Source organism: Mytilus trossulus, chromosome 4 (assembly GCF_036588685.1).
Source record: "Mytilus trossulus isolate FHL-02 chromosome 4, PNRI_Mtr1.1.1.hap1, whole genome shotgun sequence".
Classification (NCBI taxonomy): domain Eukaryota; kingdom Metazoa; phylum Mollusca; class Bivalvia; order Mytilida; family Mytilidae; genus Mytilus; species Mytilus trossulus.
This window is the reverse complement of record NC_086376.1, coordinates 89,935,396-90,079,574: the sequence shown is the minus strand read 5'-3', so window position 1 is coordinate 90,079,574 and position 144,179 is coordinate 89,935,396. Positions and strand designations below refer to the sequence as shown.

Here is a 144,179-nt window from a genome sequence, read left to right as displayed (position 1 = left end):
CGGTTTGAAAAAGGAACATCATAATATTTTAGCAAACTTTGTGACGTCATCGGCTCGGAACGGTTTTCCTTTATACAAATGCGTATAAAATCAAAATTCTTTAGTTTTGTTCTTTTCTACTACATATACTAGTGCGGTTCAATCAAATGATGAATTATTCTGTATAATTACATATAAAGAAAACAGTAATGAACCGCTGTTCAGTAGTCAAAAATCAATAAAGCGAATCCAAATCAGGGTTACAAACTAAAACCGAGGGAGCCACATCAGCTATAAGAGGAAAATAACCACAAAAAAACACCCAACAACACTGAACTGCAACAAAAACAAACGACAGAATACTTAGAAACAGACTATTTCATTTTTTTAATATAAATGAGGCCGTTAGTTTTCTCGTTTGAATTGTTTTACATTGTCATATCGGGGCCTTTCATAGCTTTCTATGCGGTATGGGCTTTGTTCATTGTTGAAGGCCGTACGGTGACCTATAGTTGTAAATGTCTGTGTCATTTTGGTCTCTTGTGGACAGTTGTCTCATTGGCAATCAAACCACATCTTCATTTTTATATATCATTTCTAGACTAGTTGCGATATGATGTTGTATCTTATGAGTAAAACATATCCGATATTATTGGTGAAACGGTTATTCCATAACGGTCAACCAGCTCGTGATGGCGTCCGTAAAATTTACGAAGCGATGGTTTCAACTTCACCATTTGGAACTCTTGGTTTAAAAGCTTCCTTGTCAGCAGCAACCCTCTATCAAGAAAATTATGATAGCAAATGCAAGCACGGGATTATCGTATAAATTGGGAGATATATACCCCATATGCAGGTGCTGCTGTAATGTTGCTACTTAGAAATGGAAAGTTCACAATTGGAAAGCTGAAATTATCTCTTTTGTCGTAAAGTTTTGTTTTCAACCGACACTCATTGTCAATTTCTAGATGTAAGTCAAAATTTGAGGCCGACTTAACGGTATCTGTAGTATCCTTTATCTCTAGTTCGATGAAATAGATGCCTTCAACAAAGTCACCTAATTTTGAATTATTTAGTGTAAGAACACCATCTTTATAGCGGAGAGAAGAGTTAACTGATTTTGCTTCTTATCTTTCTTGCATTTTAGTGGATATTTGCATTTTAGTGGATTTTTCCTGCATTCAAGTGGATTTTTTCTCACGCAAAGGTGAATGTATTTGAGCATTTTTATTAAAACCACGTCATTTTCCATTACAAAAAAATACACTAGGAAAAAAATAAAAAATACGGAACTATGCATCATATATTTGTTTTTTCTTACATTTTCATAGCGTATCACATACCAATTATAAAAATCAGATAAAAGATTTAAAGACCTCACACATTAAAATTTCTGTACTGAGAATATTGATGTTTTATAAGAGATGCTTTTATTTAAGCGTCAATTTTCATCATCATTTTCTAAGTGCTGTATTTCTTTTAGACTTTTAAGTAATATGTTGTATCCTTTCTACATTCAAATTGACGAGATATGTCCGTAAAAGCTGTTTTCAATTACAGAAGGAAATATTAACTAATCAAAATTTAATACTTCAAGACAAATAGCTTTGACTGCCTCATGGCAATATATTGTCAAAACACAAATAAACTGGTTAAAACCTTTCCCATTAGTTTACACATTTTTTTTATAATGGATTGGGAAACAGGTTATTACAACTTATATAAAAATCCCTTCCAACTTTTCAGGTGCGAGTGTTGTCTTGTAGTGCATAAGCGTGCTTCTTTTCGAAATCTACAAGGGTGTCTTTTCCGCGCAAGAGATATTGCTCTCTCTCTAAACACGGGTAAGCCATTTATTGTCTCCATTTGATGGAGTGTAATCATTTCTCCAGATCATACTCGCAAATGGTGTCAATTATCTTTTGTATCAATTCATTGTATCTGAATCACGTGTATTTCTTTGTTCTATTTAAAAAAAAACATTTGATGATTTCGTTTAGGATTGAGTCACAACATTTTTTATCAACATTTTATAAACTAGAGCTTGTACTATTGTAAATAGTTGTTTTATGTTGAAGACGGAATGCTTATCTTCAAATCTCCTTTGCCATTTTTGTCATTTCTCTGCAGTCGTATTGACACATGCCACGTCTGATATTCGCTTTGACCGATAACCATTGTATAGAAATAAACTCATCATAGATACATTTGAGATACCTGGACTAAATTTAGTATATACGCCAGACGCGCGGTTCGTCTACAAAAGACTCATCAGTGACGTTCGAATCCAAAAAGGTTAAAAAGGCCAGATAAAGTACGAAGTTGAAGAGCATTGAGGACAACAATTCATAAAAGTTTTGCCAAAAACAGCTATGGTAATCTATGCCTGAGGTAGAAATGCCTTAGTTTTTCAAAGAATTCAAAAATTTGTAAACAGTAGATTTATAAATATAACCATATCAATGACAATTCATGTCAGCACAAAAAGTGATACCCTCGAAAAGATAGTGAATTAACACTAAACATTACTGCTAAGGAGTCATTCGTTGGCTTCATTTTAAACAAAACACTTTAAGTCTCTCTTGTTTATTTGAGAATTACATGGTCTCTATGATCCTAAGAACGATGACATTAAAATAGTTTTCAGTAAATATTGTGTTTATCGCAAGATAAAAGTTTAGCACGTCATCTTTCTTGATAACGATTTGTCATTTACCTTTTTCCGATTTTCTGTTTAATATAAAGTTAAAAGTAAAACAACTTTATATCGAACGCCGAGAAACAGTCTGAATACGATTTTTTTGTAGTGCATAATGAAGGCAGAGAGAAAAATGAGGAATACATACAAAGTATAACAAACTTTACAAGAGTACTTATTAATTTTTCATAATGACCGCTAAGTATGTAGAAAAAATAAATTTGAATACCGATTCTAGCAATCCTTACGACTCTATCATACAACATTGACCGTAAATGAATTTGTCTGTTTATTTATATCCTAGTGTTTCAACGTATTTATACATTCATGGCTTCCTATATTTGTGTTTTAACGTTCCTGGTAAAGGTAAATACAGGCAAGCCCTTCAGACGCACGTCGTTTGTTTTAAAGTGCTATTTTCGATAACATGGTATACATCATCAACATTTTAAAACGATTATTAAGTTGTAGATACAGTTACATAACCACAACACAACTCCATAACAGAAGAAGCATAGAACTAAAAAAGATAAACACACCGTTTTGGACCCTTCTAAATAAACATCGTACAAAACAATTGGATAACAAATTTAAAAGATGAAAATATAACTTCGATTAACATGAGACATCACGATTAATGAACACGATTATGACGCAGACGTAAGTGTTGGCAATGTGATGTTTACAAAGTGATTGCATAGTTTTTATGTACGAATGTGACGTCATTCTCCAGAAGTGAATATTTCCAAAAATCACACAATAGTGAACCTTATAAAATTGCAAAAACAAAATTGTTTATTAACAACGCGTAATATATAAAAAAAAATCTTGAAAAATAATTTGTTTACACTAACATGGCACTGAAACATTTTCTTGTTTATTTGATAAAAAAAAGTTTGGTTTCATAAATAAATGAGATATCAGCATTATCAGATCAAATCAATTTATTAATTACACATATGTGTAAGAGAATCTGCTTAAATATTGATAGAAGAATATATATGGTTACAATTGAAGTCATCAAAGTGAAATATATTTATCATTTATAACTAACAGAGGCGGATAACTTTTTTTCTCGTACCCCCCCCCCCCCCCCCCCTGTATGAGAATAAAATTTGGTTGCTTATAATGCTTGGAATAACTGAAGCGTGACGAAATCGGGCCCCTCTTAGGCAGCCAGTAAGCCCCCACTTATGAATATTTCTCGATCCGCCACTGACTTAAACTAACAATTAACATTATAAAAATGATAACATAAAGTACAATACTTTGCATACACATCGCAGTATTAAAAGATTATTTCCATGCAATCTTTGCAATATGCTTTTCGCCTGTTGTTGTATGTCATATTTGATTTTCGTTATTTGTTTTGTACATAAATCAGGCTGTTAGTTTTCTCCATTAAATTTTTGTTTTACATTTTTCAAAACGAGACCTTTTATAGTTGACTATGTTGTATGAGTTGTGCTCATTTTTGAAGACCATACATGACCTATAGTAAAAAAACTGTAGAAAATGCCCATCACTGTAAAACATTTTGCCCTATTTTACCTCAGATAAACTATTAGATTAGGAAGAACTACTGAACATTTTCATTTACTGTTCCAATATTTAATAAAATTATGGTTTGTCATTGAGTACATGCGGGTTGCAATATAACGGACTACTAATTTAATGTATTTATCTATTAGAAGAAGAATACAAATGGTGTGATCAAATAACCTTTACACCTTCACCATACCCAAGAAACTGTAGTTATTAGCATCTAACCTTTATCATACAATGTAATATAAGTATCATTACTCTTTCAATGACAGCTAACTGTACAAACTATACAAGCTGGAATCTCATGTGGTGTCAAGCACAGACTTGTTTGATTGGCACATTATTGACCAACACAATATTCGTTTTACTGTTCCTTTATTATTATTGAAAGACAATATATGGCATCCATTAAAGTGTAGATGATTCCTAGAAATGTATTTGTAATACAACAGAAGATGTATTTCGTTCTTTGGATTTAAGTTGGCAAATCATGTTTATTCCCAATGATTCAACAGACGCTTAACAAAAGTTATTACAAAAATCATCTATTAATATTAATCCTTAAATGCTGCGTTTTCTATCATAGATGAGTTATCTTAAATAAAACAATGCATACATTTCCCCAGATAATTAAACTGTACAGCACAAAAAAAAAAAAAAGGTCAAACTCGAAAGATATTCTATATATTCTTTCTAATTTCATAATGAACCAACAAAATCTGACACAACTTCCAGTCATCATACGGGTAACTGTCAAATATTATTACATGTTTCAACGTGGTTGGCTCAGGAAAGTTATTTCTATTTTTTCCCGAAACTTAATATTCAACTTTGAAAGCTAAGTCTATACTAATGGAAACTGAAAAGGATGCACAGCATACACACTTTTACATTATCATATAATCTCGTCTCTGTGCCAAGTCATGATTTTTTTAACAAGTCATAATGTTTATTCTGCTTTATGGTGTTGACGATAGAATTTTGGTAATATATGCTAAATTGTTTCACATGAGCTTTTCTAGACTTTATAGTTTGACAAATTGTAAAGACAACTCAGTTATGAATTGTGAACTAGATTTAGGTGTGATGGTTGTGGTCTTGTGTTGTTGTCTCATCGAAATACATGTATATCGAAAGTAATATTTAAGCCCAGTAAATGTAAGAACATGAAATCACAGTTCGTTATTATACCAGCTTAATAACTCACAGCACAAGTATAATTAAAACAACAATCAAAAAGTTCTAAATAAATATGTTTCATTTTAACTAATACCGTATTTATTATTTTGCTCGCAATCATTGAAAGCAAGCCCAACGTATGCATTCTTAAAATAATTAAAACATGATGCCCGACACTAACCTTTTCAATTTATTCTGTTATTTTAAACGAAAAGAAACGCTTTTAACACAGGTACAACATATGTTTTTAAGATATTCTCTGAGGTCATAGGTTCGAAGTTTGATCTAAAAATCTATGTCATTTCAATAGATTTAGAAAAAAGAAGCGCGAAACCATGCAACCATAGAGAGGAAAAGACGTTGCACATGACAGTTCCTGTATTTATGAGAATAAAGTTATAATTGAGATATGCTAATTATTAAAGCGTCGATTTGTTATATCATATCGATTTATATTTTAAGTGCTGCATTTCTTTCAGACTTTAATGTGATGCATTTTGTATCCTTTTCACGTTACAACTGATGAGAGTGTCTGTATAGACAGTTTTCAATTACGAAATGAAATACTTCTTTGTCAATATCATAATAGGGAAAATAAGAAATTATGGTGCTGCAGACCTCAAGCTTCGAGATTAATCGTTCAAAATAAACTACATATAAAATCCTTAGGCGGTATAGTCAATAATAATTTTCCAGTCGTAAACTTAGTCAAGCCTTAGGTTGCTAGAGGTTAAGTACAGAGCTTATTTGTATTAACTTCTTCAGTCTTGTTATAGTTAGTTCGTTTCTGTGTGTATTACCTTTTAGTTGTGTCGTTTGTTTTCTCTTATGTTTGAGGGTAAATTCACATTACGATAAGACGTGTCACGGTACTTGTCTATTCCAAAGTCATGTATTTCGTTTTGATGTTATATTTGTTATTCTCGTGGGATTATGTCTGATGCTCGGTCCGTTTCTGTGTGTTACATTTTAATGTTATGTCGTTGTTCTCTTCTTATATTTAATGCGTTTCCCTTGGTTTTAGTTTGTTACCCCGATTTTGTTTTTTGTCCATGGATTTATGAGCATGGGACAGCGGTATTCTACTGTTGCCTTTAATTATGGCATGGATATAATTACTAACAAAATACTGAAAATGAGATATATTATATCCTATTCTGAAAATGGATACATTATAACAGTCGAACATTGATATTCAACATATAAATAATGAGTTAAACCAAATATCTCTTTATGAACCATTTAGAAAAGACTTAATTAAGCCGTTAAGAAAGCTGTTTTGAATAGAATTTTAATGAATTACCACTTTATTAATCTCATGAAAGTATTCTGTAAAACATGAATGATGTTCCGGTATGTTTTTGATTTACATAGATAGAAAAGTTAAATACTTGAAGAATATCAGATATAGGTTCAATAGTGATTAACAAAGCATGCATACATATTATTAATTTATATACAAAGATTTTTTTAGATTTTTTTTATCTTGATCCATGGATTTACATTAGGTACGTTAAGGAACATACCTTACACATCGGTTAAAAAAAACACTCAACTCTAAACAAATAAAAAAAACCAGGACACATGGACAGGGTTGAATCAGTATCGGTCTGACTTGTCGATACAGAGCACAATGTTTAAGGTTCAAATACATCAAGCGAATGGAAAACAACTTTCATATTGTTGACTTTGTACATAAAGACAAAGCACATAAGCCTTAATAAAAGACAAGGAAAACCTGAGCACAATTACATAATGTCGTGATTAATAAATTCAGAACCACACAAAAAGGATATAACTATCAACATTTAAGTTTAATCAAGATTGTTTGAAAGATTACCACACTTAAAAGACCGTTTGAACGTAGAGCTAGACTCGTCTTCAAATAAATAAAAGTAAATAACATAGCAGATTTCTTTATATCTGAAGCTTAACAAGGGAACAGGGTTTTCATCTACATGTACCTGTACACATATTTCTATTGTGAACTTTTTTTTTTTTTTTAATTAAAACAAAGTTTTTTAACATATTTACATTTGTTAATATATACATCAAATACCGGTACCTTATCCCGGCCTCGTTAACATTAGTATAAAACATCTAAAATTATGGTTAATTATTTAGTACACAAATTTTCTTAAATCCGGATATAATTCATGTCTTTGCCTGAATGATTTTCTATACTAGTATCTTTGTTTACAAAGAAGGTAGCTAACACGTGCAGTGCATATATGGAATATAAACTAATTAGTGCTTTTTATTCAAGGAAATGTTTCCAAAATATTTGTTTTGAAAGGATTATTGATATGCCGTTATCTTTTTCTGTTGTGAATATGTGATTGATATGCAAATGCATTTTACCAAATATGACTACAGTAAAATCGGATGCTATTTTATCAATTGAAGGTAATTGTCATTTATGTCAGATTATAGATTGTAACGTTATGTCTTGGATAACGATAAACTAGTGGGGGGAAAATATGAGTGGACAACAACAAAAAGAGACGAATAATATATAGTACAAGTAATAACCATAAAAACATAACAAATACATATAAAAACAACTGTTGACTGTTGTATGAAAATACAGTCAAATCTAATATCGCAGATCAAATTTATTCGTTCATTGTGTAATCATACATTTTTTGATTGAGTTAAGTCAATTGATATCTTATCGTATGTTTTTCTATGTTGTGATGTTATGCTATCGTTTCAGAAAAAGGGAGAAGGTTTGGATCCATTAAAACGTTTAATCCCGCTGCAAATGTTTGCACCTGTCCTAAGTCAGGAATCTGATGTACAGTAGTTGTCGTTTGTTTATGTAATATATACGTGTTTCTCGTTTCTCGTTTTGTTTATATAGATTAGACCGTTGATTTTCCCGTTTGAATGGTTTTACACTAGTAATTTTGGGGCCCTTTATAGCTTGTTGTTCGGTGTGAGCCAAGGCTCCATGTTGAAGGCCGTACTTTAACCTATAATGGTTTACTTTTTAAATTGTTATTTGGATTGAGAGTTGTCTCATTGGCACTCACACCACATCTTGCTATATCTATTCACAATTGATAAACACTATAATTTGCATGCACATACATAAACAGGTAGTTATACATGTGCAGTGTTTGAAGAAAAATTACAGTATAATCCCAATATTTCAAATCAAATATTTACATGTATATACATAAACATAAACAGGTAATTATACCTGTGCCATGTTTAAAGAAAATTAAAGTATAATCTCTGTATTTGGGTGAATGAGTTAGACATTCAGTTCATTAAATTGCTTTAATAGTCTGTCAATTTTATATCCTAAAAAGTTTCTTATTTCAATAAAAGTTCTGATCTCTTGTCTTAATATTTTGAGTGGTTGTATAACTTTTATTGTTTTGTCAGACATATAGTATACTTTATATATTGTGTACCTGATAATAGTTAAAAGTAAATTCAGTTCATAGTACTCTTTATCATGTATTTTATATTCAAAAGCTATGCTTTTTAGATTGATAACATGTCTTCCAATATTTAATTTCTTCAGAATTTGTTGTACTTTTTCCAAGAATAATTCAAAATATGAACATTTGAGGAAGAAGTATTCATAATTCTCTATTTGTTTACAGTGTAAGCAGGTATCTGTTTCTACTATATGCCATTGTTTTAATAGTTGATTACAGGGAAGTATATGATGAAGTAGTTTCCATCTAAATAATTTATATCTATTATCATCTAAAAATGTAAAGATAAATTTTAATGTTTCATATGCTAGATTAGTATTTTCTAGTGTAAAGTATGATTTCCATTTTAAAAAGCCAATAGGTGTTTGCATTTCCTTTGTTTCAAGTAAGAAGTTATAAATATCATGGTTATTTAAGGTTTGAATAGGCTTTTTGTTTATGATGTTCAGATTTTCTTTTATATTTATATTGACTTGTGTATGTTTAGAAGGTGAATTTTTGATGATATTGGTCCACTATTTTGGAATAGCTTACTTCAGTTTTGTGAGCTCAGCTATCCAGTTTTCCTTATTTTTTAGTTTACTTAGTATGATATATGAGGATATATTTCCATCTTTATCTAATAAGTCATTTATAACCAGAATGTTGCTTTGTATCCAGTTTGTAAACAGTAAACATTTATTGTTGATGCTAATATATTTATTGCCCCATATTATTTGTTTCCTTATTTCCAAAAACAATGTAGGATTTTGTATAGTTTTTTCTTTTACTTTTATCCAGGTCTTTATTAACTGCATATAAAACTCTGGGATTTGTTTTATAATATTTTTTTCTATAATATTTATATTGGCTATATTAATCTTGAATATTAAAAAAATATCTCCTAACTTATTCAAAAAATATTTTGGAATTATCTTCCAATGTTGCTCATCATTTTCTTCAAACAATAATTGTTTTATCCATTTTAGTTGAATTGTTGAAATAAAGGTATCTATACAAAACATTTTTAATCCTCCTTCCGTATAATTTTGCGACAAATTATCTCTTTTAATCATATCTCTTTTCCCATTCCATATATAGTTATATATCATAGTTTTGATGTTTTGTATAAAATCTTTTGGTTATATCATATTGCTTGCTATATATGTTATATTTGGCAGTATTAGAGACTTGACTACAGTTATTCTTCCTATTATACTTAGCTTTCTTTTTGACCACATGTTTATAATTTTTTCAGCTTGTTTTTGACAATTAAGTTTTTTACAGTTTTCTTTATTATAGCCAAAATAAATACCAAAACTTTTTATAGGTTCTTTCGTCCAATTAATTCTTTCGAATTTATCCTTAGTATGTTTAAGTCTGCCTAGCCAAATTCCTTCTGTTTTAGTTCTATTTAATTTTAATCCTGAGAATGAGCCAAATGTTTCTATTAAGTTCATGACTAAAGATATTTCCTTTTTGGATTTTAAAAATAAGGTTGTGTCGTCAGCCAATTGACATATTTTTATACTTCAGTCTTTTCCATTTAATCTAATTTGGAATCCTTTGATATTTTTCTCAGATCTAATTCTGCATGCTAATACCTCCAACGCTAGTACAAAACGCATAGCGGACAACGTACATCCTTGTCGAATTCCGCGACAGATATGAAAGAGGTTTGATATCCACCCATTATTTACAATGCACCCTGATATACCATTGTATATAGTCTCAACCCAGTGAATAAAATCTTTTTTAAATCCAATTTTTTTTAATATTTGAATCATAAAAAACTGTTTAATTGAATCAAAAGCTTTTGAAAAATCTAGAAATAAAATTGCTCCTTCAACATGAAGTTTTCAGCAAATTCAATAACATCTTGTATTTGTCTTATATTAAAATTAATGTATCTATTGTTTACATAGCCTTTCTGGTCTGCATGAATAATATTGGGTAAAACGTTTTTAGTCTTTGTGCAAGTGCATAAGCCAAAATTTTAACATCTACATTTAGTAAAGTTATTGGCCTATAGTTATCCAGAGATTTCGGATCATTCTTTTTAAAGATCAATGAAATTGCCCCCTTTTTTTGCGAATTTGTCAAACTTTTCTTTTTATATGACTCATTATATACTTTGGTTAGTATCTTTTGAATTTGGGGCCAAAATTTTCTATAGAATTCTACATTAAGTCCATCTAAACCTGGTGCTTTATTAAGTTTCATTTTAGACACTGCTTCTGTAATTTCTTCTGATGTCACAAGCCCTTCTAAGCTATTACTATCTTTATCTGAGAGTTTTTTTTCTATTTTAGTATTTTGAATATACTCTTTACATGTTCTTTAGTATATAATTTATCTGGATTTGATGATTTATATAGTTTTTCATAATATTTTACTTCCTCTTTTAAAATTTCTGTTTGGTCTGTTATAGTATTGCCTTTATCGTCATATAATTCTATTATAGTTTTATTTATTTGTCTTGATTTTTCTAAATTCAAGAAAAAAGCAGTATTTTTTTCACCTTTTTTCTATTGTGAACTTTAATACATTAGACACAATAAGTAAAAGTTAATGATATAGAACACAAAGCATCCTCATCAATTCTATATAATTGTGTGATAATACAACATCCATTTTATTTTCCCGAGAATTTAAAATGATTGAACTTTAACAAAGACCTAATTCGTTAATTCACCCTATGAACATCATAGGGAAAGAATATAACGATGATACCATATACGGTCAAAGAGTATTACAGGATTGTTACACGTCTAAATGGACGTAGCACAAACGTTCCAGGTAATCACTACCAGACTAGATGCGACATAATGTTGTATCTTATGAGTAAAACTGGTTTAAAAGTAAAATAACAAAAATCCCACCAAGGAAAATTGAAAACGGAACGACTCTTAAGAAATGGCAAAATCAAAAGCTCAAACACACCAAACGAATGAAAAACAATTGTCACATTCCTTACTGTGTATAAAATATAACCTCCCTCATTTTTTAATGAATCAAATTTTGCCTTTCGGACAATGTTTTACACAAAATTACTAAACTCCGAGGAAAATTCAATTGGAAAGTACCTAATCACATGGCAAAATCAAACGACAAAACAATCAAACAGATGGACAACAACTGTCATATTCCTGACTTGGTACAGGCATTTTCAAAGGTAGCAAATGGTGTTCAAAAACTATGACATTTGTAGCAAAAATAAATGAACACAAAATAGTAGAAAAGTTTCCAGCGATCCCATATCAAGTTATGGTGATTAGACAGCGGTCAAATGTAAACTGTTAAGTCAGACGCAGCAGTAAGCTCTTGATATATATCCTGTTTTTTCTGCTGGTAATGTGTTGTTCACATATGGGTAGACAGATTTGTAATACTTTGTATGGTAAGTAAACTGTGAGTTCAACTGTTAACGACCTACGTGCGGCAAGTTTACTGTCAAATGTTACTTATTCACATTAGAAAAAAATCTTAATCAGACGTGTCTTCTTAGAAGTTCAATATGATGTCAAGGATCTAATTATAAAAATAATCGAAGCAAAAGGAAAAAAGGAAAATAACAAAAATACCGAGCTCCGGGGAAAATCAAAACGGGAAGGTCGTAATCAAATGGCAAAATCAAAATTTCAAATACATCAAATGAACGGACAATAACTGTCATATTCTTTGTTATGTACAGGAATGTTCTTATGTAATAAATGGTGAATCAAACCTGTTTTATATCTAACTAAATCTCTTATTTGTTTGACACTCAAATAAAATTCCACTGTATGGACAACACTGTAGAAGACTGATCTCTGACCTATAATGGTTTACTTTTACAAATTGTGACTTGGATGGAAGGCTGTCTCATTGTCACCCATACCTCATCTTCTTATATCTTTAATAGGTAAATTTTCCTTTGGAAAGTAGTAATTTTGGCATCATTTTCAACAAAACACATTAATGCTTTCTAGTAATGTTTATTTGAGAATTCTTCAGTAAAAAATCGACATCGCTTTACCTTAAGAAAGATAACATTAAAATTGTTTGTGTTTACAGATTAAAGTATCAATATTGGTATAACAGGTCATCACTTCATAACGATTTGTCATTTACCTTTTTCAGATTTTCTTTTTAATATAAAGTGAAAAATAAAATAATAGAAATATCGAACGCCGAGAAACAGACAGAGTAAGAATCATATTTTATAATATTTTAAAAAAATAAAAAAGACAGTGCATAGTAATTGGACAGAGAAAAATGAGGGATACACAAAATAAAACAAACTTACAATAGTACTATACGATACAGTAATCTATGATGTATTACTGTTCTTCATAATTTTCATTAGGTTGGAACATTTCAACCATAAACTGCAGAGAAAGACAGAAGCGCTCTGTAGTGTTGATAGATAGTTTTTTTTATTATAAATGACCGGTTAAGTATGTAGAGAGAAAAAGTACAAATTTTATCATTCCTTACGACTCTATCAAACACCGTTGACCTTAGATGAATTTGTATATATTTTTATATCCGTATGCTCCTACGTATTCATACATTCATGGCTATAGATGTTTGTGTTTTAACGTTCCTAATGAAGTTAAATACAAGAAAGCCCTTCAGACGCACGTAGTTTGTTTTTAAGTGTTATTTTCGTATACAAGGTATAGATGATCATCATAAAAACGAGTATTTAGTTGTAGATACAGTTATAATACCACGAAAAAACTCCTTAAAAAGTCAAGCCAAAACAGAGAGAAGCATATAACTAAAAAAGATAAACACACCATTGTGTACCTTTTTAAATAACCATCGAACAAAACAATTGGGTAACAAATCTAATATGATGGAAATATAACATGGTTTAACATTAGACATCACGATTAATGATCACGATTATGACGCAGCTTTAGATAAAATTGAGAATGGAAATGAGGAATGTGTCAAAGAGACAACAACCCGACCATAGAAAAAACATCAGCAGAAGGTCACCAACAGATCTTCAATGAGGCGAGAAATTCCCGCACCCGGAGGCTTCCTTCAGCTGGCCCCTAAACAAATATATACTAGTTCAGTGATAATGAGCGCCATACTAATTTCCAAATTGTACACCATGATGTTGACAATGAAATGTTTACAAAGTGATAGCATTGTTATTGTGTACGAATGTGACGTCATTCTTCAGTTTAAATAATTCCAAAAGTCATTCAATTATGAACCTTATGAAATACATACCAAAACAACGAAACAACAGAAAAACTAAAGTGCAACAAAAACAGACGACAATTCAACAAACATAATATCGATAAAACAGCAGTCAAATATTTTCATTACTCATTATTATCATACATAGTTTTCATTTTTCAAATTAATTAATGACAAGCTATTTTAATTTCATTTAACTTTGAAATTAAAAGAAAATTCATGACATACATGTAAAGAGGAGAAAAATGAGCGTTATATATATTGACAACACCTTGTTATAAATGATAAAAAGGCAAGTTATGATCTGATCCGCTCATAATAACAACTATCTAGAAGGTGATAAGGTTAGCATCTAAATGGCAGACTTTCATTAAATAGCAACCACATAACGTAATGTAAGTCACAACACCCCCGCTGAAATCAAGGGTGTATTCTATTGTTATACGTAGTCAATTACGAAAACAAAGTTGTTTATTAACAACGCATAGCAGTACAAACATATATTTTTGAAATATATTTATTTACACCAACTTGGCACCGGAACCCTTGCTCGTTTAGTGAATTAAAGTTATTTTGATCCTTTATCTTTTGAATAAATTAAATATCAGCATTATCAGAACAAATCAATTTATTGTACATATTTGTAAAAGAAAATATTGATAGTAGTAAGGTTACAAATGAAGTCACTGTAATACTTAAATACATAAAGTAAAATATATATAACATTTATGACTAAAAACCTACAATTTCTATTAATATGAGACAGGCATAACCTGTGAATGGAGACGAAGTCTGTATTAATTTTTTTAATTCAAACATGTTAATAAAAGAAACGGAAATACCGTTACGTTCCCGATTTTGGTTCTGTTGTTATGGATTTAGCTGTGACGTTCTTTAATTTATGACGTCATATTCAGTGTAAACAAAGAATTACTTTCATCGGGTAACGTTTTTTGCATATCAAACAATTATTAAAAATGAATTATATTTTACTAGAGTGATAAATATCTATTTTTTTTCAAAGTCTCATGCAAACTAGACAGTGTTCTGCGCAAATGCGGGGAAAACCGGAACAGGAAGTAGATCTGAAAAAAAGTAAACGATTTGAGTTCATTAGTAGAATGGAAAATTTGGGAAATTTTCCCTAAATTTTTGATTTTTTTTTATATTGATTTTCTACCGTAATTGGGGACTTCGTCCCCATATAATAACGATTTCATAACGTACAGTACTTTGCAAGAACATGACAGTGTTATAAGATTATTTCCCTGCAGTCTTTGCATATATATATATGTATATGCTTTTCGCCTGTTACTGTAAATTATATTTGTTTTTATGTTGAGTTTTTTTGTACATAAATCAAGCTAGTTTTCGCGATTGAATTGTTTTACATTTTTCAAAACGAGGCTTTTTATAGCTATGTTGTATGGGTTTTTGCTCATATTTGAAAGCCATACATAGACGATCTATAGAAGAAATCTGTAGAAATGCCTTGCACTGTCAAACATTTTACCCTAGATTTCAGATAAACTATTGAATTAGGAAGAACTACTGAACATTTTCATTCACTGTTCCCATATGAATTGAAGTTATGGTCTGAAATTGAACACATGCGGCTTGCAACATAAAAGACTTTGAATTTAGTTCATTAATCAATTAGCGAAATAATACAAATGGTTCGATTAAGTAACCCTTATTCTTTCACCATACCCAAGATACTGTAGTGTAGTAGCATCTAATCCTTATCATACAAAATGATATTAGTAGCATTACTCTTTCAATGACAGCTTACGGTACAAACTATACAACAGTAATCTCATTTGTCCAGTGCAGACTTGTTTGATTGACACATTATTGGCCAACACAATCTTCGTTTTACTGTTCCTTTATTAATATTGAAAGACAATATATGACATCCATTAAAGAGTAGATGATTCACACAATTGTATTTCTAACACAACGGAAGATGAATTCCATTCATATGTATTCAACCTGGAAACGAATGCATAATTTTCCAATGATTCGACAGACGTTACACGAAAGTTGAAATAAAATCATCCAAATTAGAACAAAACCATCTATCAATATTAACCCTTATATAACTACCAGAGATGATCTTAAATAAAACAATGGATATATTTACTCAAAATCATTACAGGTACAGCACAAACAAGAGTCAAAACGGGTTAAACACAAAAGCAATTTCATATCTCCTTTCTGGTTTCATAATGGACCAGTAAAATCTGACACAATTTCCAGTCATCTTATCGGTAACAGTCAAATATTACTATTTGTACTGCTTATTTCAACGTGGTTTGTTCAGGAATCCAATTTTCAATTTTGTTTTCGAAACTAAATAAAAATTCACCATTAAAACTAGATATTGAAAAATCTAGGTCCACTTTGGGAAATAAAACCGGGAAGGTAACAATAAAAAAAAAAGTGTGACCTTGTCATATGTTCTCATGTTTGCGCCAAATCATGATTTTAACAAATGAATGTTTTTTGCATGTGGTGTTCATGGCAACATTTTGGTGATCTCTGCTAAATTGTTTCCCATGACCTTTTCTAAACTCTTTGCTTGCCACATTGCAAAACAACTTAGAATCTGTATATATAAGTCATAAGCCTTAAATACAGTGGTTGTCGTTTGTTTATATGTTACATATTTGTTGTTGTTCATTTTTTGTATATAAGACCGTTAGTTTTCTCGTTTGAATTTTACATTGCCATTTCAGAACCTTTTATAGCTGACTGTGCCGTATGAGTTTTGCTCATCGTTGAAGGCCGTACGGTGACTACAGTTGTTAATTTCAGTCTCATGTTGGTCTTTTGTGGAAAGTTGTCTCATTGGCAATCATACCACATCATATTTTTAGATGACTACTGTAAATTATCTTCTAGATTCAGCGTTTGATGTTTGTGCTGTTATTTTGTTGTCTTAATGAAGCATGTGCATATTGAAAGTAATACACAATAACATACAGTACATGTTAGTACATCTCTTATACCGGTTTAAACTCACAGCACACAATTTAAATCAAACAAAAATAAATAAATTCTGAATAAAATGTGTCTAACTATTATTAAACCGTATCCATTATATGCTCGCAATTATTGACCAAAATAATGAAATCATGCTGTCAAACACTAATCCGTTAAATTTATTCCGTTATTTTGAACGAATAAAAACGGGTTTAAAACAGGAAGAACATATTATTCTTATAGATTCTATAAAGTCATAGGTTCGGAGTTTGGTCTTAAAACCCATGTCATTTCAATATATTAAGAAAAAGAAGATATGAAACCATGCAACCACAAACGGGAAAAGACGTTGCACATGACAGTTCCTGTGTTTATGAGAATAAAGTGATTATGTAAGATATGCTTATATATTTATTATCCAAATTTCGATTTGTAGTATCATAATTATTTTAAGTGCTGTATTTCTTTCAGACTTTAAGGTGATGCATTTTGTATCCTTTTCACGTTTAAATTGATGAGATTTTCTGTAAATGCAGTTTTCAATTACGAAAAGAAATATTTCTTTGTCAAAATCATAATAGAGAAAATAAGAAATAATGGTACAACATACCCAAAGCTTAGATAGTAATCGCTCAAAAAAATAACACAAGAAACCCTCAGCAGATTGTTCAGCAATGATTTTTCAGTCGTAAACGTTATTCAGAATGAATTTGCTAGAGGTTGTATACAGAACTCTAACATTTACTCCTACAGTCGCGTTACAGGTATGATATTTATATAAGTACACACCAAATACTCAAAACTGTATTTGAGATATTTTTGTCTTAATCTGCAAAAAGATACTTACATAAAGTGAAACATTGATATTCAACTACAAAATAACATTTGTACAAGACATAAAATATCTACTGAAGATCTTACTTAGTTGGAACAGGCACACAAGTTGGTGACCGATAAATCTATTTTCCAGCTCAAATTCTTTATTTCTTAATCAGTGGACTACGTAAAGGAACATGCAATGTAAAATGGTTCAAAAGAAAACACTTTACTCTCAATTATTACAAAAACAATAGTACAAATAAAAATAATCATTAAGAGTTTTAAACTGTATCAAAGTATGCTGGCAGTTAGTAAAAGTTATCTTAAAATATTGTATATACTAGTATGAAGTCAAACTGGTCGTCCAGCACTGGTCTATTACTTATGTTGGGTACTTCATGTATGATTTCATACTGTAACGTCATACAAGTATAGGAATACACGACAGTGTTCAAGCATCAGTATAAACTGCATAGAATTTCAAGGAGGAAAAAAAGATTTGCTTTTAAATTGTGTCCTTCCAGAAAGGGCATAAGCATTCCGCTACATATATTTTAGAATTATAGTAACTGACTGTTTGATTAGTGGATGGACTTGTCTAAATTTTAGATATAGAACATAAATAGCTAAAGTTATACTATGACCTCCTTAAAGTGATGTTGAAAAGTATAATAACTATTATCAAACTCATTGGGAATGCAAAACGGAAAGTTCCTAGATGTATTAGGGTTATGTCAAAGAACGTCCCGTCCTTTTGCTTGTTGATAAATATTTTGTATCAACTTCACAAAAAATACACGATGGTCTTAAAGTATATATTATAGGTACAGACGTTGTTTATCATCATCATAATAACGTGTTAAAGTGTTCTTGTATTTCTCTTTGTAAATGATTACTTTCACTATCCAGTCTGTTTTTTGTAATACTAATTGATGTGGCTCGTTATTTATGCATTCCGTCATTGTGTCGTGGTACTGTGGTTATTTTTTTGTTTTCTTGACTTTCCTTTTTGCTATTTTGCTAATGAGCTTTAACTTGTATTAAGTCTGTGTGTTTCGTTCACACATGTTGTAAATATTACGAAATTTATTAAACCTGAGAGGTTTTGTTATAAAAAAAAATATAATGGTTAAATCCACCATTTTCTACATAAAAAATGTCTGTACCAAGTCAGCAATATGACAGAGACGATAGCAAAATATACACACATAAATCAAGCAGTATCTTCTGAATGCATTTCAAAATCATTTACCATGTACAGAGTCGACAGGTTTTCTTTAAATAAAATTTCAGGTTTATTTACGTATTCTTAATTTGATGAATTTTGACATAAAGCTTTAAATATCAAATTTGTTTTGACCAAATTACTAGCTTTTAAGGATTCAATCAAGAGATTATTTGAAAGATTAACACATACAAAAGAATGTTTAAAATTGGGCTAGATTCATCTTCAAAGTAATAAGGGCAAATTGAATAGATTTTCTTTATCACTGAAGCTTTAACAGTGAACATGGTGTTTATCTACATGTTCATATATTTCTATTGTCAACTTTGATAAATTAGGCACAATTTAAATATTTTACATTACTAACGATTCTCTATCATTATGGTCTTAAGTATACAAAGATAGATATATAATTAAGTATATTTTAATCATATAGTTCACAAAAGATCCTCATCAATGCTATTTATATATATTTGATATTACAACATCTAATGTGTTTCCCCAAGAATTTGAAGTGATCGAACTTTAACCACGACCTATTTAGTTATTTTGCCCTATAAACATGATTAGGAAAGAATAAGACGATGGCACCCTGTAGGTTTTTACACATCTTACTGAAATATTGCGTATTTCTATTTAAAATCTTATAGAACTTTTTAATGTATTAATTAGTGTGTTTAAGTTATATTCTTAGACATTTATATAATTTTAATTCAGTAACTGTATCAGTTTATTTTCACAAACTGATGCACGCTTAAATAGATTGAATGTTGATTGTTGCTATGTTTAGACGTTATATATACATTTGTATATATATCTGTCATAGTGGACAAGATTTTAAAACAATGTTGACTACTGTAACCATAACTCTGTGCGACTGTCATACAAGTGAGAGGTTTAGTTATCTATAAAATAAGCTTTAATCCACCATTTTCGACACAATTAGATGCCTTTACCAAATCAGAAATATGACAGTTCTTTTTCATTCGTTTAATGTATTTGAGCATTTGATTTTGCCATTTGATAAGGGACTTTCCGTTTTAATTTTCCTTAAAGTTTTGTTTTAAACATTTTGTTTTGTAGTTCTTTTTCAGTTGTTCTGTTTTCGTATGTACTAGATCTCATTGACATGTTACTTCTAATACTTACTTACTTAATCCTCTTCGTGCGTACTTTCACATGAGGCCACATACTTCTAATATGGAACTATTTATTTCACTTGAAAAAACATTGTTCTTGTTCTAATTGAGTTCCATTAAATTCATAAATGCCTGCAGTTTATATGTACCTTTTATGTTGTTCAATTGTTAAAAATGAAATATGCTGATGAGTGATTTGGAGAATCACTGTTATAAAAGACAAAGATGAACGTATGCATAAAAGATCACATGTATATGAATAGAAAAAAATATTTGTATACAAAAATAATTTCTAAATAATGATATGAAATAGTTTCTGTTGTTTTGTTGTTTTCTCTTATATTTGATGTGTTTTCCTCAGTTTTTGTTAGTAACCCGGAATTGTTTCTCTCAATTGATATATGACATTTCAACAGCGGTATACTAATGTTGCCTTTTTTTTAATCATATAATAAAAACTGAACAAATTTATGAGTGGAACTTTAAAAATTGTATCAAATTCGTACCTTAGATTGGTTTAGAATTTATTGTCTTTTCTAGGAAAAAATAGGCAAACCACAGTGACTTTTGACCTTAAGGATTCTGGACTTTGTCTATGTGCAAAGTCTGTGTATTTTCGATGTTGTTGCTTGCGAAAGCGCTTATAAAGCTGCGTTAGCTGCAGTCATTTTTGTCACGGTCAAGAGTCATGAAGACGTAATGCTACTCTCCAGATGTCTGATATGTTGTCTTATTGTCGCCAGACACGACTATCGCTATCATTAACCGATAACACTAGAGATAAAGGATAATTCCCTTAAACTAAACTTTATTTGAAAGAAGTAAATTTTACATTATGTTGAACAAAACCATTAATCTTTCTAGTAAAGTTTATTTGAGAATTCTTTGGAAAAACCCAACATCCTTGCTTAACCTTAAGAAAGATAACATTAAAATTATTTTCAATAAATGTTGAGTTTGTGAAATATAAAAGGTCGTCTTTCTTGATAAAGATTTGACATTTTTTTTTCATATTTGTTATTTAGTATAGTCTGAGCAAGAATTGTATTTCTATTAACTTTCAATATACAGGATAATTAAATATTATGGCGATATACCAAGGATCATAAACCAATAAAGTTACAGAATATATTTCATATCGAAATGATTTTATTTTGATGTTCGTAATATTTATATTTTTCAAAAGTTTGAGAAATTCAACCATATATTGTATATATCAGCAAGATCAGGACGCGCCTAGTGTTGGCTGATAGCTTTCTAAATTATTAATGACGGGTTTGTTTGAGAAAAAAGTAAGAAATCATATCACTGGTTTAAACTCCCTCAGACAAAGTAGACATCAGATGAACTTTTCTAATGTTTTAAAATCCTTTTTAATCTTACTATTCTTAATGTTCTATGGGTTAATTCGTGATCCGTGGCTTGCCAATTTTTGTGTTTTCATGTTCCTGATGAATTAACACGAAATAAGTGCGTTGGGCGCATTAAAGTCTTAAAGTGTTTTTTTTTCTTCATTTCCATGGTAAAGATCATTGTAATAGGTTGTCGTAGATACATATACATTACCACGAAAAATCTCCTGTCGACAACAATCAACAACAGCCAGATAGAGGCACATACCTTAAAGTAAACCACGCGGATGTGTACATTACTACATAAGCACAGATCAGAGCCAACTGTGGTAAACAGATGAAATATATACGTAGATTTAAACGAGATAACACTATATGGTCGATACCAAAGCTGGTGGAGATTTATTTCCCCGAGGGTATCACAAGCCCAGTAGTCAGCACTTGTTGTGCTCACATGAATTATCATTGATATAGTTATATTTATAAATTAACTGTTTACAATTGGTTTTTGAAATACTAAGGCATGGATTACCTAAGCTGTATTTGGCAAAACTTTTAGGAATTTTGGTCCTCGATGCTCTTCAACTTCGTACTTTATTTGGCATTTTAAACTTTTTTGGATTCAAACTTCCCTGATGAGTCTTTTGTAGACGAAACGCGCATTTGGCGTATACTCTAGTATACAAAATTTAGTCCTGAGTATATTATGAGTTTATTTAGTAAGTTAATACGACTGTGAGATTTCAGAACAGAATTTGATGCAAAAATACTTTAATTTTCATCAAAAGATTGTTGACTATTACTTCCATGCTGTTGCTATCGATAAATTCATATTGATATCTTCACTTCGTAAATTTTACGGACGGACGACATCACGAGTCAGTTGACCGTTATTGAACATCCGTTTCACAGATGAATTCGGATATGTTCATTATGTCGTAACTACAATCCCGTTCCCTTTTCGTGAACGTGACTGTCGTGATCTATCGAATTGGAGTATATACCGGATTTGTTATAACATTAGCAACACGACGGATGCCAACTGTGAAGCAGGATCTTCTTACCCTTCCGGAGCGCCTGAGATCACCCCAAGTTTTTGGTGTTTTGCGTGTTGCTTAGTCTTTAGTTTTTCTCTGTTGAGTCTTGTGTCTTATTATTTGTCTGTTTGTCTTTTTCTTTGTTAGCCATGGCGTTGTAAGTTGAATTCAGATTTATGAATTTGACTGTCCCTCTAGTATCTTTCTTTCCTCTTTTCTAAATTTGCAGTGAAATGTGCAACTTTCTTGTTAAAGGCCTATTCGAACGTTTTAGATGAAGGATATTAACCGTTGTTTGCTTGTAGTTTTATAAAGTGCGTCTAGGTATTAACGTCATTAACGAATTCATCATACCTTCTTTACATTGGAAATATAAGTACGGCCTTGTGGTAAACATAAACAAATGAATTACATAAAATACCATTCTGTATTATTCATTATTTCAAAAACTATGATATTTGTAGCAAAAATAATTGAACGGATAAATAAGAGAAAAGTTTCCAGCGATCCCATACAAAGAACTAATGATTAGACAGCGGTCAAATGTAAGACTGGTCGGTCAAACGCAGCAGTAAGCTCTTAATATCCTGTTTTTCTGCTGTTAAATGCTATCAATGTGTTGTTCTTATCAAGTCTAAAAGGTTTATAATACTATTTATGACATATAAACTCTTCTTTGTAATGAGAATGACCTATGTCCGGCAAGTTAACTGTCAAATGTTACTTGATCACATTAGACACAAAATCTAAATCAAACGTGTCTTCTTGTGAGTTCAATATGATTTCAAGGCTCTTATTAGGAAAATCACGAAAAAATGGGGGACAAAAATAACAAAACAAAACAAACAAAAAAATTAACGAAAAGTCAGTAAACAAATGACAAAATCAGATTCTCAAACTCATGAAACGAATTGATAACAACTTTTATATTCTGAGTTAGGTACAGGCATTTTCTTACATAGAAAATGGTGGATTAAACCTGGTTTTGTAGCAAGCTAAATCTCTTATAAGGTTGATTTTCGCATAAAATTCCATTACAATGTGAAAAAGACATAATAGTTTAAATGGTTTTACACTAACAATTTAAGGGCCCTTTATATCTTGCTGTTCGGTGCCACTCATACCACATCTTCTTATATATATATAATAGGTAAACATGTCAAAAATAAAGGTACAGTAGTCAACATTGTGTTATAATTACTTGTATATCACTATAAAGATAAAAACAAATATGTCAACATAGAAAAACAAATTGCATGTACAAAGTACTTAAGTAAAAACGGACTACAAAAACTAAACATAAAACAATAACATAAAAAATGACGGAACGCGTCAAATGATTATTTTTACTATTACAAAAATAACCTTCACAGTAAAAGTTGATAGATAAAGAAGTTCTTCAGGCGAGGTTTATCTAAGACGAGCTTTTTTTTTATGTCCAATTGGTTAAATAGATCAAAACGTGTCTATGTATTTATACATCATTGAGTTTTAAATTGTTAGGTTTAGGAAAAAAGGTATTCGATGAAGGCCTAGGTAAAAACATTAAGACGCTTCGAACGCCGAAGTTAACTAAGTTTATTCCCCCTCGACTATGAAAGAGAGACAACTCTGACGGACCTAACATCACCAAAATCTAGCAGTTTTTTTTATAAAACGAGATATGGGTTTGTGTAGGTGAGGCAACAGCAACAAAAACATAATTGTAAGTAAATTTCTCTAATCTCATGGAAACTTGTCCTTTCCGAAACCATTGTATCAAAAAAAATAATCAACATGTGGTTGCCAGTGATCTCAGAAGACCATTGAATTGTTTTAAAGGGTCATGGCCTTTTTAGCTATTTAACGGGATGCATCAAAATATGCTATAACAGGTGTTAATGAAAATGACACCTTCGTGCAATGTGAAAGACACTCAATGGGGATTTTCGGTTAAAAAAAAAAGAAAATGCATGTTTAAAAGCTATAGAGAAACAGATTCTTACATAGTTTCTCATGGATTATCGGAATTATCTGTTCGGGGATGGTAGTCTTTCTGTCGTATTAACTAGCACTGAGGTTATGGCAAGGTGTGGTAGTCCTCGTATTATGAGTATAATCTTGTATTATAATAAATACTGTAGCCAAAAAGGCAGAAAGTGGCGTATTACTCCAATAATCATACATTTTTATATATCTCGTTGCGCTTAGTGAGTTTAACAAGAAGTATTTCAGACATATTTTTCTTCACACTAATGGTATTGATGCTAGATGTTAGCGTTTTTGTTGGCTAAAGCTTTTATACCAGCATGGTTATTTGTTTTTGTCAGAGTTCGTATGAACTGTTTCTGTTATTATATCCAATGCTGAGTGTTTACTTCCTGGTAATTGTGTTACTATGCCATCCCAAAAAAAAAGAAGAATGTGTGTCCATGTCCATGATATGCAAGCTAATTTCAAGAAGGCGGGTTTCAGCATTTTCCAAATAATCCCATTGAATAGAAGGCACGGATTATTTCTTCTAGCTTTTACAAAGTATTGACGCTTTAATAATTTGGTTTTGAAGGCTTTCGCAGAAAAAGGAAACTGCCAATATTTAATTTCGTGTCAAAAAATATTAACGGCATATTATCATGTTGGGTTAAAAGACATTGTTAAGAGAGTAACTAGTTATAAATGAGCTGGGGAATCAATCAGTTAATCAGTCTTAAAATAAAATACAACTCTAAACTAATAAATAAAAATATGTATTCTATATTTCTTAACACCATGAATATTATATCTACCTTTAAAGCCAATTTGACAATGATTTTTCTTTTAATGAAAAATATGTATGCCTCCTTCTCAATTACTTTAACACACCACATTTTGCTTATATACACAAAATGAAGGTAGATGGTTCGCTTTGGAATCAAATCTCTTATGTATTTTAATTTGATAATACTGTTTTGGTTTCAATATACCCTTTTTATGAGTTATGCAGTCCAAAAATAACAATACAATCATTAAAATTGCTAAATAAGCCAAATCGAGATTTTTGTATTTGTGCATGATAAGAAACCTTACAATCTTTGTTGCGAAATACACCCACGAGGCTCAAGTTATTACAAAGAATGTGTGTGTGTCGGGTTCTGAAGCCATCAGTTCGAAGACTTCAAAATGATACTGATGTCTTCTTATCAATTTATACATACTTCATACATTAATCTGATGCAGGCGATAAAGGCACTAGTTCGAGTTGTGGTCGTGTGTTGATTATTCGGACGACCAACTCATACACTCGTTCTAGACACATACTCCAAAAAGGAGCCATGTGTAAATATAATAACATTTGATTGAAGGCAAATAGAATATTTGACACAAACATTTACATATGCAATAAAGATAAACCTCCTCTTAAGTTCCGACAATTGCTTCCCCTGTTGATACCAGTCTCAGTGGTTAAATGTAAATGTGCTTGACTCATATTCCTAATGTTTTCAAAATGTAACACCTGCATTGAAATTAAATGAACGGATAAATCAAAAATTAAACAGTGTAAACCAGTTACCTATTGTTTCAAACGTAACAAACGGGGGTCAAATACATGTACATGCATACATATATACGAGACGAGATCCGATGTTATCACTTATTAGTTATGATGCGTACGTAAATCATATTATCTGGGATTTTTAGTGGTCCTGAAACAGCCTTCTCATTCTAATTGTAAAAGAAAAAGATGCCATAACTCGATACACATTATTGCTTTTAAACTTATATAATGTGTTATTACATTACCCATTACTTCGGATTCGACATTAAGGCAATCACGTTATTTGTACTTTTGGTTTAATGCAGATTTATTTATAAGATCACAGAAAAGCCAAAATTTCAGACTCTGTTAAATTGTATGATTTCAATATTGTTTTATATAGCATGTAATCTTCACTGATAAATCCTCTAATTTCCTCCTTTTTATCCCCAAAGCGTCTTTTATTTCTAGTTATATACTTCTTTGTCTGGAGATACACATCTTAAATTGGAGAAATACATCTCGGATAATGCAACATCGTTATCAAGTTATCCACTTTGTATGGATCCGTGCTACGTGTTTACAAATAGGAAAGAATAGCACATGCGTATGTTTTATGCAAAATGTATAAAATTATTTCTTGTATATTGCAGTTGATGCATTTTTTTTACTGGAGGATAAATGTTGGAAAAATACTGTATTAATGTTTATCATAAGCTCTTGTTAAAATCGCCCTTGGAAAGATTATGTTTTCATCATATGAATATATAGTGTGTATGTACAAAACTTGGGTATCCAGAAATAGGATTTTTTTCACTTTGCAATATTATACATGAAATATTCTATCGTTGTACAAAACTTGAAGCTGCCAACGACTCATAGTGCCATAGTAATAAATATACTGCCATCACTTGTTATCTGTCATCTTTCGTCCGTTAATATTCACCAAAAACATCTAGACACTAGAAAGTAAAACATCCTTCACTTCAACACTAGAAGGTAACTTCCGAACATAAGACACAACACTCCTTCTAAGAGTACATCATTTAAGTTAGTGTTCAATGATTCTTCCAGTAAACTAAAAGTTCTGCCATGGCTTAAAAGTGCACGTGGGCAAAGTGCAAATATGTATTTATAGTATCTTGAAATCGTTATATACTAGTCAACAAAAGAAACATTACAAATTAAAATGTGTCAATAATTCTATGTTTTTCAATTAAAAGTTTCTGTATAAGTTTATATCAATATTCAATGTCAAAAAGTATCTAATTAGTCTTTTTTACTTTTTAAAGTAAAACGAATACGACGAAAATCCTGAATGTTACTTTTCAAAGTAAAACGAATACGACGAAAATCCTGAATGTTACTTTTTAAAGTAAAACGAATACGACGAAAATCCTGAATGTTACTTTTTAAAGTAAAACGAATACGACGAAAATCGTGAATGTTACTTTTTCGTCCGGTAATCAAATTCGCCGTGAATCAATGAAGCATTTAACTTATATGATGTCAATTATTAGGCTACTGCACCAGGTCAACAGTTTCGATATTCGAAAGTTCGATGGTATGGGATGGAATATGTCACAACGGGCGAACACGTGTACAATTGTTAACTTGGACGATTTGAGATAAAGGAATGAAATTCGACAACGCACGCGGTTTAAACAACGTTTTTCAACAGAAGTTAAATATTATCCCAATCCAGCATTATAACTTAAGTTGCATCTACGCGTCGTATGTGTGAAGCTGTGGTCTTTGCGAGAGACGACCATACTCGCTTTTACATTCCGCAATCTGAAATTCCGGATAATGACTTTGATCCGTCCGTATTTGGTCCAGGAACTCTCTGGAACGTTATAGTTTGTTACTTTGTCACGTTTAGCGTTAGAAAATAACTTATTTTATCTTTTTGTAATTCACCGTGTATCATCAGTACAGCGGAAATAGGTACTAAACAAGCGGGCATGATCGATTTTGAACTTACACGGTAACGAAAATCTTTGTTTTGCTTTATCAATATTTAATGTACATTTCTCAACATTTGAAATTCCTGCTCACAAATAATTTGCGCATCGATTTTTCCTATTCGTAAAACAACTTTGATATTCTATTAAGAACAATTAACTTGTTTATGTGCAGATAGTTGTGAATGTCAACACTAACTTTCAGTTTCGATACAGTTGTTTAGACATTTACATGTTTTATCTGAACGAAACCTGATACAGGGCAAAAGTAATAGTTACCAACCAAAAACATACCTGTGGTTACTCATTCCTTGAAATTTTTTGGGTAATAAACGAGTATGAAAATAAAGTGTGTACGGTGTACAACAACTTAGCTATGCACCGTACATAAGGATTTATGTGGTCAGCTAAACACCGGGTAAAATATAGAAAAATAACATATGTATGAAAGATTTCAATGCCAATTATTGAAACAGCTATATTTATTACACACACACAATGGCCTTCTATCAGAAAAAGAGTTGCAATGAGTATAGAATATATCGGATGAGACGAGGGCCAACTCCTTGACAAGTATTTGCACATGTTTTTAGTAATCGTTCTTGTTTAGGGAAAATAATGAGACATACATGTATCTTATCATCAACCTACGACCTAATCATTTCTTAAAACAGCAATTATGTTTAGATTGAAGTACACATTGATATTATGTGAACAAAACAAAAGATTTTCGTTACCGTGTAAGATCAAAATTGATCACGCCCGCTTGGCTAGTACCTATATCCGCTGTACGATGATACACGGTGTAATTGTTTTCTATTAAACGGTTAAATATTAATTAATCTTTTTTGTTTGCAGTGTTGTATCGTTTCTTTTGTTGACTTGTATAGTTCTTAAAATCAGTTAAACATTTACTTACTGCATTTTTTCACACACACAAAACCCAAATACCTCCAGACGAATCTTTGTATACTGGTAAGTTAATGTCATTCAATGGCGATATCTCCCTTATTTTTGTGGTGTTTTTTTCTTGTTGTTGTTTATATGAACATTCTTTTCTTATTAAAATCTATTTATTATCAAAAGGAGGTTGGCATACAACAAATTCATGACTTAAAATTGTTCAGTTAAAAGTAAACAGTTCTTTTTACTTATAAAAACGATCTAAAAGATAGGAACTCCAAATAGTTAAGCAGTATTGACTTGAAAAAAAAGGTTCATTTTCACCTTGCTTTCCCTTGTTCCGCTGCCTTTAATGTCTTCCATGCTAGAAGAATCGTGTTTTCATCTTTTTTTCTCTCTCTCTAATATTGCATTTGAGATATCTTTAACGAATTCTACTTAGTAATTGTCACAGAAATTACAATAATAAGCATTTGGATCTTTAATGAGTGTATGATTATCTTTATAAGATAAATGATTTAAATTAAAGAAAATAAATGATTTCTGTGTAGCAATACATCATCGAATGTGCACTTCGGTACATGTATTTGTAGTGCGCAGTAATTTGATGAATGTACACTTCGGTACATGTATTTGTAGTGCGCAGTAATTTGATGAATCTGATCACGACTATTCCAGTAATACAATAACCGTGTATCAGGTGGTATATTACAAATCTTCTATGGTGGTACTAATTAACTAATAAGTTACAACACATGTAATTAGTTGTATTATGTTACTCATCGGATCTTCATTTGTCAAGACAAAAACGTCCCTGAATTAAACAATGAAAAGTAATACATCTTCATTCCCGTTGTAGTACAATACTAAATGAATTAAAGTGTACTTAGTAACATTTTATTTTTCATTGTAAATAAACAAAACATAATACATTATTCAGGAATGATTAACAACAATGATAATATAATACAATGCGAACAATAGGTAACATTAGCATGTAACTTAAAATAATCTACACTTTCAAAAAAAGTTTGTATAGATAAGTCGATTCTTTTGTTGAAAAGGAAAGTGTTTCCTGACGCAATCACTTGCATGATTTAATATTCATTTAAAAACAAATTTAGCTAATACATAGATAAAATTGATTAAATGTACTTCAATTTAATATATGTATTATTGAACCACTTTCAACCAATTTCCTGACTATTGCAGTATCAGCAAACCAAGAAATATTTTGTTGGTGTGTAATCTATCATACTCTGCTTATAGATCCTCATAGAGCATTGCAAAAATGTCCTTGTAGAGATGCTTTTATCAACACTTCATTTTAAAACAACATTATTAAGACAAAACATTCAGACATAGTTCCTTTTGTTGAATCATTTGAAAAATCTGAGTTTTGATATAAAATTTTCCAATAAGCAGTCAGTTTGAATCAATTAATCAATTTTGTCAAAATAAACCTCACAACATTGTGTATGGTTATGCATTTTTGCTGACAAGTCAATAATTCGAATTCATCTGTATTCATGCCACCTTCAATTTAACCCTTTTTGAGATTATTAACATATTTTAATATATAGCATGAATTTAAACCGACCAAGAAAAGTCTTCATCATAATATTGGACGTGCTTGTCATGGTATTTATATTCATATCTATGTATTTACATGTATATCCTGTCATAAGATCGTCTGCATTGCTGCGGTGTTCATCTCGATGGTTAATAATTCACTCGAAATGCTGATACTTAATAACGAGTATAAGTAATGTTTTGGACCTTTTGTAATTTGAATAACAGTTTTATAAAAATAAGAAGATGCGGTATAAATGCCAATGAGACAAATCTCCACTAGAGACCAAATGAGTATTTTGGTGTGTTCGGTGTAAACCTAGCACTTCATAACAAACTATATAAACAAGCCCGTAATAGACCCAATGCAAATATCTTATTTCAAAATAACAGTGGTTTAAAGCAAACGAAAACGTCTTTTCCTAGCTTTTCGACAAAACTGAAATGACACCCGATGTCGTTAAAGCATTAGTAACAATGAATAACATGAACACACAACTTCCACATAACATATAGTATGTATAGCTTTATAAAAGTGCGACAAAATTAAACGATGGCGGCATTACAAAATGGAAGACAATCATTAAAATTTGAAGGTTTCCCTGTCGATGGTGGCATTACAAAATGGAAGACTATCATTAAAATTTAAAGGTTTTCCTGTCGATGGTGGCATTACAAAATGGAAGACTATCATTAAAATTTGAATGTTTTCCTGTCGATAGTGGCATTACAAAATGGAAGACTATCATTAAAATTTGAAGGTTTCCCTGTCGATGGTGGCATTACAAAATGGAAGACTATCATTAAAATTTAAAGAGGACTCGAACATTCCCATTTGTAAAAATATCAAATGGTGTCGTCTCTAAAAAATGTTTGTGACTTAGTATTAATAACTGCATCAGCTTTGTTTATTGCTGCATTATCAAACATTACATTTTTATTTACTGTGAATAAACTGGTCATTGATACATGTGTTCCAAGATTGAAATATCATTTGCGCCAGACGCGCTTTTCGTCTACAAAAGACTCATCAGTGACGCTCAAATAAAAAAAAGTGATGTATATATTTATACCTATTTCTACCATGATATTTATTAGAAGTAGGAGTGGTATTTTTTTGGGTTTCTTACCGTTTATGATCAATTGTTCTTGTTATTCAAATACCATTATGGCATACAAAAGTGTGTGTCGCGTATTTCCAAAAACGAAATTCAATACATCGTAAGAACAAATTAATCAAAAAAAAAAAGATAAATTCCCGAAAGCCAGTGACAGTCGTTTTGCAAATTATTGATCATTGCGTAATGAAAAGGATGTGATCAGAATATTTTCACTTTCTTACTTTCTTATTTGAAATAATTTATATCAAATTTTCCGTGAAATATTGACAAATGGTTAGATGTTATTGATAGAACTGAGTACAATGGCATGATCTCTTAATTTAATAATCATAATTGTGATAGCACGTTTAGTGCAATTATAAAACTTCGGAGATGGCCATACGTGACTGAAATTAAAATGATAGAAAATAATAGTACATACTTTTAACGAAATAAGATGTTATTGAATAGTTCATACTTAAACGAAATTAGATATTATTAACATAGGGCTGCTGCTGTCAAAAACTAGGTTTTGTTTTAAAGTACAGACGTGTATTTGAATAAGTTCCTTTTCATATTTGAAATATATATTTCATAATATGAATATCGGTTCTGATATTAAGAATGAAAAAAAAACTGTAGATTGCACAAACGGATATAATTAAGAAATAATTCCTTCGTGTCATGCTCTATGCTCATTTTAACATGGGTAGGCATTATATTTGTCGATATTTTACACTGAGCGTTAGCGAGGTGTAAAATGTGGTCAAATATAATGCCTACCCATGTTAAAATGAGCATAGAGCATGACACGAAGGAACTATTTCGATTCAAATAGGACAAATACAGTACTTGTAAAGGTCGAAGCGTACGAAAATACCGTAAAAATGTTTGGCTTTTCCCGTTGCCTCCCCGAGGAGTCTGTGCATTACGTTTCATATTTGATAAGTTTAAAAACTATTGAGCAGGGTAAATATATGTTGTTTTATAAAAATATATGATAAAAGTGTATGCTAGCTGCTTAAATGTATACATTTGTAAGGATAACAATGGAAATAACATTAATATACACAGTAAGTTCGTGCGCATGTGTCAAACATATTTTTTATGCTCATTAGAACACGGTTTTGTTTACAAAGCGTCATAAGGATGTCATATTAAAATTTTAAAGAAAGGAGATATTCTGGTATTTATTTGATGAAAGAAAACATCATATTAAAAATCGTTTCTTGTGTAGAGATACATGTACTACGAATTATCAGTATAAATCCAACGACTTTGATCTGAACCCCTTATATTATTGTTGTTGTTGTTGCATCGCTTTTGCTCCTCCGGTATTTGTCTGACCCAATGTTCCGTTCTATTCCGTGTATTCACTTTCATTTTATTTAATTTGTCTATCAGTCCAGGGGTAATAGGTCTATGGTTAGGTGGATAAACTTTTATACTTTTGTGATATTTTGGAAAGTCCAGTGATGTTAAATTTTCAGCAATATCAATCTTATTGGCTTCACTAAAAGGGATTTCTTCATATTCCTCCTCGTGATTATTTATTTTTGCTGCCGAGCTGTAAATGTCTCTCATTATTTCGGGTAAACTAAATTTATTGCTGTTTGGTCTAGCTGAGCTAGCTGATGTCCGCCTTTCAACAGCGTCAATCGATTTCTTGCTGTTCAACGATGCCGGTCTTCGTTGTTCCACAAATAATGTCTTTTGGCGTTCAAAATTCTTAGGGGTGTTCTTATATTTGACACTAGGCAACCCTGGCTCTGATGGTTTTTCTCCTACAATGAAGGAATTGCTGCGATTGATCGTTGGCTGTCTAGAATATAAATATCCCATCAAATTCCGTCGAGCAACGTCCTTTTTACTTGCCATAAATATTTCATGTCCTCTGTTCGACATTTCGTTACTCGGTATGGAAGACAAATGTTCATCTTGCGGCATCTGGCTCGGACTTTTACCTTGTCTTATGACCGGTAGATGTCGCTTAGCACCATCATACAACCTTTTTTGTACCATATTGTTTCTGACGTTTTCGTCAATTATCTCCCCTCTTAACCTTTTGACATGCCTCTGTTGTCCGTAGTACATCGGTGTCTCTCATTGGTTATTCATTAAACTCTTTTGATCACTAATAAAGTGCCATGGTTTTCTTTGAAATAGTTATTTTTATCAATTCTTTTTGCAGTGATACGAACCAATATTTGTACGAAGTCAACTGCATTTGCAAACGTATTGATGTTACATATTGAAGTGTAATCACTCAAAACGACGATTTAATCTGCCATTACGAATAAATTTCACTATTTCCTTTCACGATATTGTATACAAGTTTTCTATGGAATGCACAAATTAACTAGAGTTGCATTTGCTTTACTGCACAATCTGAAATTCAAAAATAAATATTTTGAAATCATCTCGATTTTACAGTTCACCTATAAAACATCAACAACAAACCAAATGTAAATGTGTAAAGAATCTTACTTATTATAATGACCAGAATTAAACTATTTCGAGGTTTTATGAATATAAGCGTGGACACACATCAATATGGGAAGTTATAGTATTAGAGTTTGGTATTCTATGTTGTTTCTTTATTTTTATAGTTATGGTATATCTAAGTATATTTCACAAAAAAAATAACTTGGATTGTACATTGGTTGTGCCCCGGCACCAGATATTTTTCTGAGCTTTTCTGTCATTCACATATGATTTTATGTTGAACTGTGATCAATGGTGACTGCCATCTTAGATTTTCAGATTAAAAAGCTTAAATCTGATATTGGCTATTAAAGTAAAGTGCAGGGTTTGGCAATTCCATTTGTGGTTACTTTCCATTTTGGCAAGTGCATGTCATGATATATACAACTGCAAAATAACTCTAAAAAGATGAAAGCAACAAGGATTAAGGAAACTGAAAAACATGTTGGTTTACCAAACTGCTTTACGTTTGACTCAACAAGGGTGGATATTTTATTTTGTTTGAACTTCGATATATTTTTTTAGGTTTTTGTTCTGTCTCGACGCGGTCAAACAGTGAGACTTATGTGTGCTGTTTCCAGCAGCGGCGTTAGTGTTGTCAACAGTGGGGATACAACATTTTAATTCTAGTTTCTATGAGTTGTGTATAAGTTTGTGATTATGTCAATTTAAGGGGAACCCCTAGTGTTAAGTACATAATAGTATGCACTGATCTAAAGTAGCTCTTTAAATATGAAAGACACAAGGAATTAGGAAACGGCAAAACATTGAGGTTTCAAAACTGAAATGTTTTGAATCTGACTTAACAAAAATAGACACTTTGGTTTTTTTCTGAATTTTGTATATATTCTATGTTTTTATATCGGCTTGACGAAGTGAACAGAGTGATTATTTGGCCTTCCCCCTTTTATTGGTCTTTTGACTTAACAGCTAAAGAAGAACCACGAATGGTGCATTTCACGTTAAGTCAATAATATATGGTATGCAGTAATATTAGAATCTCATTTCGATGGAGATTATATGGCGCTGAACCCGCATTAGGGTTCATCAATTTTGAAACTTTTGCATATATATATAGATATCAGAAATTGTGGTATGTTTTATAAATTTTATAAAATATTTTATTATTTTAACTTAATAAACAGGTTATATCAGCGATTTTTTTCTCGGAAGCGGAATATTGTAAATATCTTGTTTTTTAAATGATAAAATATTGATAATTAAGAGTTTAACTATATGCCTTAGCTCTGCCCAAAGTCGCAATTAAATTTAACATGAGTAAACAGCATATACAATCTTAATATGACAAATTACTAGTTGTACTGTTTATGACTGACAATATATTATGAAATTCCATTGCAAATACTACCAGTACTCACGTTTATTGACCCAAAGATAATATATTTTCTTAAATACATGTAATGTGTGATTCAAAGATCATATATTTTCAATAAATATATGAACTCTGGGTTTTTACAATACTGAAAAATCAAACTTTAATAAGAGCAATATTTTATCGGCAAATTTGCAGTTATTCTTATACGTATATTTAGAACTCGGAGAAATATTATATAGTTGAAGGATAGTTGCCTTTAGGGTTGTTAATTATTTAAGAAAACTTCTATCTGCTTCATTTACTGATGAATCGAAAGATTACCCTTTTAAATTTTTAAACGGTACAGTATTTTGATAATTGTTCAATATTTGTAACTGGCCTTGTACGAATGAAAGCTTTTCACTGTAACGTATTTAACTATTTCAATGTTTTCAATGCGACCATTTTCAAATACAAATGCATACAATTGAAAAAGATATTAAATAATTTGGTCTTTTAAGTATGTTGAGAAATTGGAATCGACATTGACAACAGATAAGCTCACAATTTAAATCGGGCTAATCAGGACTGAAATTTATTTCTCGATAACATGAAAGATCATGAAATGAGCTTTAATCTGTCAATTTGTCCCATTTTGTCTGTTTATTTACATACACGTTTAATTTATACGAAACAAAATACGAATACGAAAATGGTACTTGTATACTATATAAACAAACATGTTTTCTTCTTTGAAAATACAAATATGTTAAGTTATCAGTGCAAACATTCAAAAAGGTATAATTAAGTTACTAGTAAACAAATTAGAAAAGTTCTGGTAAAAGTCGTATTGAGTGTTTGTTAAATGAACTACTGAAATTATGAATTGACAAACAAACTAAACATATAGTTATGACACGAACTATAATATAAACAATCTTTTTGACAATAGACTCAATAACTAATGATTTGTATATTTGTTATCGCTGGATGTGTACACATTCAATTCATTCAATATTTGAGAAGCGTATTTTGTTTATTCAAGTCCCATCAAATTTTCTATTTTAAACTGGTCTTAAGATTTTAACGAAATATTATATACGTGATGTGTATTTTCCACAAAATATTTATACCGAACTAATATAAATAATATTAGGCATATTTCTATTTAAATGGTGGTATGAATAAAAGAATCTGTCAGGCTTTTTAGCGTATACATGCATATTAATATTCTATGATGTTTTAAATTTCAATGAAATTCAAAGACACTTTTCTTTTCCTCGGTAAAATATGAATAGTGTTGGGTTAAGTATTCAGAGTTAACATCGATTTCATATTCCACTTTTATATTTGAATTATAGTTGCAGATATTTAAACAAGGTGCAAAAAAAACATCCCTTTGGCTAATTTTGTCGTTGAGTTGCTGTCTCATTACATATAACCACTTCTTGTTTATTCACATTTATATACAAAATGTACTTTCCCTTTTCAATCCATGGGCAACATTCTTACACATATAAGAGATAACAATAAATAAAGTTTATCGGTTTTAAAAACTCGTTATTCCTTTTTGAATATATGAAACAAGAGACAAAAAAGGGCGAGGGAATCCCGTGAACTCCGTACAATACAAATAAATATAATAAAATAGCATGTTTATTTTTTCCACATGTTCGAGAAGTAATAAAATCATTATGATCGAAACTGGTGAACCAATAGTAATATTTGCACGTAATATTGAAAACTTAATTGATTTAAATATAAATATCAATAAAATTCTTTTTAAATTTTCTTTATGAGTAGTTGTAATAATGTTTGATAGATCGTTAGTTAAAACACACTGATAAATTCACTTACCTTATACATACATAAAATGTACAACGAACATGTGTAAATCTCAAAGTGTCATGATTTGACAGATACTTATGATCACCTAGCTATTATCATTAAACTGTGCGATTGTTTGTAATTCGGGGATATAATTTTCATTTAAAACAAACTAAAATCCTATTTGAAAACGAGAGAAAACTAAGAGATAAAAGTAAAGGTATTCAACCATGTGTGTCGTGGTGGTTTAAATCAGATCAGTTGTGACACAACGTTCTGTCGGTATCTGTTGAGTATTGTGATCGATATATGAGGCTCTAAAATCTATATAAGTCTTAAAATCACCACATAAACTTAGTAATTCGTTATTGTGTCTCATGTCAAATTGTCTTCAACGTCGTCATTTTATCGTTCTTTATATAATTTGTCATACATTTGGCTTTTGTTAATTTAGATCAGTTTCACATAGCTCTAATAGTTTCTTTAACAACTGACTTATGAATATCCGGGGATTCCCTCTTGTGGTAACATGAGGAAGAATAAGGCCCAATTAGCCGTACCTAGACGATTTGTCTGCACAAAATTTTTATTATCTAGGCTTCCTTTCTAAAAAGAAGATGTGGTATGATTGCCAACGATACAACTCTTTACCAGAGACCAAATGACTCAGAAATGTATAGGCCACCGTTATGTCTTCAATAATGAGCAAAGCCAATATCACATGTCAGTTATAAATGGCCCCGAAAAAACAATTGAAACGAGAAAACTAATATACAAAATCATGAACGAAAAACAAATATGTAACACAGCAACAAATGACAACCGTTTTGTTTTCTGAATTTGTCGTGGTGAAACTAGTTTGTTGTCGCCAAACCCTCTCCTAATCTGGAAAAAATGGTGCATCGGCACAACGCAAAATCAAACTTAATTATACAAAAAAAAACGGAAATACAAATATATGAAACAATTATAAACGATAACCGGCTCTTGACTTGGGACAGTCGCTTACTTCTAGGTTTTTAGGACACCTAATGGTAAACTGAAATGTCGTATTTCTAAACACCCCCGGACACCTAAGGGTAAACTGAAATGTCGTATTTCTAAACACCCCCGGACACCTAATGGTAAACTAAAAGCCTCAGCATTAAACAGTTTTTATTTTCTTTGAGTGTTCACTAAAAGTATCGAAAATTATCTATTGTCTTTTAGATAAAAATTAGGGCTTTATTGTTATGTTTGTCCTTCGATTCAAAATTTTACAGACATTTTGATGTATTTCATACAAATATTTTTCCGATAATCTTTCTTGTTTACCATTAATACCCATTAAATAATACACAGTAGGAATGGTGGGTTTTAACACCTTTCGGAATAAACACATGACATAGTCAAAATCTCTTTGTTCATACTGTGCTATAAACTGGATAAAAGAAAATATGAAAATTACGAACACTACTACATGTTGTTTTTTCATTTTACTTTGTCCAATAAATATTGGCACACCTGCCTTCAACTGAAAAAAAATGTCTCCATGCCATTTGGTCACTTGTGAAGAGTTGTATGGATTGGCAATCATTCCACATCTTCTTTTATATATTATTTATAATATACAACTCGTCTAAACATCAACCCAACAATGTAAGATCTGTAAATTTGCTTTCGCAAATTTTTGGTTCTTCCCTCGCCGGAATTCGAACCCATGCTACTGTGATATCGTGACACCAATCGCCTGCACTGCAGCCGTCCCGCTAGACCACACGACCACCTGGGCTCTCAAATTAAAAGAGCTCTAGGTGGGCATGTGTTACCTTTCCACGTCAGTTTTAATCTAGCGGCGTACTACAGTACATGATATATAAGGCATGAAGATGTTATTGTTACAGATCAGCTAAATTATCTATAGTAAATATATACACAATGAGACAACCCAACGCCAAAAATAAACCAATGGACACCCTGAGTACAGCATACAGTTTTTTAACGCTATACAGCTGTCTACACAATTTGTCGTATACTTCATACTTCATATTTCTATTAAACAATATTTTATTAAAATAAAATTGAACAGAATTAAATCAACATCCGACCACTGTAAGGAGGAAGCTTGTAGTTAAATGAAATAAATGTAAAAGTCAATAAATCTGTTTAGTCCGAAACTTTTTAAAATATTGCATTGATAAGTGTTACACGGACTCTGTTTCTATATAAAGACGTATATTCAAAATTATTGTAAACACAAAACTAAAACTATGAGCAGTGAAACAGCAAACCTACGACACAGAAAACCCACAAATTAATTTTACTGCCAACAACTAAATACAACTGTGTATACCTTTGCTAAAATCTAAATCGTCACGAGTATATATATATATATGTTGTGTACAAGTTGCGATTTTGTACAGGTAATAAAATGTACAAAAATATTGTACATGTTATAACTTGTATAATGCAAAAATAAAAGTTATAACACGTACAAAAGTACCTCATACATGTTATAATCTGTACAAAATATTGCTTAAAAATGGGTTTAACTTGTACAAAATTTAACATGAATCTTAATGATGTAAAATATACATTTAAGTTCACCAATGCATAAAGAACTAGGCCAGAACGTGGGTTTTTCTGTAAGGGACAATGATCACAAAGTTTTAGAAATGTATGCTTCATGATTTATGTTGGCAAAATGTGTTTTCATGTAATTGTATGTTTCATGCAGTCCATCATGGCTTTAATAAGTGTGAAACTATTCAATAAAAGTTTGCATTTCCTTAATGACAATAACATTCGATACTAGTGACTAAATTCATGCCTAATAATTTAAGAACGATGCCTTATAATTTTGGGTAATACTTCTCCCTCTCGTTTTATAGCATGCAAAGACTAACACAATGCCTTATATCCTACTCTGTAAAAGAGAGCTGAAATAGTTTTCATTGGATCATGTTTCATTATGGACCATGCTTCATTATCAATATCTTTGGATCTACCTGATTTCACTCCCGGTTTTTAGTGGAGTTCGTGTTGTTTCCTAATTATTATTGATAACTGTTGATGTAAATGTCCTTTGGTTTTGTGAGTCTTTGTTTACTCCTTAGTTTTGATTTGTCTTCAACATTTTTGGCCTTCAGCCAAATGTAAATTTGTAACTTTAATTTTGTTTTATAACCTATAAGATCATTGCATGAGGCGAATGTCATTTTGATGTTTGAAATATATATCCTCTACTTTGAAAGCATATATTTGTGGCCTTTGCATGTTGTCTGCTCCATGGGCGGGTTGTTGTCTTTTAGACACATACCCCCTTTTTGATTTCCAATTTTATTTGTAGACACATCTATCCTGTCTATCTTTTTATGTCTTTTAGGGGCAATCCCCAGTATAATCTCACGCGAATATCTAAGACATACTCTACAACTGCTGAAATTGCAATAGCTAGACAAGCTTTAAATATTATATTAAACCAATTTAATAATAAATTTTAAGTAAATAAAATAATTGTTCTTATAGTAAAATCATAATTATGTTATTATATTTGTCGTACGTGTTTGGGTTAATAAGTTACCCATTTCACTGTGCATGTCATGTTGTGTTTCTGGGGCAACTTTCATTGGGCAATTTCTAGAACTAAGTTTGGAAAGTCAAACATTAAAAGCATCAACATTGAAAATGTCATAAAGTTTTTCAATATGAAACTAGAATTAAATGTTAAGGTTGCTGTCAATCGTTTTTATTTTTTCTTATCTATAAAAATGTAAAATATCGCTATAACTAGATCTTTTTCATTACATACGATGCACTACATGCACACCAAACGTGTAATGGATTGCATATTCGTGAATGTATCATTTCAGCTTATACTATTTTACATTTTATAGAACTAAACTGATTCTTTAAATTTGGAAAGCAAAACTTGATTTTTATTAATTATACATAACAAGATATGATTTAACCTTGACTGAATTGTTTAACGCAATATTATGTTGGAAAGTTTAACATATTATTTACAATTGGTAAACAAGTTACAGAGATTAGCGTGTTGGACCCCCTCATAACCCTCACATATGCATATATCAATATCACAGTAAGCCTTTTAATAGCTAATAATATATCATTCTTCGGTTGTAAAATTTCAATTCACCCAAGTTATAGAAATCAAAATTAGATCAGCTTTAATTTCTTTGTGAAATCGTATAAATTTCTGTACTTTGAATGTACTGAAATCTCACTTATTTCTTTATTTGGCAGGTTTCATAACATTAGGAATGCATGATTAACATATTTTAAAATTAGTTTTTGTGTCAGTCGTTTTATTGAAAAATATCAATCAGATATTATAACTAAAATAGAATTATATTAACACGAAAAAAGAATGATATGGTGTGTCAATGAGAAGACTTTTCACAAGAAAGCAATGGATAAAGTTGTAAGCCACTATATGTTACCACACAGCATAAAACCCATCAACTAGTGTAAGTTATTAAAGGCTCGATCATATCAACATGTGAAATAATTCAAAGAAGAAAACATGTAAAACAAACAAAGCATAACCACTGAATTCCCGCCTCATGACTTGCGAGATAGACACATATAAATGCACCCGGGGTTATACATGTTTGTGGGTGCCCAATAACATTTACATGGTTGTAACAGCACAACATAAGAACAAAACTGTAACAGTTGGAAAGAATTTGACTGACCAGATGGGCGTCAGGCACAAAATCATGAAATTTAATGATGAAACTTGAACAAGTAATTGCTGTCGGCAGTTATTTCCTGCGGTCCTGATAGAAAAGCATAATTCTTATAAATTGTATTTGGATGATAACATAGTACCATAATTTACAAAAAATCGCACGACAGCCTTAACTGTTCAAACTTGAGCAATGATTCTGTTGAACCTATATGAAGTACGTAGTTATCACCAGTAGTAGATCTGATAGCAAATAAGGCAAAAACAAACCTTTAAAATGACAAATACTCAAACAAAAGTATACAAAACACTGCATAAACATTTGAAACTCCCTCTCTAAATAAAATTGTGATGTGAAATCGTGATGATAAATTTCAATTGACTTCAAAAATATACATTTGCACATTATTAACTGGGCTTACTTCTGTGTAGATTCCTGCGACCTGTCCAAATACATAATAGAATTTAAATCCATTAGAACAGAAAGTGACGACGCTATTGGTACAGTTAACCTCATGAGTAGTCAAGGTCGTTGAAAAAACCTATGAACCTGGTTTTATTGCTAGCTTAAGCTCCCACTTGTATAACTGTAACAGTTGTTTATAGTTTTGTTTTCTTGAAATTGCTATACATATAGGTGGAGTATATGTCATTATTATTTGGTATCAAATCAATTCATTTCACGACAAATGTTTCACTTTATAACATTGAGAATAGAATTTGGAATGCGTCATACAGACAACAACCCGATCAAAGAAATATAAAAGAACCCACGGCCTAAGTCTTCAACAGAGTAAGAAAATCATACACTAAGAGGTGGGCTTTAGCTGGCCCCTAAACCAAATTATGTACTTATTCAGAGAAAAAAGGTGTTAGACTTAACTCAGAAACATATAAATGAACCAAAATTAAAAACACACATGACAAAACCAACAAGATCAGAGGTTCCTTCCCCTGTACCTCTAGCCACTGAAGACTAAACGAATATGCAAACTCTTTTTTTTTAAACATACAGCATCACGCACAGTTAAACACTCAGTTTAAAAGAAGTCCAAGTTCGATGTTAGAATAGGCAACAGAAACAGCCTGGTTACGTAAATTGAGCTTTTCAAATAGGAGTTCACTGGTTTTTTTTTACTATTTAAAGAAATCAGGAACCAATATTCCGATGTTTGTAAGGACAATTATGTAGTTTAGGTATCCAATACAGTGATGGAAGAACCTCTTCATCTTTGGTTGAAATCTCAAAGGAACATAGAACATACCTATGATTAATAAATGCACCAGTAGTATACCGGTGTTCGAAATTCATAAATCTATAGAGAAATAAAAAATCCGGGTTACAAAATAAAACTTAGGGAAACGCACCAAAGACGTTAATGTCATGAGTTTTACACACAAAAACGATGTTGTTTGGGGTTTTATATGCGGGGACAACAACATATTTGTCATGGAGTTAGGATAAGTGTTGTTCAACATTTGGGTCTTTAAAGATTGACGTACGGGGCATTGATAGACCCATTCAGTTTCCTAATTCTGATTTGTATCAACGACCTCACTGCCTTAATCCATTCAAATTTCAAATTGGTTTTTAACACTACCAATACTTATATCACAGCCATTTTTCTCATGTTTTTGAGTTGCCTCTTTTTGTACTAATTCAATTAGTTGATTATGTTAGTTGTAAGTCTTGTTTTTGATGCAGTCTTGTTTTTGTTGCCAGTCTTGTTTTTGTTGCCTTAATGAATTGCTTTTTTCAAAAGATTTATCCTCGTCCGTCTATATGTAATCAAAATTGGGAGGAAGAATAAAGGAAGACATTTCCGCATTTTATCTGTCAACCCAACCAATCGTGTGACCAATTCTCACTTCGTTCGTAGTGATCGTTTTATAAAAGTTTACCTTTCGGTAACATTTAAAAAACAAAAGGGACTCAATACACAAACCCCGAGAAAAAACAAGAATCTAACAGGAATGAACTACATTTTGAAATATAATATAAATAAAACTTGCTATTATTAGCTGTTTTGACTATATCCTCTTTGTAAATCACACTGAAATAATGTATCCGAATAGATTCTGATAGACACTTTTGATTTTAATTCAAAGTTTGAAACACCACAATAACTAATAACGGCATCCATTTCTTCGTTTTTTCATTACGAATAAAATTTCATCACTTTATCCATTTTGAAACACAAATTCATTCGTATTTTATTTGGGCTTTTTAACTTTTTTGGATTCGAGCGTCACTGATCAGTCTTTTGCAGACGAAACGCGCGTCTGGCGTATATACTTACGCATACCCTGAGTCTTATTCTTCATGTAGCAATACATGTTGTTTACCTTTAGCTGTACTTTTTATGTCTATTTTTTAAAGTTAAGCTTCTGTTTATAGGGACCAACATGTAGGATATATTAAAATGTAAAAGAAGTTCATTCACAAAACAATTTTCATACTTAATGAAAAAAACAACTTTGCTTACTTTTTGTTTCGTTTTACCTTTTTCGACGTGTTAAACAATGTTTTAATTAAAATATAAGCATCTAACAGTCCATTCTGTAAATTATTGAACATATTTAAGATATCCAATGCAAAGTCATCCGTTTTTTGTTTCTTCACAAATATGGAACTATGCAAAGTCATGATAGTTATGTACATATAATAACATTTCCTCAATGAATAATGAGATATAACTGACATTTTTGTGGATAATAGCAAACCAACAAAAATATGGTCTAGACAGAACAATAACCAAAACAGATAAATACAAAATCTGTGGACGCTTGAAGTTTTGTATGACCAGACATGGTGAACATGTCTTTAGCCGTCACTAAACAGACAACCCCTTCCTCTGTGCAGATTTTATTTCCATGTAATCGATAATAAAGAGTCAAATTATATTCAAATCTCCCCTGATGGAAACGTCAAAAAAGACCACGTTAAAAAAATTATGAAAGTCTACTGTTACACGAAAACAGATCTTCAAAAATCCAGAATTACCATTGGGAAACAAAGGACATGAATAAATCTTAAGATCTGGAATATTCCATGGAAAGAACATTAGAATCCAAATCTTGATAAAGAAATCCGATTTTCGAAAAGGCAAACCACCAAACAACACGACATTACCAGTTACGGATAAGATAGAATCAGTGACGGTCATGTTAAATATTGAAAGGGACAATTAAACCACAACATGCTCCATAAATAGGACAACATATAACAAAATCATTTGATTTCAAGAACATATTTTTGCTTTAGTTTCATTTGGATGAAGTTAAATCGAGCTATGAATATACTGTACGCTTCGATAATAAGGTTTATGGACAGATTGTAGCTCTTCTTATGATGCTCACAAGGAAACTTTTAAACCAAGAGTTCCAATTCGTAAAGATAAAATCATTCCTTCGTTAATTTTATGCACGACATCACGAGTTGATTGACCGTTATGGAATAAACTTTTCACAGATGATATTTGATATGTTCCTTACATAGTAACAACAATCCACTCCCCTTTTCACCACGAATTTGATCTACCGAATTAGACCATTTACCGGGTTTGTAATATCCTGTCATGTAATGTTGTCATTTTATTGCTATATTTAACATTGCCATAGAAGTGGGAGGTTTGGCTAGCCACAAAATCAGGTCCAATCCACCATTGTTTCTTAAATGTCCTGAACATTGCCTTTATATATCATATCTCGTTTCTGTCTGTGCTGCATTCTAGTGTTTCTGTTGTGTCGTTGTTCTCCTCTTATATTTGATGTGTTTCCCTCAGTTTTAGTTTGTTACACGAATTTGTTTTTTTATTCAATCAATTTATGAATTTCGAACATCTGTATAATACTGTTACCTTTATTTGTAATAGCATGAGCAACACGAAGGTCGCCACATGTGGAGTAGGATCTACTTACCACTTCAGCAGCATCTTAGATCACACCAAGTTATTGGTGGGTTTCGTGTTGCTTCGTCTTTAGTTTTCTATGTTGTGTCTTTTGTACTATTTATTTGTGTGTTTGTCTTTTTCTTTTTTAGCCATGACGTTGTCATTTTATTTTCAATCTGTAGAATTGACTGTCCCTCTGGTATCTTTTGCCCCTCTGTTATGGTCGACTATTGCGGCCCATGACTATTTTTATACTGTTTAGGATCACAGTTTATAGCCGAAACTAATAATAACCCTGTTTAATCTTGTTTGATATATTCAACAACACTTACAATTACCTTGATAGTAATATTTTTTCTTAAATTTTCTTGATTTAGAACGCACACAGGAAACTTTATCATTCACAAAGTCAAGACTTTCAAGAGACTTTGTAATGATTTGGTGCAGTGCGTTATTTTTTTCTCCATAGAAGTGTTTCATTCATTACATGATTAAGCCTAAGATCCGAATGTATGTATTAAAATATATTACAGTATGATTCAGGGTGACAATTATGTCCGCGGCTAATTGAAATATAATCTATATATAAGTGCTTTGACTGTCACTTCCGTGTACATGTAAACTAACTAAACTGATTACATGACTTCATTATGTCTTTCTTGACATTGCTTAGATTGCAAATCTCTAGGTAGTATACTTACAATATAAAGTATGACATTCAATTAATCTTGAAAGGAAATTAAAAATTTGAGGATTAAAATAGTTTATGAAATAACATACGAAGTGTTCGCATGTGTATCAGTATACTTGTAAACACCTTGTCAAATAAGATTAAAAGGTCCAATTGGTTTAATATTTGTTTTGTTTTTATCATCAACGCAATTGACATTTGCAGGAAAACGTAAAATGTTTAATTACCAATAGAGAGATCCAAAATCCTTCTTTTTGTCACCTATATATTAAAAAACCCAGATATTTTGAAGCTTGAAAGAAAAACATGGTCTGATAAATGCGTTTCCCTCAGTTTTAGTTTGTTATCCCCGATGTTGTTTTATGTCCATGGAATTTTGAGTTTTTAACAGCGGTATAGTTATCAAAGGTACCAGGATCATAATTTAGTATACTACTGTTGCCTTTATTTAAAGATTTTAAATTCCTTCGCAGATATGACGCCCTTATTATAAATGTATGAAATAATTTACAACAACATTAAAAAAAAACTTCGTTCATATAAGGGAAGGGAATGGGTTCGGAATCGGTGGTGTTTGTGGATGATGAGATACATAGTGGTTGCATTGAAACCATATATCCAGAATTAATATATGTGAAAAATAAAGATTTTTTGAATGCAAATTACGGAATGAAGATGAAATATGTATTGTTTAAGAGAATTTCAAATATAAAGGGGTTCTATAAATTTTGTGTACAAATATAAATAAGAATATTAAGATTAATTGGTGAATACATAACATCCCCATAATGTCATAAATAATATTTAAGGCTATGCATCTATATTAATGTCAAAGTGATACAGTGTGTGGTCATAACATAACTTTATTGAATTTCAAAAATAAAAAAATATATCACATGATTGATGCATAAGTATAATCATATATATGTCTGTTTTACACTTTATTCAGAAGTGTATGCATAACTGTGGAGGGATTGTTCGTCGAATCACCATTAATGCCAGTACATTTGATACCTGAAAATATTGAAATCACATCCATTATGCATACAAATAAGATTAAATAAATGAACAACTTTCACTAAGCCCAGATGAACAATAACTGACAATTTTCATTTGCAAAAAACTCAACATTGTTTTGCCAATTTATTTTTTGCATGAAGATCGATGTTTATTGTAAATGTTGTTTTGGGTCTCTATTTGTTATCTTAAATATTATGTAACTTATAAATCTACGCAGTTTTGTTATAATCTATCACAATGATTGATTTGTAAATCAGGTTTGAAAATAAAAACAATGGAAATCATTGATTTATTGAAATTTGTCAACCTCCATTTTAGAAACGATTTCGGTGTAAACATGTCTTATCTATGTAGTCTGAAGACATCGTTTCTTAAAAGATGTATTCACATTTGTTATTAGATTTAGTTTCTGGAATAACAGCTGAACCGAGAAAAAGAGTGGTAATTTTACATACATACATACATACATGTAAAACGCGCGTCTGGTGTATTAAATTATAATCCTGGTACCTTTGATAACTTGTAGCACAAAGCTGTGTGATTGATTTAGATTTTCCTTTACCAAATGGCAAAATTAAAAGCTCAAACACAACACACAAATTGAAAACAACTGTCATATACCTGATTGCATTGTAATTGACTTCAGTGCCAAGATGTTTATGTTATGCGCATGTGTCGTTTGGTTCTGAGCGTGATATGATTACAGTAATGCAAAAGTCGTAGAGAAAACAGTAAGAGTTGTGACTACAGCCACTGACATTCACAATTGCGAATTATTCAATTTTTAATCTTTTGGTAGGTATTTAATTTGTAAAATTATGTAGAAACAGAGGGTTCATGGGAGTATGACTTTAAGTTCGTAGTTTCTTCGAGAATCCCCGCTGAGTCGTTTGTTAACAAAATGAGGTGTTAGTGAAACAACAAACTTTCAAAGGAAATAAAATGTGGAATTAATAATAAAAGCATCCATAATAAGTCTATGAAAAGTGCGTGATCAAATTCTGTGAGTGCATTCTATGTTTGCTATACCACTGTTCATTTTATCTCACTATATGAAAATTTCCTAAACTAATCAAAAGACTATTCAATTATTGACTTTATACATATTGTTCTTCCTTTTTAAAATTGAATGTTTCACAAAAATACATAATTTCAAAGTAAAATCATTTCTTAAGACTCTGCAAAAATTTCATTCTCATTCATATAGGGGTATGGTCATAACGTGTGTTGCAATGAACAGATGTATGGCAAACATCGAATTCCCTCACAAATGTTATCACACATTATAACACAAAAAAAACATTTTTCATTTTCAGTCTCATGGAATTTTGTCATTACAATAATCGCAAACTAAAGTAGCCAGTAAATAAAGTAAAAATATGTCCGATTTGCTTAATTTTGGACATCAAAAGTCAATATAATCGTTTCAAGGTCAATTTCGTCTTCCTCTAAAAATCGTGTTAGAAACTAAAGTGAGCATTCATAACTTTATATTCTAACAGTTGCTGAAAACAAGTAGAAAGTTTCATATTTAGGTATTGACTTCTGTTTAAGCCTTCTCCGATTTTTCCATTTTTGAATTGACGATTGATCCCAGTATTGTATTAGTGTAATAAATATATCGTATTAATATAAATAAGATATTTACCGTTATTTGTTTAGTCATCATAGAAGTCATCAGAATCTCCTCCCCTGTACATCATACGGTATCTCCACATGTTTCTTCTGTAGAAATTATTAGTATTATATCTTGGCACCCAGGAGTGAACCAAGGCTGCCATGTATATAACCAACAACAGTAAAAACACACACTTTGCAATGGTCATAGCTATTCAAATAGTAGCTCTGAAAAACAGTAATGATACAGATGGTTTTGCGTGCTTTTTAAACTATGAGTCAATCATGTAAATGAGAATAATATGTATTAGATTTAAATACATATAAGTAAAAAAGGAACAACTCGTCTTCTGTATTAAAGGCTTTAAAAGTGTCCAAAAAAGAAGAAGAGGTAAACCGGAATAAAATATTTTTGAACATTTTATGAGTCTCGTTTTCAAAAACATTATTTCATTAGTAGAATGAATTTAACATAATAACATTTTAAACATTTTGATCTTCATCAGGAACGATCTAAACCCAAACTTGAAAGCTCTTAAAGTATGCATACTATAGGAACTAACTGACCAAAAGGAATCCAAATACAATGACCAAACCTATATAGAGTTAACGTTCCCTAAGGGGGTTGTTATCTTAGTTTTTTACTTAATTCAACTGCAGAGCCCTTTACGAAAATATCATAAATAATAAATAGTTGTTTTTTATAAGGTTGGCAAAAAGTCTTTTACTGGCGATGTGGGACTTTTTAAAAAAAATTGTTTGCAACTATTTTCGATGTTAATTTTTCAGTTTCTATGTAATTGAATATTGTTTTATGAAAATTTATACGAACTTAAAATATATGGCCATTACTGTTGCATGAAGCGCGGAATTGCGTCTAAATGTAATGTCGCTGATGCAAGCGTATAAAATTAAATAGAAGCAGTATCATTCTATGTAAATCAAATTATAATACAACATGTATATAGCTGAAACAAGCCTAAGATGTAGAGTTAGTAGCTAATTTTATTATCAACTTTCAATCATTGATGATAGTTTTTTTGCTGAAATTGTTTAATAATATTAACGGTACCAATTTTTCTGCACCAGATGCGCATTTCGAAAATACATGTCTCTTCAGTGATGCTCGTGGCCAAAATATGTAAAATCTAAAGCTTTGATAAAAGACGAAGAGCTTTAATCCAAAAGTTCCAAAAAGTATAGCCAAATCCGTGAAAGGAATCAGAGTTTTGCATGACGGAGATACATTCACAATTTTCAATTCGGGGCCTTTATAGCTGACTATTCGAAGTGTCTTACTCATTGTTAAAGGTCGTACAGTGATTTCTGTTTAATTTGTTCTCCTTGTGGAGAGTGTCTCACTGGAAAACATACCACATCTTATGCTTACGTTGATGTAAATTATGGGGGAATTATTGATATTTCATTTATTTCATTTATCAGTTATTTCTATATTAAAACTATTTAAATATGTGATTTTTCGAAGTCATAAGTCATAAGTTTAAAAAATGAACATGCGAAGAAAGTGTAAATTTATAAGGTAGACGGTGCTGTCAATTCTATAATATTATAATATTTGGTTTGCTTTCTTTAAAGAGGGGCGAAAGATACAAGAGGAACAGTCAAACTCATAGATCGAAAATAGACTGATAAATTTAAACATAAGAAATGCAAGCATTTGGCGCAATCAAACGATTAGTCTTTCATTCAATAAAATATTAATATTGGTATAATTCGAACACCTTCTGTCAAAATATTATTTTAAAAATCTACATTAATTTGTATTAAGCTGTGTATTGCAGATGATACTTGTTACGAAGAAGGAGGAAAAAGGAAAAGAAAACATTTAAGAGGTAAGGACAGTCTATGCTCCAAGATTGTGCATGGTATATTTGTAGATGCAAGGACGAAAGCTTTGTTTACTTACCAAAGTGTCTCAAGTTAAGATCCTCGACAATTGTGATGAAACATCGAACAAAAACCATTTTATACTGTTGATTATAATGAATTGCATATGCGACAGGTAATGATTGAATACTTAAGTTTAACCGTTGTGGGATAATTTATTCGTTCTTCGTGTAAATATAGACTACTTAACTGAGTGACATTTTAACTTCTTCTTCCATTTGTTAATTCATCAAATGAGGTCATTAGTGTGACTATATCATCTAAATCGTTTTTTGCGTTCATTTATCTAAATAACCAATAATAATTTATCAAAAGGTGAAATATACAATATATATTGCATTTATTGCACGTATACGGGTTAAAGACGACGTTTGAAAGGGAATTCCTTATCAAACTGTGTTTCCCAAATTTTCAGGTATATTCTTGAATTACATCATCATTCATGCATGACATTAAACTTCTGGAAACAAACGTGATTGGAGAAATAATACTTTTTTTAAACGAAATTAAACATTGTTGAACAAGGATGTATTTACTTAAGACTTGACATGTATTTTTCCCTTTCAATATTTCAAGTTGGAAAGATTACAACAAGTAAAACAAGAAACAAAGACAACAAAATTACGAATTTGTTCAGCAAAATCAAAAACTCAAACACATAAAACGATTGGAAAAAAGACTGTCGAATTTCTGACTTGGTTCAGGCATTTCCTTTTGTAGGAAATGGTGGATTACACTTATTTTAATAGCTAACTAAACCTCTCACTTATATGAAAGTGACCTAGAAGATTTCTTTGTTTATATTTATCGAACCCATTTGTCAAATTCCAGATCAAGTATTATTGCAACAGAAACAAAAAAAATCTCCCGATATCTCAAACTTTCTCTATAAAAAGAAATACCAACTATAAAAGTTCCTTCGCTAGTTTGAAACAAGTAAATATGGACGTCAATAAGCGGAATTATCAGACACCAAATAACGTAGATGTTAATAACTATATTTCACCATTTGGCCGTCGCCAATTAGAAACAAATACAGCATTGCAAACTGTAAAAGGCCAGCGAAAGGTTGTTTGTAAAACAATTCAATCGCGGAAACGGTTAACACAAACACACGAAAAATAAAACATAGTGTACGGTAACACATTACAACCACTGAAATACGGACTCCTAACTTGGGACTAGCACATGCAGAATGTGACGGGGTTAAACATGTTTGGGAGAATTAAACAACTACACTATGCTATGATAATAATGTAGCAGCATAATGTAATAACAAACCGTGATCTTGATTGAAATGGGATCAAATGTAATTTAAATGGGATTAACTCATCAGATCAATACAACGCACAAAACAACTACCAAAAATAAAAAACCCACAAAGTACCAATATGTGAATACTCGAAGTAACTGATGTATGCACAGAACAACAAATATAAACAAACATGATATACAGCATTAAATGATAACCAATCAATTGTAGGCTCCTTGCTAAGGTTAAGAACATGCATAAAGAGATTATGAGCACTGACCATTACCTACGAGCATGGTGTAACATCACAGCATACAGAAAAAACTATAATAATCAGTTGCTGATGAATACAAATTTCAATAACAACTAACGAAAACATCAATAGCACACAAGTACAGTTCTACAGAATACCCACAGCTACTAAAAGCTTGTTCAAAGCCAATAGCTTAAAAAGAAAAAAATACTAAAATATCAATCAGTATAGTACACATTCAATATCTTGTGTAATTCCAAAATATGAATACCACATAATTTAGACCGTAAATTGTCTAAGGTATATAACAATGGTATTAAGTTGGATTTTAATTCATTTTTTTTATAACAAAATCAATATTTCTACAAATAATTATCAAAGGTAACAGGGTTATGATTTAATACGACAGACGTGCGATTCTTCTACATGAGACTCATCAGTGACGCTCAGATCAAAATTGTTATAAAGCCAAACAAATACAAGTTGAAGAGCATAGAGGACCAAAAATGCCAAACAGTTGTGCAAAATATGGCTAAGGTAATCTATTCTGGGATAAAACACCCTTAGGTATTCTAAACATTTAAAGTTTTGTGACGTCATGCTGTTTCTAAATTTCATAAATTCAAATGTGGCATAACGTTTGTGCCTTTTCGCCATCGTATGTGACGTCACATTTTTTTTTTAATTACTTTGACGCCTGCACTGATTCGGGTGTGTCTATTCTGTGATAAACTTAGCCTTATGTATTCGGGTTTAGTTTTCTGTAATTAGTTAATACTTCAGTTTCATTATGTATATCTCTTTCATATTCATTTGTTAAAATTTACTGTTTGCAATAGCATTAAATGTTCTATATAATAAGGATGTTCTTATCCCGTGCATAAAAACAATGCCGTATTTGGCAAAACTGTTCAGCTTTTGATCTTCAGTGCTTTACAACTTTGTACCTTTTTCACTTTCGATCTTTTATATCTGGGCGTTATGTATTCGGGTTTAGTTTTCTGTAATTAGTTAATACTTCAGTTTCTTTATGTATATCTCTTTCATATACATTTGATGAAATTTACTGTTTGCAATAGCATGAATTGTTCTATATAATAAGAATGTTCTTATCCCGGGCATAAAAACAATGCCGTATTTGGCGAAACCTTTTCATTTTTTGATCTTCAGTGCTGTACAACTTTGTACTTTTTTCACTTTCGATCTTTTATATCTGGGCGTCTCTGGTGAGTTTTGTGTGGACAAGGCGCGTTTTTGGCGTATTGAATTTTGAACCGGATGCTTTTTGTTATCTATTAATCATGTTTTTCTTTGTCTAATATGTTATCCTATTTATTTGTATTGTAGTCCTGTAATATTATGTTGTCATTTCAATGTTATATTTAACTTTGCCATTAAAGTGCGAGGTTTGGCATGCCACAAAACCAGGTTCAACCCACCACTTTTATTCCCCTTTAAAAGTGTCCTGTACCAAGTCAGGAAGATGGCCATTGTTATATTATTGTTCATTTCTGTGTGTGTTGCATTTTAACGTTGAGTCGTTTGTGTTTTCTCTTATTTTTATAGATATTGAGATAAGACGTGGCACGGAACTTGTCTATCCCAAATTCATGTATTTGGTTTTTGTGTTATATTTGTTATTCTCGTGGTGGTTTGTCTGATGCTTTGTCCGTTTCTGTGTGTGTTGCGTTTTGGTGTGTGTTGCGTTTCGGTGTTGTGTTGTTGTTCTCCTCTTATATTTAATGCGTTTCCCTCGAATTTGGTTTGTTACCCCGATTTTGTTTTTTGTCCATAAATTTATGAGTTTTGAACAGCGGTATACTACTGTTGCCTTTATTTGTAACAGGAAAAGTATAAAAAGGACACAGGCCAGCCATTTATCGTCCCCTTCCGACGAACTCTCATCGTTTATCAAGACCATACTCGCAAATGGTGTCGAGGGAGAGTCGAAAATTGATTTCCTGAAATTTTCATCCCAAACGGGAATCATACCAGGTACTTATGTGTTAGTAGTCCGATGCACTAACCACTACACCACGGTTCATTTGATACGATATATATGCACCAATAACTGTCCTTTCGTAGATTTAAAAAAATCAGTTATCCTCGAGAAACCCTAGATACATCTGTACCTCAAATTACTTAAAACCTTTATTAAATTCTTTTTATTTAAATTCAAAGGAGTAGGTCCGGTAAGGACCGATTTTGGCCTCAAATTTCAGGTTCATCTGACAAAAGATTTTGACAACTTTTTTAACACTTAAGTGTCTAATTCATTTAAATCAATTAGTTTATGGGGAAAATTTTAACTGATTTAGTCATTAAAAACGATCCGATTCAAGCTCAAATATGGAAAATCTACCAAATATGGCGAACAATGTCACTTTTCAGATGGTTTTTGTCAAAAATGAAAGTGGCCGCATCCGTGTTTATCCTCAACCTTTATATATGTTATGTAATATCATAAAATACAACTAACATTTCAGTATTAAGGATGAACACGAATGCGGCTACTTTCGTTTTACACGAAACCCGTCTTAAATTTAACTAAAATGCAAGAATTGTGACATTTTTAGTAATTTAGCATAACTTTATGGTGCTAGTACCCGATAAATGTGCATTGTTATGTCAAAAACAGCCCATATTTACGTCTCGGAAGCATTCTACTGTATAATGAACAACTAAAAGTTTACATTTTAACAATTTTGTAAAACTGCTATATTTTGGGGCCAAAAAGGGGTCTTACTGGACCTACTCCTTTATTTAAAAAAGTACACATATTTGGTTTATAAATTTAATGCTGTAGTTGATAATTTATAAATAAAAATTAGCGCTTTCTTCATATATGTTAATGTCAGCGTATTTCATGAAATATCAAATCAATATCAATATGAAAATATGCAAACACTGGCGCTCAAACAAAAGAAGACTTGCATTACACAAGCAAACAATTGCATCTATCAAGATAATGGTAGAGGTATTAAATGGACAGGCTATGTACTTAACTAGATGTAAACTATATGCATTTGGTTATCTTCATGTCATTGGTACACTAACTGAATAAATTATACAACTGGTAAACAAGTTTCATATGCTGAGGAGGGACAGTTGGTTTTAGGAAGAACATTTGGGTTTGTTATCGTATTGACACTGTTGTACTGAAACAGTCTAGCCCATTGAACCCAGCTTATTGGACACTCGTGATTTTGGATGATATATCTTTAGAATTCAACGTTAATGAAACATTACTTTGTTGTCGGTATTAAAGCAAAGCAAAATTACTTTTTGGTCTCTCATTGTTCTTGATTATTTCGATCCAAAACCACATGTATATTAAAACAATCCCATCGCAGTCTACATACATGTATAGTTAGCATAAACCACACGTATTAACTAGTCAGTATCTTATGACAAAGTCATAAAAATGACAAAAATGACATAATTACATAATAATTGCATATGCAAGTATACCACAGAAAGAAAGGATTCATCTGCATGCAAAAACTGCAACTCTGATCGATTTGTGTTTGTATAATTAAAAGACTATTGAATAAATAATTCTGCGTTTACATGCATTAAATAAAATACATTATAATTAAACATCGTAATTATGAACTCTGAGTTAGTTTTATACGAAATAAAAGATTTATATATGAGAGGTTTATCCATTCGTTTGATGCGTACGAGGTTTTGATTTTGTCATGTCATTAGAACTTATATCTAGAAATTGACCATGAGGATCGATTAAAAACAAAACTTTACGACCAAAGTGATGATTTCAGCTGCCCAATTGTGACCTGTTCGTTTTTAAACCAAGAGTTCTAAATGGCGAAGTTGAAATCATTACTTCGTAAATTTTACGGATGCCATCACGAGTTGGTTGTTGGAATATCCGTTATAATACATATGGTATCGGCTATGTTCTCTTTGTTGTAATTACAATTCCGTTCTCAATTCAAGATTGTGAACTACCGAATTAGACTATTAGCTGGCTTTGCAATTACATGAGCAGGATCTGCGTACCCTTCCGGAGCAAGAAAATCACCCCAGTTTTCGATAGGGTTCGAGTTGCTTTTGAACCTCTAATGTGATTGTTTAGTTCGCACACCATTGCCAATATAATGGAATATGATGCAACTGTCGTAGAAATGAGAGGTTAAGCACTATAAAACCAGGTTCAATCCACCATTTTCTTCATTTAAAAATGCATGTACCAAGTCAAGAATATGACAATGTTTTCCATTTGTTTGGTATGTTTTAATTTTTTGATTTTGCCATTTGATTAAAGAATTTCCCGATTTGAATTTTCCTCCGAATTCAGCATTTTTATGATTTTACCTTATAGCGAGCTATGCATTTAGATTTAACCAATCATTTTATATTCTACAAGGAAATGCATGTACCAAGACAAATCATGACAACTGTTCTACATTCGTTTGATATGTTTAAGCTTTTGATTTTTCAAACTATAACGGGAGTTTCCGTTTTGAATTTTACTTGGAGTTTTTCTGTTAATTTACGTTTCATAGACTCCTTTTGTATTCACGCTAGCTTGTTTTGTTTTCAAATATCTATTCGAACCCGTATTTTATACAACTTTTCATAATTTTTGCTTTAAGGCTCTTACATTTTTTCAATTATTTGAGATTTCTCAACTGTTTTGATTCAAGTAATTTCTAAGTCTTTTAGTATACATTTAGATGAAACACGCAGATTTTTTCCGAAATACTTACAGGCTTTTCTTCCTCAAGAATAGATTACCTTACAGGAATATGACAGTTCTTGTCCATTCGTTTTGATGCGTTTTGTTATTTGATTTTGCCATGTGATTATGGACTTTCCAAATTGATTTTCCTCTGAGTTCAGTATTTTTGTGATTTTACTTCTTTTTTTAGCTATACATGGCAAAGTTTTAGGTCCTGAATGTTCTTCGTCTTCGCATTTAAGTTGGCCTTTTTAATATTTTTTTATTGAAGAATCACTTATGCGTCTTTTGTAGACCACAAACATCTGGTGCAAATACATTTTTCAATCCTGGTATGTATGATGAGTTAATCTTGGATAGCTTGGTATCTTTGATGAGTTTTATTAAATGGATTCGTTGCATCATATACCAATCGTTCTTTTTATTATTAAAATTCTTACACAAAAATGAGTGGCATTTGTCTATTAGTGAAGTTAATACATTGATGAAGTGAAATGGTCTTTTTTTTCGTTCAAGACAATTCTACAGATTAATCTCATATATCTTTCTTTGATAAGTAAAGATAATAATAAAACGCAAATGGTTAAAATGTACAAAATGTAAATTAATTTCGAAGTCGTTGATTTGTTGATAATATTTTTTTTGTGTAACTCTACTATTTTACAAATGAACGTATGTAATGAAATAATAATCACAATCTTTATTTCCTTATTGTGACTTCCTTATTTGTTACTAGAGAACTTGATATTTTTAATAACCTTAAAGTAATCTTCAAACATTATTGTATTCTACTGTAGTTGTGAGATAAGAACATGAATATTTCATTTCTCGCTATTCTACGATTGTTCGTTTGATGTTACTGGCTTTTAATTTCCCTTCTCGGCGCAGTAGAGTGATCTGAACAATTATGACTAGAAACAAAGGGCGCACGTGCCGTTATCCATGAAATTAACACCGTCGTCATAGGTAAAATACCTATATATAGATTATCATTGGTCACCTCAACTCGATTGATTTACTCACTTTCTCTGAACGGCCTGTTCAAGCGACAAAATCAATCTCATTGAGATAACCAAAGATAATCTATAAGTACAGTGTCATATTGTGTATGTGTGAAATCATAGATGACTTTTAATTTTAATGTGTAATGTGTTGTTTGTGTGAAATAAGAAAACTGTTATTTAGTTGTAATGCGTAACGAGTTGTATGTATGAGACCAGAAATGATTTTTTATTTTTATTTGTTATATGTAATGTAGTGTGTGTGCGAGACTAAAAATGTTTTATATAATTGTAATGACTTTTAACTGTAATGAATGTTTAGTTGTAATGTGTAATGTACTGTATGTTAACCCAATTGTAAATGAAATGTTCTATTAAGTCTTAGCTTTTGGCTTTGAACTAGTTATCAGTAACTGCGAGTTCTCGCAGATCTGTACTTTTTGTTTTTGGGAGATACAAGTAAACGGTCCACTCTGTGTAGTATTTGTATTTGTATTCATCTGATTACTTAAGCCTTTTCTAACTGATTTGTATAGTTCGTTCTCATGTTTTACTGTTACACCACTGTCCAAGGGAGGGTTCGGAGCCTGCTTATATGTTTAACCCCACCCATTCTGTGTGTATGTGCCTGTCCTAAGTCAGGAGCCTGTAATTCAGTGGTTGTCGTTTGTTAATGTGTTGCATATGCGGGTTTTTTTTGTACATTAGATAGGCCGGCAGTTTTCTCGTTTGAATCGTTAGTTTAAACATATTTATTTATAGTGGTTTGGAAACAAGTTTTGCAACTTATATTAATCCCTTTCCACTTTGCGGGTGCGAGTTCTGCCTTGTAGCGGCATTAGCCTACTCTTTTTCGAAATATACAAGGGAGTCTTTAACTTGCAAAAGATGTGGCTCTCTCTTAACACGGGTCAGCCATTTATCGTCCCTTTCCGACGGACTACCATCGTTTCATCAAGACCATACTCGCAGATGGTGTCAAGGGAGAGCCGAAAATTGAGTTCCTGAAATTTTCATCCCAAACGGGAATCGAACCAGGAACCTTTGTGTTAGTAGTCCGATGCAGTAACCACTACACCACGGCTCTCTTTTGAATCGTTTTACATAGTCGGGGCTTTTTATATCTGACTCTGTGCTTTGCTCATTGTGGAAGGCCATATGATAAACTATAGTTTTTTAATTTATGTGTCATTTGGTCTCTTGTTGAGAGTTGTCTTATTGGTAATCATATCACATCTTCTTTTCTATAATATAATGTGTTATGTTCTGTATTTTCTGTATGAGACCAGAAAATAATTCATTTAATTGAAATACATATTTGGAAAGAAATGAAAACGCAAGTTTACAATAATATGCTTCAACTTTTAAATTTAATAACTGCTAGTTATTTCAATGATTTCAAAGTACAAAAAAACTTAAGGGAAAAATTTCATAAGATGTGTTCAATATTATCACTACATAACAGAACGCAAGAAAAAATATGCTTGCGTGCACGTGTATCTTGTTCTTTTTAATATTCAGTATGAATGATTGTTCAAAATGCCAAATGAATCAGATTTAAGATTTACAACTTATAAGTGTCTTCCCCTACTAACCACTGTCATGGTACGACATTGACATATCTATTTTCTGGAACAGAATGAGATAAGCACACACAACTTAATCATCAGCATAGCAGTCATTTATTATCTTATTATTCTGATACTTTAATTTTCAAATTAAAGACGACAAAACTACTGCTTTATGAAAATAATACAAGAAGATATCGTATCTTAATAAATGTAACAGTAGTATACCGCTGTTCAAAACTCATAAATCCATGGACAAAAAACAAAATCGGGGTAACAAACTAAAACCGAGTGAAACGCATAAAATATCAGACACAACACCGAAACGCAACACACACAGCAAAGAGTCTATTCATAGAACCCATTCAACTGACAACACATTTCGAAACTGATGCGCTTTATCCATGAATCACAAGTCTTGAGAATAATACGGTATCTGACCTTGAAAGGCGCAGAAATTCTGCACAAATCCCTTGCGTTTTAAGCACTCATCACTTCGTGGAAATCGTTTAATACGCAGAGATTTTTAAGTACAAAATTACATGCCTTATCGCTTGTTATATATCAATTTTATCAATAGTTATTTCAGAAAATATTGTTTAAGAACATTGGTAAATATTATGAGAATGTTTTGTCGGAAAAATATAGATACATCAGTAACAAATCATGAATATAGAAAATTTGTGGTAAGGCCACTAGTGAGTTTTCAACGCAGCGAGCTCTAGCCGGATCCTTAACAATTATGTATACGTATTCAAAGAATTTTACGCCACACTAAACTGCGAAACAAACGAACCGCAATTAAAAGACACACAAGAATCAAATTGGTTACATATTCTTGTCTAGGGAGAGGAGTAAAAATGCGTAAGACTAATCATGTTTTGTGAACTCTCAACCCTCCCCTATACCTCTACCAAATCGTTAATATACAACACTGAAACTCCGTTTAAAAGAAGTCAGAAAAAACAAAGCTTAATGACAATAATAAACATAAATTAAGAATGGACTACTACCAGGTATTGACATACCAGCTTCAGATCTTATTTAGACTGAACGAAAGATTATCTGCATCATATTATGAAAATGATCTAAAACCCTTCTGTCATAGATTAATCTAGAACATAACGCACATCATGCCAACAACAAACATACAATTCATTGTGTATTAATTTACGTTTTCTGATTGAGTTAAGTCTGCCAATTGATATTTTATCGTGCGTTTTTCTATGTTGTGATGTTATGCTATTGTTTCAGAAAAAGGGAGAAGGTTTGGATCCATTAAAACGTTTAATCCCGCAGCAAATGTTTGCACCTGTTCTAAGTCAGGAATCTGATGTACATTAGTTGTCGTTTGTTTCTGCAATTTATACGTGTTTCTTGGTTTTTTTTTAATATAGATTAGACCGTTGGTTTTCTCGTTTAATTGGTTTTACCCTAGTAATTTTGGGGCCCTTTAAAGCGTGTTGTTCGGTGTGAGGCAAGGCTCCGTGTTGAAGGCCGTACATTGACCTATAGTGGTTTACTTTTTTTTTTAATTGTTATTTGAATGGAGAGTTGTCTCATTTGACACTCACACCGCATCTTCCTATATCTATCCATTGAAATGCTATTCAGTGTTAAACATGATTGTTGTATGGGAAGATTTTGTTACAATATATAAAAAAGAAGATATGGTATGATTGCCAATGAGACAACTATCCACAAAAGACCAAAATGACACAACCATTAACAACTATAGGTTCACCGTACGGCCTTCAACAATGAGCAAAGCCCATACCGCATAGTAAGCTATAAAAGGCCCCGATAAGACAATGTAAAACAATTCAAACGAAAAAACTAACGGCCTTATTTTGGTAAAAAAATGAATGTTTTTAAATACATTTTTGTAAAATTATGAATCCAATAACATTATTAATCGACATATATTAATTTGCATATCAGATACAATCAATATTTCACTTCCGCTGGGATTATGGTTTTTGTTAACAATATCGTTCGTATCAAATTTTTGGGAACAAATACTGCAGATCAATCAACATTGTGGTTTTTAACCGTCTTAATTCATTCATGATAAAGTTAACATTTAGAAGCGCATAAATGTAGTAAGAATGTCAAGGATCACAAAAGAAGAAGTGAGAGTTGTTATTGTAGAAAAGATTGAATAAAACTTTGTTTAAAAGGCGTCTCTTATCGTGTGTCTGTTGTTTACATTTGTGGGCATAGAAAATAAAATCCTGCTTGAAAATGTCTGGCTCGAGACATTATAAAATATTTGGATATAAGAAAAACTTATTTTAGATATCAAGTCTTGTTTAGTATGTTCAACTATAAATGATGTATAATTGTGTTTTAAACTTTAGCCTTTAAATAAATTCTACAACATTTATAACCCTAGTATTTTCAGCGAGTTTAAAGACAATTGTTTTAAAAGGTAGGAAAGCAACCTAATTAGAAAATGCACTCTTTTCATTAACAAAATTACATAACTCTGAAATCAAATAGTGGGCATGTGTGAGAGTGTAGCTTGTTCTGTAACTATTAATCAAATATGTATTTGAGTTCAAAATGACAAATGAATCGGATTTAAGATTTACGACTTCGAAGTGTCTTCTCCGAATAACCACTGCAATTGTACGACATTGATATATCTATTTCCTGGAACGTACAACCATCTCAATAATCAGCATAGCAGTAATTTATTATTTTGATACATGTACTTTAATACCAATATCAAAGGCGAAAGAAACTGCTTTCTGAGAAAAAAAATATTCATATCAAATATAGGTAAAGTCAACAGTAGTATACCGATGTGCAACAGTAGTATACCGATGTGCAACAGTAGTATACCGGTGTGCAACAGTAATATACCGGTGTTCAGAAGTTATAAATCAATTAAGAGAAAACAACTCCCTGTTACAAACTCAAACCGAGGGAAACACCGTAAGAGGGAAACACTTTAAGAAGAAAACAAAGGAACAACATGAACTCTGAAGTGCAACAAATAGTTATCAAAGGTACCAAAAAACAAATGCTAACATTCATAGGAACGAACTATTTGAACACGGCTGTCATATTCCTGTCTTGGTACAGGACATTTAAAGAAATGGTTGGTTTAAACTGGTTTAATGGCTAGCTAAACCTCCCGCTTTATGATAAAAAAATAGATCGTTAAAATACAACACTACGTGACAGAAATATAGAATATATTCAGCGAAAATCATTTTAAAAACACATTTCCATGCTTTGTATCCATTTATAAAGTTTTGACATGATTCAAAGCTGCATTATGACTTCTCATAACTTGTAGCATTACAAAGATAACTTTACATGCTGTAAAGGAAAGCAGATCTTAATTGGTTAATGCATTGCAATGCGCACTTTTCAAAGCACTGAACATAAATAATGCATATGTCAAATCATCTCTTTTGTCGTAAAGTTTTGTTTTCAACCGACCCTCATTCTCAATTTCTAGATGTAAGTCAAGATATGAGGCCGACTTAACTGTATCTGTAGTATCCTTTATCTCTAGTTCGATTGGATAGATCCGTTCCCCATAGTCACCAAATTTTAAATTATTTAGTGAAAGAACATCATCTATATATCGGAAATTAAGTTAAAGGATATCACTTACATGTACTTCTTATCTTTCTTCCTAGGAAGTTCCTGTATGAAGTCAGCCTCATAATAATAAAGAAACAAGTCGGCAAGTAGAGGGGCACAATTTGTGCCCATTGAAATACCAGCAGTCGGTTGAAAACACATCCTACGAACGTAACAAATATTTTGTCAATCAAGAAATCAAGCATCTTGATAATGTCAGTTTCAGCGGTTTTTTTGTTTGAATCAGAGTGTTCCTTTACAAAGTAGGATTTATCCCTTCCTAAGACAAGATACTTGTATCTACGTTGGCCATTCTGTTTTATGAAGCAAAGCAATACCACTCTTTCAATTTGTCTTTTAGTTTGGAATGTGGAATACTTGTGTAAAGAGTAGAAAAGTTTAATATTTTAATATTATTACAAGATAAAAGAGATTTATATTGTATGTACTCTAAAAAAAAGTAAAATCACAAAAATACTGAACTTCAAGGAAAATCAATTCGGAAAATCCATAATCACATGGCAAAATCAAATAACAAAACGCATCAAAAACGAATGGACAAGAACTGTCATATTCCTGACTTGGTAAAGGCATTTTCAAATGTAGAAAATGGTGGATTAAACCTGGTTCGATAGCGCTAACCATCTCACTTTAATGACAGTCTCATCAAATTCCGTTTTATTTACATTGATGCATTAAATAAACAGACACAATAAATAAAACAGTCAAAATATGGGTACATCAGTCATCATCGTATAACAATTTTAAAAGGGACAATTTTACTGAACACAAACGCATCTACTATCTTCGAACACATTGATTGATTTGAGTGTCTGACGTCAGAAATTTTTTATACGTCACATAAAGTCGTTCAATGTGCATACAAACAATTCAAAAAGATCCTTGGAATTTTTAAGAATCCACATTTGATTCATTTCACCTCTAGAATAGGCAGTTTCACAATAACTTTGAAGCCCGTCTTTGATTGCTGATAAAATAGATTTTAATAATTTAGACAGAGGTTTCGTTGAGCACTTGGAAGACCCAGCAATATACCGTTGTTTGTAAGGACACTCATGTAGTTAAGGTATCTAATACAGTGATGGAAGATCCAGTTTTTCATCTTTGGTTGAAAATAAAAAGGAGCATAGAATAGACCTATGATTATCTAGGATTTCCTCTTTGGTTAGTGTCGTGAGGGTATATGTTGAGTTTCGTTTATCAAGCAGTTAATGTAATGAGTTTTACACACAAAAACGATGTTGTTTGGGGCTGTATCTGCGGGGACAACAACATATTTGTCATGGAGGTAGGATAAGTGGTTTTCAACATTTGTACAGAAATGTATAATTGTTCTGAGTTTATTGCATTTGCGAATAAATTAAATCAAAGAAACATAGATCTACTATCAACATAACATTCTTTAAAATATTCCATTAATTGGCATGTATTGACGAGCCACATTCTTTATGTTTCCCACCTCAGTTAGGAGCAAGTAGTCCAATGGTTGATCGTTGGTTCATAGATATAGGAAGATGTGGTGTGAGTGCCAATGAGACAACTCTCCATCCAAATAACAATTATAAAAGTAAACCATTATAGGTCAATGTCTATTATACTATTTTTTATGAACTGCTTTGTTATAAATTAGGCCCAACTGATATGTTTCATATGTTTCATATCGGGGCCATTTATAGCTGACTATACGGACCGGTCTGGTTTTTTTTTTCTCAGAGTCGTTATTGAAGACTGTAAGGTTGTCTATAACTGCTTACATCCACTTCATTTGAACTTTAATAAATAGCTGTTTCTTTGTCAATCATACCACATCTCCGTGTTTTTATTTTAGAAGAGTTAATAACTCTTTTACAAACATCCATACATTAAATGTTATTATTTCATATCGCTTGAGAATAAGATTCTCTTATTGGATTAAAAGGGGTCACATGACATTCATTATTCTTCAGCAATATGGACCAGAAAACCGATCGTTAACGAACATTTTCATGATAATGACCGGTGGAGCGTGGTTTCCGTCTGATTATCTGTTTAGAGAGATGTACCTTTTATAAAACATATTCCTGTTTTTTAATATTATATTTAAGTTGTTGAATTGTTTATTATATGTTTTCGTTAATTATAAAATTAAAGATAACTTGATTAAGTATTTATATATTGAAAAATTGCACTAAAATGAATGGCAGTATTACTACGACTGGTCTTCACTCTTTGCCATAGAAATCGTACAACTACTAGAGTTCGCTGTAGGCATTTTGAATTTATGAGAATTTTTTAAAACATGGTTTCTCAATGAAATAAACATAATAGTTCTTGAAAAGCTGGTCATTATCGTGATACATGGACTGCCCGTAGGACAGTGGTATTGACTGCGACAGCAATAATGACCTCGCCTTCGGCTCAGTCATTATCACTATCTTAGTCAATACCACTGTCCTGTGGGCAGTCCATATATCACGATAACGACCAGTTTTTCAAGAAATATTATATAAATAAACGCCACGCATGATAGTTGTGGGAAAACATTTGGTTACAATCATGAATATTTTACATATTTTTGTAAACTTTTTACATCCAAGGACATATAATTTGCATAATACGGCGCTGTCACTTTTGGACAGCCAAGGATCATAACAAAAAGAGCTACTATAAATTGTATTATAATAATGCCAAAAATATTATGATTAACTTTGGAGGAAGAGTGTTAAAATCTGAAACATGTTTACGAGCCTTTCAAAACCTCGTAAGAATAGGCTAAACGTCGTATATAAATGTTGATTGTTTTGTTATTTGGAGATTTTGTGTTAATAATTGTATCTGTTTAATTTTTGTATAGACTCAGACCGATCGAAAGCTCGATACTTTGAAGCACGTCACTTGTTTAAACCTGTATTATTCTATCTTATTTTGTATTCCTGGTTTTAATGCCGTAGAGATTTTTTCTCAATTGACGTATTCTCCACATCGCCTTCTTGTCCCCTATCGGCAAAGTCGAAAGTACTTAAGATTTACATTCAGTCCGTCCGTCACTAAATCCGTCAGTATGTTACATTTGATTATAATTACTTAAAGGGAAAATTCGCGATTTTTTACATATGGTTTAAATATGTTCATTATGACAAAATATATATATTCACAAAGTTTTATCGCTATATGTCCAGTAATAAAGGAGAAATTCAACAATTAATGAACAATTATTAACTACTTCCTGTAGGTCGTGACGTTTTCTCCTGGTTTTTGCATGCCGGGAATTAAAATACAATCAGTAAAAGTCTTGGTTTTTAATGATATTTAAACGTAATCGTAAGCGCGCCGATGACTTATGGTTTATCTAATAAACATCCGATAATAAGAAGATAAGACGCACAGACGTGCAATTGTACACATTCATGAAATAAATTTTCTATGTTAAACGTATATATTCGAATTATTTTTGTAGACAACCAAAAAAGTTATAAATTTATTAATTAATGCATTTTCGGACTGATATATGAGGTGAACAAATTAAAGTACAATAATATGTAAAGACAATATGTTGGTGTACTCTTATTGACCTTTTACTATCTCTGCTATGACTAGATTTATACGATGTGTGTATTCACGGTTCTGTGGCAAATTGAATACTCGTAGATGGCTTGTTGAAAGGTAAATTGTTATTTGCACTTCGGTATTTAACCACGCCTCTAGGGCACACCTTGTCAGGCGTGACTGTCTATTCGGATCAGTGGATTATAAAACAAGGGAGCATTCAATAAACAATTCTAAAATACAAATTCAAGTTTGTGACAAATAAAAATAGATCGCCGTGGAATTATTTAATTATATTTGCTGTATCATTTATTTCAATTCAAATAAATTAATTTACTAAGTAATAAACAATTTTCGGTTAAAGACGGGAAACTTAATTCATGTGTCAGAATGAAATGATATACACCTCTTGTTCTTGATTTATGTCTCATTAAAAAGGGGAAATTAGAAATAGCTTTACCAAAGCATTTTGATTTTCTTTATTAGGCAAAAAATGTACGAGAACACTTACATTTAGACTTTTGAAAGCCATGTATTAATAGATATCTGAAACTATCTGAAGATAAGTAGATAACTCTACCGAAGCGGGGTATAATATGTACGAACAAAGAAAAAAATTGTTTTTAAATCTTTGCACATTTATGATTAATTATTGTTATCTATTACTCATTCAACTACTTAATTGGTACCCAAAATATGTCTACCGCTTGGCATTAAAACTCGGTGTAGTAGGAAGGGGTTATTACATATACTAGATTATATTATTTGGATGAGGATTTGAGCTATCCTATAAAACACATTTATTAGTTAACTACATTCGAGACCAAAGGATATTTACTTAAATGATTCAATTAACTTTACTCACATATTACTTATATTTCTATCTTATGATTTTTGCGTGCTTGTTTTTATAGAACAGTTTATAAAATGGTCCAAAAATTTATCATAAAATCATAACTAAAAATGTCTTGTTCGGAGAATGATAGTACTATAACAGTGGTTCCAGTTAGTCAAAAGAGTCAGATTTTGACGAGTATGGTCATTTTGGGTACGCACTAGAGCCAGAGTATACCGAAGAAGAGCTCCATGAAATGGAAGCTGCAGAAAGTTCCCGAAATCAAGATATCCTTAGCAACCATCGCTAGTTTTTAAAACACAGATTGGTGTTCGTGTACTAAATGCATACTTATGCCGTTATTAACGGAATGTCTTTGTTGCCACGAATTTACTCTCTTTGATGGTAATATTGAATTGGGTGAATGCATTAGTTACAGCATCGATTTCAGAACAGTTTGTCTGAACCCGGTTGTTCTTGAAACTAACTATATAATTTTTTTTAAGTACAATCGTATTCATATTATACATGTTAAATGAATGAACAAATATTAAACCTATCTGTTTATTGTTTTCCGCCCATGTCTGCTCATCGCCAGAAATAAAGTTTGTCGCACGAAAAAATGGTGTTAATTCCAGAGTCAAAATTTAAAGAACTTATTTTCCATGTTTTCTGGTATTGACTTAACAGAAGAATTACTATCTTAGGCTGTCAGTAACACATGTAGAGCAGTGGGTCGTTGTTGAACATGTTAATCTTATAAAGTGTATCATCTGTTAAATTTGCAGGTCACTGAAAGGAGAAGTTCCATACGGAAGTAGGTTTTGAGATTGATATTTTTTTAAATCCAGTGACACATTTTACATGCGTATTCTTGAACGTTTGATACATCATTTACTCTCAAATTGCAAAAAAATGAAAACTTCCACTTGTATTTATAGTATTTGTTGATATAGTCCTCGTCTCACAACGTATAATACTCTATCTATTTGACCAACGATGTTCAAAAACAAAAGACAACGAATTTTATGTCATCCTTCCCTATTTTTGAATGTACTTATAAGGCTGTTCAACTGGCAAGAATACCGCTAAAGCGGACAAGCAGTTTTAAATTGCTATCATATCACGGCAAGAAAGAAAATAAATCCCGAAATTGGTTTGAAACTTTAATACTCAATAGTTTTCCTAGAAAATACTCACACCCCTTTGGGATTATTAGTGTACGTCCAGTTGCATATATTTTACTTGAATGTCGGACCAATTGTAATGATGACGAATTTCTTCCTTTATTCGAGAACAATTTAATTGATATATAAAACTGGGATTTTACTATGTTCATAACTTCGATGAACCAAAGCAAGATATATATCGACCTGTATTTAAATCAACCTGGTTCTCTTCTTCTTCTTCTTCTTCTTCTTTTGGTATACAATATAGTCTGATACATGTATATATTTTAAATTGCACTATAGTTCCGTAACTTTCTATCCAGGCGTATAAGCCAACATCGACAAGTGCGTACATTTTTTAAATCAATATTTTTGGTATGTTCCAGTCTGTCCTTTACTATTGACAAATTACATTTTCCCAAATTAACCCTCGGAAAAAATATGTATATAGATTTTTATTTCTTCAAATCTTTTTTTTGGTGGTATTTTTTATATTTTCATAAATAATATTCTTTACACCAGAAATGTTATTTATAAACAAGCGTACGAGTTAAGTTATTGGCATCATATCACTTTTGGACACACAAGACAGATCTGATGTGTATTATACACCTGATAGTTCAAAATGGAAAGTTATAAGTCTGCCGTGTACACTGATCAATACCTACAGAAGTGAAACGATGCATGAACTTGCAAGCCCGACAGGAAATCGCTTGTCTGAATACCTGGACGTGTCACCTGAGTCCTCACACCCCTCACAATACCTTTGGGAGTAATACCTTAGCGATGGTGGTGATCAGATGAGGAAAGATCCGAATTTATTTGAATAAAGTTTATTACTTTAAAGAATTATGAACGAATTAGATTTTTGAAAACAATTTTCACGGAACACTTATTTATTATTTGAACTTTGACTTTTTAACTAATTCCAATATTAACAGTTTAAAAATAACAGATATATAATAATGGTCATTTAAAAAAAAATAAGAACATTTTCCGTATCAAGTTTATAGTTAGTCAGATAAAACGATCGTACGATTGACAAGATATCGACACGCAATTACGACTACATCGGTTACTGTAGTTTTGGTCTTTTGTGTTTTATAGACATATCGTGATTATAATTGTAGAAGGTTACAAAATGGCGAAGCGTAGAAAATTGATACTCAAAATTTAAAATCGATGTTGATCTCTTATCTAGCGGAATAAAACTTTAATATCTATAAATTTGAGCCTTTTTATACAGAATGGACATAATATCAATTTTTGATTTTTTTGCGAAGTTTCCCTTTAAGTATATAATCATATCATATAATACCAGATGCAATTGATAGCGCATATATTTGGTGTTCAATAAAAGATTGTTTTTGAAGTTGTTGCATTATAAACTACAAAATTGCTAAAAAAAATGTTTGTCTCATATTTGTTCATATATTACTGAGACAATAATCAATTCTTTGGGATAAGGCTTGTCTTCTGCGTTTGCTTCTGCTTCTGTCATTTGGTGGCCTCTATTATTTTGCCACGGTTGGTCTTGAAAAGTTAATGACCAAGTTTAGGTTTCGTTATGGGTTAGCCATTTACGCTGAGCTAAACTTTGAAACCAAGTTTTCACACAATTTTCTCAAGTGATTCGTTAAGCAACTAATCAAACATTTGTATATGTATTAGATGTTACAAATTTATGTTTAATTTGATTTGGTTGAGCGATTTTTACTTATTTTTCGGTCAAAGAAACAGAAAACTGGCAGTAAAACCCTTGTCAAAGTAAGGCGTCGTATGCCTCGTGTAAAGAAAGTGTCTGTGCGTTAAAAACCATTGGAAGTTTTTTTCGAACAGCTCTTTGATGTTAAACGTTTTGATATTGTAAAGGACAGGTTAAACGCTATGGATGCTGCAAATTGGCTACGCGATGTGCGTAACGATCGAAACTGTGAAAATGGAAATAAACTAAGGACGTTCAGACAGTAAAAAAGTTATCCTCAGCCAACCAGTTATGTGAAATCCGTCAAGTATAGAGACTACCGTAAAACTTTATCAAACTTTCGTTGTGGCTCCTTACCACTTGCCATTGAAACAGGCAGGACGTTACACCAAGCCAGTTACAACTTTAAATGAAAGAATTTGTCAGTTTTGTGATGGAAATACGATTGACACTGAACAAAATTGTTTAATGAACTGTAATTTTTACTCGGACTTGAGAGAGGAACTTTTGAAATCTCCCTTTTTATCAAACTATGTTTTTATTATCTTGATTGAAGAAGAGAAAATGTAACTATATTATGAGCTGTGATGAAATTTAATTTTTATTAGCTAAAACATTGCATTTGATGTTGAAGAGGAGAAAGATAGATTTATAACTTTTAAAGAACTTATATTTTTAATTATTATTTATTACCATATTATTTAAGATTTTTAAATCAATTCTACCTTTTTTTTCTCTTTTAAGTGAAAATTAGTTGATCTACTACGAAGTATTTGTATTTTTAGATATTTTTTGTTTACTTTTGAAAAATGTTTTAAATTGTGTATGCATTTAATGAGCACGAGGTAAAAGTGTCTCATATGTCTTTTAAGGCAGGAATCTAATATATTTTATGCTGGTTTTTATCTAATGTATAATATATTATGTATAATGTTAGATTGTGACACTGTAATAAACTACTTACTTACTTACTGTAATGAGAGCATAAGATGTGTAAAGAGAGATAACTCAATATCTTTTTTACTTCAAAAATGTTGTTATTCAAGAATACATTTAATGTTACAAAAATATAAACAATCTTCATTTACAAAATTAGATTCGAATCGATTGGTTTGAGTTCTTACCAATCGATTTCTGAGTCAAATTATCAAGTTTTTCCAATTGTTCTTTATTCAAAGCTTATGAACACACACTGATTTTGCAGTTTCTAACTGCACAAGTTTGGCAGCTGGATCCCAACTATTGTCACATTAACATATTGGAGTCTTCATTAAACAGTCTTTAGAACTGAGGGAGTCAGACCCGTGTCAGGCAAGGTTATGATGGTGTTTTTCACATACATTTATAATTGAACTCTAATGTTCTTTTTTTTCCATATATTGTATTGTATTATTTTGTAATTATTGTTTCATTGTATTGCTTGATCCTCATGGGTGTAATTTTGCAATAAAGATATATTAACCTAGTATGTCTGTTTGGGTTCTAGTCTCCCAAATGTTGTCAACATAACATAACGATAAGCAACAATTGCTGTCATACAAGTGGGAGGTTAAGTTAGCTATAAAACCAGGGTTAGCAAACCATTTTTTTCTTCGGAAAATGCATGTACTAAGTCAGAAGTATGGTAGTTTTTTTATTTTGTCAGTTTCTATGGATGGAAGATCAAGACTAATTGCCAACACAACATTATTTAAATAGTTTTACCAAAATGGTGCTTATTACCTTCGTGCCGATCTGATGAGTCAAACCATTTCAAATCTTATTTTACCGTTTGTTATTAAGTTGTGCTGTTATGCCATTGCCCCGTGTTTAGGAAGGATTGTGCGCCCACATACATGGCTAACCGCGCCACATTATGTGCTGTAAGTGCCTGTCTGTAATTCTAAAAGTGTTTGTCGATCGTTTCAATTGTGATCTATACAGCCGTTGGTTTTTTCGTTTTAATTGTTTTAAATGTTGTCATATCGGAGCATGTAATCGCTGACTATGCTGTATGAGTTTTGCTCAGTGACCCATATTTGCTTGAATTTATGGCATTCGGATAATTGATTCATTGTCTATCATACTATTTACCTTATTTTATATCAATTATCAGATTTTTCTAGTGACTAAAGACATACTAGAACTACTTGCCGTAGACAGTCTTGCTTGATTTAAGAATCCAAAAATTTTAACATGTGAACTGTTTTTTTGTTTGTTTCAAATACCCGTTTTTGTTTTTGATAAAGACAAATCTACGCCTTGTATGATGCTTATTCTCTGGCATTGTTAGAACGCTCATGGACGCATATTAGAAAACATTGGATTTTAGCATTCAAAATATCAAACTTTCGAATTTCGAAATTGCACGTTATTTCAGCATGTTAAATTCATACTGCTCTTCCATAACTGTGGTTTATGTTGCCAAATTATTCATCAAGTCCAGTTGCAAGTATTTAATGCATGTTTAGGAATCGAACACATTAACAATAAATGCAATAGGATGTTTCTTCAATTGACTGACTCGTCTGCGATGAGGGTTGGGGAAATTGGAAAACGAGGGAACAGTAAATGAAATGGGGACAGACATATTTTCCTTGCAACAGGTAATCTTTGTATCCATCAAAAAGCTGTTCCGATGGTTGTTAACGTACAGAAAGCACGACACTCATTTAACACGAGGCACCCATACAATGCCATACTGAGACAAGGGTTTTTATGCCAGTCGGACGAGTACCTAAATTACCATATATCTATTCCCTAGTCACCCTTGAGACTCTGGGTTTAACACTTTATTTTACACTACTGTACGTTAAGGATGGTTGCCTCTCTTTTTTCAAGTTTTGCCAGATATTCGGAATCCTCTGGTTTTATTGATGATGTTGATGAAGTGCAATTAAAAATATGCGCACAAACAGTTTTCTTTTCAAAATAGCAATTCAAATAGCTTGAATAGTTTAATAGTGTTCTAACATTCTTGTTCTTTCTTTCTTTCATTTTTTCGAAGTGAAGTATTTAATGTAAAACGTGCCAATGTTAAATGTACAAACATCTACTGAGAATTATTTCCTACCTAATTTTTAAGGTTCAATAGCCTTTTTTCCTCCAGAGACCCCGATGAAAAATCAAATCAAGAATAACTCTTAAAAAAAAATATTTAAAATTTATTTAACTACGAGGCCTGCACTCGATGCCGTCGTGTGGATATCCCTTGAGTATTGTAAGTTAAACTTACAACCTAACAAAACGTTTCACGTTATTCTTCGAGGATTTTTTTTAATTATTTTACCCGCATTGTTTTATCATTTTGAACAATTGCCAACTGCCAACCTGCAACCAACAAATCAATTTGTTTGCGTCAAATATCTGAATTCGGATGATAAATATCGTATAGTGGTTATTTGAACACAATGCTTTTCCTTTTAGAATTTTATTTTCAAGTCCTTTTGTTATAATAACTATCTGATTTGCCAAACTAATATGTTGGCAAATCTCTTTTTCATTGAATGCTACTTGGTGTCGTTATTCTTAGCCCAACCTGGTTTTTTTTTTAACATTGGTCAAACTCAAACAATGGACCATAAAGGTAAAAATATATAAGTGTCGGATGGCCCAAACGAACATATAAACTTATTGAACACAATACCCTTCCATGTCTAGTTTCTTTTATCGCACGGTCATTTATTACACTATAAATGGATTTAAAATATTGTCTCGTAACGAAGAATACATTCCTATGTGTTGAAACAGATTTGGTTGCACCATTAATGCTGTCAATTTGTTTTCTTTGCGAAAAGTGTCAATGGCAGTGTCTTTACCAAATTTGGAATAGCATTGTATGCTTTTTAAATAGTCGACTATTTGTCGCATACCATGCCGTGTATATAAATTAGCTGGTGTACAACAAGATGGCGCAGGAGTCACTTGATATAAGTATTTTGATATTCGCCTCAGTTCTATGAGGTTCTGTCTGCCTATAGCAAGAAAAACTAATATAAAATAAATAATAGATGCCATCCACAAAACACTTTGATTTATATTGTTAGAAGGGCGTAGTTTTTGATAAAGAGATACAAATAAGGCAGCCATCATTATACTGATTCCTATTAATTCTGGTATCCTCTCCAGTTCAAAACTAATGTACCCTAGAAGTCGATCTGGATGATAGAACTTCACGTACGTTGCATTCATCTTGTGTTTTTGTTTTGTCAGCAAGTATTCAAGAACTGTAAACAAGTCTCTATGGGGAAGGGCGTCATCTTCCACAAGAAAAACATAAGAAACATTCTGTCGTAGAGTTTGTTCACCACAATAAACATAATCTTCTTTTTCTTTTTCAAGGGTCAAGGTTATGGTTCTCCTCTGGGTCCTTGAAGAATTTGGGAATCGATTAAACGTTGGTATTATTCTAGATAATTTTAATGCTTCGTTGAAGGTAGATGGCTCTTCGTCAACATTGCAAATAAATAACTTATAAGTAAGCTGTAATTTTGATGAATTCTGCAATTGTTCCAAAAAATAAGCAACAACCTGAGATAAATATCTAGGTTCATATGCATCAAACGAATGGCGATTTCTTGAAACGGAAATTATTGAAATGCCAACATCAATTTTCACTCCCGGTTCTAATATATTTTTTCTTTGTAACTTTTTGATAAATTCATCTGAAAATTTTAATCTTTCATTATTTTCTTCTGTCAGCATCCGTCTACCTTCTGGTTTGCTTTGTCTCAAGATCAATGAATAGAAAGAAAAGCGAAGTCTGTAGCAAAAGACGGGCAACACTATCAGAAATGTGAGTAAGGTTAAAAATATCCAATGTGTTAGAAAACGCTTGTCCTCAAAATTAAAAAATCTTCTCGCTGAAATAGATAAATTATATTCTAAGTTATATTATACAAATAATATATTGTTTATTCATTAATCTAGTTTAAAGAATACCGTAGAACTTGATTTGAGCAATTTTTTTTTTCATTTTTGGTTCAAACTTTTTGATTTAAAAATAATAGTCTATTTTACCGAGAGTGCATTTTTTTCCAAAAACATACGATGCAAATGTCTAAGCGCGCACATGGTTTGGTCATTTGTTACTAACATGCGCTTGTAAAGTTTACATAAACTTTGACAAACTATATGCACTCGCTAAAAATGCGACTACAGTTTGTCATTCATCGTCTGTTAGTTTTCAACTTGATAAAACGATGTATTGGTTTCTTAATTTTGTAATAAGTATGTTTACCAACAACATGTGCATGCATTATTCAAAATGAAAACATGGTCAGAAAACACTGTCTACTAACACAAAGGTTCCTGGTTCGATTCCCGTCTGGGATGAAAATTTCAGGAACTGATTTTTCGGCTCTCCCTTGACACCATTTGCGAGTATGGTCTCGAGGAAACGATGATAGTCCGTCGGAAGGGGACGATAAATGGCTGACCCGTGTTAAGAGAGAGCCATATCTCTTGCACGTTAAAGACACCCTTGTAGATTTCGAAAAAGAGCAGGCTAATGCCGCTACAAGGCAGCACTCGCACCCGCAAAGTGGAAAGGGATTATTATAAGTTGCAAAACTTGTTTCCCAATCCACTATAAATAAATATGTTTAAACTAAACGATGTACTAGTATTTGTTTCTACTTTTGTGGCGTTTGGAAAACAATTTCAAACGCCACACAACGTTTACACATTTTGGTTAGAGAGAAATGTACTCTGAGTTTCGAGTTGATTTGACTTCAACTTCAACAACAAATTATACCTGACGCGGGACAGAAAGATGGACGAATAAACGAACAGAAGTACGAACTAACGGACGCACAGACTGAAAAACATAATGCGCCTAAATAGGACATAAAACAACCCATGATTTTCTTATCTTTTAAAGTTTAATTTTTCTGAATGTTGGTTTAATATTTTCCTCTTTACGTAAAGCAGGCACCAGACAACCAATTCACTCGTGTGGGGTTTTAGTAGTATTTTTTTTTTTAAAGAAAACATTTAGCTTACAATTATATTAACGATACAAACTTAACAGTGGCAGATGCGTTTTAAACGTTTTTGAGAAAGAAAAAAAATTGTCACTAGATAATAATTTTCGATCACGTTAATATACTTAGACTTTTTTGAGATAGCGAAAATTGTACATGTAGCATTTCGATTATCTAGGAAACCTTTCGATTGTAAGATTCAGAGATGAGCAAACAATTTTCACTACGATTAAACCGCAAATTTGGTGATCAGCGCTGATCGGGTATAGCAGTACAACAATGATACGTAAACGCAACCAACCTATAGCAGGAAAAGTCAATCATAAAATTGATTAAAAGGTCAGGCAACTCAGTTTACAAGTACATATGATTTCCGCGAATCATATAATCTATTTTATCTTACGCAACCTTAGATATTAATATTTTACAAAATAATTTTATCTTATATAAGTCAGGGTCTTCTTGTCATACGCCTAGATTAATTTGTTTATCAAATGAACAGTTCATATCGTTATAAAGTACTATTTCATTTCTAAAATCTTGAATTTGATTATTCAAAGACAAACTTTATATATAAGTACTACGAGGAGATAGCAAGGTTCCAATGCAATCAATAATTTCAATAACATTAAAAATTAAAAAAAACTCTGGATTCATATGACTTTTGCAAACATGACTGTGAACATGAGATTTATTGTAATTGTCTGAAATACAGAAATACATACATTTTATTTACATACATTAAAACGTAAAATAACAAATATACCGAGCTCCAAGGAAAGTCTTATCATCGCAATTTGAACACATAAACTAAATTTGGCTTAATCTACCGAATACTCATAAAAATGTGATAATAAAATTATACACATTATTATTAGAAATATATTTCTAGTTACAATCGGATAATCTTGAAGAGGTAAAAACGGATATGTTTACAGTATATTTTTAATGGTTCAAATTAAGACACTTAATATTAAGAGCACTTAAGGCATAGCGGATGTACATGTATGGGTTTAAAAACATGATAAAGATGAGGTTTTGTGTATTTCAAATCATTATGATTTATAATAATAATATCTTGTTTATGAACATGCTGATCATTCAAATTGCAAGACTTTCCCTTCCAAGGACCGTTACTTAGGTCAACCGTGAAAAAATTAATATACATATTTAAAGCTATATATTTTTTTTTATTTCCCAAATTACAGGGCCCATAAATGGCATAAAATCAGATTTACATAATTTGTAACAACAACAATAGAGGCATATACATATATATTTAGAATATAAATATTTTTTGAATAAAAAAACATCACAATAAAGATTTATGATAATAAGACAGACACATGATGATGTGGGATTAGTAAATAAATATTGTTTTTGCTTGTTTATATCATAATGAAGAAAGAAAAAAAACATAATATTGCCACAAGTAGTTACACAATTCTTCTTTGATAGATACGTCCGCATTCCTTAAGCATAAAAATAAAACCTTAAGGATCCTCAAACATAATTTAAAATTACCTGCACCATACTTCATCCCGATGTATATGTACTGTGTATTACGTGTGCAGCTCAGGTGTGAATACTTTTGTTGATTATGGAGGTAAGTGACATTCGTCTCACGAATAAACGACGATGTCTGAGGAAGTTTTAATCTTCTGACGGATAAAAATATCTAAATATCTTTTATCATTAAAGCGGAAATACATTTTAGCATCTAACAGAGTTTGCGCATTCAATCATTACGAGGTACCTTAGGGATTTTGTTTTATAATGACAGCACCTCAAGGTATCTAAGCATTTTCTTGTTTAGATTTATAAAGTTTGAACCACACAATCTGCCGAATTATGTTTCAGTGTATTTGTATTTTTAAACAAAAGCCAATATCATTGTTGTTATTAATTATGATAAACCTTTTAGAAGTTTGAATTATGAAAATAAATTACATGAAATAGGGGACATGTTCACATTGTAGTGACTAATGATGTATCTGCAATATGGTATGGAAAGTAAGAAGAGCATATTTGTTGAAATAATTTGAAATAAGTTACCTGTAGCAGAAAATTTACTGAGAAAAAGAAAACACAAACAAAAGAAAAAAAAAGAAAAAAAAAAGAGGGGCATAAAATAAAATATACCTTATAAAATTAAGAATGGAAATGGGGAACTTATAGCACTCACGTCTTAGATCATAAACAATAGAATAAATATATGCAGGTTAGGCCTGTTAACAGACTTACTATGTTAATCGATGTTAATCATTTATGTCAGATTATGAGACCGAGTATGAGACGAAGCGCTACTATTTTTTATCTATCCTTGGTCATTATTGCGCATGATATGTGTTTCCATGGTTTCGTTACATTTCAATAATGTGCAGCCAAATGTTCAACTGTGATTGAAACAAGGCGCTTGAGTCATAGTATCCCCGTTTTTTCGATGTTAAAAGTTTATTGTGTATCGCCTCAAACTTTTCTAACAGACTTTGCACTTAATATTAACCATACGGCATTGAATGTAGATTGATCGATACCTATATGATAAACTCGTGTCCTCAGATGTTAAGAAGAGAGGAACAGCAAGTACTCTATATACATGTAGATCAACTACTATATCATACAGATGTATAAGAACAAACACGCACAAAACAAAAGAAAAAAGCTAAACAATATACTTGTAAAAAAAACGGGAAAAAAGGGAATGTGTGTACTCCTAACCGCATTTTACCGATACAGATTTATACAAAGTCCATTACTGTTTGAAAATAAAGTTGATATAAGGACCTTACAAAAAAACAAAATCTTATCTTTAATCTGGTATTTGAATGTTCCAAAACTAATTTAGGGGCACAATTAAGCTGTCAAAACCATGTTCACTGATTTTACTCAAATTCTGATATTTGATTAACAACATACTTAACATTAAAAATTCGTGTGTATTTTAGTGTTTACGCCATCTAATTACTAAGATGGTCTCCCAAAACTGAAGACGGTCCCAAAAAACAAACAAAACAAAAACTGAGAAAAATAAATTAATTGTCGTTTTTACTTGTATGATAATGAGTTTTTGTGGATCGAAACAGTCATTCAAATGATTAAGCTTTGTTTCACTTTCAATGTTGACATTCTTTTCTTTTTAAGAACTGAGCACACATAATTCATGCGTAATCTATCTCTAGCTAAGGAGTTAAAATGAAATTCCCATGAATACAGATTCAATAAGGTCGAATTATTCACTCGCAAGTGAATCATTAATCATCGATGTTTCTTATCTTATTTTCACAAAACTGAACCATACTATCTGCTAAATGCGAAATTCAACTAACATTTCACTTTTTCACTTGAACAAATATATATATCTCGTAGCTAATATTTTTATTCGTCTACTTGTCGGTCTACTAAACAAGTATGTGTATTTGTGATCAGCTAGATAGTTATTACGGTTGACAAAATAACATATATTTGTATCATCAAGCATATTCTGTCTCATACCTTTATTGTTCGCTTTATTTAGTAAGGGAAGGACGGTTTCTTTCGTATTTTGAATATTTCAAAAGTCACATCTGTTGCCGCCATTTAAACTTATATGTGTTATGCTTCTGGTTTTTCTTGATAACAGAATGTAGGGTCAATCTAGTGTATGTTTACATATTTTGATCTTCCTGGTTTGAACACGGTAAATTTCAAGTTTATCATTGAAATACTTTTATTCATCTTAAATATACTAGCACTTTCGTGCATGATTCTTTATTTTTATTGTATAAAATTGAGAATGGAAATGGGGAATGTGTCAACGAGACGTACAACAACCCGACCATAAAAAAAAAAAAACAAAAAAAAAACAGCAGGAGGTCACCAACAGGATTTGTATATTTGATTTTAATACCTATTGATATATCCTATGATGTATGATAAATGCAACTATAAAATATATGCAAAATAATGACCCCGACCATAAATTGCCTCGAGCAATAGTTAGTATCTCAGGGACAACAAACTTGCTATTACCCTCACACCCAGTCAATAGGTGTATACTATTACAGAGGCTCATTAAAAAATGCAGGTGTGTCTAACCTTGATAGAGTAAAATAACAACCAGGTCAGTTAATATAAAAAAAAGAAGATGTGGTATGATTGCCAATGAGACAACTATCCACAAAAGTGTATGATAATATTTAGTATGCAGTTATAAAAGCATTGACACATCTCAATATAATTGAGAAAATTCAAGCTAGCCCTGTCCCCCTCGATCATGGTATTTTACTGTGAAACGTTTGTATAGTTTTTCAGGTTAAAATTTGTGATTATGTTAAGATATTATGAGTGCTGTTTGTATATATGCATAGATAATTTCTATGGAACCCTCAGTCAGTCATGGACTATTGTCAGACTATAAACGTTATAAACGTTATCATAGTTTTACATGTTAAAGTGTGTGTCACTGTGAGGAATTTGAAAAAGTGAAAATCCTCTTGTTTTCCGATCCTAAATAACTATCCTTTTGGAATGTATATGCTTTTATTTCACAATAAAATTTTGTTTGCATTAAAATATGTAATCAGATCAGTTTGAAAGGGGGGGGGGCAATAAGTAGCTATCTCTATACTTCAGTCGTGCTTATAAAGGAGGAGGGGGATTTAAAACATCAATTCGAAGAAAGATTGAGGTTAAAAGAAAAAAAAAGAAATTGGACAAAAGTGGGTGCGGTTGATTCTGACTTTAGCTCAATGGCGGGCGCCCTTCTTCCCCTTTATAAAAAGTAAACAAATAGTTTTCAAATACAGTACCCTCATACCAAAATCTCACGTTTGCCCACTGACACTGTTACAAAATGCTGGGTCTCAGGAGGAAAAGACCTTCCACCAGACATTACACAAGCAATACAAACCCAAAATAGGGATGAACACAGTGATCTCCAAAGACGAATCGTACAATTGGCATCTCTTTTGTTATAAGACTTGTAATACAAAAACGGGTGAAAACTCACACCTGTATAGTAATGATAGTGGCATTAACGAAACAGGAAAATTTTATTTAGATTAATACTGTTACTATAAATAAATGTTACTTCCATGACCAACCGTCGTTTCAACGTATACAAAATTCTAGACAGTTCGGATTTTGTCGCAAATAAACATTCATTTGATTTGTCACTTTGATCTTAAACGATTAACACTCTAATATTTCACATGAGGGTCATCTTCTCTAGCCAAGGGTTACGATCCACTCCCGCTCTCTTCAAGAAGAGAGCGGGAGTGGATCCTAACCCTTGGCTAGCGAAGATGCATGAGGATACGCTATTGAGAAAAGGTACGAACATCAGTATTGAGAAAACTTTATTTCTTAATTCAATGTAAAATTGAAAATGGAAACGGCCGAAGGCCACCAATGGGTCTTCAATGCATCGAGAAAATCCCACACCGGGAGGCGTGCTTCAGCTGCCTCCTAGCCAATGTAGACAAATAAACACACAACAATATGCACAGTAAAAGTAAGTTCAAAAGAAGTCCGAATTCGATGTCAGAATAGGTAAAAAAACAAAACGAAACAAAATGACAATGATACATAAATTAAGAAACGGCTACTAGTAGTTAAGGACATACCAGCTCCAAACCTGACATAAACTGATTGAATGAAATATTATCTCTTAATCATATGAATATCAGGCACAGTCCCAACCGTTTATTTCTTATATGACAATAGTATCGCAACTATATCCCTTATTAATAAGTCTGTTTAAAGATTTGGTTAGCTTTTGAAACGAATGCCGACATATTTTTGCTTTGTAAAGAATATCACCTTTAAAATTTGATGCGAATACCTGAACGTATGAGATGTCTGCATGTTGGGTTATATTACGAATGATGTCCTTGTATCGTATATTCTGTAGTGCTTAGTTTCTTTTGGCAAATGTTGTATATAGATATAAGAAGACGTGGCATGAGTGCCAATGAGACAACTCTCCATCCAAATAACAATTTAAAAAAGTAAACCATTATAGGTCAATGTACGGCCTTCAACACGGAGCATTGACTCACACCGAACAACAAGCTATTAAGGGCCCCAAAATTACTAGTGTAAAACCATCATGTTCAAACGGGAAAACCAACGGTCTAATCTATATAAAACACGAGAAACGAGAAACACGTATTAATTACATAAACAAACGACAACTACTGTACATCAGATTCCTGACTTAGTACAGGTGCAAACAATTGCAGTGGGTTTCGTCTACGTAACCAAGACACAATCAAAGTTATATTTGAAGTTGTTTTACAAAAAAAATAACATAAGCTTTGAAAGGCATTTGAACCGGTTTATTTGTTTTTATAGTGATTAAGATGATAACACAATGTTGACTGTTGTACCACTATTTTTGACATTTTTACTTTTTGAGTATGTTTGTTTTATTCACGCATCGTTGACAATGTAATGGAATTTGATGCGACTGTCATACAAGTGAGAGGTTTAGCTAGCTATCAAACCGATTCAATCCACCATTTTCTACATTTGAAAATGGCAGGAATATGGCAGTTCTTATCCATTCGTTTGATGTGTTTGGACTTTTGATTTTGCCTTTTGATTTTGGAATTTTCCGCGGAGTTCAGTATTTTTGTGTTTTTACTTTTTACATAAAAAGTTAAATCACAAAAATACTGAACTAAGAGGAAAATCAATTCGGAAAATTATAGTGTGAGGTAAAAATGTTTCTTAGTTTTAAAACCAAAATTAATGATACTAGTAACTTTTAATATATATTATAGAATCGAATATTTCGTTTCTGCAATAACTAGATTTGTTATAAAAAACATGACACCCACATAAGACATCATTTACTGTTCTCCCTTTTTAAAACAACTTGGGGGTGTCTTGACATTTTGCAAGAATATACTTTGTTTTTGTTTTTGTTGGTTCGCTTGTCTCTTTTTTTATGGTTATTGATAATGTATAACTGAGTCTTATGTAGACGAAACGCGCGTCTGGCGTACTAAATTATAATCCTGGTACCTTTGATAACTATTAGTATGATTAGTTTTTACTACGTTTGTATACCCATACTTCCAAGAGTAATCTACAAATATGCATATTATTTATTTCAGTAAAGAAAACCATGGCAACATCCAGCACATGTATATGCGGCGTGTGTGATTCCCAACATGTCACCAACGATGCACAACATTGGTGTCCTGAATGTGAGGAAGGGCTTTGTCCTAACTGTCTTATATTTCACAAATCTTCTAAGCTTTCACGGGGGCATGGCATTATTTCAATAGAAAATTATAAACAGTTACCACAGTACATTAAAAGTATACGTCAGCACTGTCCGGACCATGATAGAAAGTACCAGCACTATTGCCCTTGCCATGAAGTCCCCTGTTGTCCTTTCTGTATAACCACAAGCCAAAGTGAATGCAAGGGTTTGCAAGTGTTAGAGGAGGTCGTGAAGACATCGGAATTATCAAGTCAGTATGAGGACATCCAACAACAGGATTTGTATATTTGATTTTAATACCTATTGATATATCCTATGATGTATGATAAATGCAACTATAAAATATATGCAAAATAATGACCCCGACCATAAATTGCCTCGAGCAATAGTTAGTATCTCAGGGACAACAAACTTGCTATTACCCTCACACCCAGCCAATAGGTGTATACTATTAAAGAGGCTCATTAAAAAATGCAGGTGTGTCTAACCTTGATAGAGTAAAATAACAACCAGGTCAGTTAATATAAAAAAAAGAAGATGTGGTATGATTGCCAATGAGACAACTATCCACAAAAGTGTATGATAATATTTAGTATGCAGTTATAAAAGCATTGACACATCTCAATATAATTGAGAAAATTCAAGCTAGCCCTGTCCCCCTCGATCATGGTATTTTACTGTGAAACGTTTGTATAGTTTTTCAGGTTAAAATTTGTGATTATGTTAAGATATTATGAGTGCTGTTTGTATATATGCATAGATAATTTCTATGGAACCCTCAGTCAGTCATGGACTATTGTCAGACTATAAACGTTATAAACGTTATCATAGTTTTACATGTTAAAGTGTGTGTCACTGTGAGGAATTTGAAAAAGTGAAAATCCTCTTGTTTTCCGATCCTAAATAACTATCCTTTTGGAATGTATATGCTTTTATTTCACAATAAAATTTTGTTTGCATTAAAATATGTAATCAGATCAGTTTGAAAGGGGGGGGGGGGGCAATAAGTAGCTATCTCTATACTTCAGTCGTGCTTATAAAGGAGGAGGGGGATTTAAAACATCAATTCGAAGAAAGATTGAGGTTAAAAGAAAAAAAAAGAAATTGGACAAAAGTGAGTGCGGTTGATTCTGACTTTAGCGCAATGGCGGGCGCCCTTCTTCCCCTTTATAAAAAGTAAACAAATAGTTTTCAAATACAGTACCCTCATACCAAAATCTCACGTTTGCCCACTGACACTGTTACAAAATGCTGGGTCTCAGGAGGAAAAGACCTTCCACCAGACATTACACAAGCAATACAAACCCAAAATAGGGATGAACACAGTGATCTCCAAAGACGAATCGTACAATTGGCATCTCTTTTGTTATAAGACTTGTAATACAAAAACGGGTGAAAACTCACACCTGTATAGTAATGATAGTGGCATTAACGAAACAGGAAAATTTTATTTAGATTAATACTGTTACTATAAATAAATGTTACTTCCATGACCAACCGTCGTTTCAACGTATACAAAATTCTAGACAGTTCGGATTTTGTCGCAAATAAACATTCATTTGATTTGTCACTTTGATCTTAAACGATTAAAACACTCTAATATTTCACATGAGGGTCATCTTCTCTAGCCAAGGGTTACGATCCACTCCCGCTCTCTTCAAGAAGAGAGCGGGAGTGGATCCTAACCCTTGGCTAGCGAAGATGCATGAGGATACGCTATTGAGAAAAGGTACGAACATCAGTATTGAGAAAACTTTATTTCTTAATTCAATGTAAAATTGAAAATGGAAACGGCCGAAGGCCACCAATGGGTCTTCAATGCATCGAGAAAATCCCACACCGGGAGGCGTGCTTCAGCTGCCTCCTAGCCAATGTAGACAAATAAACACACAACAATATGCACAGTAAAAGTAAGTTCAAAAGAAGTCCGAATTCGATGTCAGAATAGGTAAAAAAACAAAACGAAACAAAATGACAATGATACATAAATTAAGAAACGGCTACTAGTAGTTAAGGACATACCAGCTCCAAACCTGACATAAACTGATTGAATGAAATATTATCTCTTAATCATATGAATATCAGGCACAGTCCCAACCGTTTATTTCTTATATGACAATAGTATCGCAACTATATCCCTTATTAATAAGTCTGTTTAAAGATTTGGTTAGCTTTTGAAACGAATGCCGACATATTTTTGCTTTGTAAAGAATATCACCTTTAAAATTTGATGCGAATACCTGAACGTATGAGATGTCTGCATGTTGGGTTATATTACGAATGATGTCCTTGTATCGTATATTCTGTAGTGCTTAGTTTCTTTTGGCAAATGTTGTATATAGATATAAGAAGACGTGGCATGAGTGCCAATGAGACAACTCTCCATCCAAATAACAATTTAAAAAAGTAAACCATTATAGGTCAATGTACGGCCTTCAACACGGAGCATTGACTCACACCGAACAACAAGCTATTAAGGGCCCCAAAATTACTAGTGTAAAACCATCATGTTCAAACGGGAAAACCAACGGTCTAATCTATATAAAACACGAGAAACGAGAAACACGTATTAATTACATAAACAAACGACAACTACTGTACATCAGATTCCTGACTTAGTACAGGTGCAAACAATTGCAGTGGGTTTCGTCTAGTAACCAAGACACAATCAAAGTTATATTTGAAGTTGTTTTACAAAAAAAATAACATAAGCTTTGAAAGGCATTTGAACCGGTTTATTTGTTTTTATAGTGATTAAGATGATAACACAATGTTGACTGTTGTACCACTATTTTTGACATTTTTACTTTTTGAGTATGTTTGTTTTGTTCACGCATCGTTGACAATGTAATGGAATTTGATGCGACTGTCATACAAGTGAGAGGTTTAGCTAGCTATCAAACCGATTCAATCCACCATTTTCTACATTTGAAAATGGCAGGAATATGGCAGTTCTTATCCATTCGTTTGATGTGTTTGGACTTTTGATTTTGCCTTTTGATTTTGGAATTTTCCGCGGAGTTCAGTATTTTTGTGTTTTTACTTTTTACATAAAAAGTTAAATCACAAAAATACTGAACTAAGAGGAAAATCAATTCGGAAAATTATAGTGTGAGGTAAAAATGTTTCTTAGTTTTAAAACCAAAATTAATGATACTAGTAACTTTTAATATATATTATAGAATCGAATATTTCGTTTCTGCAATAACTAGATTTGTTATAAAAAACATGACACCCACATAAGACATCATTTACTGTTCTCCCTTTTTAAAACAACTTGGGGGTGTCTTGACATTTTGCAAGAATATACTTTGTTTTTGTTTTTGTTGGTTCGCTTGTCTCTTTTTTTATGGTTATTGATAATGTATAACTGAGTCTTATGTAGACGAAACGCGCGTCTGGCGTACTAAATTATAATCCTGGTACCTTTGATAACTATTAGTATGATTAGTTTTTACTACGTTTGTATACCCATACTTCCAAGAGTAATCTACAAATATGCATATTATTTATTTCAGTAAAGAAAACCATGGCAACATCCAGCACATGTATATGCGGCGTGTGTGATTCCCAACATGTCACCAACGATGCACAACATTGGTGTCCTGAATGTGAGGAAGGGCTTTGTCCTAACTGTCTTATATTTCACAAATCTTCTAAGCTTTCACGGGGGCATGGCATTATTTCAATAGAAAATTATAAACAGTTACCACAGTACATTAAAAGTATACGTCAGCACTGTCCGGACCATGATAGAAAGTACCAGCACTATTGCCCTTGCCATGAAGTCCCCTGTTGTCCTTTCTGTATAACCACAAGCCATAGTGAATGCAAGGGTTTGCAAGTGTTAGAGGAGGTCGTGAAGACATCGGAATTATCAAGTCAGTATGAGGACATCCAACAAAGTTTGAGAGATATAGAAAATAACATTGAACAAATAAAGATAGACCGAGAAAGAAATCTTAAGAGTATTCAGGAAGAGCGAAGCGAATTTCAGAATGAAATCAAACAGGTCCGTCGCCAAATAAATGCACATCTTGATAAACTTGAGAAGCAAGCTATTGAAAATTTAGAATCTACTGAAGATCGAATTAAACATCAGATTGCACAACTTTTAAGCAATCTTTCCAACAGCGGTAAGGAGGTAGAAGATTTAAAAAATATCGCTACATCAATGACAAACAATGCCTCAGATTTACAGAGATTTCTTGGGAAGAAACAGATTGAATCAGATATCACATAATCAGAAAAGTACATTAGTTCCTTAGAAGAGGATGGAAGTCTGCAACAAGTCACCATTAAATGTAGTATTGACAGAAATGTATCCGGAATTTTATCTTCCATTTCCTCATTTTGTACAATATCAACTGAAACAAGTAAGCCAAATATTATGCTAAAGAAAGAAAAAGAAAAACAAGCTCAAATCATGACTGTTCCTCCGACATTCCAGACACCAATACATGATATAAAAGTACAGCTGATAAACACTTTTACGTTACCCAAAAGAGATCTCATTACGTGTTTAACAGGATGTACAATAAACAAATCAGGAAAAATGATTTTTACCGATTATTTGTTAAACAAAAGACTTGTTATTATAAACGCAGATGGAACGTTAGACCGCGAATTGAACTTACCTGCATTTGATGTCACATCTATCGATGAACGAAGAGTCGCAGTCCTGCAAGATGGACAAATTCAAATCATAGATTTGTTATCTAAAGAGATAGAAACGACGATCAAACTAAGTAATAATATTGACCCCTCGGGAATTTCGTATGGACAAGACAAACTAGTATACTGTGACACTGAAAACAGTATACAAACGTTAAAGCTGTCAGATCGCAAACCTAGCAAGTTAATTGACATAACAAGGGATTCAAATTGGTGGAACTATTTAGAATATTACCAAAATAATATATATCATACGAATAAAGCCAATAATACCGTCACATGCTATAAAATATCTGGCGAGAAACTCTGGGAGTTTAGAGATGACGCTGTTATCTGTTCACTGTGTAGTGTGTCAGTTGATAAATACTCCAACGTGTACGAAGCATCAGAGGGGAAAGGCAACAAAGGCAGCATCGTGGTTTTATCATCTGATGGAATACAGAGTAGAACTTTGATAAATAACCTAATATGTTGGGCGATAGACATTGATAAAGAAAGAAATGTGTTAATGGTCGCAAATTATTTTAATAATATTGTTGAAGTTTACAAAATTATCTAACTTGTTTTTTAATATGATTTTGTATGCTCTGTCTGTGTACGAATCCTTAGTCTATTTAACGATTTTGATACGGCGAAGGTTGTGATAAAAACACATTGGTCGAACCTTTCAACATTTGCCTTTGCCTATGCACAAATAGGAATAATTTCAGTAGTTGTCACATATATATACTGTCTCACTTTGACCTTATATTTTATTCATATACGATATAACAAGCACACTGTTTATAATAAATAAATTATTTAACAAATAACATAAATAAACTATTTTGAAAGATGCCATCTTTTACAAATGTTGTAAGCACATCATAACTTGTTGAATCTAGCCCAAATAATCTGAAAATATACAGGAAAAAGAAAATGCCCTGGTATTACTAATCCAAATAAATTAAAGAAGCAAATTTTGAAATGTGTTGTGGTGTAGTGTTCTAAGGCAAATAAAGACAGCAGTAGTATACCGGTGTTCAAACTCATAAATTTATTGAGAGAACACTAATCCTGCTTACAAACCAAAACCAAGAGAAATACATCAACTATGAAAGAAAAACTAAGGAATCACAAGAGCACTAAAGTGTAACAAAAACAAACGGCAACATTCAAAGAAACGAACTATTTGAAAACAACTGCCATATTCCTCACTTGGTACAGGGCATTTTAAGAAAACATTGCGAGTAACCTGGTTTATTGGCTAGCTTTATGACAATGTTAAGAAATATTGTTAGGATGACTAAGTGAGAGAAATACTGAACAAACACATGCAAAACACTCGTCACATCGGAACTCAAAAACAAAAGATATTATATTCGACACGACATTCAAAACGTAAAACAACAACTAACATCTTCCATCAACGACATACACCACAGGATGACACAAACAGTGACCCGCTTACGTAACCAACATGCAATTTCGAACTTCATACAATTATTTTTAAAATACTCGTCCAAACAATTAGCAGGACAATGATGGTAAAATCACAAACATACTATGCTCCGAGGAAAATTCAAAATAGAAAGTCCCTAATCAAATGGCAAAACTAAAAGCCCAAACACATCAACCGAATGGACAACAGCTATCATATTTTTGACTAGGTACAAGCATTTTTTTATGTATAAAATGTTAGATTAAACCTGGTTTTATCGCTAGTTTAACCCCTCACTTGTATAAAAGAGGGACGAAAGATACCAAAGGGACAGTCAAACTCATAAATCTAAAACAAACTGACAACGCCATGGCTAAAAATGAAAAAGACAAACAGAAAAACAATAGTACACATGACACAACTTAGAAAACTAAAGAATAAACAACACGAACCCCACCAAAAACAAGGGGTGATCTCAGGTGCTCCGGAAGGGTAAGCAGATCCTGCTCCACATGCGGCACCCGTCGTGTTGCTTATGTGATTACAAATCCGGTAAATAGTCTAATTCGGTAGGTCAAATTCATAAAAGGGAAGGGGAGTGTAGTTACGACGTAAGGAACATATCCGATATCATTTGTGAAAAGGTTATTCCATAACGGTCAACCAACTCGTGATGGCGTCCGTAAAATTTACGAAGGGATGATTTCAACTTCACCATTTGGAACTCTTGGTTCAATAGCGTGTATAATATAATTGTATAACAGTGGCATAACATTCCATTATATCGACAATGATGTGTGAACATACAAACAGTGTTATTAGACCGTTGGTTTTCCCGTTTGAATGGTTTTACACTAGTAATTTTGGGGCCCTTTATAGCTTGTTGTTCGGTGTGAGCCAAGGCTCCGTGTTGAAGGCCGTACTTTAACCTATAATGGTTTAATTTTTAAATTGTTATTTGGATGGAGAGTTGTCTCATTGGCACTCACACCACATCTTCCTATATCTATTATCATCTTAATCACTATAAAAAAAATAACAAATGTGTCAACATGCATTAACCATGGCACAATAAAACAATGGCGGGAAAATTTAAGGTCATGTCATAATTATATCGACTACAAATGATAAGAAATTCCACGTACAATATCAAACCGAAATAGTATCAGAAACCTCAAAAATAAATACATGGATGTTGGATGTACAAAAAAATTAGACACGTCATATAGTAATGCAAACTCACATAAGATATAATAGTCATATTCAGGAATATGATAATCATGAAATTGCAAGACATTTCTATATTTTTTTGGACACCAAACGATAAGACATAACACATCATTACACCTAAATTATAACAGGGACATAAAAATAAATAGATAGACGTTGGATCTAAATAATATCGAGTCACGGGGCAAATTCACAATTGGTATAAAAGTGTATTTTTTTATATTCAACAACAATATATCTCATGCTATTAACAGATTTCTTCACTCGTACAGCTATTTCAGTGGAGATTCCTGCGTATTAGTACCTTAAGACCAGGGTATCTTAGAAGGTATATATTTATAATTTTGTTAGTATACATTATCTATCATTACTTTTATTCTATTATTCTAAATTTGAATATGAAGATTATTTATATATTGAAATGAATAAACGATCAATTGTTACTATCTGATATGTGACGAGAAAAAAAACACGGAATAACGGATTATAGAGTATATATGTTCGGAATTTGGTTGGTGGTCTAAAAGTCATATTCGTGAATAGTTCACATCTGAGTTTGATCTGACTTCTGCGGGTTTTTTTGTGTGTCAAAAGCAAAAATTAAGCATCCTGGATAAACCTCCTTTTCGCGTTCGTATAGCGAGCAGTGTCCTTTACTCTAGTAGATTGGGAGGGACACTGATTTATACTTAGTGTTGAACTCGATGCTTGCATTGGTTTTTCTACTTGTTTGAAAACAAACAAATTAAACAGCGAAAAAGTCCATACGTTGGTATTCAATGAATAATCAAGTCTACAATTAATTTTCTGGCACAAATTGTAAATTGGCATGCAATAGCATTCTGCATTTCGATATTTTTTTTTAATAAAAAACTAAGTTTAATCCAGCATATTTTGTACATAAGAAAATGCCTGTATCAACTCAGGAATATGACAGTTGTTGTCCGTTCGTTTAATGTGTTAATGTGTTTGAGGTTTTGATTTTGCCATTTGATTAGGTATTTTCTGTATGAATTTTCCTCGGAGTTCGGCGATTTTAATTTTTAAGTGTAAGTAAAGGCAAAAGTAGTATGCCGCTGTTTAAAACTCGTAAATCCTTGGACACAAAACAAAATCGGGGTAACAAACTATAAAACTGAGGGAAACGCATAAAATATAAGAGAAGAAAAACAACACAGAAACAGACTAAGCATTAGACAAAATCCGATGAGAATAACTAATATAACATCAAAACCAAATACACGAATTTGGGATAGAAAAGTACGGTACATCGTCTTATAGTAATTTGAATTCACACTCAAACACAAGAGAAAACAAACGACACAACGGAACACAACATTAAAATGTAACACACACAGAAACGAACTATAATATAACAATGGCCATATTGCTGACTTGGTTCCGGACAGTAAAAATTATTATAAACAGTTCAAGTAAGTATGGTGATCTACAGGGCAAAAATATAAGTATCGAATGGCATGCCAATTCAATAAGTTTGCATAGTTTATAGCAATGCATGTTTTAAAATCGTTGTTAAGGTAGATCATAAGTAAACATTTTGAGACAGAATTTTCTTATACTTATCCAAAATGAAGATTTTACTATGCTATTTTCTTAAATATAATAAAAAGTATGGCTCACTGTGCTATTTGTTTGCTACTAGTCGTTGAAAATTGCCTTAATTTGGTTAGATTGTTCATGGAAAAACACATTTGTGTGCATACAAAAAAATCTATGAGATGAATTTTTAAATAAATTGTGAAAAGATAGTTTTTATTATATATTTTAAGAAAATAAAAAAGAAAAAATGGTGTCACCGAACTTGTTTTCTTGTTACAAGTAAAAAGACAAAATTTCCCTATCAGTCCAGTATATTTTTCTTACTAAAAGAGTTATCTTTCCTTAAATGACCCATTTGAAAAAAATTATAAAAAATGATATTTGTTTAAATATTTTGAGTTATACAATAAATTACCAAGTTTTCTTTATATCATTAAACAGTCTAACCTTAAATTGCAAATCTGTCCCAAATTTGCAGATTTAGGCAAATAACTAGACCGATTTTTTACTGTGATTGTACAATCCAAGATGGCGGTTTACCATGTATCTACATTAAATCACATTAAAAATAATCAATTTAGTAACTCTTGCTGGTTTTGCATCATAAAGAAGCAATCATTTTCTATCTGAGACGATTATATATTCCTATAAAAATATTTTTCCAATATATTCTCATAAGACAAAATTTTCCTTTTGATAAACTTTGGATGTCCTTAAATTTTGTTTGAATGTACTTATATTAAATAGTGTTGGTTATCTTCGTTTCGTTTCCATTTTGAGTTATTGTTAATAAAGATTTGATTATGATTCTGTCTTTACTATGCCTGTATATATAATTTTATCATTTGTATTTCAGTAAGATGCATAATATTGGTGTCCAGAATGTGAGGAAGGTCTCTGTCATTACTGTCCCAAATTTCACAACTCTTCCAAGCTTTCACAGGGGCATCGTTTTATCCCATAGAAATTTAAAGAAAATTACACAGTACATAAGAGGTACACGTCAGGACTGTCAATATAAAAAAGAAGATGTGGTTTGATTGCCAATGAGACAACTATCCAAAAAAGACCAAACTATGACACAAACATTAACACCTATATAGGTCACCGTACAGCATTCAACAATGAGCAAAGCTCATACCGCATAGTCAGCTATAATTTAAAAGGCTCCGATAAGACAATGTAAAACAATTCAAGTTTTTACGAGAAAACTAACGGCCTTATTTATGTCAAAAAATGAACGAAAAACAAATATGTAACACATAAACAAACGACAACCACTGAATTACAGGCTCCTGATACATAATACAAGATCATAATACAAAGTACAAAAGTACTATAATTGTTCTTGCGATGAAGTCAAATGTTTTCCATTTTGTATGACAACAAGTCACAATGAATGTAAGGGATAACCAGTGTTGGGAGAGGTTGTGACGATATCGAAATTATCCAGTCTGTATGAAGACATGAAACATAGTTTAAGAGATATAGAAAACAACACTGAACAAATAAAGATAGAAAATGAAGTTAATTTAAAAAGTATTCTGGAACAGACGAAAAATTTCCAACGTGATATCAAATAGGTCCGCTAACAACTAAACTGAAAATTGAAACTTTAGAATCTACTGGATATAGAATTAAACATCAGACGCTCAACTATTAAGCAAACTTTCCAAGAGCGGTAAAGAAGTGGAAAATTTAAAGAATGGTATTTCAACAATGAGTCGACAAACAATGCCTCAGATTTATAGAGTTCTTGAGAAGAAACAGATTGAAGCAGACATAACAAAATCAGAAAAGTACATTAGTTCCTTAGTAGATAATGGAAGTCTGCAACAAGACACTCTTAACTGTAGTATGATAGACTGTAAAGTTTCTGAAATGCTATCTTTCATTTCATCATTTTGTACAGTATCAACTGAAACAAGTAAGCCAAATATTCTAACAGGAAGAATTGTGCCTGATATTCATATGATGAAATATCATGTTAATTTTGTGTGTATTATTGTCATTTTGTTTTTATATATATATTTTCTTTGCTTACATCTTCTGGCATCAGACTCGGACTTCTCTTGAACTTAATTTTAAATGTGCGTATTGTTATGTGTTTACTTTTCTACATTGGCTAGAGGTATATGGGAATGGTTGATATCTCATAAACATGTTTAACCCCGCCGCATTTTTGCGCCTGTCCCAAGTCAGGAGTCTCTGGCCTTTGTTAGTCTTGTATTATTTTAATTTTGGTTTCTTGTGTACAATTTGGAAATTAATATGGCGTTCATTATCACTGAACTAGTATATATTTGTTTAGGGGTCAGCTGAAGGACGCCTCCGGGTGCGGTAATTTATCGCTATATTAAAGACCTGTTGGTGACCTTCTAATTATGTTTTTTCTATGGTCGGGTTGTTGTCTCTTTGACACATTCCTCATTTCCTTTCTCAATTCTACTAAAGAAAGGAAAAGAAAAACAAGCTCAGATAATTACGGTTTCAACAACAACTAACTTAAAGATATTTATACATGATATTGAAGTAAAGCTGATAAGAACTTTTACATTACCGAGATAAAAATACAATACGAGTATAACAGGATGTACAATAAACCCATCAGGATAAATGACTTTCACGGATTTTTCTTATAGCAAAAGACTTGTTATTTTAAACGTTTATCAAATCAAGTATTTTAAGAGTAAAGTACTTAAATTGTTTCCACTGTTTTTTATGTGTGATTATATGATCTTTTATTGTAAAGTTTTTAATAGATATAAGAAGATGTGGTATATGAGTGCCAATGAGACAACTCTCCATCCAAGTTACAATTTGTAAAAGAAAAAAAAATATAGGTCTAACGGTACGGTCTTCAACACAGAGCCTTGCATGGTTCACACCGAACAGCAACGAAGCTATAAGGGCCCCAAAAAAATGACAAGTATGTATATCAGTATACATGTCTCTGTATATATATATAGACCATTCAAACGGGAAACCAAGGGTCTAATCTTTAAAAGAAACGAGAAAAAAAAAGAACTTTTACATTACCGAGATAAAAATACAATACGAGTATATCTTATAGCAAAAGACTTGTTATTTTAAACGCAAATGGAACAAAAGATGGAGAATTGGAATTATTGGCACCATGTGATGTCACATCTATCGATGAAAGAAGTGTCGCCGTCATGCTGGATGGACAAATTCAAATCATAGATTGTTATCTAAAGAGATAGAAACGACGATCAAACTAAGTAATGATATTGACCCATCGGGAATTTCGTATGGACAAGACAAACTAGTACATTGTGACACTGAAAACAGTATACAAACGTTAAAGCTGTCAGATCGCAAACCTAGCAAGTTAATATTGACATAAATTGGTGGAACTATTTAGAATATTACCAAAATAATATATCATACGAATAAAGTCAAAAATACAGTCACATGCTTCAAAGTTTCTGGCGAGGAAATCTGGGAATTTAAAGATGAAGCTGTTATCCTTTCACCGTGTAGTGTGTCTGTTGATAAATACTCCAATGTTTACGTGACATCATGTGGCAATTCTAGCATTGTAGTTATATCACCCGATGGAAAAAGAGTAGGACACTGTTAAGTAATCTCAAATGTTGGGCGATTGACATTGATAAAGAAAGAAATGTGTTAATGGTCGCAGATTATTTGGATAATAACTTGTTCACGTTTACCAAATCAAGTATTTTAAGAGTAAAGTACTTAAATTGTTTCCACTGTTTTTTATGTGTGATTATATGATCTTTTATTGTAAAGTTTTTAATAGATATAAGAAGATGTGGTATATGAGTGCCAATGAGACAACTCTCCATCCAAGTTACAATTTGTAACAAAGATATAGGTCTAACGGTACGGTCTTCAACACAGAGCCTTGCATGGTTCACACCGAACAGCAACGAAGCTATAAGGGGCCCCAACAAATGACAAGTATATATATATCAGTATACATGTCTCTGTATATATATAGACCATTCAAACGGGAAACCAAGGGTCTAATATTTAAAAGAAACGAGAAAAAAAAACACTTCTTAAAAACGACAACTACTGAAAATAAGGTTCCTGACTTAGGACAGGGGCAAAAAAATGCACCTGGGTTAAACGTTTTGTTTTAAAATAGGTCATGATAGTGTGATTAAGTCATTAAAAAACATATTAAACCAGGTGGACATGCATACACTGAACGAATCTATGACACAGTGTAAATACACTGTCAAATTATCAAAAAAAATAAGGGGTGAATAAATAAAGGCAACCGTGAGTATTCTCAGATCCGGACATCCTGGCATTTACGTTTGTCAATGTCAGGAGGTGATGAAATCCGGAATCCTCTAGATTGTGAGATGTGAGATGTTAAATAATTTCAGAAAATTAACCATAACCTTGAACAAATAACCTTAACGGGTGAACCACAGGCACTTGTTTCTGTCAATTATGGTATTTACTATCCATACCCGTACTAAAAATCTTTTCCCTGGAAGTATTTTTTATTAATGGTGCTCCTTTCCTACAGTTACATATACAAGTTAAACAAATATGTAAAAACACGTTGCCTTCCCTTTCCCTATGCATCCCCTACATTTGTTTTTAGAGTTGAAAAAATTGTTTATCAGTGACAGTGGCCTGTTACGCATGGACAGAACATTGCAGTTATTATATACATCATGATACAATAGAAACACGAGAATAAAGAAAACAATCGGTAGTTTTATATTAAATTTTAACTGTAAATTTAAACGAACAGGCACTTGATCAGGTCAGGAATAATCACAAACTGATGGATAATACCAATTGACATATAATGGTATAAACCAATTGATGTTATCAATAATTGTATTTGCAGTTTCTTCTATTGTTATCTTGTCAATTCTTGATTGGCAAATTTACCTATAATCACCTGTCAATGGATATCAATAGAGGTCGGTCATTTACAAAGGTATCAGCCGTATCATATACGTTGACATATCCGCATCTGCAGATATATAAAAAAATATTATGTGATCCTGAGCTTATAAATAAGACCATACTTCATTTAAAAAAACAAAACTAATTGGAGTCTTTTCGAAACAATCAAACATACGTACACTTTCAATCTTTGTGATAGGGGTGTTTCGTAAAAAAAAATAAAGGGTTCTATCAACTACTTTTACATGCCCTTAAAAAGGAGCCAATGTAGAGCAGGTACACAAATATCGTACACAATCCTTTAATACTCTAGTTAAAAAATATTTCAAGATCTTCATAGTATATGAAGAAACACCCAAAAAAATCAAATGTACTACTATATACATGTAAGGAACTTTGAATATTGTTCATTTGAGATTTTATCATTAAAGGTAAAAGAAAGTACTGAGTATCACTCTATTTGTCAATTAACAATTTGGTTCTACGTGAGCACAAATTCATACACAAAAAAAACAAACGATTTTACCGTATTCACTCCTATCATGCCTGTAAACTGTTCCAACTATCCGGAATATCTTTAAAAGTAGGGTTACATATTCCACAAAAACTCGATATTTCCTTATTGTTTTGTAAATTTCTGCATTAGAAATTAATCAGTCATCCATTTGCATATTATTGAAAATACATAAAATTAAAGCTCGGGATCATATACTGTGTTTTGGTATATCTGCAGATGTGGATATGTCAACGTATATCATACGGTTGATACGTCTTTAAATGACCGACCTCTAATACTGTCTGCAGTCATGTGATCATGAGTACAACTCCACAGGTGAATGGAACTCTTTGTTTTAAATACTTGACTTTTATCATCAAAAGTCAATCATGGTCAATAGTACAAATGTTTCAACAAAATAATTGTTGTACACATGCATTCTCAAGAGATGCAGCAGGCTTTGGCAAAACTGAAACTTTCACACTCTAACACTAGCATTTAATTACAAAAAACTTGCATTATACATCAATTGGTGGATTACACGTCAATTGAGATATAATCCACCAATTGGTGGTTATTACTGACCTGTTCATTGCTGTTGTTTCTGTCAAATTATGTTGGGTTTACTATCTACACCCGTATGAAAACCATTTGATAATTTGAAGACCTTCCAATGAATACTAGAAAGAACCATGACTAATACACCAATACAAGTGCAGTGGTGCACTTTACATGAAGCATGTCTTTATCTCCTAGTTTATCAAAAAAATCTGCTGTTCAATTCTTCTGTCTTGTGATGATTATCTATAATTTGCTGATTTGTGACCCATTACCAAGCGAGTAAATGATCATCACAAAAAATATTTCAAACAAACCTTAATCTTTGTGTTTGTTTTTTCTTTGAAAGTTCTATAGACAGGTTTCTTCTTTCCATGAAACAAGTTCATGATTTCTTTTGACAATGTTTTAAATCATATTTCAGTGATCCCCAGAGGACTTGCCTTGGTAAAAACAGAAGGAAAGCTTCATCATGTACATCATTAATAAGTCTTGCTGAACACCCCATTCTTAGTGCAAAGAAAATCACAACCAGTTCCTGCACTTTTTGTTTTGAACGCAAGACATATGAATTGCTTTTTTGGCAACAGCATCAAGAACTGTTAGATGATTAAGTTAGTTTGATTGATACTACATGTGATAAATCATTGATATTACTATCAGTTCATATAATTTTGAGGACTCTTTTGAGGCCTTGCTCTCTAGGTCATAGTTCAGCATGCTGCAACTTTGAATTTATGAGCAATTTTCAATGGTTATTCGGTATAAGAAGTTGTGATATATGAGTGCCAATGAGACAACTTACTCTCCAAGTCACAATTTGTAAAAGTATCAAACCTTTAAAGGCCAAAGTCACACCAAACAGAAATCTATAAAGGGCCCCAAATGTTGCTTGTGTAAAACCATTATGCCTCTGCTGGAGGACTATTAGTTCCCAAGGGTATCACCAGCTCAGTAGCCAGTAATTTGGTACTGCATGAAAATACGTTTTTTTTGTGTTCTTAAAATTTGCTGTTACAAAATGATACAAATTATTAAAAATTATATCTTTTATATAAGCATGTAAGCTTTGACTCACAAATATTCTGGCCACGAGCATCTCTGAAGAGACATGTATTGTTGAAATGCGCATCTGGTGCAAGAAAATTGGTACCATTAATTTTATTACTACCACTGGGTCGATGCCTCCGCCGGTGGACTATTAGTCCCAGAGGGTATCACCAGCTCAGTATAGCCAGTACTGGCATGAAAATACAGATTTTTTGTGTTATTAAACATGTTAAAATTTGCTGTTACAAAATGATTGAGATTATTAAAAATTAAATTTTTAACATGTACCGGTATAGAATACAGTTAAAAACATTAAAACACAGTTGCAACATTCAACCATTCTACTGCTATGAAATATTTTTTTTCACAGATCTGAGTGCTTAAATATGCAAAGTTCAAAGACTTTTTGAAAATACTTCTAATGTATTTACATGTTCTACTGTTTTTACTTTTCAGAATATAATGAAATTTGGAGACTATCGTATATGTTATAACTGTTTTAAAGCTTTACAGTTATCTGTATACAGAAAGCAGCATATGCGGATGAAATGGACATCTACACTTGTCCGTCAGTCATTTATAGATTTCTTTTGTCAGAATCATGACCACAAATTTATCAAGAGTTCATCAATTATCCCAACTAAAAATCAGGGAACTTATTTCACAAATGCTGGAATGAACCAAGTAAGTACTGGTGTCTTTATCCAGTGAGTGTTGACAAAACTTACATCTATATTTAAAACTTGCATCTATATTTAAAACTTGCATCTATATTTAAAACTTGCATCTATATTTATTTTGTGATTAACTTTTAAAGAATAGCAAGGATTACTATCTTAGTAACATGAGTAAGCCTTGAGATGTCCTTAGAATTGAAAACTGAAACAATTTCAAACATGACCATGTCTATTAGATTTATTTTGCAAGAGTGTATACACAATCAAATGTGACAACCTACATGTATATATATACATGTATATAAGCTCATTATAAATAGACTATATTAGTATATAATATTTAAATCCTAAGGTTCTGTAATCTTACCAAGTTCAAAGTTTAATACGGGAAAAGGTTTGTTTGCTATTGTTTTGGAATTTTTCAATGTTGAAATAAATGGCTGGAAAGGCTGATAGAAGACTTCAATGTATAAATGTGATGATTTGAAAAATGAAAAAAAATAAAAACACAATAATTGTTTCTGGAAAGTCAATCATTAATTTACATTTGCAACAATTTAATGAAAAATAGTAAATTATATAATTTACAGGTTTTGCAAATGAAGTATTGGTCCCCTAAAAATACAAATTTAGCAGACTTTATAATTCATAAGAACATAATGTTTATGATAAAATGCCAATTTTGTTATATGAGTTTAACAACTATACATTTAGGTCACCATACTGCCTTCAACAATGAGTAAAAATCCCTTTGCATTGTCAGCTATAAAATACCCTGAAATGACAAATGTAGAACAATTTAAACCAGAAAACAAAAGGACTGATTTACAATATCAATATACAATATATTTGAAAGAAATAGTGAACCAAAAACAAATATGATATACAGCAACAATCGACAACCACTGCATTACTTATTACTAATACTATACACATGATACAGGCTCTTACAAAAACATGTAAATTAGGACAGGCACACACCGAATGTGGCAGAGTTTTTGAACTAGTTTGAAAGGGCATCAATCCTCCACTCACCTTGGACAGTAGTGTAACAGTTCAACAGTAATAGAACAAACTGAAAAGATCAGTTTTACCTGTATATAAAACTTCAATGATATGATGTACATGATTTGAAAATGAACTTTTGAAATTTTTCTTTTTCTAGTTTAAGCCGATATTTTTAGACACCATTGATAAGAGCCATCCTATGTCAGAGTTGAGAAGAGCTGTCAACAGCCAGAAGTGTGTACGGGTGGGAGGTAAACACAATGACCTGGAGGATGTTGGGAAAGATCTCTTCCATCATACATTCTTTGAGATGTTAGGAAATTGGTCTTTTGGAGATTATTTCAAGGTTAGAAACTTATTAAAACTCTTTAAGAACAGATTTTCACAGGATGCTATAGCAGTGTTGCTTTTATACAAAATGCAAAATTATTGGTTTTGATTTGAGTTCATTATTTTGTAGAGACAACATAAGGTTGAACATGGAATTTTGTTTTAAAGTAAACAAAATGGAAATATTATACTGACAAAAAGAGTTTCTAGATTATTAACATACTTTTTTCCCATAAACATAAAACTTAGAAATAGTTTTACTTTTGCAGAAGGAAGCCTGCAGTATGGCGTTGGAACTTTTGACAACAGTGTACAAAATACCAATCAACAGACTGTACTTTACATACTTTGGAGGAGAGGAAGGTCAAGGACTGGGGGCTGACATTGAAACTAGAGATATATGGCTAAGTTTAGGGTAAATTAAGTTTGTACATGTATATATATAATATATTGTTTAATGTATTAGTTATGATCTCTGCTATTCATGCTATTGTCAACTGATAAAACACTTGTATATCAATACAACATCAAATTCAGTAAAATATCAGCTAGAAACTATTAAACCCAAAATAAAATTTCCATAAAATTAGTTTGTTAACATTAGTTTGATAAATTGTAGTGTTAATTCTTTGATATGTTTTTAGTGTTCCAGCCGACAGAGTTTTACCATTTGGAATGAAAGATAATTTCTGGGATATGGGAGACTCTGGACCTTGTGGACCTTGTACAGAGATTCATTATGATTATATAGGAGGTCCAGACTCAGTCAGACTGGTCAATACAGGGGTACCTCAGGTTCTAGAAATATGGAATCTAGTATTTATGCAATACAACAGGTAGGTACATGTTTATTTTGTATTTAGAATTAAGTTTACACACACATGTTTTACAATTTGAACACAAATGAAGCTAAGAGCCGTTTCCACCTTTTGATTAATGGATATATTTATTAGGTTAAATATATTACACAAATTTCATCAAAATAATAGGAAATTACTTTATCTTAGAGAAAGCAGTAACAAATAGACAACAACCAGAACCATAAGGTAGAAAACTTCCGATGGCAGGAGTACTATATTTCTGCTCTTATCGTGGCAGTTATTAAATGTTTTTATTGCAACTTTTTGACAGTTTAACATTATGTTGTAGAAGAACAGATGGAACGTTAGAGCCATTGAACAGGGTACATGTAGATACGGGGATGGGATTGGAGAGGATGTTAGCTGTCATGAACAACACATCTTCAACTTATAATACAGATCTATTTATTCCTATGTTTGATGCTATTCAAAAGGTTTGTTTGTTTCAGTTTTCCAAATACTTTGATATTGGGAATTATCGTAGACACACTATGACTTACAAATTCACAACATATCAATAACTCCATTATATAAGCCATTTTCATTTTTGATAAAAATATAGTTCCAAATGCAGTAATACAAAATGAAAAGATATGGGAAAAGTATGTATTTGTTAATAGATATTTACATTTATTACATTGGTTGCAATAAATAACATTGATTTTCCAGTGAAATAGAAACCGATAATTTCACATGTAAAATTAATGTGGTTATTTCACTCCTCTGACAACATACAACAATAGACGTTGTCAAAACGTCGATAAAGTCAGATCAAAACAAATTGTGAATGCGTAGAATAAGATAGAGTTCCTTACATTTTCTACTTTAATTTCATAAAAAAAAGCCATTTGCCAATGTAATAAAAAGAATAACTGATCAAAGAATTTAATTATCGAAAAATATTCAATTAGTGACCGAACAACACTGGTAATTTACTCATGTGCTGCGCGCATTCATGAATTAATGTGTTGTTTGGTCACTCGTTGAATATTTTTCTCTATTTGAATTCTTCAATTAGTTATTCTATAATGATTGACTTTGATTACCGGTTTCTAATCTTATATTTTAGAGTTGTAATATTAGAGGTTATGGTGGGAAAACAGATGATCCTATAGATACAGCCTACAGAATTGTTGCTGATCACACCAGAATGGCTTCAGTCTGTATTGCTGATGGTTTGCTGCCAGGAACTAGAGATCAGGGGTAGAGTCATATTAACTAGCAGCATTAGATTAAGATTTATATCTGTATTTCAATTAGATCAGCTGCAAATAAGTTATGCAAAACTATATCCAACAAAATCAATCAGTCAATATTTTTGATGACATGATTTAATTCCTTATGATAAAATTGAGAATGGAAATGGGGAATGTGTCAAAGAGACTAGAACCCGAAATATAGAATTATTAGATGTGGTACATGTATGATTGCCAGTGAGACAACTCTACACAAGGGACCAAAGGCAGAATCATACTGCAAGCAGGCTAGAAAAGGCCTGGACATGACAGTATGTAACTCTTGGCCACATGTAATGCTTTACAATGAGTGAATCAAAGAGAGATAACCCCTCTCACCATTTGTTAACCAATTATTCATTTGTTTGTTAAAAGAATAATGTAAACTTTCTTAAAACTTTTATTAGTTACAAATGGCAAAATGTTTTCCTCAAAGGTTCAAGAATATTTACACCTGAATCCTTAAGTTAATATATGAAAATATTTCTTGTAAATTTATGATCATTTATGTTTTCGATACAAAATGTGTTCCCTAAATTATCAGATATCTGCACATTGTTAACTTTTTAACTTCATTTCCTATAATTTTCATTAACAAGCAGTTAAAAATATATTATAGACACAAGCTGAGGTCAGTTTTGTTCAGATGCTTTCACCAATCAAAACGAATGTTACAAATGCCTCATGGATTAGTGCCTTCACTTGTGGATGTTGTCGTCCAAAGTCTGGTATGATTATTAGTATACTCCTTTCGCAACTGAAATATGTTGAATATATTCGTCAAACTTTACATGTTTGAAAAAATGAAAAAGTATTAAATTTTTAAAAGGTAAATTAAAAAAGCGAAGAAAAAAAACATGTACAAAGGAAATAAAAAATTTAGTAAACTATGAGATATGAAGTACCTGATTTCATCTTTAAATATTTAACAATTGCTCTCTAGCAATGACATTCAATTGAATAGATTTTGTTGACTATGTAAGACAAAATGTACACCTCTCTTAGACATTCAAATTAGTTTCAGTGTGGAGCCCTGAAATAATTACAATATATTTATATTTATAAGGGAGAAGCCTTTCCTGAATTGCAAGAACACAGATTAAAAGTAAGTTAGTACATGTTTTGGCTGTAAAAGTTTGCATATATTTAGAATATGTTTTATCATTACTAATTTGTCCTTCAACTTTGCTTTGTACCAAAACCATATTTATTAATCTTGTATTATTATCCATAATAGACATATATTTCAATGATAAAAACAAGCATTAACTTTAAGAGTGTTATTATTACATATTTTTACGTAACTACATGGTTCCAGCATAATAAAGTAAAAATATTTTAAAAATATCTAATGTTGCAGTTTATACACAACAGTTATAGAGTATAAAATTGAGAATGGAAATGGGGAATGTGTAAAAGAGACAACAACTCGACCATAGAACAGACAACGTACAGCAGACGGTCACCAATAGGTCTTCGAGAAATTTACGCAACCGGAGGAGTTCTTCAGCTGGCCCCTAAACAAATATATATATTAGTTCAGTGATAATGGATGTCATACTAAACTCCAAATTATACACAAGAAATTTAAATTAAAAATAATACAAGACTAAGTATTGGGAAATGTGAAACTAATTTGTGGTTACTACAAAATCATTGGATAATATTACCACCAATTCTTTTGTTTTGTTCTGTATTTATAAAGCTTATAAAATACAAAAACATTTGATAAAGCAGGTATAATGCTTAAAACTGAATCTGTTTCCTATGTTTGCTAAACATATTCAACGTTACCAATTCAAAGTATCGACATATTTAAAAAAATAAAATTATTTGTTCTATTATAAAAAGTCACATGACATACATAATTATATCTTTTATTACATACTCATTGATATACAATTATGAACTTGTTACTGTGAAAACATTGTATAGGAGTTCTTTGAAATGTATAATAATTAAATTACATATTGTTTCAGATTAAAGATGTAATATCTGAGAGTGAGGACCATTATGAAAAAGTATTCACAATTGGAGTAAAAGCTTTTGACAAGTGCTTTTCTTCTAACAAGGATACCATCTCAAGACATTTAACAGGTCAGCATAGTTCCTCAATATACATATATTTAAAGGTTGGTAGTTATAAAACTACTTAAGTTTTTGTAAAGATTTGGGATGAATGATTGACATTTTGTTGCTGTGAGAAGGATGTTTGCTCCTCTTGTATACATATTTTGCCAGGTATTTGGAGCAGGGACTAATCTTAACTCTTTTTCTCTATAGGCCTTATATATTTGAATTATTGCCAACAGAAATATATATACAGAATAACCTTACATTGTCTCGAAATATCAATGTTATTTGTACAAGGCTTAGAACAGGTAGATAGCGAGTCTGTGCCTTGCATTTCTGCCTGTTTCGAGCCGAGAACAAATAACAGATTGATATTTCGAGACAATGCAAGGTTATTCATTATATACTGCAACTCTTATAACTGTTCAAAATGAAGTATTTAGGGTAAAAACTGTCATTCTTTAACTGTGAGCGGACAACGTAAAATTGCAGCGAACCTGTATGTTTTATTGACGTCATAAACAAGATGATATATGGTCAGTGACTGTATATCACATATAAATATACAGTCAATGCAATTTGAGTGCTCAAATAGCACAGCTGCAGTATATATTATAATATTTAACAGTAGAAGATTGGTTACCATACTAGATATTATGATATTTATTTATGAGTTTTGCGTTTCATTTTTATACGACCGCAAATTTTGAAAAAATTTTCGTCGTATATTGCTATCACGTTGGCGTCGTCGTCTGCGTCGTCGTCGTCGTCGTCCTAATACTTTTAGTTTTTGCACTCTAACTTTAGTAAAAGTGAATATAAATCTATGAAATTTTAACACAAGGTTTATGACCATAAAAGGAAGGTTGGTATTGATTTTAGGAGTTTTGGTCCCAACATTTTAGGAATTAGGGGCCAAAAAGGGCCCAAATAAGCATTTTCTTGGTTTTCGCACTCTAACTTTAGTTTAAGTTAATAGAAATCTATGAAATTTTGACACAAGGTTCATGACCACAAAAGAAAGGTTGGGATTGATTTTGGGTGTTTTGGTTTCAACAGTTTAGGAATTAGGGGCCAAAAAAGGGCCCAAATAAGCATTATTCTTGGTTTTTGCACAATAACTTTAGTTTAAGTAAATAGAAATCAATGAAATTTAAACACAATGTTTATGACCACAAAAGGAAGATTTGTATTGATTTTGGGAGTTTAGGTCCCAACAGTTTAGGAATTAGGGGCCCAAAAGGGACCCAAATAAGCATTTTTCTTGGCTTTCACACCATAACGTTAGTATAAGTAAATAGAAATCTATGAAATTTAAACACAAGGTTTATGACCATAAAAGGAAGGTTGGTATTCATTTTGGGAGTTTCGGTCCCAACAGTTTAGGAAAAAGGGGCCCATAGGGTCCAAAATTAAACTTTGTTTGATTTCATCAAAATTGAATAATTGGGGTTCTTTGATATGCCGAATCTAACTGTGTATGTAGATTCTTAACTTTTGGTCATGTTTTCAAATTGGTCTACATTAAGGTCCAAAGGGTCCAAAATTAAACTTAGTTTGATTTTGACAAAAAATGAATCGGTTGGGTTCTTTGATATGTTGAATCTAAAAATGTACTTAGATTCTTGATTATTGGCCCAGTTTTCAAGTTGGTCCAAATCTGGGTCCAAAATTTAACTTTATTTGATTTCATAAAAAATTGAATAAATGGGGTTCTTTGATATGCCAAATCTAACTGTGTATGTAGATTCTTCATTTTTGGTCCCATTTTTAAATTGGCCTACATTAAGGTCCAAAGGGTCCAAAATTAAACTAAGTTTGATTTTAACAAAAAATAAATTCTTGGGTCTCTTTGATATGCTGAATTTAAACATGTACTTAGATTTTTGATTATGGGCCCAGTTTTTAAGTTGGTCCAAATCAGGATCTAAAATTATTATATTAAGTATTGTGCAATAGCAAGACTTTTTCAATTGCACAGTATTGTGCAATGGCAAGAAATATCTAATTTCACAATATTGTGAAATAGCAAATTTTTGTTTAATTAGAGTTATCTTTCTTTGTCCAGAATAGTAAGCAAGAAATATCTTATTGCAAGAATTTTTTTTTAATTGGAGTTATCTCTCTTTGTCCTGAATCAATTTAAATCTTTGTTATATACAATATACTATGTATATTCACTTTTTACTACCAACTGATCAATTTGAATAATCTTTACCATTCAGTGATAACAAGCAGTTTTTTTTACATCTTAATATTTTATGATGTATTTAAATGAGTAGTTATTGTTGCAAACTCCATTAGAATATTTTAATTGAGATTAGTTTTGGAATAAGGGAAAGGGGGATGTGATTTAAAAATTGGGTTCAATTTTTCTCATTTGAAATTTCATAAATAAAAAGAAAATTTCTTCAAACATTTTTTTGAGAGGATTAATATTCAACAGCATTGTGAATTGCTCTAAGAGAAAACAAAAATTTTAAGTTCATTAGAACACATTCATTCTGTGTCAGAAACCTATGCTGTGTCAACCATTAAATCACAATCCAAATTTAGAGCTGAATCCAGCTTGAATGTTGTGTCCATACTTGCCCCAACCGTTCAGGGTTCAACCTCTGCTGTCGTATAAAGCTACGCCCTGCGGAGCATCTGGTTTTCATTGAAGAACATTTAGTTGTGTTTGCAAGGATTCGTAATAACTCCTTTAACAAATGGGATGTATCTTTGATTCAAAAGCGTAACAAAAACACTAAAAAATAATGAATTAATCCAGAAGCTTTAAAAAAGAGAAAATAAAATAAAATCCGCAGTTCTATTTTCCCTTTTGATAAGACAATTGGATTTCCCTTAGGAAACAGTTTTTAAACGCTGTTTTTTGTTTATTGCATGGGGGAAAGGATAGACACAGGATTCAATGCAAAATATTATTTGTAGCCAGCTGGGCGATCAGGATGATAAATATATTTGTCTAGCCAAAAATCTAGTCGCATTGGGCGACTGGGTTACCGTTGAGTTTAGTCCCTCTGGTATCTCTAGTTTTATCCATATAGTGCTATTAAAACAATTTGTCCATTCACCCCTTCTTTTCTTTCCAAAATTAGATAACATATAGTTAAAAATGTTATTTAAAAAAAATGTTATGTAATCATTGTTATTTTTTTCATCTTTTTTGAAAGAAAAAAGGTGCCAAGGATAAATGTATGAAAAATGTAGAGAAAATTATTTCCTGCCAAATTTTCAATTGCTTATATCTCAAAAACAAGCACACAGACCCTTCAATTTTTCCTGATCTTTTTAGTTTTTGATTGACTGATACAACTATTCAAGAAAAACAAGTTTTAATTGGTCTTATGGGGGCCTTTTACAGCTGACTATATGCAGTATGGGCTTTGCTCATTGTTGAAGGCCGTACGGTGACCTATAATTGTTAATGTTTGAGTCATTTTGGTCTTTTATGGATAGTTGTCTCATTGGCAATCATACCACATCTTCTTTTTTATTTTTAAGATATAATTTTAAGGTATAAAGATAATAGATGAATGTTACATATTGCAGATACGATTTTAATGGATATAGTAGATGGTAAATACAGTGATGGGTATGGCATACCATCAGAAATGTTACCCCACCTGGGGGAAATATACAATGTATCATTAGATATAAGTTATTTATTGTAGATAAGATTTTAATGGATATAGTAGATGGTAAATACAGTGATGGGTATGGCATACCATCAGAAATGTTACCCCACCTGGGGGAAATATACAATGTATCATTAGATATAAGTTATTTATTGTAGATAAGATTTTAATGGATATAGTAGATGGTAAATACAGTGATGGGTATGGCATACCATCAGAAATGTTACCCCACCTGGGGGAAATATACAATGTATCATTAGATATACTGGGCTTACACCAGATTGTTGAGCAGAATCAGAATAAAGAACAGGTAGGAGGGACAGTCTACTTTAGAGGTGGGAGAACAGGTAGGAGGGACAGTCTACTTTAGAGGGGGGAGAACATGTAGGAGGGACAGTCTACTTTAGAGGGGGAGAACAGGTAGGAGGGACAGTCTACTTTAAAGGGGGAGATATTGATAAGTTTTATTGATTGATTGATTGTTGGTTGCTTTATGCCGTATTTGCACAAAAAGGCTATATCGCGGCGATTGTTAAGTTTAATGCTAGGCCTTCAATAGTAGAGGCAAAAGTAATTCAATAAGTGCATCTCTTCATATGATTAATATGTCCTTTATCAGTTTTAAGTTTTTGGTTTAAGGTAGATAAATGTGGTCACATCAACTTAAAATTTAGCACATATTTTCATTATGTTGTGAAATTTTGACAATAGATTACACAGTTGACTGAACATAGAAACGTTATGGTATTAGTGATTTATGCAGTCATTAGGACACTAATTTTTACAGAAAGGAGTTATGTATTCCTTTTGATTGAAGGTGAAAAGTATTTGATAATGCATGTTTAGGGGCCAGCTGAAGATTGCCTCCGGGTGTGGGAATTTCTCACTACATTGAAGACCTGTTGGTGACCTTTTGCTGTTCTCAATTTTGTGTAGTCATCTAAAATATATATATGTAAATTCTTGTATTTCCTCATTGTGGTAGCCCTTTTTTTTAAAAGTTAATATGGTAGCTGACCATAGTTTAATATTTTTTATTCTAATTGTAAGTTACTGTGGATTCACTTATTTTGGTGGGCACCAATTTTCGTGGATGAAGGAAAACTTGCATGTTGGTTGACATTTAATTTCTTTCTTTAGTCGAAGTCTTTATACAAGCCTGTACAACATTTCTCAGTTGTTGACCATTTAATCTCTTGGTACACCTTTATCAACGAAATCCACAAAAACTGGTATCCAACGAATAAGGAAAGATTATTGGGTTTTCTACACATTGATATCGTAAAATATCAGCCGCGAGCCACAATGTGAATTCTTTGGCAAGTGAGTGTAGCGAATAAGCTAAAAAGCTTCACATTGTGTCGAGCGGCTGATATTTAAAGATATATATATATACGTAGAAAACCTGATTATCTGTTTATCATTCTATTTATGGTATTTTTTCCTCTCCTTAAGACAGTTATGCGCTTGATGAAAGCAAGCTTGATAACGTCTCCTCTCGCATTGTGACGTAGCTGATAACTTCTCCTCTCACATTGTGACGTGGCTGATAATGCCTGGTCTTGTTTTGAAGTCTTGATACGAGAATTACTGAGCAACAGAGCAGGGTGATATAGGTGTAGGGAAGGACAATTATAATGAATACACAGTACTTAAACAAATTGGTTAATAAAACAATGTATTTCCCACTTTAGAAAAAAATCACATTATATGAACTCTGAATGTATCTAAAATACCCATGTACAATTTCACAAATGTATTTTTTCCTTTTAAATTTCTTGAGTGCTTCCAACAATATTTTTTCAGGTTGAAAACACAGAAAAAGTTTATCTTTCCCCAGAAACTGTAAAGGAAATAGTTGGTTTGGGAATAACACCTACAGATGACAGTTTTAAGTACACATATCAATATAACAGTAAAGATGATATGTATGGTAAGTATCACAGTAGAGATAATATGTATGGTAAGTAAACTATTATATAACTTAATTCACTGGCACTTTACAGCATGCCAGCATAGTAGGTCATTTCTGGAATCATGTCTTTCAGCGGAAAAGATCTCCAATTTACACGCCTTTTTGACATCATTTACCAGATAAAAGGGGTGCCTGTATCCCTGCTCTAAAAAAAGTTTCTAGCACAATCATAATCGCGATTCTGTAGGGTAGTAAAGAAATAATTAATGTTCCGTAAGTACATAATTGTGATTGCCGTATGATTGAAGAAGGGTGACCATTCTTTTTAATTTTATTTTCATAAATATTTTGTGCAGTATAAAATAAAACGTTTTCACCTGTTTGTGCAACATGTGTTGGAAATTTCTCTGCATACATTTTTGTCCTGTTGTGATGGAAGTCACATTTATATATAAGTCACTTGACAGATTTGTCTGAAAACTGTATCCCGGAACTGGCCTATTAAAAACAATGGATCTTTTATTCAAAATAAACTAATTTAGCACCTATTCCATTTTTCCATTACTTTGAATTATTAGTGGAGGTTTGTTTAGCATTACACTGAGTGCACTTTTGTTAACATTTGGATTAACTAGAATCTTAGAATTTTCAGAGGTTTGAATACTGAGGCTGACCTGAAAACTGTTAACAATTAAAAAGTTGCGAAGATAGTTTTGAGCTTTTTTTCAAATGACGTATCTTTTATGTCCTCTGCATCCTTTTTTTTTTTTTTTATCTTACTTGAATTTGCTTTGTAGGATCTGAAACAATATTCTGTTGTATTCTTGTTATTAATTCTTGGAGTTTAATAAAGTTATACTGAACAACTGATTATTAAAACTCCAGTATTATTTATTTGCACAAAAATTGCAAAGATATTCTTATACCACAATCAGAAATTCGAAATGCATGGCTATCATGATATATTTTCAGACTTCCCACAGGGAATGGAGGCAGTAGTTTCAGCCATTGTTAAAGACAACCATTTGTTCGGTGAAACTGTAGGAAAAGATGAGTTTGGTATTCTGTTAGATAAAACAATATTCTATGGGGAATGTGGTGGACAAGTTGCTGATAAGGGATGTATTAAGACAAATGTAAGTTTGGGAATTTTGTTAAAATCTTCCAAAAAATCTCTTTCTGCATACAAACATTTTAATGGACTTACTGAAAATCTCTTTGAAAAATTTGACTGGAGATGTGAGAGATCAGTTCATAAACAAACAGAATTTAAACCTATTAATATACATGTATCATTTATATCCATGAAAAGTCCTATAGCTTTTGAAATTATTAAACAAGAGAAAGAAATGATTACTAGTCATTGATAATCATGATGATGTCAATAGTTTAACAATAACATGCTCAGCAGGGCTGGGTTCAATATTGTAGCAGCTAGGTAGTGCTATGTAGAGTTTTACTATTAAATGTGTAGCTAGAGACTAGTTGTTACATAAATATTGATAGCAGCTACCTAGCCTCTACATTGCTGCACATTGAACTCACATTGAACTCAACTCTGGAAATATATATTAAGATTTACTTTTTCAGAATGGATTTTTCTATGTAAGAGATGTACAAATATTTAATAAGTATGTTCTACATATTGGTAACATGGAATCAGGAAGTATCAGTGTAGGAGATTCTGTTTTCCTTCATATTTATGAGGTAATTATTAGCTTTATTAGGAAAACATTTTTAATGCACACGTATAGAGCAGCAAACTGAGGAAGTATAAAAAAGAAGATGTGGTATGATTGCCAATGAGAAAACTATCCACAAAAGACCAAAATGACACAAACATTAACAACTATTGGTCACTGTATGGCCGTCAACATTGAGCAAAGCCCATACCGCATAGTCAGCTATAAAAGGCCCCGATAAGACAATGTAAAACAATTCAAACAAGACTTGTTTTTAACAATGGAAGTACTCCTACATCACAAAACATCCCTTGCTTATACAATAATAGAAGATGCCAACAAAATAGCCTTACAATTTGCCAATAGAAGATGCCAAGAAAATAGCCTTACAATTGGCCAAGTATTTGAACAAAGAGTTTTTATAATTTTGTAGGCAGTACATTGATTGAGCATGTGACATATAAGACACTGATCAATAATGGTCTATGAATTTGGATATTTTTTTAAAAATTCAAATTTTCTGTGGAAAAAAGATTGTTTCCAAGACAAATTTAGGAAGTAAAAAACACTACATTTATAAGTCATATCAGACATTATTCTGACTTTGTACTTTCAGAGGAGTTTCTTTCTTTAGTAGTTTAGATAAGTGATAATTCAGAAATAGCATAAGATTGTTTCTGCAGTAATGATTCCAAATAAAACTAATACATATAAAAAAAGAAGATGTGGTATGATTGCCAATCAGACAACTATCCGCAAAAGACCAAAATGACACAGACATTAACAACAGGCACCGTACGGCCTTCAACAATGAGCAAAGCGCATACCGTGTAGTCAGCTATAAAAGGCCCCCCATAAGGCAATGTAAAACAATTCAAACGAGAAAACTAACTTCCTTATTTAAGTAAAAAAATAAAAGAAAAACAAGTATGTAACACATAAACAAATGACAACCACTGAATTTACAGGCTCCTGATTTGGGACAGTTTTTTTTCAGGAAAACATTGCCAATTGAATATGAACTTTGTATTCATTTCTATTTTTACATATATCAGAATCAGTGTAATTGCCTGTGTTGATTTTAATCAAAGAAAAATATATCCAAGTCATTGTTTACTAAAGTTGTCCAAATTGAAGATATTTGTTTATGAAGTGCAATGTTTGTTATAATTTGTTTAGGATCATAGATTAGGATGCATGAAGAATCATACTGCTACACACATACTGAATGGATGTCTTAGAAAGATTTATAGTAATGTCAGACAGGAAGGAGCTAGAGTCTCTCCTCATAAATTCTCTTTTGATTTCTCCACAACTGTAAGTATAAGTACACATACCAAATCTGTCATACTTATGTTGTAACACTAATTACAATGTTTGTTATTCTCTTCTATCATTTAATGTTTTTTACAGTTTGCATTGTTCTTCAATCACTACACTATTTGGAAAGTACATTTTGTGTTGTAAAAGTTTTATGTTGCATTTCTGTAAATATTGACAATATAATTTCCCATACAAACTCCTTTACCAATTTTACAATGAAATTTTGAAAAAAATCTTATCCTAGAATTGAAAGTTCATATGCACCACAATTTTTTCAAAGGTCAAAATATAGGGCTGTGCAGCACATTTTCAACTTTTATATGCCCTGAAATTCTCAGAGTTTAAACACTAATTTTCTTAACTACCCCTAACATCGAATGAAAGGTTACCACAAATTTCAATGTAACCAATATGCACATGTTTATTTACTGGTAACATTCCCAAGTTATGTCTCTATGAGATGGAACATAGAGAGAATAACTGGTAACCAGTATGTAAACAAAATTAATTTTATATGATTATTCAAAATCTCCCCAAAAGAGGCGTGTTTTGAGAAACAGCTGTATTTACAAAGTGCAACCTATAAATGTTATGTACCTAAACTATTTATTGTTAAGATTTAGTACACACATAAAGAAATCACAAGCAATCCCCATACTTCACAGTGATTCACTCAAATAAATACTTACAGCCCATTCAACTAGCTATGTGTGTATTATTTGTTGAAAAGCCACTAAAGAACAGTATGCATAAAACATTTAAGGTGGTACCCAACACTTTAAGTAAAATTAATTTGGCTTGTTTAATTTTCTTATTGTTTACTTTGACCCTTTGACAAAAATATAAAAATTTCAAAAAAATTGAACCAACTGTTATAATAGAAAAATTACACTGGATATATAGCAGTTTGACAAACACTTATTTTGATCATTGAGAAGCTTAATATTCCCTTTACAACACAACGTAATTAAAACGTTTAGCTGACTTTATAGAGTTATCTCCCTGTAGTGTTAGGTACGACCTAAGTGACCTTAAGTATGGGACAATAAGAATATACTGTAAAGGTCAGAAATAATTGGGATGTTCTTACCATTGTTTTTATATGTGATGGGATAATTAATCTAGCATGTCTGCCCTTGATTCAACAATTATTTAAGAAATAATCATGGGGGTTTGAATATATCTTTATTTTACCACGGGTTGGCCCTTTATGACAAATATTTTACCCTGAGCGATAGCCCCCATGAATTATTTCAATTCTAATAGGACAAATATGGCATTTTTTTGTCGAAGTGCTCTAGGTGGAGGCCATTATTTGCCGTTCCCATAAATTAATGCACTTTTAGATTGGCGTAAAAGATGGAGCAAACAGAATAAGTGACATGCTCAAAACATTCACAAAACTTATTTTGATAGATTTGGATGAATTTTAATGATAATTTACTTATATGTCTTCTATGTATAAAAAAATGGGCTAATATACCACATTTTAGCATCGTTTGTTTACGTTTCCTTGTTGTGATGATTTTCGGTATCAGAAGCGTGTATTTTCCCATAAAATACTTAAATCATATTGTCATCATTCTATGACATCGGGTACTTCATTCATAAAAAAACATATGACGTGGGAGTATAATTGGAACAGCCAATGCAATATATTCATGTTTTACCACGGGTGTTTACTCAAAGCGTTTGAAGGACGTCATGTTAGAATATAAAATACACACATACATTTCATATGATGAATATAACAGTAATAATTCAGATTGATATATTATTTTACAGTCTCAAATGAAGCCAGAAGATTTGACTACATTACAAAATAATGTACAACAAATCATCAGTTCTGGTGTAATAATCTGTAGAGGACTTCAACCACTAAACCAGGCATTACAGATACCTAATATAATAACAATGGCAGATGAGGTAGGGACAAATACTGTTATTGAATTTATCAAAAAAAGGCTAATAAATTAAGGTTATGAGTGTTTTTGTTCATAGAGTAAAAAAATAATTTTGCATATGAATATAGATATGAATATATATTTTATACATTAACAAGGCATTAACCAAACATCACAAATACCCAAAGTCTACAACATGATAGGATGTAGTCATTTTGTAGCACATATCATTTTGTATGCTCTAAGTTACACAGATTCAGTAAAGTCATGCAGATACTCTGTGCTGTCAACAACTGAAGCATATTGCAATTCCTGCTTACTAGGTTTTCAACAACAGAGTGGGTCTAATTGGGGTCTTGGCGTGCTGCAGGATTACATTATTTTTTTGTTAACATGACATGTGAGAGTCAAATTATAAAGCTTGAAACGTGAAATTAGTTGGGCAGACACATGAAATTACAAGCATTATGATAAAAATGATAAGCTGGATACAGGAACCTGACAAAATAATAAGCATGATCTGGAATCAGACCCATCAATGAGACCCCTAGAAATTGGTAAAATTTAACATGTTTAGGTTTAAACTATTTTATAATATATAATTACAGGAATACCCCAGTCATGTGTATACTGTTAGTATAGGAAGAGGAGCTAACGAGTTCTCAACAGAATTGTGTGGAGGAACGTAAGTATTTCTTAATGTAAAATACATTATAGTCTTTTCTTTGACATTGGACCAAGTTTAGGTAAATAAACAAAGAAAACAGCTTTGTTGTCTTGCATAGTATGAATAATAATGTAACAGCAACTCTAAAAAAAACCAAAAAAACCACAAGACTTCTAGAAATCAACATACATCTGTTAACAATTGGCAAGTGTATATAAAATAAGCCAATACCTAAATCATCCAAAGTTTAAGAAAATAGTGAAGAAAAATACTGTGGATTCATTAATTTTCATGGATACCAATTTTTGTTGATTACTAGGGTACAGGTGAACAACAAATTCTAATGTTCAAGGAACTGCAAATTTTATAAAGGTAGCAAACAGAATTTGGCAACACCACAAAATCAAATATCCACGAAAATGTAGTCCGGGTAACAGAATTTATCATTACATTGAAGACCTGTTGGTGACCTTCTGCTGTTGTTTTTTCTATGGTTGGGTTATTGTCTCTTTGATACATTCCCCATTTCCATTCTCAATTTTATTTCATTAATCCAAGAAAATTGGTACCCATGAAAATAAATGAATACACAGTAGAAACTACCAAAGATCTTCCACTAATAAATGGTGAGATTCTTGTCTTTTTTTAAAGGCACATCAACATGTGACCTGTTTAAACTAGTTTTGTAGTTCACCTAGACCATAAGAGCTTTTCTCATCATTAGGTGTCCATGGCTTGTCAAAGTCAACAGTGTTCATTGTTTTCAATATAATTTACAAATATTTTCCTCAAAAACTACTTTTGATACTTTTGTCTTGCAAATTGCTGTAAAAAGGGGAAATCTCACAGGGCAGAAATGATCAGAAGGATGCACGTTTACAATTTGATTGATAGCAATATAATTTTAAAAAACAATAATTTAATTTTAGATGTAACACATATTCCAATTGGCTGAAAGTATTTTGTCCTCCAGCTCTTACATAATTTTGTCATGTGACCATGATATAACCAACATTTGTTTTGTCAAAATTTACTCCTTACAAATGGAATTTAGAATTATTTATAAGGAATGACTGTAATATTTTTTCTGTCTATTTCAAATACCCTAAAAATGGTGGTTCACACTTTTAAATAATCTGCTATGCAGGTTATTCAGTGTGCACCCCTTTCTTATGCTATTTCTTCATTCAGAAAACAAATAAGCATCATTCCTTAAATGAAAAAAATACCCATATTTTGAAGCAATAATTCCTTTCTTTTGAAAAAAAGTGTTTCAATACATTAGACTAAAGAATTTTAATTGTTATAATATCTCTGGCGGTGATCTTTTTATTACAGACATGTAACAAATACCAAAGATATCGAATCATTTTGTATAACGTCAGCTTCTATGTCACCACTTGGTATAAAACGTTTGACATGTTTGTCAGGAACACAAGCAAAACAGGTAAGTTTTCTTATATGTCACTGATAAACAAACAATACCTGAAATGTTCATTAATTACACAATGGAAGCAGGTTCATATAGAATTACAGTTGTCACTTGTGTAAAGGTTGATGTTATTGCCAATGAGACAACTTTACACAAAAGACCAACATGACACAGAAATTAACAACTATAGGTCACCGTACCGCCTTCAACAATGAGCAAAGCCCATACACACATAGTCAGTTTTAAAAGCCCTGAAATGACAATACAAACCAAAAAATGAGAAAACTAACTGCCTAACAGCTGGTTAAATAGATTACTGTCTGCAATATAAAATGGCACAACATTCAAGTTTCTTAGTAACTTTTTGATACAAGCATTTGAAGCTAAGTTTTCAAATTTTAAGAAACTATATAGTATTTATTTCACTAATTGATATTTTTCAGGCTATTGAAAATGGTTTTATTCTTGAGAAATATCTTCAGGAATTCGAAGCCATGATAAAATCTGAAGCTCAAACTGATACTTGGTTAGACAGAGTTAAACATATCAATAAGGTTTGTTTGGTGTTATAATTAAGTCATCTACTACATTTTTAAAAGTTTCAAAATGACAATTTATCTAATTTAGTTGACTCTGCCTGCCATATCATGACACAGGTTTTAGAAAACAACTGTCTTTCCTTAAAGAAAGGATTAGAAGATGTTGAATTTTGATATTGTTTTATATAGGAAATATCCATCAGTATATATAATAATGCTGTTTACAGGCTATGTGAAAATTCTTATCTGTAAATTCTGATTCTTGTTTAAAATATTATTATTTTTTATACTGTAGTTTCAGAAATTATTGTGTGCATTTATTATTGCGATTTTGTCAATTTGGACTCAAATGCAATTTTAATTTTTGTGATATTGAGAAAAATCCTGTTTAATTCATATAAAAAATTACAAAATGGGAGTTTTTATCTCTTGGTAGTGTTCAAGCCTGGAGTGGTGGTAGCAAATAGTTTGATCTGAATAAAAATAAATATATGCCACATCTCTTCTAACCAGACATAATATAAAATGCTAAGACTTTTATTGAATAATACATACACATGTTTGAATTTACAAGAAGTTTATAATAATTATTGATGCAAAGTAATGGCAAGATACAAAAGGGGGCAAAAGAAACCAGAGGGCTATTCATACAAATATTTAACACTGATTTGTTCAAATTTGTAATAATAATAATGAGAGTTGAGATAAACATGTACTTACTAAATTAAGCAGTCACATATTTGTAGTAGCTGATCAACACATATTCTAGTTAGTGTATGGTTGATTAAATATATACTCTTTTTAAAGGTTTTAAAAGATGAAGCTATTCCAAAGACAGTTCATGACGATATCAGACTAAGAGTAGACAGACTGGGAGATTCTATGAAGGCAGTGTTGAATACTATTAAGAAAGAGCAACTCAAACAGGTAACTATCAGAGATAGGAGATTTTGGGTGAACATCAATGAGACAGCGATCCAACAATATAAAAAACTTCTATAGCCTTTTAACATATATATTCATGTAAAATATCAGGTGCTGAATGAGTATAAAACACCTGATATTTTTTAATGCCTTTGAAATATTTTAATTTATTTAAACAATAGAAGAAATGTTTTCAGTTGTCCAGACTTTTTAGAATTGATATTTTGCAGTAATTGTGTTGTTTGAAACTTTTGTAAATACCCTTTGGTCACATCATTGTCAATTTATTTACTTATTATGCCCACCAAAAACAATTTACACAATTTATCTTTTAAAATTAAATGAAAATTAAGGTCTGATTTTTTCATTTTCAGGAAATTTTAGAGCAATTGGAAAACACTTCATCTGCTTGTTGCACTGTTACCACAGAACTGATTTTAACTCCACAAGTTGTAAGTTAACTTTATAATGGATTACAAGTAAACTGATCAAAACAGAATTTTTAGATTGGCTATCACAGATGAATTATAAGTATCTACAATTTTTTCCTAACTAAGCTTTAGATATATTAACTATGATTGCAAATATTTTGTGACAGGTATACTCTGATTTCCACAATATATAAGAGTCTATACCATACACCAAGTCCTTAATGGGGGGTTTGTAGTCAAGTTTTATACAGAGACTGCCAAAGATATGCCATCACCAACATTTTCTAAAATAACAAAATTATGAGGAAACGAAATTAGCCAACCACTGACAATTTGCTCTACTTTTGTCCAGGAATCTTTTTTGTTATTTATAAAAGAAAATCTATTTAGTCAACCGAAAAAGAACATGAAAACTTAAGTTATGAAAATTGTACAAAGTGTCCATGTGCTAAGATTCAAGCTTGAATTCAAGATACCAGATTACTATATATATATATAGCTATGAAAACCTATATAATATTGATTTCTTTTCATTATGCAAGTTTGTATTGAAATGTTGCCAAATTCTTTATTTCAGATACAGCAAGTTTTACTAGATGTGAATTCAAGTCGACCAGTTGCAGTAGTTTCAACACGAGACAAAAATTTATCAATAGTTGTATGTTTAAATGAGGTAATTAATACCAGTATACTGATATTGTTCTTCTTTCCTTGCTATTCTACCCTATTTAAGTCTTTTTTCATTCGAGATAGGTTTTCACAAAGCATCATCCGAAATGAAATTGCCTATATCAAATGAACTATAATTTAGATGACCTTGTCAGGTCATAAAGGGTTTTCAAAAAGAGATATTAGATAGCAAAATGTTTCAACCTGATAACCTCTAAAACATCAATACTAGTATGGCCACAATTGTGGGAGATTTTACTACTTTATAACAGTTTGATTACAACAACAAACATTCTGACAATTACAAGACATAATCAAGTCAAAGAAACTATTGTAGACAGCTTGTTGATGACTTATATAAGACGTACTGAAAAGTCAATAATTTGACTACAAATATATAAATGCCATGTTAAGAAGATAGAGTTTCATTTTAATTTTGTATCCAATGTAATGTATACATTAATAGTTTCCTTATTTTTTTGGTGATAAGAGAGAGTATAATTATACTGACGCCATGTTTTAATTCTTTTTTAGGATATAGAATTAGATGATGGTTTCGATGCAGTGTTGAAAAGTGTTGACAGTGATGTAAAATTGAAGAAAAAAGTGAAAAAGAATTGTACCTTTTTGATAATAACACTTAAACGAAAAGCTTTAGAAAAAAGTGTAGCAATTTGTGAAAAATTACAGAGTGTTTTTAGTTGATAATAAGATGATTATATTTTTAAAGAATTATTATTATTATTATTCCGATTAATAAAATGTCTTTCTCCTTTTCTTTGTCTCACAAAAAACTAAAAAAATCCTCATTTCTATTTGATCTCTTTCACATAAAGACAAACAATCTCTTGTAGTATGACAGCTGATAGACATGTGGTGAATTACCAACCGTGCAAGGGCTGTATAGCCAGTCAAGGTTGTTGAAAACTTCCATCGTTGTGGTGATTTAACTTCTACTAATAGGGTATACAACATCAGTATAAATACAATTCACATATTCAAGAAGTTGAACAAAGAAAAAAGAAAGTGAATCCAATAAATATCTTTGTTAACTTTCAGCTTTCACCCAAAATTATGGCATAGGAAATTAAGTTACAGTTCAATAGCTGAGTCAGCAAATAGTGCTCGTACCAGTGAACTCATCAAGTCCCATTGAATTCTGCATTAATGCTGATATAGTGTATAGTGTCAGTGAATGCCCTTAAAAAGACCATTACATGAATCAAAATTGCACTTAATATCTTTGTTACTTCATTTGGTAATTAAGACAACAGGAAGTGTTATAGCTGCAGTAAAAAAAAAATACTTGTAAATACATTTTATTTTATTTGTTATAACATAAATATATAAACATGTATTAACTTGTACAAAATTTACTTATTGCCATTTTCAATATAAAATAAGAAGATGTTGTATGATTGCAAATAAAACAACTCTCCATCAGAGACCAAACGACTCAGAAGTTAACAACTACAAGTCAGCTTAGGGCTTTCAACAATAAGCAAAAAATAAAGGCAACAATTGTATACAGCTGTTCAAAACTCATAAATCCATGGAAACTAAAACTGAGGGAAACGCATTAAATATAGGAGGAGAACGACACAACATTAAAATGTAACACACACAGAAACGGACTAAGCATTAGACAAAATCCTATGAGAATAACAAATATAACATCAAAACCAAATACATAAATTTGGGATAGATAAGTACCGTGACACATCTTATAGAAATGTGAATTCACAAAACCCATACCACTTAGTCAGCTATATTAGAGCCTGAAATGAAAAAATATTGAACAATTCAAAGGAGAAAACTAACAAAACAATGAATATAAAACACATTATACACCAGTAAACAACAACCACTGAATAACAGGCTACTGACTTGGGACAGGTACAAACAGGATGTTAAACATAACAAATTTGAGGTTTTTCTTAAGGTGGAACCTAACACTACAGGGAGATAACTCTGTAAAATCAGCTCAACGTTTTAATTACATAGTGTTGTAAAGGAAATATTAAAGCTTCTCAATGATCAAAACTGTTGTTTGTCAAACTTCTATATAACCAGTGTAAGTTTTCTAACAAAATGGTTGGTTCAAAATTTTTGAAATTTTTAAATACTTGTTATAGGGTCAAAGTAAATACTTTGTCAAAATTTTATGAAATTTAAATGAGCCAAATTAATTTAAGTGAAAGTGTTGGGTACCACCTTAAGTAAATAATTCCACCAAACAACATTTATATAGGACCAACACCCGCTGTAGCATGTGATGAAAAGATAGATATAGGAAGATGTGGTGTGAGTGCCAATGAGACAACTCTCCATCCAAATAACAATTTTAAAAAAGTACTGGGTAAACCATTATAGGTCAATTTACGGCCTTTAACACGGAGCCTTGGCTCACACTGAACAACAAGCTGTAAAGCCCCCCCCAAATTACTAGTGTAAAACCATTCAAACGGGAAAACCAACAGTCTAATCTACTAGTATATAAAAAACCAAGAAACGAGAAACACTTATAAATATATAATCAGCGTCAAGCTGGCAATCAAACTAGCCAATGAGACAACTCTCCACAAGAGACCAAATGACCCAGAAATTAACAGCTATAAGTGAATCAGGTTATCTTATTGGTTTAGGATTAAAATATTTGTTGAAAAAATATTAGACAAAGTCATTGTAATATAGCCTCTGGGCATTGGGAATAGTTTATTCCATAACATTAACAAACCAATAAGACGTTAATTTTCAATTGAGTCTCATCAATCTTAATCCTTTTATTCCATTTAATTTGATTACAACTTCTCTGGGTTATAGAGCTAAGTGTAAAAGCCATATAGTCAATTCAATGTGCCTATTTTGAACGGAATTTTTCCAATACTCTATTTTATTCATAAACAATATAATAATCTACTAAGAAATTATTTCTCTCATAAAGGGTCTCAAAACTGACTACAGAGTGAGATCATGACAAGCCATTTAAAATAAACATACTTCGACAAATAAATCTAGATAAAACATATCAAGGAAAGTTATCTGAAGTTTATAAACCTCTTGATAAGTCAAAAGTAATGTCATGTCAATTCACAGATATGTATAACTAAAAATAAAGAGTATTTTCATTGCATCAGGATTGTAAAATAAGGTCTATAGCCTGTGCTAAATTATCCACATAACCATCAGCCTTTACTGTTGGGTGGTTTTCATCCAATGGCCTGAAATGAATTAAAGAAAAATCAAGTTAAGTTTAAAGACCTTTTAGTAAAATATATACTTCATTTTTTTACATAAATAAGGCCGTTAGTTTTCTCGCTTGAATTATTTTACATTGTCTTATCGTGGCCTTTTATAGCTGACTATATGCGGTATGGGCTTTGCTCATTGTTGAAGGCCGTACAGTGACCTATAATTGTTCATGTTTGTGTCATTTTGGTATTTTTGTGGATAGTTAACTCATTGGCAATCATACCACATCTTCTTTTTTTTATATATACCCTACTTTTCAGTAAAATACATACTACCATGAGAAGAGTTATGTTCTTTTCATATATGTTAAGGTGGTATGATGCTAAACCCCTAATGGGAAGGATTGTGCCTGATATTCATATGATGAAAACATAATCTTCCTATCAGTTTACCGTAATTGAAGTCTGGAGCTGGCATGTCAGTTAACTGCTAGTTGTCTGTTGTTATTTATATATTATTGTCATTTTTTTTATTTTCTTTGGTTACATATTCTGACATCACACTAGGACTTCTCTTGAACTGAATTTTAATGTGCATATTGTTATGTGTTTACTTCTACATTGGCTAGAGGTATAGGGGGAGGGTTGAGATCTCATAAACATGTTTAAATCCTGCCACATTTTTTGCTTCTGTCCCAAGTCAGGAGTCTCTGGCCTTTATTAATCTTGTATTATTCTTGTGTACAATTTGGAAATTAGTATGGCGTTCATTATCACTGAATTAGTATATATATATTTGTTTAGGGGCTAGCTGATGGACGCTTCTAGGTGCGGGAGTTTCTTGCTGCATGGAAGACCTGTTGGTGACCTTCTGCTGTTTTCTGTTCAATCATGTCCATGCATGGTTGTGTTGTTGTCTCTTTAACACATTCCCCATTTCCATTCTCATTTTTATCTAATGCAATTTCATTCTTATTGTTTAAAAAAAGTTGGTTCTTTTGCAAATAGCAGTACAATTGTTTTGTAGAAGAATGCTCCTTCATTGTTTCTTTGAAAAAAAGGTATGATTACAATATTTCAGATGCAGATTGATAATGTTAATTTGATTCTTTCTACAGAACAATTTCAACCAAACAGAAGCATAATGTTTTCATGCATTTTCAAACACAATTACTTCTACTCTTTTTATAACAAGGCTGTTATTTTAAAAGACTACTTTTTATAAATACAAATTTACTACATGTAGTGATAAAAGAAAATCATGCATTATTATGATATTGATGTTTAGTTTTTATTTTGTTTCACATGTTTAATGTTATAAAATAAAAAATAGTTTTGTTTTATACTGCATGAATATAGGGTAAATTTGAAGGTGGTTTTGTTTTAAATTACCTGTATTTTCCAGAACGAACTTGTACACCTCTAATGCCACATGACTGAGCCCCGCCTACATCATTTACAATGTCATCACCAATCATTACTACCTAAGAAATATAAGACAGTCTGATAATGATTACATGTAAATCATGCTGATTGTAGTAATTTTCAATTTGTACCATATCGTTCATTCCCTTTAGCTAATGAAAATTGATCAACCATTACTAATTATCCTTCCCTCAACCACTATTGTTATGTACTGTTCAACTTATCCAGTCATTTATAACAGCTGGAGACAGAAGCCAGACTCTTAGCCTTTTAAATGCATAATTTGATGTGAGTACATGCCCTCTTAATAATGATGACTGCTTAGTCATGGTAAAGTAAATGGATACATGTCTGGATTTACCAATTGAGTTTGGTTAGGTTTTACATACAAACTACATTTTGGATTAAAAATTCAGAGTGGAACAGCTGAACACGTACAAAACACAGTACTTTTCCTACTTACACACTCTGGTGGTTGTCCTAGATCTTGGAGTACTGCACCAAAGAAGGATTTGGATGGTTTACCAACTATTTCTGCTTTTACATCACAAGCATACTGTAAGGAAACAAGCCTAAAACAAGTTCAAGGTCAAAACTTCTGTCATGTTTGTAAGTTTACACTAATCAAGTTTTACATATGCACTACAAAAAATGAATCCACCCAGAAGTTTTTATAGCTGCACAATGTACATATTCATTATTGCTTCATACTGTGGTCTAAGGGAGATAACTTAAGATTTGCTTAAGTTTTAAATGAAACTTTTGATAATAAAATTGAATTTAAAATCTTCATTTTATCTACAGTATTTAAATTAATATTCACTTATTATTAATGTTCTGTTAAGTTTGTAATAATATTCTCAATGAGCCATGAATAGGTTCAATTAAGATATTGAAATGAATTGTATTTGCAATATATTTTGTCCTTTCACATGTACATAATACCACCCATGGACTAAATAAGTGGTTGGGATGTTACCTCAAGTGCTTTTGCAAAAGGTCCAACATCTAATGTTAAGTCTGAGCCTTCCTTGTAATACTTCCTGCAACAGATTAAGTGAAAAATTGTTTCTGTATACACATAAAGAATTAAGAATTATTTTAAACATTTGAGATTGTTTGTCTTTATTACTTATCTAAATATTTTAGATTGTATTTTATTCATTTCCTCAACATTTTTAAGCAATACACAATTTTTCATTTGTTTTTGCAGCATAATAATTTGTTTACAGTGTTGATATATTTACCCTCCTCCAAGAGCAAAGAGAACCGGTGTATCTAGTGACATGAGGAGTTGGAAAGCTTTGTTGAGATTCTGATATGAGAAGGTGTCTGTAGCATCTCCTAGTACAACACAGTTAGGGTTCTCTTGATTCACCTCACTAAAATCTGACAGGGCATCTGTAAAGAAAATACTTATATAGTTCTCCAAAATTGTAAATATTCTCACAAGTAATGCACATTTATCATATCTTACAATCAATTTTAATCTGTGTATTATTTAATATTGTTTATTTTTATTGAAATTTAGAAATCAATTTGAGTTATTGCTTAAATCAGCAATCAATACTGTAAACAAACTAATTTTTCAAGAACGTTTCTTTTTGAGAGGAAACATACAATGAAAATAAAAAGTCATGAATATGTAAAACTATTCCCTTAAATATGCTATTCTGTATACACTATTTCCTGAACTTGACAAAATATACCTGGATTTACCACAAGATGTGGTCTAAGCCCTCTAGACTTCAAGATTTGACAACATGCTGGTATTGGGGGAAATACATCCTCTTCTGTCATAGAAAACCCAATACTGTGTAACTTCTGTAAAAGTTTCTTTCTTGTCTTGGTCGTTTCATTTGTACAAAATCTCACTGGAATTTTACTGTCCTTTAATCTAAAATAAAATACTAAATAAAAAGCAACTTGCCGAAAAATTCTTTATGACTGAGTCACCTTTAGATAGAATGTAAATTTTTACTACCTACCCAACCACATCTTAACAGCCAAGGGTTGGATCATTATCTTTGGCTGGTGAAGATGGCCAAACCAGGACTTGAAGATGCACAATTGGCAACATTGCTTAACCCCAGCTGATAAAAATCAGCTTGTTTTTCCAGAGGACTAATTAATACATTTATTTCATTTAATCACCATAGTTACATAAGCATGATAAGCAAAATTAATAGTGAACACATAAGTATTAAAAAAAAATTAAAGCATCATTGATTTACATGTACTTGTGGACAAGATACCCTTTGGATGTCCCTGCCCCATGTAGTTTTGATTTATATTTTATTGAATATTTATTTAAGTTGTTTTCACTTGGAAATTAATATATGTCATGTATGTAGAAGTTATACTAACAATCTGCATTAGAGTGTCTTGCTGGTTGACTACAAATACATGAGGGGGGAATAGGACCTTCATAGGGACTCCAGGATCGGGTGTTTTTAAGCTTGGGAATTTGGGATTGACCCTTTTGGGATCAAGGAATTCTTTTTTTTTGAAATTTCAGGATGTCGGGATTTCAGTTACATAAATTTGGGACCTCAGGATTTTTTGTTTTTAAGCCCAGGATTTCAGGATCAGGACCCCTCCTATCCCCCTCATACATGCATGATTTGGTCTGAGATAAGGCAGTCCAAATAATTATGACATCTTCCAAAAAAAAAAATTAAAATAACCTTGGAAAGACGTCATAATTTATTAATTATTTGGACTATATAAATCACTATGCTTATACTCAAGATATTTCATAGCACACTAACATGTTTATATATAGGCCCAAGACCACAATTAATGACCCCACTTTTCGTTGATGTTTCGAATACAGTTCCCTTTAATTAAAGTGTTTTTTTCTTTTTTCTTTCCCTATCTCATACGTTTCTTATCTTTTCTGGCATGTCTTGGGTGGAAATGAAAGAAGAGAGCTAAAATAAACTTTTGGATGTTTTATTTTAACTGAATGATTTTAATATGGAAAGAGTTATTAGGCCAGGTGCAAAAAGGTGATATTTAAAGTTTTTCGGAACGTCTTTTGACTTGTCCATACTCCATAGGGGTATGGATGTGTATTGGCTGAATTTATAAAATACAGAGGAGCAATCGTTCTGAATTTTGGATATATGGTTTTGGACTATAACTGTGGCTCCCGCAGGGTTAAAAACAACCTGCAACTTCTGGGCTTTTAAGAGGCGACTTCAGACCTGAGGGCCTTCCAAAAACACGACCTGGGACCTGTAAAATTTGGAAACTAGAGGCTCTAAAGAGCCTGTGTCGCTCACCTTGGTCTATGTTAATATTAAACATTGTACACAGATGGATTCATGACAAAATTGTGTTTTAGTGATGGTGGTGTGTTTGTAGATCTTACTTTACTAAACAATTTTGCTGCTTACAATTATCTCTATCTGTAACAGTAGTTTCTGTGGAAAATGTTGGTGAAAATCTACAAATTTTGTGAAAATTGTTAAAAATTGACTATGAAGGTCAATAACTCCTTAGGGGGTCAATTGACTATTTTGGTCATGTTATCTTATTTTTAGTTCTTACTTTGTTGTACATTATTGCTGTTTACAGTTTATCTCTATCTATAATAATATTCAAGATAATAACAGAAAAACAGCAAAATTTCCTCAAAATTACCAATTCAGGGGCAGCAACCTAACAACCGATGATCCAATTCATCTGAAAATTGCAGGGTAGATAGATCTTGACCTAATTAACAATTTTACTTCCGATCAGATTTGCTCTTAATGCTTTGGTTTTTGAGTTATAAGCCAAAAACTGCATTTTACCCCATGTTCTATTTTTAGCCATGGTGGCCATCTTGGTTTGATTGCCAGGTCATTGGACACAATTTATAAACTAGATACCCCAATGATGATTGTGGCCAAGTTTCAATTAATTTGGCTCAGTTGTTTCAGAGGAGAAGATTTTTGTAAAAAATTACTAAGATTTACGAAAAATGGTTAAAAATTGACTTTAAAGGGCAATAACTCCTAAAGTGGTCAACTGACCATTTTGGTCATGTTGACTTATTTGTAGATCTTACTTTGCTGAACATCATTGCTGTTTACAGTTTATCTCTATCTTAAATAATATTCAAGATAATAACCAAAAACAGCAAAAATTCCTTAAAATTACCAATTCAGGGGCAGCAACCTAACAAAGGAATGTCAGATTCATCTGAAAATTTCAGGGCAGATAGAACTTGACCTGATAAACAATTTTATCCATGTCAGATTTGCTCTAAATGCTTTGGTTTTTGAGTTATTAGCCAAAAACTGTATTTTACCCCTATGTTCTATTTTAAGCCATGGCGGCCATCTTGGTTGGTTGGCCGGGTCACGGGACACAATTTTTAAACTAGATACCCCAATGATGATTGTGGCCAAGTTTGGTTAAATTTGGCCCAGTAGTTTCAGAGGAGAAGATTTTTGTAAAAGTTAACGCCGGACGCAGGACGACGGACGCCAAGTGAAGAGAAAAGCTCACTTGGCCCTTTGGGCCAGGTGAGCTAAAAAAGGACCTCTGATCGACTTCTGTCCTCTGTGATGAGAATAACGACCTGCGACCTGTACATTTCCCTTAAAAACGACCTCTCAACGATTTTAAAAGCGACCTTGCGAACTGGTGGGGTCACCCTGTGGGAGCCTCAGAACTGTACTTTACACACACAAAAAATTTGACAAAAAGATTAGGTGCATTTTTTTTAATGAAACATTTAAACGTTATAAAGAACTAAATTAAAACACAGGCGCTTGGGTCTATGATACAGATTTTTTTTTTTTTTTTTTTTATTAAAATATTCAATTTTCTTTATTTATAATACATATCTATCACTTCTGTGCATGTCCCACTTAGTTTCGAGTGATTTAAACGCCCCTGAGAAAATACCAAATTTTACTATCCATACTAAGTTTCTTAGTATGGATAGTAAAATTTGGTTTTTTCTCTGGGTCGTTTAAATCACTCGAAACTACCCTGAGAAAATACCAAATTTTACTATCCATACTAAGTTTCTTAGTATGGATAGTAAAATTTGGTTTTTTCTCTGGGTCGTTTAAATCACTCGAAACTAAGTGGGACATGCACAGAAGTGATAGATATGTATTATAAATAAAGAAAATTGAATATTTTAATAAAAAAAAAAAAAAAAAAAATCTGTATCATAGACCCAAGCGCCTGTGAATTAAAATAGAGAATTTAATTGAGGTCTGTGGCCTATATAAACAGATAAACAATTTATTCATTCGCTCATATATAAAGTAAATGTGAAAAATATAGGCTCAAACTATAGATCTATGATCATCTATTATTATTATCTTTTATACCTAGTTTCAATCATTGTGCCATTTGGGGAACGTGACATGGATAGAAAAAAGTGCCTGTGATCTGTTCATACCTTTTAATAGCTTCAACAGAACCTTTAATTGGTTCACTCGCACCGCTCTCAAACAGAACACCTGTTATATCTAATAGGACACCTTTAACATCTTTACACCAACTCATTATTTATTTTTATATTTCTTACTTTCAGTTTTCAAGGTGTAGTGAATATTCTTGGTACAGTAAGTCAACTTAGTAAAATGATAATTTCATGTACATTGGGCAACACAAACAAAATAAAAGTATCGGTCATGACATTAATCGACAATGGTTAAATGGGCAGAACAATCAATAGAATAGAAAACTAAAACTATATTGACGTTTCTCTCAAGTGAATTGAATTGAATAATAACTATAGTTTGTCATTCATATGACATGTTATATCATTGAAGTCTTAGTTATATACGCCGGTCAACAGAAATTATATCATCTTTACCATATTTCATTTTATCTACACGATATTAGTGAAGGTTACATTCTTTGGTTGTATACTAAATCAGCGTAAATATAAATATATATAAAAAGTTTAAGAGTTGATAAGAAATATTTTGTTTGTTTACCAGTTATCATTCTTTGTACAGTTTTTCCATTTTTAAATTCTAAACAGCTCTTAGTTTGTATACTAGCTTTTGAAAAAAAAATATCTTATATATAAACGATAACTCTATGACATAAGGCGTTTTTATATATTAACTATTGCCACAGTATTAAAAATGATATTTTCATTTGTTAACAGAACATTGCAAGATGATCATTGATTGTCGTTTGCTTATCGTCCAGTTGCAAATATTACATTGATATTTAGAGATACAATTTTATTTCATTTTTAAACGATTTTGCTAACTTCAAGCTTTCTTTATCATTTTTTTTAATTTGATGACAAGTCTTATATAACCATGACAACATAGACTGTTTCATTGAAAAGTTATAAAATTAAAGATACTATGTTTTCATTTCTGTAGCTGTTTCGGATACACTGAAGTTGTACATCTCGGCAGCCTAGTGAACAGTCTTCGTTTAAAAGCTTGACTTCAAATATTTCAGTTGATAAACACATAAACAGCAGTAATGTCCTTATTCTAGATTTAGACATTTCAACTTCTAAAGGGAAACTCCATACTAAAATTTACGACAAAACAGAAGAGTTTTCATCCCCTATTGTTAATTTTCCTTTTTTATGCGACTGTATGTTCCTTTGTCTCGATCAACTCGTTCGTTGTGCCTGGTTGTGTGTGTAGTTATGTCATAGATTTAAAATTTTAACGAAGGCAACCAATGCATCACTAGTAACTATTAATTCTGGGATTTCGTTACTATAAATTACTTAAAACCTTTTCTAAATTATACAAAAAACAACGTATTTTGCATCCTAAATTTACGCTTATAAAGGCGCAGATCGGATCCGTGTACACTCATTCAAACTTTAAATAATTATAACAATAACAGGAACAACACGACCGTGGTGCCACATATCTAGCAGGATCTGCTTAACATTCCGGAGCACATGAGATCAACCCAGGCTAGATTTTGTTGGGGTTCGTATTGCTCGTATTGCTTAATCTTTAGTTTTCTATGTTGTGTCTTCTGTACTATTAATTGTCTGTTTGTCTTTTTATTTTTTGAGCCATGGCGTTGTCAGTTTATTATCAATCTATAAGTTTTACTGTCCCTCTGTTATCTTTCGTCCCTCTGAAGATCACCCCTAGTTTTTGTAGGGGTTCGTGTTGTTTATTCTTTGGTTTTCTATGTTGTGTCACGTGTACTATTGTTTGTCTGTTTGTCTTTTTCATTTTAATCCATAGTTAGAATGGCTTATTTTTTCTATTACTATTGTTCATTATTTTGTCGTTTTGTTTTTAATAGTTATCTATGTTGTAGTTATTTTTAGTTCGGCCCATGATGTCTATTGTACATCTCTTGGTAAACAGGTACCACGGTGGGTATGGTTGTCCTGCGAGAGAACGTACTGTGCTGGTGATTCGGTCCTGACGGGTGCTGGTGATCAATGTAAAAATGTAAACAAAGACGAAAATGATGATTTTTGACGTTTTCACTCATAAAAAAATGGAAGAAAACAGTTGAGAGTTTTCAATTTCGTTTCTTAGGGGTTCATATATAAACCATTAAAAAAATGGCCCTCTAAACTGTTTCAGTAAGCGTAACACAAAAATGCTCATTTTCAGAAAATCTCGCACTGAAAAAATAAAACAAAAATGCTTTCTATACCGCAATCCACACGACAGAACAATTTTGTGAAAAAAACATTGCAATTTATTAAAATTTAGCATTTTCTCAATTTATTCATGTCCTGATACTGTGCTGGTGGGTCCTGTCATTGTGCTGGTGGGTCCTGATACGGTGCTGGTGATTTTGGATAAGAAGTTGGTCATATTTGAAACAAATGTTACAAAATCAATAAAATAAGCCAGATAGTTGTTGCCAACAGGATCTATGACTCCTATTTAGCTCTTGTGCATCCATTTGGCTGTTTAATAAAAATTATGTGTTTTCAAATGATCTGAACTTGTATTACATAATAACATAAAAGGGCAACATCTTTCGTCAAATATCAGATAACAATATATAGTATGTAAAATAAGGTAAAAATTCCACAATACTATATAATTCATTTTATGTGTCAATTTGTTCGAAAAAAAGTCGAAAAGTAGATACTTTTTTTAATGTCATGATTATACGTCGCTATCTAGATCTATGCTTAGCATTTATTTCAGATGACATGGACTCCTCACCCTGATGACCCTGCTGCCTTTCATAACTTTATCCGTATACATATATTAATAGATAAACAAAAGGCTGCATGCAACACGTATTTTTGTATTTAAAATGATTCGTTGTAACGAGAATATTTGTGGTGAATGGAAACTGTGAGGGTCACAATCTTAAATTGCTTATAAACGTTGCTGGAACCAGTTTCGTTATCTGATCTAAATTTTCTGAAATGTGCAAGGTAAATAGACATTTTTATTTTTTTTACCGTCGGTAATAAACCATTGTGTTGATCCAATGCTAAACATAACAAAAATCTCTGTACAAAGGTCTGTGAATTTTCTTCAAAAATAGTGATTTTATTTTCACTAAATTCTCTTTTTCTACTAAATACAACAATGAACTATAAATAATAATGCTTTGCAAGAAGTTTCCCCTTGATATATGTACAAAATTATATCTCTATTATTCATTGTCTGTGCTGTTTGTATACTATTGCAGTTTGCACATTTCGGAATTGACAGGCCACATGAGGGGTCATAAACCGTACACGAAAAGATAAAATATTGATATATCATTTTAAGTACTTAATTTGCATCTTTGAACCCCCACCCGGCTTGATTTTTTAGGAGCCTGGGGTGTTATCGTTGATTGCTAAAGTCCTGAAAACGGATAGATGGAAACAAAAATGTTTGATATATTCAGTTTAGATTCAGATTTTTTTAAATATAAATTAAGGCTACATTTTTCATATAATAATTCTATGAATTCACAATATAAAAAAATGCAGAAAAAAAATAAATGAAGTGAAATATCTTAGTAAGGAGTCATTACTACAGAAATGGTGTGTTTGACAAACAAAACTAAAAAGCTTAGTGATATTACCAATATTAAAATAAAAGTGTATTTTAGTTGGGTATTTTTTCCATTTACTCATTTTCAATTATAATCAAGGCACATTTTATTTTTATTCATGAAAAATATTTATATATTGAAAAGAAGGACACATTGTTCACTTCCTCCCCCGTAATTCTTTATCAAAAATATTTATTTTGAAATGAAAAAAGCTAAGAAATCTTAATTTTATTAGTGTTCTCTAGGTTATCTCGTCTACATTCTCTGACATATTCTAGCCTGCCCTTTCATAAAATAGTGATTTTTTTTAGTGTTCTATCGAACTTTCGAAAAAAAAACCACCTAATAACCGTTTAGACAAAAAAAAATGTGTTGGAAAAATCTTACAGCAAGTGATTCTTAATAGCTATAGGATACATTTTTCTTTTACAATACAACTTTTAAATCTTACGGGAAACTATTCCAAGCTTTCACTGTAACCTCGCTCTAACTTATCCCCATCCCTCCTCCCCCCAAAAAAACCATCAAACAAACAAACCCGCAATACTATTGTCATTCTTATAGTCAGCACTCAATTGTTCACAAACAAATGTGTTTTAAGCTGCCAAAGACGTGATTCAAACGCTCAGAAAGTCCTATATTTTTGCTCTCCATTTTTATGCAAAACCTTTTACATTTTTATTTTATGGGTTATTGTTGAAGGTCGTACGATGACGTATGGTTGTTAACAAATACTTCCTTTGGTTTCTTATGGAAATTTGTCCATTGACAACAAACATACCACATCATAAGTATTGTATAAATTACAACGTATTTTTTTGATCTTGCAAAATGATCGTAATCCCGAAAATCGTAAACATATTTTCTTATCTTAAAAGGGGGCAAGAAGGGTTCCATTAACAGGCCAATAAATAAAATTACAGTTAGTTAAAAAAAAATTAAAAATAGGGGTATTTTTTCTCTCATAATAACAGTAAACAGATTCACAACAATGTCAATTTCAAGAAAGCAGACAACAGCTAATTAGTCAATAACAGTACAGCATCAATGATCTTGAATATATGCCACTTTTAACTAAAATATAAAAGAACCAGGACATAGGAGCACAGAACCAGGAGCGTTTTTCTTGTCACCAGCACAGCGTCAGGACAATTCCGTTTAACGAACTTGCACGACTTTTGCAATATAATATTGTTGTAATATACTTTGCATGGTACTAATGACACATCAGAGAAAAATTAAGCAACAAAACAGTCGTTTTATTGCCGTTCTGGGGGTGATCTCAGGTGCTCCGGAAGGGTTAGCAGATCCTGCTCCACATGTGGCACCCGTCGTGTTGCTCATATTATTACAATTCCTGTCACATTCATTAAAGGGAAGGGGATTGTAGTAACGACATAAGGAACATATCCAATAGTCATCAAAGGTACCAGGATTATAATTTAGTACGCCAAACGCGCATTTCGTCTACATAAGACTCATCAGTGACGCTCATATCAACATATTTATAAAGCCAAACAAGAAGTACAAAGTTGAAGAGCATTGAGGATCCAAAATTCCAAAAAGTTGTGCCAAATACGGTTGAGGTAAACTATGCCTGGGATAACAAAATCATTAATTTTTCGAAACATTCAAAGTTTTGTAAACAGTTAATTTCGAAAAATGACCACATTATTGATATTCATGTCAGTACCGAAGTGTTGACTACTGGGCTGGTGATACCCTCGGGGATGACACGTCCACCAGCAGTGGCATCGACCCAGTGGTGTACATAGTTACCAAAGGTACCAGGATTATAATTTAGTACGGCAGACGCGCGTTTCGTCTACATAAGATTCATCAGTGACGCTCATATCAAAATATTTATAAACCCAAACAAGTACAAAGTTGAAGAGCATTGAGGATCCAAAATTCCAAAAAGTTGTGCCAAATACGGCTTAAGTAAACTATGTCAATATCATCTGTGAAACGGTTACTAATATTCCATAACAAATCAACCAACTCGTGATGGCGTCTGTAAAATTTACAAAAGGATGATTTCAACATCACCATTTCGAACTCTTGGTTTGATAGCTTCCCTGTGAGCAGCAACCTTCTATCAATGATAGAAAATATAAACACGGGAATATCGTATCAATTGGGAGGTATATACCCCGTATTCAGGTGATGCTGCAATGTTGCTACTTAGCAATGGAAAGTTGAAATCATCCCTTTGGTCGTAAAGCTTTATTTTCAACCGACCCTCATTGTCCATTTCTAGATGTAATTAAGATATGAGGCCGACTTAACTGCTTCTGTTGTATTCTTTATCTCTAGTTCGATGGGATAGATGCATAGTAAAAGTTAAAGGATATTGCTAACTTCTTATCTTTCTTCCTAAGAAGTTCCGGTATTAAGTCAGCCTCATAATAATACAGAAACAAATCGGCAAGAAGAGGGGTACAATGTGTTCCCATTGGAATGCCGACAGTCTGTTGAAAAACACGCCCACCGAACGTAACAAATATGTTTTCAATCAAGAAATCAAGCATCTTGATAATATAAAAAAGAAGATGTGGTATGATTGCCAATGAGACAACTATCCACAAAAAACAAAATGACAGAGCCATTAACAACTATAGGTCACCGTTCGGCCTTCAACAATGAGCAAAGCCCATATATACCGCATATTCAGCTATAAAAGGCCCCGATAAGACAATGTAAAACAATACAAACGAGAAAACTAACGGCCTTATTTATGTAAAAAAATATATGTCAGTTCTAGAGAATTTTTACAAAATCACAAGTATTTCTCGTTTTTTATATAGATTCATGTATTTGTTTCTGATGTTATATTTGTTATTCTCATAGGACTTTGTCTAATGCTTAGTACGTTTCTGTGTGTGTTGCATTTTAATGTTTTGTCGTTGTTCTCCTCTTATATATATTTAATGTGTTTCCCTCAGTTTTTTTTGTTACCCCGATTTATTTTTTGTCCATGGATTTATGAGTTTTAAACAGCGGTATACTACTATTGCTTTTATTAAGACCGTTGGTTTTCCTATCTATTTTTTGGGGTACTTTATAGTTTGCTGTCCGTTGTGAACCAAAGCTCCGTATTGAAAGCTGTACATTGACCTATAATGGTTTACTTTTCAAATTGTTATTAGGATTGAAAGTTGTCTCATTAGCATCCATATCACAGAACGTTTTCTTACATCTACATGAACAAGAAATGTCCTTGTTACCTTGGAATGATTGTGACAAGACAACTCAGTACGGCATTCAACAATGAGAAAAACAAATACATAATACACAGCTATAAAGGACATTGAACATTTTCAAACAGAAAGAACAACAATATGTACATAAAACATAGAAAAACTGATAAACATTCAATACTTTTTATTACGTTTATCAGTTAAGTGCAAACGCCACTTTTTAAATGGATTATGTTGCCCGAATTATCACCGAGAAGAGCTTACAACATTACACCATGTGCTGTGTTACAATCATAAATAAAGCCGACGATGAAATGCATTTATGATTCAAACGACTTAATCCATTTTAAAAAGTGGCGCAGCATTGTAAATATAACGGAATTTGATAAGACTGTCATCAAAGTGAGAGGTTTAGGACTTTAAAACCAGGTTTAATCCACCATTTTCTACATTTGAAAATGCCTGTACCAAGTCAGGAATATGACAGTTGTTGTCCATTTGTTTTTGATGTGTCTTGTCATTTGTTTTTGCCATGTGATAATGGACCTTCCGATTGGATTTTCCTCTGAGTTCAGTATTTTTGTGATTTTAATTTGTTCTTTCTTACATCTATGTCTTATAAAGATATTATTTTGCCTTGTCATCTTGTATTTCTTTGTTTTAGTTAGTTTTGCTCAATTGGCGATTTTCTGATAGCGCGTTGCCATGAATGCAAGAGGATAGTTAAATCAAAGATTTGAAAATGGGTATTTACTGCTTCTTCGTTGAGCAAGCAACCTTTGAGATATATATTAAAAACTACTCGGTTCGGATTCAGCATACTGAAATAGAATAAAATGATTTCCCTTCATTCATAGGACAACTAACTCGATGATGATGACACCCAGTGCCAAATAGTACAGGATACTAGACCGACACAGTTTGTTAAAGTATGTTTTATTTTTTACAATATATCTAAATTCTTTAAATCATAAATATTTCCACAGATGTAATCCTGTATTGGTTATTTTTTTTTATCAAATAGATTCGTTAGATTTTACATCTACGTCATTCGGTCTCTAATTGTAAGGGGATATTGCCAATCACGCCACATCTGATTATTTTTATAACTCTTGAAATCGTTTACATTTGTTTTTGTAGTATTAAACATACAAACAGACTAAACAACATTACTTTAGACTATATAATACTTAATTAAAACGTTATTGCTTATTGACAATCTTTATATTGAAACATTATACTATGTACTATGTTAAATAATGGCTCTCTATCAAATCATTTATTATTTGTTTATCGCCCTTTCTGATAAGATAACTAAATATCAATCCATCAACATCTTCCATTAGTATCCGACATTTAACTTTCTACTGTGCCTCGCAAATTCATAGAAGTAATTTGCAACTGACAGTTTATGTTTTGATAACGGGTTGCAATGCTTATATATGTTTTTTTCTTCCCTTTTTGATGAATCATGAAATTATATTGTCCCATCATCTATAGAAATTTCGATGAGAGGTGGTGTTTTGATTTTAGGAACGTGATATTTGTGCAATTCTGTATTAATTTATTTGTTTAGTACTTCCATTTTTTTACATTTTGGAAAATGAAGGATCTTTCCTTGTCACGTTTTGTAATCTCCAAGCAAGCATACACATTTATTAACTGGGTAGTTTTTAACAACAATGATGACTGGCTAGTAAGCCCTCGCACTATCAGCTCGGTAATCGAAGGTGTTTGATGACCAATTTAATATTGTGTTGTCAATTTACTAACTACCTGACATTTTGGTTTTGCTGGATACATTTGGTTACTGACTATTGTTGTTTGGTTCGACGTCTTCTTCCTTCACAACGACCGCTTTCAGGGCTAGGTTGATCAGATAGGCAGGCCGCTAACCATGTTGCTGTTTTGCTGGTAGATAATCCTGGACTCAGTGATGGAAGCCTGGTCAGGAACACCTAATCAATCATAGATTGTTATTAGGCTTATGTTAGTAACCATGAATGAAAACTGTTCCATTACCGAATATCTCAGGTACAGCCGGTCTTCGGACAATATAACATTCTCTCATCTTCATAGGTATTGTACTGAACGGCGTTGAGTAAGTTTAATGTAACCATACTTAGTTTACATTGATCCATACCTCCAGCGTAACATCTTGCATCTAGCAGATAACGGGGCTGATCCACCACGTCCAGGCTCCCAGCTATAATATGGACTGAGACGTGACTTTGATGACACATTCATGTTTAGCTTTAATGTGTTATATAATTACTAATTTATTAAAAATAAGTCATCCATGAAAATTCAAAAGTTGCAGATATAAATTCCATTTTCGATTTTTCACCATAGTTTACATTCTGTGTACACAGCTACTTTTGCATACTGGTATAGGTACTATTTCTGTACTAAAAAAAAAATCAGTAATGGAAATTTACCTTTAACATTTAGTACTATTTCTTTTCTTCAAAACTGTTGTAATATTTAGGTATGTGTATTTTACAGTAGTTGATTGTACTAAATGTTTTGGTACAGAAAAATAATACAATATTCCATGTTTGAAAATCATAACTTTAAGAGATTTGAAATAGTAGAACCTATATGATGTCTCTACATGTACGACATGGATTTCGCGCATTCAAAGCATCGCTTTTTTTCAATTATAAAAATTAAAATAACGACAACGAAAAACGAACTCAACGGAATTTCAAAACAAAAAAGTCCTTTATCAAATGGCAAATTCAAACGCTTAAAGACTGTCACCCAATGGAAAACGTGCTGGACTGTTCCAAAACTCGTTAGGCATTTGATGTAGTTGCTTCATTTTTTTCTTCAGAGGAAGGCTTTTAGAAATGAGCGTTTATATATTAAAGCTTTAGAAGATAATTATCACTTCAAAGATATATGACAAATGTCAAATGCATTCATATTCTCATTCAATCAATATAAAACAATCTGAATTTTATTTCGAATGACAAAGTGATATCCTTAGAAGGATAATAACCTCAGGAATTATACTAAGTATTAAAGGCATTGCATCATTAATTTTGATTCAAATATGCCTTAGAATATAAACTTCTTTCAAGTTGTGTATAATCCGTTGGATGTTGTCAATATGTTCAAAGACATGTGATACATTAATTGATAAGCATGTTAACTTGTACATTGCAATTTATCTTTCAAAAACATTTCTGCACTTCAATTTCCGATTAAGCACTTTCGGGAACCAATCCAATTTATTTCCTTAATTAAATGTACCAATAACGATTAATGCAGAAATCAATATGTAAATTGCAGTGAATTTCTACTTTGATTGTAATATAATCCACCTTTACTAACCTGTTTAAAGCAAGTTCTTAGATTAATTCCTATTCAAAGACGTTCTATATTCAAGATGATTCTTTTTAAAGAAAATTAGTCATAACCAGGTTCAACCCACCTTTTTTGTTTTTGTTTTTTTCTATTAAAATGTCCTGTACCAAATTAGAACACTAGCCATTGTTATATTAAAGTTCGTTTCTGTGAGTGTTACATTTAAATGTTGTGTCGTAGTTCTCTTATAATTGATGTGTTTTCCTCAGTTTTAGTTTATAATCCGGATTTGTTTTTTTCTCAATCGATATATGAATTTCGAACAGCGGTATACTAGTGTTGCCTTTATTTATAAGTTATGAGTCACATAAATATTATTTCACGGATTATTTTGCATTGTATCATTTCACAACACCAGTATCGGCTCAAGGGGTTCAACATGATATTATACACGTATGCAAGATGACACCAGGAGTTCTCTTTAAAATACAATAGAAAAGCTGTATTCTCCCCAAAAACGACCTGTAAGGCAATTAATTTGATACCCAACATTTAATTAAAAAAAACATAAATATTTGGGATGTATGTAATTAGTATAACAGCCGAGCGGCACAGAGTACCAGCTTTACATGTGATCAAGTTGCATATTATTTGTTCAACATCTATAAAACAAAATATAAAGTAGTTGGTGATATTTACAAGTTGAAGTTTACAATACTGGATTATGAAAGATAAGTGTCAGATGCCCAAAGAAAAGTTCCGCTTTCAATTTCATGACAATGCACCATTCCTCATTTAAGACACCATAGTTTTTCTTTGATCATATCTAGCTAGGGGATTGATCTTCAGTTCTTTGTTTTCGGTGTTGTGCTTTTTCACACGAATTCTGTTTTTATAATGTGTTAGGCATATATTACTTTAGCTGTATTTGGCATCACTTTTAGAAATTTTGGATCCCAATACTCTTCAACTTTGAACTTTACTTGGCTTTTTAAAACTTTTTTGGATTCGAGCGTCACTGATGAGTCTTTTGTAGACGAAACGCGCGTCTGGTGTATTTAATATTTAGTCCTGTTATCTATGATGAGTTTATTTACTAACAAAGAATCCAGTGTTTTTATGGGCTTCATCCTTCTGCATAACGTTTTGAAGTATGACGAATAGGAACAGTTTTTGGACTCACTTTTCTGTTTGTTTTGACAATACTTCGGGCACTTTGTGAAATTACATGGGTCAGAAAAAATAAAAACTATAGTTGCGTGAATTATCCCATTTATGTATTCCACAAAATAATAAAATAGTTTTGCATTACCTGTTTTCAACAAAGTTAATGGCACATTATCAAGAACTAGAGAAATAACCGTGTCTTATAAAAAAACCGTAAGGAAATAGCAGTCTCTAGAGTTGTCAACAATATTTCTACTGACATTTTAAACAAATAGATTACCTCATCTCAGATCACAAAAGATATGAAACAGCAAGGTCGTTATTTGAGTACATGTTATCCATAGACAATGTAATATCTAACCACGTTTCTTATTTTCCAACTATTGAACTATAATAATGCATAAAACGACACTATAAATAACATTTGGTTTACTGAATGACACATCTAACCAAAAAAGTTTCAAAACAACAACAATGCAAATATATAATATTTCAATTTCGTTGGAAATTAGTATGACATTCATATACATCAGGACGAGAATCAATTCAACAATGGTAATAAATATTGTTAAATTTTAATTGAATCTGTCTAATGAAAGAATCACTTGTTTTGTTGAAGGATAATATTGTTTTCTCAGTCTTTGTTATACTGAATTTATGAGATGTAATATGGATAAGGACAAGACAATGACTATTCAATTATATGTTGTTTTTTTCCATTAAGATTTATCGTTAAAAACTACTTGTGGCTATGTAATACCGAAGGACGTCGACAGCAACAACCAAAGGATTGATAGAATAACACAATGTAAGTGAAGGGATGTAAAATGAAAGTAGCACTTAATAAATCTAGTACGTATAGATCAACCTTCATTGGGACCTATGGAAAGTCGGGGATGTGGATATACTCGAGACGTTATATGACTATTTGAACATAAACATTATAGTTAAAACCATCAAAGCGGAGAATATGTGACGGAGTTTAAACCATATATTTTTTTTAACAATTTCTAAAGTTAAAAAAAGTAAAATAACAAAAATATCGAACTCAAGGAAAATTCTTAACGGAATCTCCCTTTCTAGCTAGCGTAGCCTCTCATTGATATGACAGTCGCATACAATTCGATTATATTGACAACTATATGTGTGAACAAAACAAACAGACATGATAGAAAAAATGTCAACAATAGAGGTACAGCAGTGAACAGTGTGTTAAGCTTCCAGAGATGGGTCAGATTACTTTCAATGTAAAATTGATTACTTTTTCATTTGTACGATTAAATTTAATTAACAATTACATCATTTCTGAAAGTGTCTGATTATATTAATGATTACATTAGCAAATTAATCATGATTACATCTGATTACAATGAATAAAAAAATAAAAAAATTTGAATGAATAAAAGTTTAATATAACTATAGCATTTTTAGAAAGGATTATGTTTGATGCATTATAAAATGACAACTTTAAATTTCCATTTATTTAATAAACCATGAAAGTTCACTACATACATACATGAACATTATGTCACTGGTTTGACCCATTACACTTTATCATCATTGATCGCTGAATTATTTTGAATTCAATTGAAGAAAGCTATTTAAAGATTTTGCTGTTTGTCTTCTAACATCTCCCAGAGTTGATATGTATTTCAAGGTGCAGTTAATTGAAGTTAAAACATGACCAACAAGGCAAACAAGAAGGCATATGGACAAAGCACATAAGCAAAATTGAAAGACAAAAATACACGAATGTGCAACAGCACAACAAAACCATCATGATTGGATGTACACGTTCCATTTATA

At 31.8% G+C, this 144,179-nt stretch overlaps 5 protein-coding genes and 1 long non-coding RNA gene across 6 annotated transcripts; 2 read left to right on the top strand and 4 right to left on the bottom strand.

Annotated features, from left to right (window-relative positions):
• Positions 1 to 29,834: 29,834 nt before the first annotated feature.
• LOC134716261 (uncharacterized) lies at positions 29,835 to 37,554 on the bottom strand. The gene is made up of 2 exons (XM_063579143.1): positions 37,280 to 37,554; positions 29,835 to 34,011 (listed from the first exon to the last, which is right to left on the bottom strand). Exon 2 carries the CDS (start codon positions 33,715 to 33,717, stop codon positions 32,872 to 32,874), a length of 846 nt encoding a protein of 281 aa, XP_063435213.1. The 5' UTR covers positions 33,718 to 34,011; positions 37,280 to 37,554; the 3' UTR covers positions 29,835 to 32,871.
• A 9,814-nt stretch (positions 37,555 to 47,368) lies between these two features.
• LOC134714295 (uncharacterized) lies at positions 47,369 to 51,203 on the bottom strand. Its single transcript, XR_010106535.1, has 3 exons — positions 51,088 to 51,203; positions 49,192 to 49,388; positions 47,369 to 47,537 (listed from the first exon to the last, which is right to left on the bottom strand). It is a non-coding gene; the product is annotated as an uncharacterized LOC134714295 (long non-coding RNA).
• A 22,629-nt stretch (positions 51,204 to 73,832) lies between these two features.
• On the bottom strand, positions 73,833 to 78,417 carry LOC134716260 (post-GPI attachment to proteins factor 4-like). Its single transcript, XM_063579142.1, has 2 exons — positions 78,190 to 78,417; positions 73,833 to 75,543 (listed from the first exon to the last, which is right to left on the bottom strand). Exons 1-2 carry the CDS (start codon positions 78,203 to 78,205, stop codon positions 74,366 to 74,368), a joined length of 1,194 nt encoding a protein of 397 aa, XP_063435212.1. The 5' UTR covers positions 78,206 to 78,417; the 3' UTR covers positions 73,833 to 74,365.
• An 8,993-nt stretch (positions 78,418 to 87,410) lies between these two features.
• On the top strand, positions 87,411 to 88,124 carry LOC134716895 (E3 ubiquitin-protein ligase TRIM71-like). Its single transcript, XM_063579910.1, has one exon. The coding sequence runs from the start codon at positions 87,411 to 87,413 to the stop codon at positions 88,122 to 88,124; it is 714 nt and encodes a 237-aa protein (XP_063435980.1).
• Positions 88,125 to 97,368: 9,244 nt separating this feature from the next.
• LOC134716258 (alanine--tRNA ligase, cytoplasmic-like) lies at positions 97,369 to 123,450 on the top strand. Its single transcript, XM_063579139.1, has 24 exons — positions 97,369 to 97,485; positions 100,249 to 100,476; positions 101,635 to 101,823; positions 102,077 to 102,222; positions 102,452 to 102,643; positions 102,957 to 103,101; positions 103,737 to 103,870; positions 104,522 to 104,630; positions 104,969 to 105,007; positions 105,882 to 105,999; positions 109,775 to 109,926; positions 111,423 to 111,549; positions 112,504 to 112,667; positions 113,122 to 113,238; positions 114,393 to 114,530; positions 116,322 to 116,462; positions 117,049 to 117,125; positions 118,446 to 118,554; positions 118,983 to 119,093; positions 119,886 to 120,005; positions 120,377 to 120,454; positions 121,011 to 121,106; positions 121,637 to 123,044; positions 123,323 to 123,450. The coding sequence occupies exons 2-23, from the start codon at positions 100,255 to 100,257 to the stop codon at positions 121,805 to 121,807; spliced, it is 2,895 nt and encodes a 964-aa protein (XP_063435209.1). The 5' UTR covers positions 97,369 to 97,485; positions 100,249 to 100,254; the 3' UTR covers positions 121,808 to 123,044; positions 123,323 to 123,450.
• Positions 123,317 to 131,288, bottom strand: LOC134716259 (phospholysine phosphohistidine inorganic pyrophosphate phosphatase-like). The gene is made up of 7 exons (XM_063579141.1): positions 131,129 to 131,288; positions 127,428 to 127,615; positions 126,966 to 127,119; positions 126,698 to 126,761; positions 126,182 to 126,274; positions 125,686 to 125,777; positions 123,317 to 124,323 (listed from the first exon to the last, which is right to left on the bottom strand). The coding sequence occupies exons 1-7, from the start codon at positions 131,233 to 131,235 to the stop codon at positions 124,236 to 124,238; spliced, it is 786 nt and encodes a 261-aa protein (XP_063435211.1). The 5' UTR covers positions 131,236 to 131,288; the 3' UTR covers positions 123,317 to 124,235.
• Positions 131,289 to 144,179: the final 12,891 nt, after the last annotated feature.

Coding starts and splice junctions, on each gene's coding strand:
- LOC134716261 (XM_063579143.1), bottom strand. CDS start 33,717: ATGTACTACGGACAACAGAGGCATGTCAAAAGGTTAAGAGGGGAGATA.
- LOC134716895 (XM_063579910.1), top strand. CDS start 87,411: ATGGCAACATCCAGCACATGTATATGCGGCGTGTGTGATTCCCAACAT.
- LOC134716258 (XM_063579139.1), top strand. CDS start 100,255: ATGAAATTTGGAGACTATCGTATATGTTATAACTGTTTTAAAGCTTTA. Junction 103,871..104,521: donor CCAGGAACTAGAGATCAGGG/GTAGAGTCATAT, acceptor AATATATTATAG/ACACAAGCTGAGGTCAGTTT. Junction 105,008..105,881: donor TGCAAGAACACAGATTAAAA/GTAAGTTAGTAC, acceptor ATATTGTTTCAG/ATTAAAGATGTAATATCTGA.
- LOC134716259 (XM_063579141.1), bottom strand. CDS start 131,235: ATGAGTTGGTGTAAAGATGTTAAAGGTGTCCTATTAGATATAACAGGT. Junction 126,762..126,965: donor CTCTTTGCTCTTGGAGGAGG/GTAAATATATCA, acceptor AATCTGTTGCAG/GAAGTATTACAAGGAAGGCT. Junction 126,275..126,697: donor CTTTTGCAAAAGCACTTGAG/GTAACATCCCAA, acceptor GTTTCCTTACAG/TATGCTTGTGATGTAAAAGC.